Genomic DNA, 138,260 nt, shown 5'->3' with positions numbered 1-138,260 from the left:
CTTCTTGGCCATGATTGGGTGTTCATCTTTTTCACCTGAAGTTGGGACAGATGATGTGCCAGAACACTAAAAGTAGTCGCGCAGCAGTAATTAACCCTGAGATAATAAACACTAATTTTGATGATATCACCCGGAAAGATGGCCCTTCCTACCTTATTATCGACTACGACGAATCTTGCGTATCGGATAACCCTGGACGCGCGCGGTAAACCAAATTTAGTACACATATTCTGAGACTGAGAGGATTGTATTATAATAAAATGTCAAATTTTTTATGGAAACACATTTTAGCAAAAGTGAAAGTCATGTCAATGGTGATAACACTCAATAGGTACCTTTTGGCGTCCACTTTTGTTAAATATCTTCTAAATGACAAGAAATAAAAATTTGAACACACGTGTAACTTGACATACTCTTTATGAATTGTCAAATTAGAGTTGTCATTTTAAAAAAATAGTTGATGACGTCATATCTCAAATTAAGATACCCTGTATACAATTTTAGTACCTACATTAAAAAAACCGAGCATATTTCAAGAAAAAATAACTTGATTTATTGAATTTATTTAGTTAGAAACTCGCCCTGTATAGAAGCTTTTTTGAACTTGGTGGCATTTAATCAGTGAATATTAATATTAACCATTAAATAAAAACTTGTTTTATTTTATAGCAGATGTTAAATTGACATTTTAATAGGTTTGAATTTGGTGATGGTGCTAGCGAAAACTTGGATTGATGGCAACATCTTTAGAGCGAAGGATTAGAAAGGGAACGGAAAAGGAGTTTTTATAGAATTTGTTGGCTTTTCATGGCATATGATAGATCTTTCCAGCAACGCATTAGTTTTTTTCAATTTTTAACTGTCAGTACCATGAAAACCGGCCCAAGGGCTTTACACGAGGCCAATTATCAAGACATTCCAGCAAATCAATCCAATGAAAAAATTGACATTCCAATAAGTAAAATGCAGAGGGTTTAGGTATACATAGTCTTGTCCAGTGCATATTGTTGTTAGACGAAACACTTTATTGGATTGTCTGGCAAGTGGTTAGGAACGTGCGTTCTCACAAAGGCATTCCAAAAGCGAGACAGTGGTGGGGGAAACTATTGGTGCCAAAAGATAGAAAGCAAGTGGATTGGCTTAAGACAATAGCGACACATCCATTTTAATGGATTGTGTTTTGATAATTAGCCTCGTGTAAATGGCCCATTTTCACCCGGTTTGGCAAACTATAGTCACCGAATTTGTATTGTTATATGATGGGTTTATATAAACAGTAGTATTAGTTCGCTACCCATAGCTCATTAAGAAATAGCCAATAGAAACAACAGTTTGGTTTCGTTGGTTAGCGACGCACAATACCCCTTTGTTTCTATTGGCTATTTCGAAATGATATGATGATAATGAACTAATTATATTAATGACTGTATACACCCACCATTTAGTGGCGAGTATAGTGGGTTAATTTAATGGGTAAAAGTAAGTACTTTTGAAATTTACCAATAGGTACTATTAATCTCTTATGTTTAATTTTGTGATCCTTGTGTCTTCGACCTTCGCAACATATTTCCGGTCTTCATTGTATGGTTATGGTATTTCAATCTGTTTAGGCAGAGATCAGAATGATATTATTTTGTATTAGGCTTGGCATTGGATTTTGAGATTTGGTTGGCTCTAATTGTGCCGTCCTTCGTCATATTTAGACAATCATTATTTCGTAGTTACACACGACGAACAGTCAAAAATCAAAACTATGAGGGTCATCACCCGTTTTGAATGTATAATAAATTTATTGTCCATGGTCTATCTGGTACAACACTGTTACAAAAAGTGTAAAAATATTTTTTAAGAAAAGCTATTTGCCCTTGATTTTTGACAACCATGTTAAACGTAAAAGGGCTTACGTAAGTGACAGGTACAATTTCTTAATTCCAAATCCGTGACAAGGATAAGGACAAAATTATTGTAATTGTCAAAAAGTACCGTTAAACATTGACAATACGAGAGAACCTTGACATTTCTAGCGCATTTTTTCTTTGATCTTGAATTAGGTAACCTATCTGATAAGGTTATGGTCGAAAAATCAATTAACTCCAACTCGTCCTATTAACCTTACCTAATTATTTTTCGCACATCATCTTTCTCGGTGAAATATTGTGTTTGACGCGCACTACGTGTACGTAACACTGTTGTACAGTTTGGTGATTTCCAGCATTTTTTCCCTTTCAATTAAAAAGAAAGGTAAATCGAACGCACACATTTACGAACGGTTATAAAACATGGCATAATTGATGATGAAATGGTATTTCCCTAATTAGATAGAACTATCACTTTCACTGGCTCGCATATTTTTTTTTCACATACACCGCCACATCTCTTCCGATTAAAAATTGTGTAAGAACTAAAACAGATTGTTCTCTACACTGGCATTTGGAGCAATAGTTTCACGTAAGCCCGTGTACAGGATGAAGCTTATTAACGTCGAGCAGTCCCATGACCTGGTGCGGCCCTTTACATTCACTTCTAATGCATTTTACACTCAGACCACTTGAGCTGATTATATTTAGAATACAATTAGGTTATATCGACGTTAAGGCCACACTTTGAGAAGAAAAGAAATTTCCAACATCATTGATAACTAAATTTAGACCGGGCCAAAATTAGAACTAATCTACAATGGACGTCACCTCAGCAAATAGAAGCAATTTAAGTATGGCGTCTTACATATCGAAAGTGATGCAATATTCTTTTGCCCGACTTTCAGCAAATCCAAAAAAGACGATCAAACTTTCACATCAAGATCACAACCCACAAATTAAGGCGTGATTTATATCATGTTCGAGTTAAGTCGTGAGGGCATATTTTGCACACCTGACATTAACATAAAAAAGCGAATATTAATCGCTTTTTTTGGGCACGTTATCTTGATCAAAAAGTCGTTCTTTCATAATTCTATATTTACACTTACCTATAAATAACCGCGAAACAAGCGTACGTCTCTTCGGCTCATTAATTAATTGTTAAAACAGGTTCGTTCGTCGATTTTAACAACTTTGTCGGTACGTCATTAATTTCGGCAGTTTTTGCCAATTGCCACAGGAGTCGAAGACGAAATTCAAGATCAAGAGGTTTACTTGTGTATACGCATTGAAACGAGGTTGAGAATATTTTTTATGATCAACTAAATACTTCCTCAAAATAATTTAGTCAAGGAAAAATTTACTACTAGTGAATGGATTACCGTTATACTTACCTTTTTTTCGTATGTCCGCCGAGCTAAGTTGTGATGATTGCGTTAATACACGCAACCGTAGGGCATCTACTGCACTAAGACCGGTTAAAGGTAACGTTGTCAATTAATTTACTTCCTGATAGATGTCAAAAAGTTAATATTAATAGCTTTTGGCATTTAACACTCCTCTTAGTTTCGGCTGCAAGATCACTAGTAGGTACTTCCGCCATGTACCGTGAAGAACAGAAAGGTTACCGACTAGGTGACCATTGAATTATTGTTAACATTTGACCGTGGCAAAATTTTGATTATAGGGAGGACTTGGAAAAAGTACTTGGCGTTCAAGGAAGTCCATTTTCCTCAAATACATGCGATGAAGCTATTCCTTAGAGCAAACGTGCATAGAAACAGAATATTGGGACGAGTCCTAAATTATACCTTTTAGAACAGAAACTAATATAACAATGATGTTCAGTGCAAAACTTGATTTTCGCAAAAACCGGGCAACCAAACAAATGAATGAATAAAACGTAGGTAATCTTCAATAGTAATCGCCGTTTTTCGCCACCAAGGAAGATGGGCTATATGGACATTGAGCTCTTTTCGCTAGTAACAACATTTTATAAATATGTTAATAATTATACCTTTAAATTTGAATAATAAACGATTCCCGTTATAAGTTAAAATGTCAGCTTATGATCAGTGTACAGACATCACGATGAACTTTTTACTAAGATGGTCTTTCTCTGCTTAAAGTGATCTGTGTGATGATAATGTCGTACTTATGCAGATATGCTGCTATTTTTGTTATATTGGTCACTCGATACAACACCGTTGTCTTTTCGTCTTCAACGAAACTCATAAGTTCCCATAAACGAAACCATAAACATTTCCAATGCTAAAATAAAAAAGGTTTTCGAGTAACCATTTTGAAGGCGGATTCTGTAAAATTAAAAAAAGTGGGAAATAAAAGAATGGTTTTCTGAGGGATTATGCGGGTAATCGCGAAGCAGTATCGTTAAAGTAGTTAGAGCGCGTTCGGCTGAAGTCAAGTGATGTACTCGGCCTACCTATTACCTTACGGTAAACGTCCCCAAAAAAATGTTGTTATGAAGGAAACATAATTAGAAATACGGTATGAGTGGAATTTTGTACCTCAGCACAATGCAAACGTCTTACATGATTTTTAAAAAGGTATATACAGTAGTCAACTTGACTAGTCTCCCTACTTTTCGACCCTGTTTCAAACCTTTGCACACTAAATGTTGACGACACACCGCGACTAAATATTCACAGTTAAGCGGTAAATCCTAAACGAATATATTTATTTTTAATCAAAACGTATGCGAGACGTATGTAAAAGCCGGGAAACTAAATAATTTGGCGTCTTACGTGAAGTCGGTATAGTGGATTTGGTTTTTCGATGTTGGCGCCAGAGATCCCCAGCCGCTATCTTGATCTCGATCCGATCAGTGTGTCAACAAGACGTGTGCAGGCCTTGATAAATATCGTTGGTTTTGGTGTTCTTTCTGAAAGACACCATGCCTTTTGTGAAGAAAAGTGCTCAGCAGAAGAAGGAAAAGATTGTCCTAGCTCAGCTATATACTAGACCTAGTGGAAAAGTCAGATTTAAACGCGTGCTGCATAGCGTGCCGCCGCGTCAGAGCAGACGCCGCTTCGGCGGTAAATATCTTCCTTATTTCATCATGAACATGTACTTTTCCGTGCATATTTAGATTCGTAACAAAATTTCGCTTCTAATGAGATCCATCTCATTTAAGTCTTGATACAAAAACCTTCGCTAGCTCAGAAAAACTGAGTCTGTCCATAAGAGCCCATGTTAAAATACCCTGTTTTTACTGTCAAATATCTCAGAAACGGCACATAGGAACACTTTTTTCTTTTGACCATTAGAAAGTGCCTCTCTCAGAGAATAAGTGACCAAATTTTCACCAACTTCTTGTTACTTTTACCTAGGCGCTCTAACTACTTTAATAAATAATTCCACGCGTCACGTCACGAAATCGCTAAGTTGGTGGTGTGATAAGATCGGGCTAGTATCGCGAGCGCGGTGAAAAAAGTTAAGTTACTCACGCGAGTGCGTGTCAAAATGATAGGGATACGCGTAGGATTACAAAAAAATTCGTGTTGAAACTCCAGGATAGTTTTAGTGCGTAATTCGGGAATTCGGGGGGTAGCACCGGTGCTATAAAAATTGCATGCAAGTCTCTTGCAACAATTGATCAGCTGGCTTTGAACTGCGCATGCCTTTCGCAATTTTTCTTGCGACTTGCATGCAATTGCAATTTTTATTGCTCCATGTCAAGCGGGCTTAAGTTAAATCGGAATAAATCCAGTATTCCAAGGTTGGACGACTAAAATGACAGTTTTAGACGCTGTATAAGTAAGGTAAAGTGTAATTTTCTATTTTAATTTGGACGAGTTGGAATTTTGACGAGTAAATTAAATAGAAACATTATTAATTTAAAGACTCAATTATGCTACTGTTGCCTATTATGTTCGCTGGACTCGGTCTATTCATTTTTAAGCGACTTTACCTTTTTTAAGATGGAATGTTCCACTGTACAAAATGTTCGTGTGCGAAGGAGAAAGACAAGTTTGCCATGTAAATTCAATAGCTTTTTTTTAAAGCAGATATTCCGTAGGTATTTCTAATAATTATTCATTAAGGAGTTATTAAATTAGTAAACAAAAGGTGGCCATTTTTAAAATAGTAGTACAATCTTGGGCACTGGATGTTTCAATGACGGTAATAATGATGGGGGGGGGGGGGAGGTATTGTAGATGAAGACCTATGTTTAATCTTTATCGGTGGACTTCCTCTACGTATCTATTTATTATTGCTATTTGGTACAATATTATTGGTGAGCATTTTCGGTGTAATTATACTGATTAATCAAATGAACGATTAATCAAATAATCGATTATCTATTATGCAGAAACAAGACCTTAAAATGAAGTAAGAGCATGTAGTGACTTATTCATGAAATATTGTCGTGGTAGTAAATTAATAAATAAATGAATAAGGAGTTGCGAAAGATGTATACATGGTGAAATTTAAATATACAGGGTGTAATGATACAGGATCCCCATCCCCATGAATCAAGAATTCAAGTTTCATGCCCAAATTCAAATTTACCACCACAAAATGATGCAACCAATCACAGCCCGGCGCGTGTGACGTCATAAAAAAGTGGAGGGGCGAACTGGCCTCTCCCTACTTACAGTACCTCTGTTAAAAAGCGTGTTTAAAGCGTCATTTTATAATATCTTGGAAACTAAACAGTAAAATTTAGGAAAAAACATTACGATCTCAAATTCGGGCAAGCCTTTTTAACAATGTCTTATTAAACAATTTAAAATGTTAAAAGCACTATCGTAAAAGATGATCTCATTCAAAATTTACTTTTTCTATTTCGGTGTCACAATGATGATTTTGTACAACTGTTTTCGGCCTAAAACAGTTGTACAAAGACAGTGATTATAGTCGTTTTTTTTGGTAACTCATCTCTTAAGTTGGCAGTTACTAGTTAGTACAAGGAGGTATTTCGTTGGGTACTTCCATGTTTGAACTTCAAAATGTCAGTCTTACTACGCTGCCAACCTAAAACTTAACGGCATAAAAAGTGTTCCCAACATAAAACATGTTAGTTGTAATGTTCCCTATAGTTTCTGAGAATGATTTTTTTAATTAAATTAAAGCACCGAAATAGAAAAAATAGTATGAAAAACGCGTGTTACAATGCTTTATTGTAATACTCCTATCTTGCGGACACTCGTGGCTACGCTTCGCGTCGCCACTCGTGCCACAAGATAGTCGTATTACAATAGGTCGCATTGTAACACTTGTCTTTCAATATACTATTTCAATGTCCCGAAATAACCCGTATACCGTATTCGGAATTGTCGCGTCTTCAGGACGAAATATACCTACACCTTAATTTTGCCATATTGCAACCAGCCCGCTCTTTAAATTGCGATTCTGGTTTCCCAAAGAAAACTAACAAGTGCTGTAGTGCATATTTTGACCTCAAAACTTCCGAAAAATTCGCCCTTCCGTAAAATCAACTCAACCCTTTAATTACTGACTCGAAAGTCCACCTTTAGTGCCTTTCTCCCATGAAAACTCGTCCTGGACAACTAGGAGATTTTCCTACTGCACTAAAATATGTTGCTTTAGAAACATTCTGGAGGTGGTTTGCCGTTCACTATTAACCTGGACCGAATATTCCGGGTGCGATTTCCTTGGTTGGAATGCGAATTTTCTGGAGGCGAATTATTTACGCGCGTAAATTTTCTGAGGGCAAATATGCAGGAGAATTGTTTTCTAGGGTTGATTGTTAAATGAAAGCTCCCAAACTGCGGAACTGCTTTCCGTCTCGTTCCACTTTCTACAAAAATCGTTCATCTTTGATACAGGGATGTAATTACAAGCCACCCTTAGTTTTGAACGTAAATCTACTGAGATCTCGAGACTATTTAGTAGTAAGATATTTTCATAACAGAAGTTATAAATAGAAAATAATGCACCTGTAAGTCAAAACGACCTTGCCTTTATTCTCTTGCCAGTGACAGTTCACTGCCTTCATTGAGGTTATACAAATTCCACAGTTAGTGAAAGTGCATCTGATTACCATTGTTGGTATCCTAACTGTTCTTTACGCGTCATTAATTACGCCATTTTAACACAAGCGATTAGAGAAAATGGGTGAGATGACTCAATAAGAAGCAATGTTTCTCTAAGCAATTATGTTAGCGGGTCCAAGCGAGACGACCGTTTCAAAATTTGCGGTTTTTTACACTCACCTTGACTCGTTTCATTCTATTTTAGGTGCTTATTAACGTTGGTTAAATATGTAATTAACGAACTTTCGTAGAACTCTTAAACCTGAGTACGGTGCTTCCAATATCTTCGATTTCTATTTATAGAGTGCAGACGGTCTATTTTTAGATCGTTAAATTAATTTTTAAAGAGTTTTTACTGCGAACATGTAATTCGGTGACTACCTACTTTCTATAAATTGTATTCAACGCAACTGAATACTTGAAGGATTTGTAGGTAGCAAATAATTTGGTCTACAAATGCCATAAATAGATTAAACCTAATAATGGACCAATCACTTATCACGACCTTTCAAGGAATTGTAATTACTTATCCAAATAAAGGTCTAGTACAAATACATATTTCTGACTATTGGTGTTCGAGATATTCCTAAAGGATTTTTAAACTCAATCCCTATTACGAAAAAATGTGGTTGTAACCAAAATGAACCTTAGATTTTTAAATCATTGTAAAATAACACTTATTTTTTTTAATTAACACTTCAAAAAAAATTAGTTTTTCTTCTGCGACAAGTTGAGCTGGATTAATTTGCATCACACGTACCTATCTAATTTTACACTACCTACCTTTACTCTCAAAATTCGCCCCCATGGAAATTTTTCCGGTGGTACCTTCGCTCCGGTAAATTTTCGCGAACAGTGATGGGTAGGCTCATGGGGATACCCGAAGTTCCTGGTACGCATTCGGCAAACCTCTGATTCACAAAATACGCAACATCCTGTCAGATTTTGTATCGTCTTTAGTTATGTAATGAGTTGTAAAATATCATACCTTTGCTAGTTTAATGAAACACAGGAAGGAATGTTCTATTGTATAATATTGTTTTGTAATGTTTATTAAAACTTTTATTGAAGAGCCACGTGCCATAGAGCGATCTCTATTTTGACAAACGACAAGCTCTCACGGAAGAAGCATTACCTTCCATAGAAAACAATTTTAAGCATGGAAATTTGACACATTATCCATGATGTCGATGTCTACATCCCAATATGTTCGACAGCACAAAGTGAAAATACGGAATTTGTGTTATTGATTGCGTTCTAAACTTTAGGTTACATTATTTTTTATTTCTTGTAAAGCGTTACCATGAAACGAAACTTCAAATATGTAGTATAAAACCTGACAATTTTTTCAAAATGCATCGATCTGCATGAAAATTTGGGATTACGTTCAACTTACCCTTCAATTCAAAATCTATATTATGCCGATGGGCGCTCTTCATTTTTTACGGGTGAGAACTACCCTTCTTTGCCAAAACCCATAAAACTACATATTAAAGCTTACTGTGGGTAAAATTTGGTTCAGATGAGTTGAGTAATGATTGTTAGAGGCTTTGGAACATTATTTCAGAATATTTTAACCCTTAAAAATCAACCCTTATTATGGTTTAATAAAAAAAAGTATTTACCCTCAAAAAGTTAATAATCTATTAATGACGACAGATGTTCAGTGTGCATTTCGAACAAAGTATGCTGTTCAACCTCCTGATAGATGGTGTATCCAACGGTTATATAAACATTAAACAGTTCATAGAGAAGGAGTGTTGGTGTATTTGTGCATAGTGAAAAGTTCCGGGCAGCTGCACACGTATATAATCGTATATCGATACCTCTCGAGTGGGGTCATATTGAATATCTGTGAACGTATTCTTTAGTGAAAAAAACTTACTTTAATACTCTTCATTTTGATATAATCCATGATTCTTTAATTAAAATTCAGATTTTCAAAGTGTAGTGATATTCTTTTTGAATCGCCCTGTATATACATTACATGGTGTATGGAATGGATGTAAGTGCGTATAAAAGTTTCTAATGTGTAGTATACGAATAACGAAATGTATACCCGGTCATCTAGATAATTATGTTCCGACTTGTGCTTTCAGAATTTTTCGAAAAAATTGTGATTCGTTTTTAAATCGTAACTCCTTTATTTTTTATGATAGAAAGTGTATTAAAAAATCATTATTGTAGGTTTTCGCAAAAGCTCTCTCTTAGTTTTAAAATGGGGTGAGCTTAAAAGGATAAAACGAGGTAGTGCTCCCATATAAATACAGGTTTTAAACGTCTATATCTCACTTAATTTTAATCTTACAGAAAATCCCCGGAGAAGAAAATGTTAGGAATTAAAAATGCTACAATTGGATGCTGTAGCAATTTTTACGTATCTCCAGTTGTTTTGTAGTTATTTTGAAGCGAAGGACGTTTTCCACAAAATTTCAGAAATTCGTTTTTCACTTTTAGCTTGAATTATTTCAAAATTAAGTCTTCTAAACTGGCTACACTTCTAGAATGAACTAATAATACGTAATTAAAGAAAACTAGAAAAGGGGAAGGACTAATTTTAATTGGGGTGGTAATGGGGGGTTACTTGCGCTGATTTTTTCGCTGAAAAAAGTACGCATCTACCTTGTTTTCATCGTAACTCACTTAATTTTTATGCTAAAGTTTGTTTTAAAAAAAAAGAAGAAAGTATTTTTTAAATACTTTAAAGAATATTCTACAAGTTTTTCTCGAAAAATGCCTAGTTTTGCCGTTATTTGACTGTGAAACTCTCTAATTTGGCGTTTGACGAACAAGAGCTAACCTTTAACAAGCCACAACTCGGTTCGTATTGGTCATACCTATAGCAAGTATTAAAAAACATTTTCTTTATTTTTTTAAAAGCTACGATTTGGTTCTCTATAGTTTTTTTTATAAAATGCATACTTTTCGAGTTTTTCGCGAATAACCAATTAAAAACATTGATCTTTTCTATGAAAAGCTCATACTTTTGCTCGCGAATAACTGGAGAGGTATTAACTTTCTGAAAAAATACATGGAACACTTTTTGCTTAGAATTAATGTTTCTATCTATCCTTGTGTTAAAATTACAATAAAAAATTACCACCTCCGAGATGAGGTGGCAACCAGCCCCAGGGTAAATGCGCCCTTTGGCATGATATAGATTTTGATCCTTTGGCTATTCTCTACCTACTGTAAAAATTTCAAGTTAATCGATGCATTTTGAAAAAATTGCCAGGGCAAAACCTTCATTTCCTGGACTAAGGCATTGTTTTACTCATCTCGTTCGCCCCTTAGAACTCGGAACATTTCAAAAACGGGGATAGTTACTAAAAACGGTGTTCTTTTGGCAAAGAACGTTAGTGAATAATAAACCAAACAAATATAGAAAATGAGCTCCTGGGTATGGCTATATAGCATGTGCAAAACCAAATTTTAAACCTGATGTTAGTTTTGCTTTTATTTAAAGTGTATATGTAAGATATTTCATTTAATACTGCTTCCATAAATAAGAAAGTTGGCACTGCACAGTTGGCACTGCACATCCTACACAAAACCAAATTTGGAAAATGGCGCTACATTTGCTTTTATTCCAAGTGGCTATGTATAACAGGGCTGACAATTTGAAAAACTTACCACCCCCATATCTTAGTAAAAACGAGTATTAAAAAAAATCAAAATCCGTTTCGGTAATTCGGAGGGGGAATCACAATGACATAGTTGGCGACGCACCCCCTCCAACCCCCTGCGCCCCAGCCACCCCAACTTTTAAATCTTAAATAATGACCCCCCATGTGTGATACGTCGTTGGAAAGCTCTGAAAAAATGCTTTCCAACCATACCAAATAGCATTACATTTAGGTTAGTAATTATCGTGCAAATCAAAAAATAAACATAGAAAATCGTATTTAACTTGAACTTCCAAAGCCGACTCGACATCAACTCATTTTTGATCGCCAGTTATAATCTATTCTCAAACTCTTGTCGAACCTTTTCAAATGTTGGTTTTGCAATATTTCGACATTCTTGAATTATTCTCTGTCTTTGTTCGTCTATGTTCGCCGGTTGCGTTTTAAATACGACAGATTTCAAATGTATCATATTAGTTTATTTTTTGATTTGCACGATAATTACTAACCTAAATGTAATGCTATTTGATATGGTTGGAAAGCATTTTTTCAGAGCTTTCCAACGACGTATCACACATGGGGGGTCACTATTTAAGATTTAAAAGTTGGGGTGGTTGGGGCGCAGGGGGTGTGAGAGGGTGCGTCGTCAACTATGTCTTTGTGATTCCCCCTCCGAATTACCGAAACGGATTTTGATTTTTTTAAATATCTCGTTTATTTACTAAGATATGGGGGGTGGTAAGTTTTCAAATTGTCACCCTGTATATCAAATTTCATTTAAATACCTTCATGAATAAAAAAGTTTGCATTTCGGTTTACGAGTATGCGAAAGGGCACTGTGAATGTTGATCGATTAGGCTCAATTTTTGGAATTGTGTTTTATATGGCTAAAGCTATGCGCATATTGAATTTCATGCAATTCAGTTCATAACTCACGGAGATGTGAAAAGGCCTTCCTTATTTTTTGGGCTACATTGCCAATTCACGATCTCCGATCTACAAATTTGATAAAGAATCCATCTACTAAATTTGATCGTAATCGGTCCATTCGTTATCGAGATATCGTGCTAACGGACGGACAGACACCACAAAAATTATAAACTCCTAGGAGCTCGTTAATAATGAGATCCTTCGTGTTGAAGAAATAATAGGTTCCGATTATACAGTTGAGTAGGATTTACCATCTCTCTTACGAATTAAAACGAACTGCACACTAAAAGGATAGTTAATTGTAGATAATTTAAGTTACCCTAACTTCAAATCTAATGTCAATGAGTCTTTAATACTAGGAAAAATTCAGTCATAAAGAAATTGATGTTCTCATTTTGCTCCTCCATTTCTCGAGCAAAATTTAGCCGCTGGAGATAATGTGTCGTAGTAGATCGACCAGCACTGCTTGGCCAACTATTTCCAGATTTTCTGCAATGCGTACTAAGCGACGTGACCACATCACTCCTACTACCCGATTCAGAACACTATCTGTTTTTAAATCATCCGTCCTTTCTGCCTCACCCTGTATTTTGCAATAACATGGAATTGCATGCATTTTTATCAATATTATTGTCCATGTAGAGTTTTCAAAACCTACTCGTTTTAAATCTAAAAGATTTACGTACAATTTCTTCATACAACTCAAGTTCACTTCCTCCGTAGGAAAAGAAAAAAGAAACGAGCTTTAATTGGGTACCAAAAAGATGCTTATCCCTTCCCCTACATATCCGCAATTTTAGATAGACGGCGTGTCCCCTCAATATTAAATCGGCCTGGTATTCTGAACGCCGTGCATTCTCGGCATGATTATTTTTGCTCCCGCGGTTTATCTAAAATTGCTTATACGTACGGGAGGCGATAAGCATCTTTTCTTGTAACCTTATTTGATACTAAAATCTATACTTACTCTTTTAAGTCGGAACAATATCCATACCATCCATACCTAACCAAAATGTCATACCTAGGATTAACGTATGGGAAAGAGATGGAACTACTCGAATATTCATTTTTTGATTTTGTCCATCAAACAGATAGGGGTACGAATAATCCCCACGTTGAGCGCCAATTTAATGCCACGACAGGAAAGAACAAATCTCAGGGCGTACTATTTTCCGTAAGGTTAACTACTTTATTCTGTGTCGGTGGCACTAAGTCAAGAAAGGTGGACAAATAGTCAGTCAAATGAAGTTTTTGTCGGCTAACAAGTTACAAGGGAGACATTAGGAAACAAAAAGACAATAGGGTAACAAAGGAATAGTTTAATTCTGAAATAAGGCATAGAACTCAACTATAATCATATGTGTAAAATATTGACTTTTTTTTAATTTTACGCGATTGCAAAAATTACGCACTCCGTTTGGAAACGTAAATGCCATTGAAAATAAGTTACCTGCGCCCTATAGACAGGTGGTCGACTGAATGACTATTAAAAGTTCACTTTGTCAAAGAGTCGCGATAACTTTAAAACTTCCGCTGTCCGTGATTCACGATCAATTTCTTCCTTCCCACTTTTCTTACAAACTGACAAGTTACAAAACTTTCATTTACTCATAACAGCCCTTAATACAAAGTATGCTCTCCGTCCTAAAGGAAATTGTTTCACTACTCAACAACTTCACGCAGACTTCGGATGACTGAAACCCTCTTTGACTACTCGGCTCAAAAGGGTTTCCTTTTCAGTTTGCTTTCAGAATTAAGTCCGCATTGTCCGTGGGTGCGAATTTCGTAACAGCCTGTATACTATTATAAAAGTCGGTCTCAAAAATTACAATTGTTTATAATATCTATTAGGAAAGGATAATGGAAACCATAGTGTAAGTGTAACACCAATTGACCTAGTTTTTATATATATGTCGTAGGCAAATAGTTATTTCAGGCAAATGCTATCTGCCTGGGCAAAAGGTTCTTTTTAGTTTTTAAATGCTATTCGACTAGGCAAATGGTATTTGACCAATCAAATACCATTTGCCTAAGCCCATTTTAGGCAAATGGAAATTTTAATATTAATATGATCGATCCACTTTGATTATTATTATTATTTTATTTAAAAAACTTCTTATAACAAAACATAAATTCTAGTAATAATAAAATGTAGTAATTAGTTTTTATGCGTTTTTAACAAAAAAAAAGGTTTATTAACAATTGGTACGGAAAATTCGGGGTAAGTTTACCTGCGTAAAAATAAAAACATCTTTCTGGTAACACAAAATTGTAAATTAAATAAACAATTATGAATGTAATGTTCCACTTACCTGGCAACAATACAATAATAGAAAACCACCGATGAAGATACACAACGCGTTCATTCAATATTATAAGTCATTTGCCCAACAATGGATTCGGCAAATGCTATTTTCCTAGCCAAATGACTTTTAAATAGAAATTATTTTGACGAAGTCCTTTGCCCATGCAGATAGCATTTGCCCGGGAAAATGACATTTGCCTGAAATAACTATTTGCCTACGACATATACAAGAGACAAGACAAAGTTCTTCTTTGTTTTTTCAAACTGTGTAAGTAGTAGGCTATAACAACAATTTTGACAGCGTTTCGAGCACTCATTAAAAATCTTAGATAATAATAATAATATTAGCATCGCCGATTTTATGAAATACGTAAAATAACTGAATGGCTTGTAGGGTCAGTGAACGAAATATGTCCCTAAGGAAGCATTTGTCGAGATTGCGCTTTTGTATGACAATATGGTACATTTTCTGCATATTTAAGAAATAGTTTGAATTATACAAGGTGGAATCACAAAGTAGAGGGCCACAAAGTTACATTTTTTAAATTTAATACCTTATACTTCCAAATTCTATTTGTACATGAAATTATACGTCATGCCATGCGGACGGTTTATTTGACTGCGGCACCTGCAATAACGTTGGGATACCCTGTATGTTTAATTTCAATTATTTGTTGACGTTAAATGTTAGTTGGAATTTGGGATTAAGCACAATCTCGATCATATTAGTTGAATTCGTGGACAATGTTGATATTGTATCACAATTATTTCATTGGTTGGTTGGATGGTTGATTTTGTTTAAATGATTGTTTTGTTATTTTGCTTGTATGTATGGGGTCATTTAACACACTGAGATATACGAACATACAATTTCAAAAGGAGTTTAATGGAGTAATGGTGGTGATTTATCTTCAATAGGAAAAATAAGGGAGAAGGCGTGTTATCAGCCATTGGGAAAACTATTCTCCTTTGAGCATTTTCCAAATGATTTACTGAGTGGTAACGGCAATTAATGGCGTGTGTGGTTGTCAGTATCAACCACCCCTATGCTTGAGATCTGCTGGCAAGATGTATGTATGGATTTTAATGATTGGAAGAAAATTTGATGCGTTAAAATTAGTCTAACAAAGGTGTGACTTAAATAAACATTTTTAGAAATTTTTAATATTGAATAAAATAAATACTGTGCGTGTTACACGAATTGTGGCGTCTACTATAATTTAATTGCTATACTATGACTTTTCTTCGTGTTAGTATCTAATAATTGCCGATGTATCGATAATCAATCAAAAAAACTCAATTCAAGGTACAAAAGACAGGATGCAGGTGACGTTAAATACTATAATAATATTAACATTTTTTCCTCCTAAAGCGGAAAATGTGAATACCTCTATGAATAATAAACTAATTGATATAATTAATGGAAATCTTTCATTGACTAATTCGTGGAATCGTTACAATTGTAAATGTCAAATTGTGGAAAATTGGTGCAAAACAAACGTTTTTCCAGTAAATAAAGAATTTTAGACGCTCCTAGTTATGATAATTTATTGCGAATTGTAATTTATATGGGAGATTGTAATATTTTAAAATAAAATGAGAACGGATCTTGGATGTTCACACTATAAATGTTTCAAACTTTGATAACAGGATTAGCAAAATTAAGACTGAGAGTCCATGCAGTATATATATATATATTTTTTTAATGACTAATTATATTTACAATCTGCTCTTAGTGGAGAAATTAGGGGTATAGGTCTTTGCGGGATAAGGAATATTACGATAGAAATTGTGTCACACTTCGGTTTCATTTCATCTATGTTCTGGTCTGGTTCCATTTATTTGTGTTGTAAAATAAAAAGACAACTTTTCAAGATTGCAGGTGAGGCGGTCTCGTTGAACTAACTAATCTCCATGCGGTGTAAAAAAAATCTATTTAGGAACCTCAAGACTTAATAACACCGACCATAATAAATAAATCGTTAGCAACCTTTAAAAAATGATTGAAGCCCATTAAATTTCCGGTGTAATAAATAACGTCACGCCTCGTACACATCACACACAAAAAAAGGTTGAAATGAGGCGTTTTAATATTCTGATATTGATTAGGTATGTAATTTTCTGGTTAAAAAATTGAAGAAAGGTAACAAAAAGTTATGGCCGACATGGAAAAATTCTTGATTTGATGGACAGGTACGAAAAAAAAATTATTCCAAATGATCTAATTAAGTCATCCGAGGATTTGGAATGTGTGATGATATCATCTCTTGGCTATTATTTCATTTTGAAATTTTTTTTCCTGTACTTAAACTATAAGTATAGTTGAGACTTCCATCTTATAATAGGAGCGGTGTTTTAATAATAAATTTCAATTCAAGAAACTACCAGCACTTTTTGTAGAGTTTGACGTCAAGTTTACGAGTATGTTGTTTGCTTGATTTGTCTCTATGTCGGAACTCGGATAATGAAGCTTTGGATGACGTAATTCGAACTGTCTCAGGTATTTTTTAAGTGTTCCGACCTTGAAGTTCAACAGTAGTGTCTCGTTTTTTATGTGAATCTAATTGTATATTTTTCGTCTGTTAGCTTTAGCGTAGTAGAGCGAGCAGGTTTGGCCCTATTTTTATATATTTAGGACTTTCTTTCCCAAACAACAAAATTTATTAAGCGTACACTTGATCAATTAAAATAGGTATATACCTTGGTGGGCACAGGGAAATATTGAAAGATTGACGAAGGTAATTTCTACCATGGTTGTTTGAGGGAGAGCAAATAAGTATATCTACAGTTTTTCCTTAGTATTTTTTGTTGGGAAGACGCGGTAAACCTTTAGAATGAATGACTTTGTATAACATAACAAACTAGACCAGCATCAGAATGAGACCATAAATAAAGTGTTTGTATATTACTGTGTATTACCATTGTTTAAATACTTTACAATGGTATTACCAAACAGTACATGGATTTGCAACTAAAATATGGTCAAGGACATCGCCTGGGTATGTGAGTTTCAGGGTAAACGTGTCTATCCGAAATTGTCCGATGAGAGACGATTTGACACCTTTATATTAACAGATGTCAAATAATTAATCGCCTAGATATGCCAAAAAAGTAAACCTATTCTTATTTGTGGTATAGTATAGAAGATAATGAAGAGCATTTAAATCTTCCCGTATACAATACTACTCGGTTGCTACAGAAGCTGCTCTTTATGTGATACGAGTGGTGTTTACACGACTTTAGTTTACCTTGAAATTAACGTACCCCTGTGACATATCCGCCTCACTAAAGCCCCCCCCCCCCTCCGTGACCACCCATTTTGTATTGAAAGCATAGGGCTATTAGCAGTCCATATACTATATGGTCGAAGATATTATTACTAGATCATTCACTCACACATCATTTTAAAATATAATCATTAAACCAAAATAAGGGTTGAAATATTCTGAAATAGTGTTCCCAAGCTTCTAACAATCATTACTCAACTCATCTGAACTAAATTTTTTTTACTCAAGTGGAGGGCAAGTTGAACTTAATTACAAATTTTCATGCAAATCGATATATTTTCAAATAATTACCAGATAGATTAATGCCACCAACAAAAATTTGAGAGGTTATTGAATTCACTCCAAATTCAATTCTGAAATTTCACCGGATTTACACGATTCCAGGTCCAAGGGGCCCAAAAAGTGGTTTTAAAAATGTCATTGACAGAAGTAATGATCGTCTTATAGGTGAACTCTGCAGCATAAGCAACCAACATGCCTATCACATCGGGCTCCATCGGTTCCTTCAAGAAGGAGATACCGTAATTTGTTAAGTTCTCATTTCCAAGTTGCACGATATATTCAAATGATAGTTGCTTATGCTACATGATTTACCTAATCGGCGATCATAACTTTTGTCAATGACTGTACATATTGTTGTGAGACCTAACCTTCACTTCTGGGAATCCCACGATTTACCTCTAGCTAGCTCAGTTGTAATTAAAATGAAAACAAAATTTTTATCCGCATCTCAAGGTCCAGCTGGATTCTGCCACCCTACAGCATTCCAACAATGACATAAATAGGTGGCTTAACCAAATCCTTAAATTCCAATATGAAACTTTACCCCCAGATTTAAAAAAACTTGAAACAAAGTAAGAGACGCCGACAATTACCTCTCCTTGACTCTAATAAACAAAACCTGGATTGCAATGACTGGTTTAATTTCAAACAAAAAATTGCGTAAATTTCTGTTTTACAAATTGCTACAATTTTAAACAGATAAATGACACACACAAAAAAAAACAAATTACTCAAACATTACAAAAAAAAAACATGACAAAACAAAACACTAACTACTACTTACTTTTAAAATTAGTCCGAAAAACGTACTCCGATAAAAAGAGGTATCCGTACACAAACACGCAAACCAAACACTCAAACACCGACGTCTTCTCTCTTCGGGTACCCACAAATTCAAAACTTCCGTGTTTCCGCAAAATAAAACAAACAGGACGGCGACAAACTTCTTAAACTTCTCAAAAATTCTTCTTAAAACGGCAGACACAAAATTCTAATTAAACCTGGATCCAACTACGCAGGAAAACTTCCACAAAATTCAAAAAATAACGTAACCGAAGAAGCGCCGGTTGGCTTTGTAACGACCAAAAAGCCCCGCTCTCATCAAAAATTTTCTATTTAAGCCAAAAGCCCTTCTCCTTTCTTCCACACCCCGTCCGCCAATCACGCGAAGCGTCGATTTTTCAACTTCTTGCTAAACGGCACGTACGCCCGGCAATTCTGCGAAGAACCTTATCTCTACTTCGCGCTATACCTCGTTAACGGCAAATAAAATTTAAAAAAAAATTTACATCGAAAAAAATTCTAGGAATAAAATAAAAACAGAACACTTCTAAGAAATTGAACCAAAACTATAACATGAAATTTACACAATCCTGTGTCTCAAATTATTAATAACCCCCCCGGTTAATTAAATGAACTAAACAAAATTGTCACATCCAGACGCTCTATAATTTCTTTCAAGTTACAACTAAAACAAAATAACACAACAATATGTATAGTGCGTGCGGCATGAATCTGGTAAACAAGGTTTAACCGAAACTACCCGAATGATTTGGTTGAAATTTAAAACAGAAGTTCTCTTAAATGATCTGAAAAGCTTTTGGAAGCGATTCGAAAATGGTAAATGCCTTTTTGGCAATAATAATATATGCAAGGAACTAAAGTGTGTATTTTAATCTCGAGGGTGCAGATTGTTGCTACGTTTCGGGCAACAAGCACCCGAGGGATTAGGATCCACTTTAGTCCTGTGGTGTATACGCTTTAGTCCCTTAAATGAATGACATCACACGTTTTAGTCCACGGAGTACAAAAAATCTGTATTTGTTGAAGTACGTATAATTTTGTAAGGAGCAGACAGAGTTGACTGAAATTTTTGTACCAATGTTCTCTCAATGGTCCTGAAAGCTGAGAAGATTTTGGAAATTATTGAAAAATAAGAAATGACCTTTTGGCTATAAAACTTATTATGTATACTTATTCTATTTATTTAGTAAGGTATGAGCAACAAAATTTTCATTGAGAGGAGGCCGCGTAAATTTTAGGTCACGTCTAATATTAATTAATTTGACAGCTCGCGTTATAGCTATTTGTGTATTAAGAGCGCAAAATGATATATTGTCGATTGAAAGAGAAATTTGCCGCGTTCCCAATCTCTTGAAATCGACAATCAATTTGCGCTCCAATTACACACAAAATTTTTTCTACAATCGAGCAGTTCACATATTTCCAAAATTTTAAATTTTTCACTCAAATCATAGATTATTTTAATCTTATGCCCAAATGAAAGATGTCATTTACTCGTTGTCATTGGATACTCTGAGCAATGCATATTTGATTTATAGTTAATAATTGGGAGAGCGAGCGTTTTTTTATTTTGCTACTCTTATTAAATAATAGGTAGAATACTGATGCGTTTTTAATTGAGAAAGTTATCTATTATTCAATATGTTTTCATTATTCAACTGTTGTCAGCCAATCGTATTCCGAGTTTGTCATTACTCTTTAGGTCACATTGTAGGGTTGCCTTGGAAACGTGTGTAGCAAAAATCAAGATCTCGGATCGCGATAAATTCAGTTGTCAAACATTAATGTCAATCAAACAAATTACGAGAAATCAGTTTTGTGAAAATTACGTGAAAATGGACAGTAGTGAAATCATGATGAACAGTGACGACGATATAATTCTAACTCCTCCGGATTTTACGTACATTGCTAATTTTGTCAATTGTTTGATGACATAATAAAACCATTACTTATGCATAATGTTATTATTACTGTAATTATTGAATACAAGTAGAAAAAGTATAGTATTTAACTCGTGAGAAAGGCATTATTCACTCAGATAAATTACGCCATTCGTCTTCGACTCGTGGCGCAAATCTTATCTTCGTGAATAATTTAATGCCAACTTTCTCACTCATTGAATAATATACTAATTTATCCAAAATCGTCATGAAATCTTAATTTTTGTGCCTACTTTATGTAAGCAAAGTTTAGTTTCCAGGACAGAGGCAGATCAGACTGCTTTCCCTGTCGCCTGTCACTTTCCCAGCCGCACCTGTCACATTGCTAAACGTCTGTAATGACTCCTGTCATCACTGACAGAATTAAAATACGATTTTGGGTAAAATTTACTCGTCAGTAAAATGACGCCCAATACAGAGTGACCCGCATAATGCTCTTTAGAGGTAACCTCTACAGCTATACTATTCCTGTAGTTGCCTAACGAATTAGGAAAACTGCGTTAAAAAAGTGTTACCTCAGTCCAGCTTCGAACACCCGACCTCCGGCTTTATAGCCCAACGCTCTACATTGAACTGAGTTGTTGGCATTTAATTTAAAATGTACACTGTTAAATTGGAAAGCATTGGCACGATAAACAATATTGTCTATAATACATATTGATTTTTAAATTACTTCCGGTTTTACCGGAACTTGAATCTATTTTTTAAATGAACATTCCGTATACAGGGTGGAGACTTGCGTCACGCATCATAGGGATTTCAATGTAAAATTCATAACATGCCATTATTGGCTCCCCAAATTATTTTAAAGCAAAAATGTATTAAGGTTTTTTGTAGAAAAACATTTTTTACGTCAATCAACCGTATTATTTTTCAATTTTTTGCATAATAAAGACGGAAAATTGGAATAATAAAACCCCCATCTTTTTCAATAATCTGTGATGCCATGGAATTTTATAATACAAAAACTACGCCAATATCCGTCATGCCATGGAATGTCTGCTATAAAACAAATCAAATTCTATCAAAAAGTATTATATTTAGAACAGCGAATTTAACATAAAGAAATATCAAATTACTAAAAACGGTTTCATAATATAACAATTTACAATAAATGTTCGAATAAGTCATTAACTGCAAGACAGTAACCAAGTCGATCATAAAATCCATTTCGAACTGCTGCTAATTGATAACTGTATACCTTTTTGTTTTAGAAAATTCCATGGCATGACAGATTATTGGAAAAGATGCGGGTTTTATTTTTCCAATTTTCCGTCTTTATATGAAAAAAATTGAAAACTAATACGGTTGATTGACGTAAAAAAATGTTTTCTACAAAAAACCTTAATACATTTTTGCTCTAAAATAATTTGGGGAGCCAATAATGGCATGTTATGAATTTTACATTGAAATCCCTATGGTGCGTTATGCAAGTCACCACCCTGTATACACACTGAGTGTTAATTTAATTTTCATTAAAGGAGAAACTGTGTATTAGTATTTTTTAATTGTAGATTTTCAATTGCGTATTAAAAAAAAAATTAAAAATTAGTAGGCGCAGTTTCCGGTCAAACCGGAAGTAATAAAAAATGCACCTTGTAGTCATTCAATTATTTTACAGTATACACATACTAAATTTGCAAACGATTGATTTGCAGATAACGGAGGTAATTGATCGTTTCGGGACCTTTTGCGTAACCTGTACATTTAAAAAAGTTTATTATTAAAGTGTGGCAATAGAATAGATGTTATCTCTGTTAGCCAATCTCAAAGCGAACAGAGAGCGTGTTAAAAGCCTTGTCAGTGTACCGTAAAATTGCTAGGTATAAACTAATTTTCAATTTCAAGAGTTGACCTTTTCCTTGACGCTATAGAAATCGGAACTACCTTTAATCAGTTTAATCGGTGATTTAAATTTATATTAGGAAAAAAAGGAAGCGGTGTCGACTTTCCATTCCTTGCCTTATTACAAGAAAATTGGAGAAACAAATTTTACTTCTAAAATTTCCCTTTTTCTATTTTTAGTCCAGATACATTTTTCCTTCCTTCAACATCCCACTCTTTTACTCAACGCACGTTTTCTTCCATTCGTATACATTGATTGACTTATAAATGAAGAAGCCCTAAGTACTCAATTCGCTAAATAGTTAGGTACACAATAATGTTTTTACATATAGCTGTTCGAGAAGTCGTAAAAACGTGAACTGATCAAACGGTGATGGTGGCAGTAATAAATCAAAGATTCTTATTGCATAATAACAGCAATCGTTGTAGTTATGTATTTACTATTAAAGTGAAAAACCTAATGAGAGTAATGTCTATATTTTAATAATTAGTAGTTATCATTTGCTATTATGTATTCTTTTCTTGTTTTGTAGCGCGTTTTCCATCTTAGTTGTACAAACTATACCTTTTTAAGCTTTTTTTTTTAGTATTTAAACAGAGTTATTGTCGTTGGCACGGATGCGTAGAGTTTAATATATATTTTTTATAGTAAATCGAGGAAAAATTCATTTATACTTGCCATTTTTGCCCTTTGTAGTATTCGTACTTCCCACACACATTTTACTATATTTAAATTCGTATATATTCCTATTTTTCACATTTTTGGTTATTTAGATTTTTAAATGCAGGGCCCATTTCATATTCTAAAGAGCCCTAAATTTGCTCTTTACGCTATTACCTTTTGTAACAGGTGGTCGCGTTAGGCTTACAAAGGTTTGGTTTTGAGTTTACAAATTTTCCAGTATTTTATAAGTGCACCGCCTCATATAATATGCGAGAGGATGAAGCGCGTTAAGATAAGAAGCGAGTGTACCAACAGATAAGAGCCACAGAGTTACCGGTTCTAAAAACCGTCCTTACCACCATTTTTCCATTGTTACAACCATGTTATTAGACGTAAGGTCGAAGACATGACAATTCAATAAATTATTCCGATCTGATAGGCCTTCATCGATTGATATCTTTGATGCTAGTCTATCGTTTCAGTTGCTTGCCCGACGGGTTTCGCGGATTTCCACTGCGTGTAAATGGGTGTTCGATCCTCAGAGCTTGGACTCAAAACGTACCACCGTACAATAAAATTCAATTTAAATTTTGAACCATTGTTAACTATATTAGACTTCTGAAATTTTCTATCTGGTAACACTACATCAGCTCTTTTATATTCTTTTTCTAGACTAAATCCTATTTTGTAACGGGTGCATTAGGTTGAATTTGGTTTTTTTCGATTGTTCCGCGTAAATAAGTAAAATAAGGTTTGTAAGACTGTAGTGAAGGCTCTAGAGTGTCTTCCCAAACAAATTTGAGTCATGGTGATATAAATGAATTTATTTTTACGCGGGGGTTTTCAACTAGCTTTTTGTTCTTTAATTGGTTTTGGCGTCTAGATAGCGGGCATAAAGGTAGGATTAAATCAGTTTGAATAGGAGTATGGTATTACATTAATAAACTTATCATGAAATATAGTCAACGTGGGATTCGCAGAGCGTGCAAATTATGAAATGAGATGGGATTGACAGCCGTTTGGGTTTGGTGGCCATTTTTAAGTTAATTCGCCAATGTGTGAAAAATTTACTCATTAAATTTCTCAAGTACTTCATTAGAAAGAGGAAATTAAATTAAAATTTTCAATGTGAAGATCGAGTTAACAAATAAGGGTGGTTCGGGAACGTTAAAGTTGTAGTAGAAAAATTTGTACGTCGAATTATCGGTCGGAAAAGGATTACTATTGCGGAGAGAAAATTTAAAATTCGAATTGCACACGTAAATTAATAACGGCTTCATTTTACTACGGAAGCAAATGTGTAGATTGAAAGAATTCCTCATTCCGCGCTTAAATAACTGCGTCAGATTCGTGGTGAATTAAATACTTCGCGTGATACATATACTTAAATCATCTAAGGTGGTGAAATTGTAACTAAAACTGTCGATAGTTTCAACAATAATGTTAGCTCAATCGGTCTCATTGTGGGAGGTGTCTTGAAATCATCTTTTTGTGTATGTGCTTACTAAGAATTTTCTCCAATTTTACTACAGTAACAAAGTTGATTAAACGGAGTGTACGCTGATTAAAGCTTTTGAAGTAAATTTCAATTTACCAACAACAAACAAACATCGAAATCGTGCCATTGTAATAAAGAGGAACATTTGCCTTGGAAGTAGTAACCGTTACCAGAGGAATTCATTATCGGCGGGGTTCTTGAAAGAAAACATCTGTAACATTTGTACTATAACCACCAAGCTGTATCTAGAAGTTAAAAATGCGAATAAAAAATTGGTTTATGGTAGGTATATATTGTATAAACTCAAAATTAATTGGTAATAGGTCTGAATTTATCTTTTTTTTTTAATATAGTAAAAGCCCTATTCTTGCACTTGCACTTCATACTTTATATAAAAAATACAACTTTACCCTGAAAATGAATAACTGATCAATTTTTTGTAAACCTTTGAAATGTACCTACCTATTCAATCCTTCTCAAAGTGTTTTAGGCAAAGTAAACACATTTCCGATAAATTAATAAACAAAGAAGTTATGGGCTTTTATCTAAAAATCGAAAAATACAACTTTTACCCATAACTCAAAAACAAAAGAAATAAAATCTACGATCTACGATTTCACAGTTTTAGCTGACTTTTCGCCAATACATACGAACCTCTTTGGCGACCCGAATATTCTGTCTATTAAAGTCTTTTCTTTTTTATCAACATCGTCAAGAATTAAATTGACACCTCATCGCAGCTAATTATTCCATCTAATCCCATGGGAAATTACTATTAAAATGATTTGTAGCGTCCACTTTTATTTGTGGTAACCCCTTTTTGGTCAAATTTTAATGTTAGCAAGATGATTGAAAACTGCAAATTTAACTTTCCTCAGCGTTGATGATTAAACTGCTGGTCGATTTGCATCATCGCTCGTCAATAAAAATTCAGATGCGTACGCGCGTTTCACCCCCGGCTATACATCATGAAAGTTCACAAGTGAAAGATTGCGTATACCACAAGAGAGATACGTTGGTATGTCAGATAAATTGAGGTTACATAAACCTTCCCAAACGAAACGATCGAATCAAAATCTGAATTCTAGTTCATGGTATTACTGCAGAATGTGAGTGAAGTGTGAATGTACGCATACGACGCTTTTCTCTTACAATTTTTTACTAACAGGTTTCTCGTGTGGAAACATTTCCATTGGTAGCTACAAATATGAGGTGATCGTATAATATACGTACTGTACGATTGCAGAAAAAAAACGATTAAATTTTGCAATTTATGCGTATGTAAGTTGAATGAATGCCAAGAACATGACGTGCATCGCAAACCTAAATATAAATTCTTGGACGGTAGACAGCTTGGCTCTAGCTCGTTAGTTGTAAATTAATTCATTATAAATTCACCTTTTTTTTAGTAATTTTTTTGCACTGGATAAACAAAATTAGAAAAGGTTGGGTAAAGCGGCTAGCTTATGTGGGGTCCATTTGATTGTCAAATCCTCGTAAATTTTGACAATAAGACACTTTTCTAAACGAACACTTAATAATTAGATTACTCGCGTGCTAAGAGATTAAGTATGCGTTACGAAAATTTTATTTAGTCTGCATTATTTTTAAAGCGCGAGAATGTTTTTTTTTCTTTTAAGAAAGTCTACGTTCTTTACATAAAAATGCAGTTCACCTTATACAAAATGGATTGACATTCGAGTACTATTTACAATTAATTGTCTCATTGCAAGGATGAAGCAAATACTTTGGATGAAGCTAGGGTGTTCCACGCTCGATTCTCTTCAGAGACCATTTTGGGGGATGTTTGGTTCGTTTTTCATATCACTACCTCAAACCTCAGATGAATTAGGGAAAGATTGCAGCACAGTGATAAACAATGCTCTAGTTTTCATTTGGTAATATAAATACTACAACACATCACCAATCGCATTCTTTTAAGGGCTGCCTGGTCTCCCATATTTAATAGCCGTCCCTTAGTTTAGGTTTTAAACTCGCTCATCTCCTACTGCCATTCCAATTCAGGAAATTATCATGGTATAATGGAAATGATCTATTTTTCAAGGGACCAGAACATTAAATATCACATCAATAGTTTGACTTGGAATGAAATGATCGTTCGTCAAATATTGGTATTTGTTTTTTGATCCATATCCATGTCCAAAAGGTTATTATCATTAACATCGCTGTTTTTTTTTAAATTCGTTATCGTTACCTCCAAACATGGAAACATTCGATTGCTTTGTAATACACATCGAACTATACAGGGTCGGTATTAAAGATGGGCCCAAAGGTCTCATGCTTAAACCGTACAGAAAATTAAAACGCTTCCATATGAAATTATTTCACGTATTTTTTGAGATTAGACCATTTTTTTACACTTGGTTTTGCGACCGCCATCTTGAATTTTTTTAAATGGCAACATAGGACATTTGACACAAAAAATATCAAGTAGGTACGCGAAAGCAGGACCGATGACAACGCACCATTGTCCCTAATTAACACTGTCATAAGTCGACTGATTTAATTTCAGTATTTTTTTTCGATGCTTCGACTCTTCCAGTTGTGGTGACGGTGCCGAGATATGCTAATGTTATTTTCGGCTTCACCTTAGGAAAAAGGGGTTTTTCTTAATAGTTAGTCCCGCTAGATGTAGTGTTTCATCAAAAGTTTGAGGGAACATTCCCAGACGAGTTTTTATACCTTTATACAGGGTGCCTATTATGTGTGGAATATAGTATATATCTCCGTAAATATCGAATGTATACAATACTTTCTATATGAAAGTTGTTTAACATTTTATTTTCCGTAATAAGGCAGCATTCAGCTGTTTTTATTTCAGAAAACGAATAACGAAAAACAATTGAATTTTTTTAAATGGCAGTGCACACTTTGATTAGGCTTATTTGATAGAGATTTTTTTCTCTTTTCGATGATGTAACATGTTAGTACCCTAATACAAGAAAATTTTTGAAAAAAACTTATTACAATCACATCAATAACGTTAATCTAGATATTCTACATCAAAATAAAACAAATGAATGCTGCCTTACTATGGGAAATAAAATGTTAAAAAACTTTCATATAGGAAAATTTTGTAGATATAATATATTCAATATGTATCGAGATATTTACTATATTCCATACATAATGGGCAGCCTGTATACACGGTGTCCATTTTTCGAGTGCCACTATGGGGATCTCACTTATCTTAAGAGATAGAAAGTTGGTTAAATGGGGGCAAAGTTGCAAATTTCCGTGCTGAATAAGAATCTGAAAAGAAATTTGAAATATCTTCAATAGTTTTGAAGATATCGCAAAAAAACGCAAATTTCTGATTTTCGTTTTTAATTTTTTTATGATAAACTAATCGTAGTAGACATTTCTAATGAACACATTATTCGGACACTTTTTAATGGAGATTTCAAATATGGCATTCTGTTTTTAATAACTTTCAACTTGGCAACTTTAGTTTTTCTTATGGGTGCCATATTGAATTTTGGGATTACGTCTTTTTTTTCTCTTTACAACGATATATCACACATGGTGGTTCAGTAACACATTTTTCCTAAAAATACAATTTTTAATTTTTTGAGAAGAGTGCTTTGGAAAAACAAAACGTTCTTTTGTTGTAAACAAAAGTTTGACAGTTTGATCCATCTGCCTGGTTGCAGTGTTGTCAGAGAAGTAGAAATTCGATTTTCATCTGAACAGAATTGAACCTTCGTTTTGCAAAAAAATTATAATTCAAATTAGAACAAAATACATCACAACATGTGTTCAAATTGCCCACCTCCTAATTCTGAGCACAGTGTCACACTCTCTTCCTAAGATTTGCTATGGCTCTTGACACATCCTTTCTTCTAATCTTGTGCCTGAGAGTGCTCACAATTCTATGACGAAGTTCATCAAGGTCGGCTGGCAATGTTTTGTAAATTCAGTTGGGCTGCAACTTCTTTTGAGGAGACAGATGGATTGTTTTATTGCACCTAATTAACAATTATTAAATGATGAATAGATCAGTAGCTGTAATCATGTAAAATTTTTACTGCTTGCAAAATTGCCTACTCATATTCATTGGGTCTATCACCATATTGTTGTCTACATCTTTTAAAAAAACCATATTCGCCCAAGTTTTTATGCAGCAAAGAAAAATACCTCAAACTAGGTTATTGCCGCTCTGAATAACGCTGCAAGTATGTTGCAGCAGCCATGTGGGCATTTCGATGAGAAGTGTAGTAAATTTGCATCATATCTCTGATCTGCACTTGAAAAAGGCATTTTCGCAGTACAACTAGCATAAACCTAAATGACACTACATGAAATAAGTCAACCTTTTGTTCACAACAAAAGAACGTTTTGTTTTTCCAAAGCACTCTTCTCAAAAAATTAAAAATTGTATTTTTAGGAAAAATGTGATACTGAACCACCATGTGTGATATATCGTTTAAAGAGAAAAAAAACGTAAATTCAAAATGTGAAAATTCAAAATGGCGCACATAAGAAAAACTAAAGTTGCCACGTGTTTCTCCGTCATCTTGAAAGTTATTAAAAACAGGATGCCATATTTGAAATCTCCATTAAAAAGTGTCCGAATAATGTGTTAATTAGAAATTGGTACTACGATTAGTTTATCATAAAAAAATTAAAAACGAAAATCAGACATTTTCGTTTTTTTTTGCGATATCTTCAAAACTATTAAAGATATTTCAAATTTCTCTTCAGATTCTTATTCAGCACGAAGATTGGCCCCAATTTAACCAACTTTCTATCTCTTAAGATAAGTGAGATCCCCATAGTGGCACTCGAAAAATGGACACCGTGTATGTGTACTTTATGGGTCTTCGGTGAATCTCTACTAAATCCATTTTCATCTTTTCCAATTCTTCCCGGAGCACATCACAAGATTCAGTGATAAAATCGTGACATAATTGGTGATACATTGGAAACACTGGAAATTCTAACTGGTTCCTCCAATGCACTGGATTAGTGTAAACGTAAACGTTAATTCACTAGATCAGATACTGGAATCCAGTCACTGCGGCATTACTTTTATCAATTTCGACCAATGAAATCTCATCATTCACCATGTTTTACAACTTGATGCACTCATGAGACCCGCCCTCACACTCTTATATACTCGTAAACCAAAAATCTCCCAATTACCTATAATTGCGTCTGAGGACTGACGTAAGCCTTTGGGAATATCAGAAAAAATTAAGTGAATTCTCGCGAAAATCGCATCTCTAACAAGAGATTAGTGAAAGTTTTGGTATTTTGCAAAACAAACATACGCCTCGGGGCGAGTTGCGCTTATAAAAAATATCGTGACTCGAAGTCATCGATGAACAATTTAATTTGCTACAATCTATTTTTAGGCTAACTCCTTATTGCACATATCTATTTGAAAGTACGATAACGAAAGCTAATTATCTGCCAATAACGTTTTAATCAATCTATCAATTTAACATGGAAAAGGTCCTTGCAATTTTATCTTTGTTATATCAACTTTATTGGCGTTCATCGATATAATTATTACCTTCAGTTTCTTAATTAATTGTTTGTACGGAACCTACGTACGTACACTTTTAATTAGCGAGCAATCGCGAACTTCTTTCACCTGAACAAGTGACTGCTTAATTGAAATTGTTGTGGTAACGTTAAATGAGTTCTTTACGTAAGTATGATACAACGTCTTTGATTGTTTCCGGTTTTCATACATTTGAGTTTTCTCATTGGTGCATCTTTTCTTGAGTGATAATAACAGCTCGAAACTGACCAAATGTTGTTAGGAGATGTTCCCAACCAAATTCACATTTTAGAAAACGTGCAATTCGGTCAAGAAAACAAAATGGAGGCCACTCTGCATTGCTGCAGGAAGTTTTTCGAAAACAGTACCGCCACAGTAACGTCGAGATATTCGCGGGCTGATAAGTCTAAAATCAAAAAAAATGCTGCAGAAACTCACCGTCTATCTAATTCCCTTATAAGCTCACTGGAACCTTCGACCAAGTTCAGCACATATCATATGATATATCACAGACACAGTCAATGAAAATCGGGTAAATACAAACACTTCAACCAATGCCAAGTCACTTGTATGCTGAATTATTGCTGTAGTTTGCAATAAAGAACTCGTGAATAATGAGCTTAACGATTTAAAAAGTAGAATCCGATTATTGATATTAAGTACTTAGGTAAGTATATGATGATTTAAATGGAAAATTTAATGACAAATCTATGAAGAATTTAACTTTTTTAATAGTTCCTTAAAAGTAGGTAATATTATTATGATCACAAACTCTCACTTTCATGTCCAAATCAACAGTCGAAGCTTCATCACGCAAAAGGAGTATAAACTGATATTGGAAAACATGATTACCTAGTTATAAAAATCGTTATTAAATGTAAGTACTTAAAATCGCAAACCATTACCCAACCTACACACTTATTATTCTAAACCACACATAAAATGCATTACTATGAGTAGGTAGCACCGTTCGAGTTCATTTCACGAACGTATACAGTGATTGCTTTGATATGCAGCGTGCCCCAAGTTCGACACACTGCATTGCCATTTTCTCGGTTAGTGTGAGAAGTATAAATCATATCGTTATGTCAATTATTTGCAACAAACTTCTACACTTTTAGTGTTTATTGGAAATGACGGAAAGTGATCGATTTCTTATCCAATGTCAATTGTTTTGGTTGTAGCAAAAAAAAAACATAAACAAATAAACAACATCGTGTTTGTTTAAATAAAATGGCATTCATCCACACAAAAAATATTTACATAGAATATAAACACGCTTACTAATTCAGCACCAAAATAGTACCTAATAATAGGTGCATAACCATTGTTTACTTCTAGAAATAACCTTTCGCCAAAATGTGCAAAAAGTAAGTACTGAAAGAGCACGTATAGCTTAGCATATTTTTTTTGCTACAGTTTGATTAACTGACTGGGTGTGGGTTGAAATAGGTTATTAAAAAACATAGTTAAATACAAAAATAAATTATACGCTATTTGTGTACTACGGTAATTAATGCATGGTATTGATTTAAAATTTGAAAGTGCATATTTAAAAGAAACAAACTTTTTCGATTGTAGATCAATATCCTAATGATACTATCGTTATAATAGAGATAGGTTGATCTTAAATGCCTGGTAAAAAACAATGGTGCAGAAATGAATACTCAGAAAGTCACTATATAAACAAGCTGTGGAGGAATGAAGCTATTAGCTACCAAAGGGATTTCAATGAAAAATTCATAACATGCGATTATTGGCTCCCCAAATTATTTTAGAGCAAAAATGTATTAAAGTTTTTTGTAGAAAAAATTTTTTACGCCAATCAACCGTATTAGTTTTCAATTTTTTTCATATCAAGACGGAAAATTGGAAAAATAAAACCCCCATCATTTTCAATAATCTGCGATGCCATGGAATTTTTAAAACAAAAAGATATCCAGGTATCAATTAGCAGCAGTTCGAAATGGATTTTATGATCGACTTGGTTACAGTCTTGCAGTTAATGGTGACTTATTCGAACATTTAGTGTAAATTGTTATATTAGGAAACCGTTTTTAGTAATTTGATCTTTCTTTATGTTGAATTCGCTGTTCTAAATATAATAATAATAATAATAATTTTATTTAACCTTTTGTTTCCATTTCTAAAATGCAAAGGTAAGTCATTAACTATGTATTATGTAATATACAAAATGATTAATCTATAATATTATTACAGTTCAAATAACATACCACAGATAACGTACAACAGATAACGTACAACAGATAACATCTATGACTTCACAAATTCTTGGAGCGAGTAATAGCAATTGCTGACTAGATAGGTTCTAAGTGCATTTTTGTACTGATTTTTATTTTTCATTTCTTTTATTTTTTGTGGTAGAGCATTGTACAAATAGCAACCTGCGTAATGTACCGATTTTTTGAAACTAGTGTGATTGCATTTAGGTAAGTATATATTGTGCCCAGTTCTAGTTGAATACTTATGATTATCACAGTTACGTTTAAATAGCTGTATATTTATATGTATATATGTTAAAATTTTATATAAATATATAGATATAAATGTTAAAAGGTGGTGATTTTTGAAAGTTTGACGGCAGGATTCGCGATACTTCAGACGAAAGATGCGTCGAATTATTCTCTTTTGTAGAATAAATACACGCTCCGCTTCTGTAGCCTGGCCCCACACAACTATGTTGTAACTGATAATTGAGTATACTTTGGCAAAATATACCGTGAGAATTGCTTTAAGATCTAAAGTGTTGCTTAGACAAATAAATGCGTAATGCAATTTTTTAAGTTAATACTTTTTGATAGAATTTGAATTGTTTTATAGCAGACATTCCATGGCTTGACGGATATTGCCGTAGTTTTTGTATTATAAAATTCCATGGCATCACAGATTATTGAAAAAGATGGGGGTTTTATTTTTCCAATTTTCCGTCTTTATTATACAAAAAATTGAAAACTAATACGGTTGATTGACGTAAAAAATTTTTTCCTACAAAAAACCTTCATACATTTTTGCTCTAAAATAATTTGGGGAGCCAATAATCGCATGTTATGAATTTCTCATTGAAATCCCTATGATGCGTTACTCAAGTCAAGTGAAAACCCGTATAAGAATTATAAAACATAGCACAATTGCTATTAAAGTGCATTTGAATAATTCATCGGGATTAACTGGTTTGGTAGTCTTTGTTATTGTTCCCATCATATTTGAGGGATCAAAGGTAAAAGATAAATTATAAGAAGAAAAACAATGAAACAGAGTTTCAAAAGTAACTTCAGCAACGTCAGTCGGTTACTACTTGTTTCGTATTTAAGCAGTAGGTATTATTTCCGGTAAACCAACTACTAAGCATCCCAGGGGTCCATTCTTGGCCCATTATTGTTTTTAATTCACATAAACGATCTACCCGCATCTTTGCCATCAATCAGATTGTATATCATAATTCATAAACCTATGATGACACACTGCAAGTTAGTTTATATGATTTAAACTATAAAACAAGGTGCAAAGAGTACCTACCCAATAGTACTCTTTGCAAGGTGTTACTGCCGTCTCTAAGTGATGTACGTACAGACTGAATGCTTCTTGGCAGTTGGTACCATTTGACTTAATACGAGAACATAGCTTGGACTTCGGCGGCCTCGCCTTGCTGTATTACAAATTCTTGATGGTAAAAAAATGCATGGAATTTTTTTCATGAATACGTCGTTATACGTCGTCTTGTATAAAAACAGTCACATGTAGCCGCCCATTGCAAAACATCTTTTCCTTCGCATGGGATAGATAGAGATGAAAATATAATAGCATAATTTGTGTACACCTCACAGGCGCCCATTATTGCAGTGGGCTACCTGCGACGATTGACTTGACTGTTTTTATACTAGAAGAGTAATAAATACTTATGGCATCATTTGACACAACGCGAGGACACAACTTCGGATTTTCCGGCTCCGCCGCTTCACCTCGCTGTCTCGCTATCTTAAAAGATTTATTTGGCTTTTTTACAATGGTAAAAATGCACGAAATTACGAATTAAATGTGTATATTGGCCATCGAAGATTTTAATATGATATTTCCGTTCAAATGTGCTTTAAAAAGATCGCCATTCCGCATAGCGTCTCGGGACGGATGTGATGAATACTTTGGAATCGACTCATGACGGAGTGTCTTGTGACAGATGAGATGACTTTAGTCCCGTGCAAAACATACAATCATAGCGAGCGATTTGAAATGCTCACTTCAAAAATGTTGAATGAATTCCAGGTAATTCTACAGGGTGGCCTACTGAAAACAGTCAATGCCAATTTTGCCAATTAACGACAGTTTTGCCAGAAACGCTGGAACACGTCAATTTTAGTTTTGAGGGGGACACCTAAATTAAGTAATAGGTACTATTTACATAACTTTAACCCTGAGAAGGGGGTGAATTGCACCCCAAAAATTTTAAATGGAAAGGGGTAGTAGGTAAATGTTAGATAGGTGGAAAGGAATGTTCATTATGTTTTCAGAACTGTGTTTATTTTTCCGATCAGTAGTTCCAGAGAAAACTCGATTTAAATGGATTTGCAGAGCCGATTTAAATGTTTATTAAGTAGGCGTTGAAGTTGAAATAATTGAGAGCTTGTGTCAGAAAAGAACATCTGATATAAGTGCAATAAGTGCACCACAGTTGAACTACATTTTGGAGGCAACTACCCTACCTAACTTGGACCTTCGCGACGCATTTGCCTTCTAAAGTCTAACAGCGGCGCTGGTGGTATTTATAAATGTGTTCAAAGGAAGAAAAAATATTGGTGGTGAATTGGTGCAATGATAATGTCGTATGGGGATCAATTTTCCTCAATAACAAGCTAACACAATTATAATTGACACCCCAAATAAAATTGTGATCCAACAAAGCAGTGTTTTAATGCAACTAGCTTTTTTATCACTTGTAATTTCATTTGTGTAAAATTTATAATAAACGCGACAATCATTAATTGTAGTTTTTCAGACACATTATGGAACGAACTTTTCAAGTTTCCGTAGTGTAGTGGTTATCACGTGTGCTTCACACGCACAAGGTCCCCGGTTCGATCCCGGGCGGAAACATTTTTTAAAATGTTATTAAAATTATTACTTCACGAAATTGTTGATATCGTTTTTATAGTCGCCCTGTTTAAAATACACCACACACGCCGAACTACCAGTTCGAAACACAAGTTCGGTAATTGTTACAACAAAAAAGGGAAATCATGCAAAGAAACTCACCTTTGGTTAATTTATTAAGGACGTCTAACGAGGACGTCTTCGCAAGTGAAGAGATCGCGATGAAATTGTACTAATATAGAGGCGCCACCCCCGGATAAAGGCGCTTCCTTGGCACCCCGTGGTGACCATCATCAATTTCTTTCTATCTTCTTATGATACAGTACACCCTGTTATTTGCTTATTAGGATTATTATGATTATTAAAAGCCTCCCTTACTTCTTTATCAATTTGCCGTCCCACGCGGGCAGTAATTTAAGCGAAAAAATTAATGAATTGAAAATTGGGGTTGAATCAAAGCGTCGCCTTATAATCTTCGCTTTCATCTACCTACGAATTTCATTATCTCTAGTAATATTAGCTGTATATAAGAGTACCAATTCATTTAAGAGGTTAATTTCCTTTTATTTGTACATTGAGTAAAAAAATGCGTCGGGGCGAATTAATAAACGTAACGTCATAACGCACGTGCTTCAAATTAAATAGATTGCCGCATGATTCTTGATAATTTTCTTGAGCTTTTACTTGTTTATTTGGAAAGTAAAATTTAATGCGTCCCCTAATAACCAAAATTTTACGTTTTCAGAGGTGGTTATATTTATTCGCATTTATTTAGGTATACCTACCATGAGCTAATTGAAGAATTCATTCATCTGCCTACCTAAATCTGAACAGATATATTTTAGTATAGAATTAAGCATATCCGCCTTATAAAGATAATGAAGCCAATTAGTTTGTAAATAATTTAATTCAAACTTGTTTTCGATACTACGAGCTCGTGCGTGTACGCGTGGACGTATTTTCTGAATGAACCTTTTTTCAATTTTAACGAAATTCTTACCCAATCGTTTATAGTCCGGGCGAGAATTTTGAGATTTTAACTTCTAACGGCAAATCCTGAGACATTTTGGTGAAAAGTGTTTTTAGGGTAATTGGACCCCAATGAATTTGTGGTTTGTTTATATTGTCACCACCTCGAAATCAAGCTGCTAACGCCCCAAATCAAGATAGCGGCCAAAATGGCGACTAGAACTCACTATAATGTTTTTTCTTGTTGTAGACAAAGATATTATCATGATTTTTATCTAGTACATACGATTTACTATTTATTACTATCTTATAAAAAAATGTGTAGGCCAAAAATTAAGATGGCGGTCAAAATGGCGGTAGGAACTTATCTTAACTAATTTTATGCTCTACATTTGTTAAGGAAATTGGCATTGAAAAGAGATCTATAGGAAATAGGCAAATGGCACATTATTTGAAAGCCAATTTAATCGTGATTACTAATCTGCTTTGCTTGTTAAATTCTATTGATTCGTTTCGGAGATAATTCGCATTTGAAATGGTTTTTTCTAAAAAAACCAAAACAAATGCGATCTAAGTCACCTTGTATTAAAATTTTATTTTGACGCTTCAATTTGTTTGTTAAACTTAAGTGAACCTGTCAGTTCTCCGAAACGAATCAATAGAATTTAAAAATCAAAGCAGATTAGTAATCACGATTAAATTGGCTTTCAAATAATGTGCAATTTGCCATAGGATTCCATTTAAAATTTTAGGGGTTAAGCTCCCTACGTAGAGGGGTGAAGACTTGGGTTCGTGATTTGTATTCCAAAAGTGTACCCCTCGAATACAAAATTGACATGTTCGAGGATTTTTCAAAATTTCTAAATTTAATACCCTAAAAGCCCTCTGTATACTTACTTCTCGTTGGGCCACTCTGTATAATACTAATGCTAATATAAAATATAATGCCACTGTTTAGCGCATTTTCCAAAAGGAAAATGAACGCTATTGTCCGCACTTTGTTCGTCTGTCCGTCTGTACCACTACTAGCCCTCCAGTTTAAGCTTTTTCTTTTCTTTCTTATACGGTGTAGTACAGCCCAGATACCAGAACGACAAAAGTTTATGTGGATTGGTCACTTCCTTCCCGAGTTGGTTATTCTTGATTCTGTGCGGGCAAAATGCGCTTTCGTCGGTCGCGAGTGACCACTTTTTTTAACTTGTTAATGTTTGCTTGCCGTATTGGGACAATTCCTACCTTTGCCTTACCAATAAAACAAAAGTACATGCGCATGCAGTGTGTGAGGAAAATAGGATTCGATGTTGCCATTTAGGTATGTAAACTGCTTTCTTTAATAAAATGTGCAAAATAAATTTTCATTTTTGTAAATTGATTTTTTGATGAGTAAGATACTGCTGCAATAAATTTCCTGCAGAAGGGGATGAACAGGAGGATGCAATAGCTCATAGGGAATCATTGGGTACCGTACTTATCTAGAGGTGTATTTATTATTATACTTATGTGTGTTTTAAAGAATTGCAAGATTGATTTTGATTACTTATTCGCGTTAGGTGAATTTTTTATGCCCTAAGGACTCTAAAAAAACACAACAAATTCCATTTGTGACTTCTTCCCCCCCCCCCCCCCCCCCGATTTTTATGCATCTGGTTGAAATTTTTCTACACAGTAGTACTAATACTCTATAAGTGTATTTTGTGTGTTTTTCTACCTCTATTGTTAATCAAGAGATACCGTAAGTTAGTCTTTGGTATACTTTTTATTTGGATACTTTCTATATGACATCAATGTGCTTAAAAATTGTTTGGGTCTCTATTCACCTTTTCTCTTTATTCTTGAAGTTAGTTAAATACAGAGACATACAGACAGAAGGCGCTCACAAATTGCTTTGACGCATAGGCAGTGGATCCTCTCCATTTGGATCTAAATAGAACAAAAAATGTTAAGAAATTTCTTACATAAAAACTATAAAATATAGTGGCGAGTATTTCAGTCGAGCATTTTTCCACTTTTGAAGGTAAGTAGTATTTATTATTAATTTGCTGGACTGACCACCTTTGTTTTAGTTCGCCGTTTTGGAGCCATTATTCCACGTTTTCGAGCACATTGACGGTGAGGTGTGGCAGAAAATGAACAGAACGGGATATTTTGAGCCACTTCAGGGTAGATTGCTGGGACGAAAGGTTCTAATAGCGATAATAACTCGGCATTTTTACAACAATGAAGTAATTTCAAACTTTGATTTGTATCATGGTAAGTGGCTTTATCGTATCACCAATTATCGATATCATCAGACTCATTGTGTAGGTGGTGGTTTTCTTTCTCCCTACTTTGGAAATAAGAATAAAACAGACAACTAAAAATAACAGAACCCTTTCATGACTAAATTATTTTCACACTTTTGGGCAAGTAAAGTTTCTATATCTTTTTGCGGCATTTCTCGATCGAATTCGAAAACTATAAGATAGTAATTTTTGGAGTTGGTCGGTTTTAATTTTATTTATACAATACCACTTTGTATTTGTTACAATAAAAAAAGTTGTAACCACTAATTGTTCTTCTATCAAGGATACAATAGTGCGTACAATATGTTAATACTCCAAAGTTTGTATATGAATAAATTATACCCGAATCGAAACGCCCGCGTACGATATGAATGAATAGTTATTTATTTTATATTCATAAATTGTTACGTATGCGAATGCTGCATTGTGTGTTGCCTGCCTTATGTCACTAGAATGGACTAATAATAAAAATTTGGTTTGCGCCAAGCAAGTAGGTAATTGTATAGGCAACCAATAATGTTTATTAGCTAGTTTTATCGGCGATTATCATCATTTTATAATGCAGTAATGGGTATAATAAAATTATGTGCCCGCAACATATTTCTTATTTCCTTTTTAGTTTTTCTTCAGGAAATATAAAAAAATGACAAACAAATGTCCAAAGTATTGTGAGTTATCATACGCCCATCAAGTCCAACTAATTTATGAAATCTAGCATGCCGTGTACAGTCAGGATGCACGATGTCTGTTGCATGTTACATAAAATTGATTGCTCTTTTCAAATATCGTAAAATAGCATAGGCATTGCATTTGAAAATTGGTAATTATATTTAACAAATTGTTCGTATCTCACCAAATAAAAGAGATATTGGGGCGACCCTCTTATCTCAAGCGCACTGTATATAGTCAAGACACTCGGTCATTATTACAGTACAAAAAAAGTTATCCCACCCGTGTTTTTATTGAGGATGAATTTCTCGCAACATGGAGAAAATTGTTATGATTCAAAAGGCAGCGATCTTTCTCAGGGAACAGGTTTTACGCATTGAAAGAAAGCCATTGAAATCAAGGCGCGCACAAAGGTACGTTTCAATCGTCCTCGGAGGGTGTTGATACCGGAATTTTGTTTTACCACTAGAAGTGAAAGAGTTGACACAACAAAATATAAAAAATTGAAGCGTAAGTTGGTAACTGTTGCTTCAACAGGATGGTGCACCCGCGCACAACTCCCTAATGGTGCGAGAACACCTATCCTACAAATTTCCTAGAAATGAAAAATTTCGATTTATAATATGCATATTTTTTTTGAATAATAACGATATTTTATGAAGAGGTCCTCTCTAACACACTCAGATCTTTTTTACACGAAGTATTACGTTTATATCTTTGAGTTTCCGATCATTAAGCCTAAAATATGCATGAATTTATGCAAGGTAGAAATGTAAAATGTCAAGATATGCATCTAAATATACATTTTTTTTATTTTCAAAACAATACAAGTATGCATTTAATACTAAATTTACACAAAAACGTGCATTCAGGCCATTTTTTACCAACCAATATCTATTGTCAATAAATAGCTATGGATTATCTTGAAAAACGTCAATGTCATATGATGTTATTGAGGCATATTTAAATTTTTATAGTCTTATATAGCGCATATTTCTAAATTTTTATTTAGTTTAATTCAGCGATTGAAAATAATTGCGGTTGTTGGCGGTCATTGATTAACTTTTTTTCCCTTTCGGCAAAAAAAATAGTTAAAAAACTATTTTAAACCATGAACGCCAACGATATTTCTTTTCATTGTACCCAAGGATCAATTAAGTTCGCGGTTTTTGTAAAAAAAAATTATATATTTAAAGACAAGAGAATAGACGATAAACCGCACTGAGACCTAAAACTAACGTTCTCAAAATTTCCAAATGTAATGTAAATATTTAATGGAAACACCAAATATCTGTGCTTGAAACTAAACCGGGTTCGTGACGCCTTACGAGACTTCTCGCTACTTGACAATGCCCTTTGGCCTAAAAAATGCTCTCGCGACGTTCCAAAAACTTACCTACCTATATACAGGCTTCGAAAAAGACATAATTCTGTCGGTAACTTTTTTCTCTACAAAAAACCTCAAAAGATTTTATCTCTAAAATAATTAGGGAAGTCAATAATCAGAAATGAAAAAATTACTATTGAAATTCGTGCGTTCAAGTCACCACCCCGTATAAGTATTATTTAAAAAAAAAATGAAACATTCTAAATTGTAAATAATAAAATACAAATACCACTCTTATCACGATCACCTCAATGTAGTAAAAGCGTGTTGTATATTGCATCAGAATCTTTATTTTTTATGTAGATATGATTTAAAAGCAAAGGTCGACGATTTTATCGACATCTAGTAAGAACTATTAAAACAGCGAGCGCGCTCCTGTATTTTGTAACGCTAGTTTGCTACTTTCACTGTTTTAAAAGTTTGAAGGAACTTTACAGTATAATTATGGTAAAGTTGTAATTACATTTCTGAATTATCTGCTAATGTGATAAATAGTGCGAAAGATTCTTGTTGCTCTTTGGTAAGTGAATTTTGTACTTGCTAATGAAAAATATTGATGAATATCCATTGTGAGATCTTCAAAATCTCAAAAGCCTCATCCAACAGGCCCATTAGCTCAGTTGGTTAGAGCGTCGTGCTAATAACGCGAAGGTCGTGGGTTCGATCCCCCCATGGGCCAGTTTTTTTATTATTTGCTTCCATGCAAAAACACTATTATTCTGTTATCAGATTAAATAAATGCAGTAAACACATACGTATTAAAGTCTTGTGCAATTTCAGTCATGTTTCTAGAACTTTTGTTTTTAATTTTGTTGGGGAACAGTTTTTGCGCACTCTGCTATTAATATCTACTGAAACCTACACAATATTTAAACCTTTGAATAAAACATGTGTATTGAAAGATTTGGACATGGCGACTTATGATGATACCTGGAGATTCGCTCCATGTGATGCATCCTAAAGATACTCAGATATTAGTTTTTACTGGGGTACACGAGGGGTACAGTTAAAATTGATTTTTTCGAACTACTTATTATTGACCCGCCTGTACCTCTCGCTCAATGTGTTAAGGGTACTATAAAGCATTAAAATGCCTGATTGCCAAATCGGAAGTTGTAGCTGACCATCGTCATTTTGATAGGTCAGATAATGTTCTTCCTCTCTTACCTATATCTATACTAGGTATATATTTACATTTATGTACCAATTTCGCCGATGAAAACAGCAAAACACGCTGCCGTACTAAACTGCTGCAATGAAATACCAACATCATTACAAAAGGAGGAGCTGCCAAAAAAATTAATGTACCTAATTTTCATTGTACTAAAATTGTGGAGTTTGCACTGCGTGCGTGCACTACAATATAGCATTGAATAATTCAAGGATAATAACATTGAATAATAATTCAGATTCTTCACTCCCCAGATAGCACAAGCATGTACTTTGAACGTTCTCAGAACATTTGCAGGTGGGCATTGATACGTTCTGGAGACATATCGTGAATGTACTATGGACGTTCCTGGAACGTTCCTTCATTGTCCAAATGGCACAAATTTGGTTGTTCACATAACGTTCTTAGAAAACGTTCCATGAACGTTCGTTAGGTTGTCTTGAAGACATTCAGTGAACATTTTTGAACGTTCATTGGAACGTTATTTAAGTGCTTTAAAAATACTTTGCAATAAAAGTGTAAATTTATTTTTAACATTCTTATGAGTATGACATATGTATATATATGTAGTAAATGATAAATGTTAATTTCTAAGTTCTTGCTTTTTTGATCGGTCTGTGCACTTCCGCAGCCACTTGGAAATGTCATTTTCAACCTCTTTTTCAGTCTTCTGGAATAAGCTCGCTGCAGCTTCTAGAAAAACATATAGTGGGGTAAGTCAATATTATACAAAGGTAGTTCAATTTGATCACTTAACCAGGGAAAATAGATTGCTTGGCGCAAGCTGAACGCTAAGCTTTTGGGTGTAATGATAATTTAAATGTAAACCAACTTTAAGGGGAAATTTCAAACAACTGACTATAAAGCCAACAGCAGGCGACAAACTGCGAAAAAGGATCAGACTTCAAGTTCATTACCATTTGCAGTATTACATGATACAGTTTTTAGTATAATTCCAACAAAACTTGAAGGCTGCGCCTCACTTATTACACAACAATTATAAAGTTGAGGTTATGTCATATGATACAAAAAGTAGCAAAAAGTCATCTCTCCCCTCTGAGATAAAAATAAGTATGCACAACAAAAAATCTCAAAAATATGACGAGCAAAAACAAGATTTACTTACCAAAAGTCACAGCATAGGTCACGAAAATTCCAAATTACCAGAAAAACTGAAAAACGCTAGGTTAACGACACCTTTTTTAGATCATCAACACAAGTTGTCAAGTGCGAAACTGCGAACTGCGATGTGCGCGCTCGATCCGAGTCGGTCCAATCACCGATCGGTTTTGTTTCCCGCCATATTGCGAATGTAAGAGTGACGTGCATTGTTAGTCTAATCAACGAATTTCTTAACACATGCTCCTATTTAACATATCAATTAATTAATGTAATAGTTTTGGTGGTTTTTCAATATCTATGCCAATGCAATATGAAAATTACTCTAGTGCCGTGGGTACCTATTATGAACGTTCTGTGGACGTTTGATCTGTACGTTCCGGGGATTTGCAAATAAAGACGCCCACTGAACGTTCATTTTATGTTCCGGAACGTTTGGGCCTTATTTGCACTTAAAGGGAACGTCTTTCGAACGTTTGGTGCTATCTGGGTCAATGATAATAGTCTTAAGATCCCGCATAAGGTCAATCTTCACCCATCTGTTTACCGAGTGAAATACATTTTTTTAGCAATCTTAATATGTAACCAAACACATTGGAAATGGGTGGCCGAAAAAAATTAAGTCAAGAGTAGGTACCCTTAATTGAAATTAATGTAATTAATATTTTTGTCTGCTTCTATCACATTGGGAGAGCGCGACTGGCGAATGCTATACAGTGTGTCCCAAATCGGGTGGGATTGATGCATGGGTAACTTTGTTATTATTAAAGATACAGAATTGGTTAAATGGGCAATGTTTTGCAGTTTTGGATGCTTATTTAAAATTTCATTATGGAAATTCAAAATGTCGCATAGGTTCGACGTAAATTCAAAAAAACTAAAATTGGTCATTTCCTTGAATGTCTTATATCATCGAAAGTATAAGAGATATAAAAAAAAGTTTTATATAAAAGTGACTGTCTTTGATACGCTTAATTTAGAATTGATGTCAAAAAAATATTCAAGATGGACACTTTTGAGGAACATTTACCAACTTCTTAAAGTTAAATGGGCGCCATATTGGATTTTTAGATTACTTGATAGATTTTTAAATTCTCTTTTCAACGAGCTATTATAACATAAGATTGAAAATAAGATACCAGTTATATTAACGGTTTTTGTATTTTAATCAAGTAGTCTGTGACGAATAAAAAAAAACAAAACAAAATCTATTCGAGGCAACAAAACAATGAAAATACTTACACCAGATGTTTAAAATACTGGCCATTATTAGTGAAACAGACTTCAAGACAGTTTAGTTTAGGCAACGTGTTACCATTGATGATTATTATTATTATTGTAGTGGTATCTACTTCCACTTTACCTTTATTTTTTAATTAAGTACTTACTTTTATAATTTAATGTACTGTACATAATTCGTGAATTGTGACCTGAGCAGGCAGTTTGTTGGTAGGTAGCATAAACTAACCCTTCCTTCGAAACATACGTTGTCGAGAAAAATCCTTTAAGGAAGTTTATTGGAGGATTTGTAAATAGTGGTGAGCAGTTAAAGATCCATTGAAGATTACCGGTCCAATTACATGACTTCCCATTATGCCATAAAATACATTAATTAAAAAAATATTACTTGATTTTGGTGTGAAACTACAACATGTAGGTTTTCCTGTGACGAGTAGTGTTCATAATGTCGATTTGAACACTTTACACAGTTAGAAGAATAAGATTCATCTGTCCATATACTCGGACTGGTAAAACTGTTAGTTTCGATATTCTTGCGGATAAACCACCTACAAAATGTGACCTGGGACAATGCATCAATGGTAATACATTGTGTAAAATATAGCGAAGTGTCTTGAAATGTCTTTAACTGGATAATGGCATGACTTTTTTCGAGGGGATAGTTTGTAGTTATAGCACCATTTGTAGGTATGTAAGTATGAATAATAAGTCAATAAGTGATGTTATAAAAATCAAATTTTTCTAGACCTAATGCTTATATAAAATTTTGGAGGGAGTTGTAATGCCCAAACCCCCCCTCTCATGAGTGCGTCCCTGATTTTTTTAAACATCAATGTAATTATTTTCATTGTTTTGTTGCCTCGAATAGATTTTGTTTTGTTTTTTTTATTCGTCACAAACTACTTGATTAAAATACAAAAACCGTTGATATAACTCGTATCTTATTTTCAATCTTATGTTATAATAGCTCGTTGAAAAGAGAATTAAAAAATCTATCAAGTAATCTAAAAATCCCATATGGCCCCCATTTAACTTTAGGAAGTTGGTAAATGTTTCTCAAAAGTAGCCATCTTAAATTTTTTTTTGACATCAATTCTAAATTAAACGTATCAAACACAGTAACTTTTATATAAAACTTTTTTTTATATCTCTTATACTTTCGATGATATAAGGCATTCAAGGAAATGACCAATTTTAGTTTTTTTCAATTTACGACGAACCTATGCGACATTTTGAATTTCCAAAAGGAAATTTTAAATAAGCATCTAAAACTGCAAAACACTGCCCATTTAACCAATTCTCTATCCTTAATAATAACAAAGTTACCCATGCAATCCCACCCGATCTGGGACACACTGTATAATGAACAGTAAATAATCGGATTCGGGAGCGGTTTCTATGGGAAATCAATTGTAGGAAAGCGAGACGATATCGTTAGTTGCCTCTTACGATATGCAGTATTACTGCAGGGTTATCTTTTCCCGTTACTGCACAGGTAAATGACGAACATACCTGATCGTATCAAATACCAGATTAGGGGTAAAGATCTGTAAATCGATATACGGTAAAGTTTTCAGTTTTGTACAAAAAGGGAATGAAATGTGATAATTTCAAAAGGGTCGGATTGTCGAAAGTGCGTGCTAATGTCCAAAAGCTCGCCACACTTTCTACCGCAAAAAAAACACATTTTCGCTTGACTTAGCCATTTGTAAAAAGTTTAATTTACTTATTTACAGATAATGGAACTCCACAGCGTACTTGTCGAATGTAACAACAACAACGATATCTACACAAATTCCGGGCTACAATTCTCCCAGTACGTTTTAATCAACAGTAACGTATTAACGTCCTATCTACAAGAACACAGCTTTAACAAATGGTTTAATGACATTGCCCCGGGAATTATGCACATTTACCCGTTTTCCTCTGTTAACGAACCCAAGTTGCGAATCGTAGCGCGGGACGCCGACAAGACAAGTGTTCGCTCAGCTCGTGTTGTGGCATGCTTCATCTGTAACAATATCTTGGTTTCAAGTCAGAAGTACTTAAAAGACTGGGCTGTTGACTGTGACGGTAACCAACGCCGCGAAACCTTATCTTTATTTTTTATATTAAAGGCCGCATCAGTTGTTCAACAACAAACCAGTAATGATGAGAAGAAGGATTTAAACAAAGCGCTAAATGAACTCCTCATTATCTCCACAAGTCCACAGTTTCTGTCGATCGGTCAAGAAGTGTACATCGAAAGTACGCCTTTTGGTAACCGGGCATTTTTAAATTCGTATAGCCAAGGTGTTGTTTCGAACATCTTTGGCGAACAGAATTCCCTATTGCTAACCGATTGTTCTTCCACTCCGGGTAGCGAAGGAAGCCCGGTTTACATTAAAACAAGGTAAGTCGAAGACATCGGCTTCTAGTGAGATTGAACGATTTCAGGTGGAAGCAAAAATTTATTTTTGCAATCGTGATCTCTTGCTTAAATTGGTGGAAAGGCGAATGGGTTGGACTGACATTGGCCGCTAATTTAGTGCCTTTACTAAGAGAACTGATACCGCCCTGTTATCAAAACATCAACGTTCTAAAGTCGAATCCCACGTTCGCCAACGAAGAACTACAACGTAAGCGAAACCTTATTCATAAGAAAGTTCGCCATTGTTCTGAATGAATTCGAGATTCTCAAGAGAAAATTAAGTTTTAGCAACTTTAACCAAATCCGTAGTGCAAATAGTATCAGGCAGTCTGTGGGGCACAGGCATACTACTTAATAAGACGAAAGGAATTTTTATTACCAACTCTCACGTCATAGTGAGCGCTACTCTAGACGAGAAAAATCGACTAAAGTGTTCGGTTTCAGCAACCACACACCGAAGTGTTTGTCTACTGGAGAACGCTGGAAATTAAGGCGACAGTCCTGCATAGAACCCCCGATTTTGAACCGTTCGATCTCGCAATTTTGAAAGCGAATCCGAGAGATTTGGAGAAGCTCGACATCAGTTCTTCGGTATTATCGACTGAAGCGGCCCAAAGAGGTGAGTACGGATCGCCCAAGCGACGCAACACCTCTCAAATGTTTTCAGGCGATCAAATTTACGCCGTCGGTTATCCACTATTTCCGAGAAATCTCATGGTGAGGCCTTCGATTACGAGGGGATGCGTATCACTGGTTCAAGAGTACGTTGTGAAAACAACGGCGACCGTGCTTCCAGGTTCCAGTGGCGGTGCAATCTTTAACGACAATGGAAAGTTGATCGCCATCACAGTTTCTAACACTAAAATGGAGGACGTTGGAGTTGTATATCCGCGTATCAATTTAGCTGTTCCAATATTAGCTATTTTGGAATATCTTCAACTTTTCTTACAGACTGGAGGTAGGCGAATCACGTTGATAGTCTGATAGTCAGTGTGTTACTAGAGAATTGTTTTATAGATACTAAAATCTTATCACGGTTACATTCAAGTGACTTATCCGTAAGACAACAATGGGATTTTGTTTCTGGAAAACTATAAGCATTGAGGTGGTGACGCAATGTCTAGTCGTTTGTTGTTTTTTTCTGTTAATATTCTACAAAGATTAGTTTAATAAAGACACATTTTGCACTTCCAGCTTTCAGTGTAAAACAATGTGACGTACGAGTATGGACTCTCTCTCTCTTTCGTATAAACACGCACAAACCCAAAGTGAATCTAGTGTTTGTGGCAGATGCAATGCAAAATAAGAGAGACGGGAAATTTCAACTGAAGTCTTATAGTGCTTTCTTACGAAAATCACTATCGCGCGTATTTATAAAAGCAGGGCAACCCGAAGTAGATACGAAAGAATTTATAGAAGGTAAATTGTGGAGGGCTAATTTTCCCACAAAACGGTATCTGTCGGTTTTAAATAGTTTATGTAAACTATGTAAGTACACGCCCATTAATGCCGTACTGTCTCGTTTTACAGAGTTCATGTCGAGGTACGGTCCAGTTAACTCGTATGGAGAAGCACAGTAATTTCCCTAAGGGGGAACAGTGAATAATCGGGATTCTGTAGTGGTTTCTACGGGAAAGCAAATGCAGGAAGCGAGACTAATGTCCCCCCTCCCTTATAGCGGCGCGGCGGTGACTTTACGGACGGCTCTTGTTACATACCCATTTGGTGAAACGGTCTTGGAAAACCAGAAGGTATTGGTTTTCTTTATAAGAGCGGAGAAGTGTGCCTACAGTGTCAGTGGTGACAGTGTCCCAGAGTGAACGGTTGGGGTACAATTACATTTTCCCTTCGGGTTGCTGTTGACATACTTTGTATCAGTACACCCATTGAGGTTTTTGAATGGTTGTAATTTGGTTTGAAAAAATCCTTGCAATTCAGCTTGTTCGACGGCGGTTAGCGGTGCAATAACAGAAAAAGGAGTGCACTGTTGAGAAACGGGGTACCTCGGGGAACAAGACCACTGTCAAGGAATAAATTGCCGGGTCTCATGTCGAAATGGAAGTCGGTTCGGGAAAGAAAATCTATTCCAAGAATTACTTTATATCCGAAATTCGGGAGCACGATGGACTAAGTGGGAAATTTGGGTTTGCAAAGTGGTGATCAGTGCTATAACAAGCGCTATGGATATTAACGGATAGGTTGCTAAAGCTCTTGCCTTGTTTATGTTTCGACGGTCGGACGGTATCGAAAACTAAAGTAGCGACATGATTGTTAATAAATGAAATGGCTTATCCGCCGGTGTCGATCAAAGCGGTAAACGGTTGGCCATGAACTGTAATAAACGGACGAGGGACGACTACCTGTATCGCAGCAGCCGAGGGAGAAAGATTATCGGATTACACGGGACGGTTAGGCGGTTCTGACACCCAGATCCTCGAGACAATACCCCTCGTCGACCACAGCGAGAATAAAAGATAATCGGTCGGTGCGGAATGCGTAGAATTCGGAGGAACTGCGAGTCTATTATAGTTCCGGCTAGGGGTATTTGATTGCCTCTGAATGGGCTGCGAAGAAACCCAATGCCTTCGGTTTTGAGTGTAAATTGGTTTGGGTAATCTAAAGGGGATCAGGACCAGCACGTTTACGGAATTGGATCGGTTTCGGTAAGAATCGGAATGGTTTTGTCAAAATCGGTGACGAAATCCACCCAAAGGTGCCAGCACAGAGGCGATTGTTTCGGTACCAAAACCGGTAAGTATTCTAACAACACAAGAAGTAATAAGTGATCACCCGGTATACTATAACGGAAACTTATCAAATCTAGTCGCTTCAGGAAGGAAATCGGATCGATATTCCCTCCAAAACTAACATTCCATCAGTCTCTGGTTTTGATTTTTTACGGTGCGTAGGACGGTTGAATGGGATGATAGATTAACAAAAGAGAAACAAAAAATGAATGAAAAGGCCACTTATTGTCATGGGTCCCTCGATAGCAGCCTGAATTAATTCAGCTTTGCGGAGCTTATAAACCCAGCTGACCCGGACGTCAGTAGCAAAAACAGCGGTAACTAGTTCATTATCAGGGTTAAGTTCGGGATCGGATTCCAGAGTGGGGTCAAGATCAACAGGAGGTGCGATTTTCGGAAATAAAAATCAAAGTGTCGACAGAAATCGGAGGGAAAACCCAATAATCAAACCAAACTTCAAAAATAAATTCGCAACATACCAAAATCTAATATGGGTAAGTATATACCTACATATGAGTATACTTTGTAGTTATATTTGATCAATGAATAATGATACATGTATTTATTTATTTCCTTTTAGACGTTTTTTTATAAACAGTACCTACACGTCATTTAGATTAAGAATGGGAATTAGGATTAGTCACATATAAATATTGAAAGTTTTTATTCTGGGTGAATTTATTGAGAGTTTTATTGTTGAGTGAAATTCAATGGAGTGTAGGTAAATGAGAAATCCAATTTAGCGTTAGGCTTATATTTTCTAAAAGCTATCGATTTCGGCCTATGGCCATCATCAGGCTGTGCGTCAAATAGTTAAAGCTAGTTTCACACTTTATACACGCCTCGATCTTCAAAAAATGTTTAATTTTAACTTATTGATTAATATATGACTTTTACGACAACATTAGATATGCCAAAAATGTTACCACTATTGTTTCTACTTATTTTACCTTTAACTTTAACTATTTGACGCACAGCCTGATGATGACCATAGGCCGAAATCGATATAAGCCTAACGCTAAATTGGATTTCTCATTTATCTACACCCCTACAGTAAAGAAATTCAAAAATATGGAAAGCTTTATAAACTATATGGCCTTCATCTCCATCCACCATATAGACTTTTAGAGAAATAGCCATAGAAGTATGACGTCGTCCATCTTTTTATGATTACACGCAAAAAATGTAACGCAACATACGAAACAAAATGTTGTGTTGCGTTGATTGTATAAATATTTATTAGATGGTCAAATTGTTCCTACTTTTCTAGTACCTGGCACACAGATACGGTGTTACAATTCCCCCCTCCCCCTCTTTCAACCATTTACCAGGATACCGTCGATTGAAGCACTGCCTAAGCGCAATTGTGGCGGAGTCCCATCTTGCTGAAAGTACACATTTTCTTCGTTAGCAGCATCGTCCCATTGTCGTCCACTTGACTCAAAAATGGTGTGAATATCGGCACAATAATTTAATACCTACCTCTGCTTTTTTTGATTTTCTGCGGTAATTCGATTGGTTCTCAAGTGTTTTCTGCTCCCTGCTAGTACCTACAATATTTATCTGATATGGGAGAGTTTTAGATAATTCGGATTTTAGTTTACATCATGATGTCATTCGAACATATATGTGTTTTTTCAATAAAATGGTATGTAAGTTTTGTTATTATTTTATATTCAAATAGAAACAGATACATACATATATATATCTATAGATTTCTTTGATGAATTGTCGACTAAAATAAAGATTAGACTTTGTTGACTGGCGTCAAAGAAAATTACCAAATGACTATATACGAAGTGCCTTTCTGTTTTTCAAAGCATTAGACAAAAACAAAAGTTAATGTCTATAATTTATTAAACAAAATTACGCAACTTCCACTGACGGACATAGTACCTTCTATTAGTTTTACAGTTTTTTTGAGTACCCAGCTTTACGATAGTGATACTGTAATATACAATGAAAATATTCATGCACGTGTCGGTTTTTAACTTATTCTTAAATATTGTCAGATATAGGTATGTACATACGTCTTTACGTATATCTGTGATATTGTGTAAGGAACAAAATTAGAATATTCAAAAAAGTAAATCTATACCTACCTTTCACTCTTTGTTCAGTATCTAGTTCAACGAATGTTGCCCATAATTGTTATCTTAATGTATAAGGTATAACTTGACATAGATAAGATTGTAAAAATAAATTTACACAATTTAATGACATTTCGAGATATAGTGTGTATTGAACTCTTCATTGTCCGTAATTATCATTTTTTTTGTTAATCATAGCATAGTGTCTTACACTATGATCATAGCTATGTCGTATTATTAGTAAAAAATATAGTACGGAACGTTTTTATATATTTATTCGTTAGTAAAACAACAATTGGCGTTCCTGTAACAACTGCCTTGTATGTTTCAGAATTCAAATAGGTACCTTAAAATCTAATGGCACAAGCTACACGTAATAAAAATCAAATACATGCGCTACCCATGTATTGAACCTCTATAAATCATCACAGCACTCCACCTTTCTATTGTTGCAAACTTACAAAGAATTTGTGCATGCAATGCGATGTCGTTAGGCATCGTGACATCTAATAAATTACAAACAAAATAGGTATAGGCTGGCCCCTGTAACCAATTACTCTGAATAGTGTTTTTATATTCAAAGCTTGGACACAAGCAGTGACTTCATAATGGAGCACAATCACGCAGCACACACAATGGTAGTAGCGTTACATTGTGCTTCACTTAGCGTAAGTATTGGTAAAACCATTACTTGGGGGTTGTCGGTAATTTATATTTGGACAGATCGGCACAGAATTTAACGTAAAGTAAATAGTAATTCATGACGAACGTATGTTAATTTATGTGACGTTACTGGAAATTAAAGGCACAAAGATAAGCCTGCATTGAGTTTGTTTATCGCTCCAGGGACAAGTGACAGTTAAATATAGTAAATACCTGCTTATCAATACAAGTGATGATACAGATGAGAGATACAACTCCTCACACCAGGTTTTCCTCGTTTTCGTTTTGTTCTATCAAGCGATTTAAAGCAATAAATAATAACTATTGTGTAATTTGATTCAATGTCATTATCTCTCTTATTTTATTTATGTATTGTCCCTCTCTGGGCCCTCAACAGGCTTTCGCCTAATTACAGGGTGACCCGCATAATGCTTTTTGGAGGTGCTCGTGCAGAAGGTTGTTCTATACCTTCGTTCTACACTATTCCGGAGGCGCCGGCAGAACGCTCGAAACTGATCTAAGGAAATTCCCATCTCTGCCACAGATGACAAATTTTTACCTCAGCCCAGGTTCGAACAATCGTATCTCTTGATGTTTTTGACGTTGACCAATAGACTTTTTTTTATTTATATCCATTTTTTAACGGTTTAAGACTCGGACTCGAATCTCACAGGTGGCGAGTTCGAATCCCACAACTTGCCAGTTTTTAGTGGTACATAACATCTGAATACCATGCTTCGGAGGGTATGTACCTAAAGCTGGTGGTCCCGGCAGTCGTACAACTCTCAAACAGACGGCTGTTGATGCGATACAATGTTACGATGTTATCTTAAAAATCCCAAATTACCCATTTTTTTTCCATTGTTTGTGTTGACACATATTTCCTTATATTATATTATATATTATGATTCATTCATACCTATCCCTTTGCGTTATCATTATGGTTACAAAATGTTTACAATCCAATTTTTATTGTAGAGTCGTTAGTGCAATAGCAAAAGATAGTAAGTAAGCAGGTATATTTCCTACTTTAAGGACAAGCCAAGTACCTATAAAGAGTAAGCACAATAATATTCTGTGTAATTAATATATTACCAAAAATCACATATCAGTATTTAAAATCCATTTTTTTTTGTAGATGAGCTGTTAGAGTGATTGGTCGACGAGTGAATCTTCCACTTATCGACCAAAATTCGCCGTTTCCTACTTTTGGGCATAAAAAAACCGCAATGGGTCGCATAAATATATTGAGGGCGGTTTTATTCAAGAACTTTACCATTAGAATCCATCATTGGATGCTTACAATTTTCCAAGTCGTCTTGCCAGTGGTGCTATTCGCAACAACTGCGATTATAGTTACAAAAGTTGACGGATTCGAAAAAAAGTACATTCGAAATGCGAGCTCAGGTTCACATTTCACCAGCGAACAACTTTATAATGACAAATTTAACCACGAAACCAAAATATACTACGCTCCATCTACGTTCTTCGCATCGGAATTAATGTATCAAGTACAGTTGAAATTTTCCCTTAACTCTGGAGGTAAGTTTTCCCTTCTTATACCCTCGAGTTTACACTTGATTTGTATAGCAATAAACGGTTATGAAAGTGAAGAAGAGATGATGAACGGCATTGATTACGATTCAGAAGCTGTGCTGGCGGTAATACTTAATTTCGACGCTGGAGGTCTCAATTATACTATTCGACCATACGAGAAATGTGTCAACTGGCAAACGGGGATCTTGTACAATTCCGGTGAAAGTTATGTCCCCGACCAAGGTGAGTACCATCGTTGGAATGACGCACAATAACGCATGCTTCTCGTCCGCCAGGTTCAGAGATGTATGTGAATAGAGGTTTTCTTGCATTTCAAATGGCGTTGGAATCGTCCTACATTGAAATGGTATCGAACACAAGTCTTCCAATCGCCATCAACGTGGAAGAGTTTCCTTATCCACCGCACATCAATGATTCGGAATTAAAAAATGTGATCATATACTTCTTGCCTGTTATTACCGTGCTCAGTTTTACTTTGCTTTGTCCAATGATTATCAGTAGTGTCATGGAGGACAAAGTTACTGGAATGAAGGTAAGATTTGGTATTACAAAAGATTGCTCCAAACGAACAGGATGGATGTACTATCCTGGTCACGAATTAGTAGCAGTGCGTTTGTATCTTAAGGTGGCGTTTACAAAAAGTGCAAAAGTTGCATTGCAATTTCCTCAATAACTTTGTTTCGAGGTAAAAAAAGGAACGTCTGTTAACCGATGGTTGCTAAAGGTTTAAGCTTGTGAATGAAGTTAAATTTGATAACAAATTATTATCAGTGTGTGATAAAAATGAAGGATATGTATTTTATATGGGAGTTTTTTAACAACTTATTTCCTAAATAACGGCCGAACAGTATACCTAATATATTTGAATGAAAGCTATTTCAACCAAAAATTTATACCGAGGAGGCAGTTATTGTGGAATCAATTTCTAATTTTGCAATGTAAACGCCACCTTAATCTCAAGTTTTTCATTGCCAAATGAAATAGTCCGGAGGATTAGCAAATAATCGTGCACTTTTGTATAGAAGCATGAATTTTTGTATACGACTTACCTATACCCCAACAGTCATTTTAAACATTAGAGCCACTCTGGCTCTCTGCCAGGGGGGGGCGTAGGGTGCCCATTTCAAAACTGCCGTTTTAGCAGTGGTATCCATTCGGTAATACCTCTGCCAACTCGCAACCATTAGGGCTAGAACAAAATTAAAACACGGATTTTGTTGAGCACAAACTTAGTTAAAAAAAATGTTATATTGATATTTACCCTAAATGTATTGAGTGTGGCTTTTTTGGGGTCAAAGTTAACCTTTATTATTTTTCCCACAAAAAGTCGAAAATCTAGGCTTTCTTCACTCAAAATACTGTTTTTATTCATTTTTTTAGATGTTTACTAACATGTTTATGTTTATTAACATTAATTAATTAAATTAAATTATAATGAAATTGTAATTTTATATTATTTGTTTTGTCCTATTCTTCGTATAGTAAAATGTTATATGTACCTAGTTTGAAAAGAAAATTGTAGCTTTAGAATAATAATTATTATAATTAATTAATTATACAATTAATTAATACTGTACTATAGCTATTATTCACGATCGCATCCACCACACTTGCAACGTGGAGTGCAAGGCAAGTTAGATTTCGTACACTTGCAGGAAGTACATACGCTGCGCTTACAGTGACATTTCACCACTTCCTTGCAAGCTTCGCTCGAGGGCTTTACCCCAGACATGACCTCCTTGGTAGGTAGCACGGAGCAGAGTCCTGAGGTAACTGTCAACGATTGCAGAAGAGTCCTATTTGTTCACAAGGGTAGGCAAATTGAGAATATTCCCCCTACACAGGATGCTCTTCGTCTCCATTTGCTCCGTGCTGCCTACCAAGGAGGTCATGTCTGGGGTAATGCCCTTCAAAGAAACCCTGTTCTTCCTGATCCAGGCGATTTCGGGTGGAAGCGCAGCAACTAAAGGTGGGAGGTAAGTGAGGACAAATTGCATTACATCAAAATAATTAAGGTCGCATATTATATAAATTAATTGAAACTTTCGATTCTATATCAGATGAAACGGATGGACCTGCCCCCAGGGATCGAAGCTTGCATAAGGAAGTGGTGAAATGTGACTCTAAGCGCAGCGTATGTACATCCTGCAAGTGTACGAAATTGAACTTGCCTTGCACTCCACGTTGCAAGTGTGGTGGATGCGATCGTGAATAATAGCTATAGTACAGTATTAATTAATTGTATGAAACATACATATAGGTAAGATTTTACTATACGAAGAATAGGACACAACAAATAATATAAAATTACAATTTCATTAATTTAATTTAATTTATGTATGTTAATAAGTTTAACTATACATCTAAAAAGATGAATAAAAACAGTATTTATATATTTATTTATTTATTTGCCTTTATTTTTGAGTGAAGAAAGCCTAAATTCTCGACTTTTTGTGGGAAAAACAATCAAGGTTAACTTTGACCCCAAAAAAAAGCCACACTCAATACATTTAGGGTAAATACCAATATAACATTTTTTTTAGCTAAGATGGTGCTCAACAAAATCCGTGTTTTAATTTTGTTCTAGCCCTAGTGGTTGCGAGTTGCCAGGGGTATTACCGAATGGATACCACTGCTAAAACGGCAGTTTTGAAATGGGCACCCTACGCCCCCCCTGGCAGAGAGCCAGAGTGGCTCTAATGTTTAAAATGACTGTTGGAGTATGGGTAAGTCGTATACAAAAATTCATGCTTCTATACAAAAGTGCACGATTCTTCAAAAATATCGCGTTTGTCGTCCGGACTAAAACAAGGAGACAAACAATGACGTGTGATGAATTCTCCGATGTAACAATTTAACATGTTTCAGGAGTTAATGCGCGTAATGGGGCTAAAATCTGGTATGATGTGGTTTACTTGGTTCTTGGATATGTTTTGCTGGAACTTCATTTCGTTAGTTGTAATTACGGCCATGTTAGTATACCTAAAGAGCGATACTCGCCCCCCACTTCTAGAACATTGCAGCTTCAGTGTGCTATTGACGTTTTTCTCATTGTACTCCGCCGCACTTATCACATTTTGTTTTGCGCTCAGTTCCTTTTTTAACAAACGTAAGTACAACATCATAAGGATTTACGAAAATTTAATCGTGTTAACCGTACGTATAGAAAGTACTATACGCAGATACCTAATTGTTACAAAACCTGCAGAACAGGTTAAAGCAGCTGAAATTTCGTAAACACCTATTAAATCTTAGAAAAGCATAATCTTAGTTATCTGCCCCTATATACAGAGCCGGATCTACATATATTTTGCGCCTCTGGGCCCCTCGAAATTGCCCCCCCCCCCCTTCTCAACCAATTAAAAGCAATATACCTCAACCAAAATTACTTACGATTTTCTTTCTCCTAATTTGCTCAGATTAGAAGTAAAAAAATTGTGAAATTTATAAAATGTTATTGAAACAAAGTAGGTATAATATCTATACTTTCAATTAGAAACAAATAACTGTCCAAAATAATAAAAGACATCATTTCAAATAACGTGTTTCAAGTTTAAGTATTTTACAGTTTAAACAATCAAATCCAATAAAGAAACATGTAAATGTAACCACTGAATCGTGTTTCAGAGAATTCAGAGAATCTAACGGTTACGTGACGTTATTAAGCCCCGTAGGATCATGAAATTGATAAAAATGATTACAGGGCACCTTAATTAAGCGTTTTCAACAAAAAATTGCGGGAGAAGCCCTACATTTTCCACAATCTTATACAAAGTTCACATAATTTCGTCGAAATATTCCATATTTCATGATTACTTTTAAGTTGGGAAGAGTATGCGTAACATTCCAACTTCAATCTCTTAAAATGTTATGTTATCTTTCCACGATAGTACTGTAGAATTATTTCCCAAATTTGTTTTTTTACCGCCCGTAAAAATTTGCCGCTATGGACCCGGGCCCCATGCTAAATCCGGCCCTGACTATATGCTTCACTGTGGTATCTTTTACAACTGCTTTCACCTGCCAGGTTTGAAAAACAACTTTGTGCCGGGGACAAATAGAGTCATCGGGATCAGAGGCGGTTCCGGGGGGGGGGGCATTGTTAATTTTTTCATCAAATTTCTTTTATTTTTTTCCGTGTTGGGACAAAGTTCTGGTTTGGGCCCCTCGCTTTACTAAATCCTGGGACCGCTACTGATCGGGATACCACCAGGTTTCCCTTAAACAGAGCCAGTGAAGCCCTAATACACATTGAGAACTTTGTCAATAATTTTTAACAGCAAAACGATAGACTTATTCATGTCGAATATATTTTAGCCATCCATTCGATAACCACAGCAATACTGGCATGGATACTTACATTTGTCATTCCACAAAGATGGATTTACAGCGACCCGTCTTTCTTTCAACGGATAATTATGATTTTCCCAAACGCAGGGTTGCTTTTCGGTTATAAGATTATTTCGGACTATGAAACTAGAGGTAAATAAATAGATATAACACAAAGTACAAATTAATACGCATCCGAACAGAGTTGGGGGTGCAGTGGGTGAATATCTTCGAGTCGCCAAGCTGGCAAAAAAACGAATTTACGATGGGAAGCATTTTTGTCTGTTTTATAGTACAATGTTTAGTTTATATTACAATAACGTTATACATGTCCGAAATTAAACCTGGAATTTACGGAAAAGCACAAGTGTGGTACTTCCCTCTGTTGGTAAGTGTTTAATTTCTCACTGCAGATGCTCATTTTATTTTTGGCAGTGGTTTAGACGAAAAATCGAACAGAACGAATGTGGCCCAAAACCGAACAATTTCGGCCCTTATATTGAAGAAATAAATTTGCCCGTAAGTGTAAAGGTGAGGAATTTGTGTAAACACTTCGGTAGCGAAAAGGCCGTTGACAATTTATCTATGGATATTTATGAGCAACAAATTACAGTTTTGTTGGGAAAAAATGGAGCTGGGAAAACGACAACGTTATCTATGATTGCAGGTTTACATTTCAAACTGACAGCAGTGGCCGTTGAAGTGTAAAATAATTAAAACAAAAACACCACGATAAAAGTGGTCGAACGCGTTTCAACAGCAAAACTACCATCATCGGTGAACAACTACTGTCTTCTGATGAAAGCTTTGCTGTTGAAACGCGTTCGGTCATTTATTTATTGGTGTTTTTGTTTTACTTTTTTTACACTTCAAACTTTCAAAACTTATCCTAAGTGCTCATCTTTTTTTAGGAATTTTAAGTTTAACAAGCGGAACTATATCGATCAAAGATCTCTGTAATACAAACAATTTTGTAAGCATATGCCCTCAAAGTAATCTTCAATTTCACGCTCTTACCGTACTTCACCATTTAAAATTTTATGGAATAGTAAGCACTCCTCTTCTTCACTTGCCAATCATATCTAACTTAATTTGAAGTTAAAAGGGTTGTCCGCCGATGACGCTATTGAGGAAGCCGAACATATGATTGGTGTCACGAACTTATCCAGTAAAAAGAATTGTTTGCCATCGGAACTGTCGACAGGAATGCAAAGAAGATTATCCATTTCTGTCGCAGTTATCGGAAGTAACAACGTTGTCATTTTGGACGAGCCAACAGCCGGTCTTGATCCTGAATGTCGCAGAGATATATGGAACATCTTAATCCGTCTGAGAGGTTACCGCACGATTATTGTTACGACGCATTCTATGGAAGAGGCCGAAGTTTTGGGTGATCGCATAGCAATCATGGACCGCGGCGTTCTAAAGAGCTACGGAACACCGATATTCCTGCGAAATAAATTGGGTAAGTTCTTATGTAGTAGTAGTGAGACTTAAAAATGATCTCCTTTAAAAGGCGCAGGGTCTCACATCGCTGTGAAGTTAAAAAAGTCTTCAGACGTGGAAAGGCTAGTCAGTGCAGTGAAGAAAAATCCCAATTTGAATGATAAGCCTAAAACTGTGGCGCGCGATGAAATTACTATTTGCGTTTCGAGTTCGACAAACAACGAAATAAGGGATGCGGTAAAATGGTTTGAAGACTCTCAGAACTTTTACAATATTGAAAATATTGGGCTGACTAAAATGACAATGGAGGAGATATTTTTAAAGTAAGTATTGGTACTTTCGAATAAAGCAAAAACATTTCGACTATTGTGCATCTGTAAACAATATTGCTTCAAAAGCAGTGTTGGAAACAGGTCCTTCTTTAAAAAAAAGATTTGCTTACGTTAATTTCCGGTTGGGGTTCAATTAATTTTATTGATTTTTGTATACTTACGGCTTCAGGGTGAACGAGCCTGTCCGAAGTTGTCCTATGATACACGATTTGAGACTATCAAAGTTTAAATTAACAAATGTCAATTAATTAATCGTCTAGAAATAGTTAGAAATGCCAAAAAGCAACCTATTCTTATTTGTGGAAGTATAGAAAATAATGAGTATTTAAAACTTTCCGTACTACGTGCAGCTTTTTATGTGATCCTGGGGGTGTTCACCGACTTTAGTTTACCCTGAGATTCGCATGCCCACGACTACAGTGTCCCCTATCCGTGACCACCCATTTTGTATTGGAAGCATAGGGTAGGGCTAATAGTAGTCCAGGTACTGTATGGTGTAAGGTTTAGCTTCAATGAAATGGCGGTGAATTCTGCTAAATCGGTAATGTAGAAACATCCATCGCGTCGTTCACTGTCAATCTTACTAAAATGGCGGGTCCAGGTAAAAATTGCGAAGTCATTCACGTTAGGACATATAAGTAAAATCCGGGTAAATCAACGTAAAAGGTGTTCCAAAAGAAAAACTGGTTGAGTATAGAGTGAAGGTAAAAAAAGCCCTACACAAACATACGTAATGAGAAAAATGCTGCGTATAGTTTAAATGCAAATACAAATCCGTGAAACATTTGCATCTAACCAATTCGACGGCAGAACTTCACTGAAGGGGAAGAAGTACAGCAAATGCGTAAGACCAAATTAAATGTAGAAAGGTTCAAAGCATGCGCTCTAGCAACAAGTCCAAGAAGTATCGTATAAGAAACCTATACCACTAGGATAGCCTTTAACGGCAAAACAAATACATCAAGTTCATGGGGTGATAAGACAACTTCAAACCTTTTGACTTTTGTACTTTTGAAAACTCGCAATTATTTATATTTTGCTGTTATTTAGACTTAAAACGCCGCGATGAACATTTCTGGTTGCAAAAGTTCCACGAGATCTCTACCCGAGTGCTCCAAAAACATGGGATGCCACACAAAAGACCCGGCTCTCAAGAATTTCTCTACTTAACCTCGCAAAGTATATCTTATAATGTCCTCCGAGAACAATAATTTTTCTAATCTTTCACGTTTCAAGACCGAGATTCCTTATCCATGATCTATTCAGAAAAATTCCACACTCTTAATTGTTGCGAGAAAACCTGACAGAGGCGTTTCCAGTGTAAACAGAAATTTTCCTATACCCTTAGACAATCATTTCGTATTTCACGACTCTTCTAATGCACAAAGGCAGTTTAAACCTCGCTGGGAATTAATAAGTGGATTAAGGTATAAGATTGGTTTGTCAAATTTCAGCTAATCACATGTCTCAATCCATTGCGTTAATCTAAACGAGGTTTAAACTGTCTTTGTGCAACCGACCCTAAGGTAATTAAACAGTCAGGACCGTACTTAAGACTACTCGCCCACAAACACCTAGAGCCGGAGATACCGGGAGTCAAGTCGAAACGTTTTTTATAAAATTATGTATCGTTAACGATAGCAGCTTTGCTGTCGAAACGTATTGGGTATTTATTTTACACTGAGGATTTGATAATTTAAAATCTTACAGGGCCAGTACGTTAGGCTTTAATTACCAACCGCGTTCATCGGATGAAAAGCGTAAGTAACATCAATTGTATAAGCTTGTCCCATTAATTTGATGTATAAATTTAGCTACACATTTCAAGAAGATGAAAGAAATTAACACCTGGAGACAGTTTAAAATCTTACTTCTTAAATGGTTGAAATTTACGCGAAAAAAACTACAGTTTATACAGGTAAGATCGGCTACTCAAACAATCCAAAGTAGATAATTAAAAGATTACTTTTTCACAATCGATTTCCGCAAGTACATCATCGGGTCATGCTAGAAATACAAATCAGAAAATAAATTCAAAGTGTTTCAGACGCACCGAAGCCGGTAGCGAGCAATACTCTCCCCCTACCTTCCGTTCCAATCCCTAACTTATCACCCATTCCTGTTCTCGGGCTGAAGAGGGTCAGAAAACCCTAAGCAGCCCGCCTAGACGCCTGCGGTATTCCTCAGGGGTGTCAGAGGAATGAAACACGTTGACCTTTTTCAGACGCAAATGTCTTGGTGACCTGATGATATTGTAGCACTCGCTTGAAATTAGTAACATTCACGGAATAAGTTACGTGTGTTTTTTTAGATTGTGATAATGATATTGTGCATGGTTATTTGCTTGTGTGGTAGCGAAAATTCGGAAGACGCATCAGAATCTGATAAAGTTGTACCACTTAACCTACAGACCTACTCAGACTCTGCGGTTTTTATTGGAAGAAATCAAAGCGGAATGTTTTCAAAAATCGCTCACTATTACGAAGATTCGCTAAACGGTTCGGTAGTATATTCGAAGACAGTTCAAAACTTATCGGATGGTATGGCACATTATTCTCACAAAAATCATTTAAAAAAACTTTATAGAAATCATACAACAGGGGATAAATAACATAGAATTTTATAAAAAACGTATGGTGGTAGCTGTCTCCTTCGATGATTTCATTGGAAAGCACTCTGCCACTGCATTTTATTCAAATAAAGCCGTTCATGGTGCTCCAATTTCGCTCAATCTCCTAACTAACGCTGTGCTGAAATCATTAAAGGGGCCAGATTATGGAATTAAGGTAGGAAATCATCCCTTAACAAGTCCGTACCAGCATCGCGTTCAACATCTCTCCATGATTCAAGTGCTGCTGATATGGTATATCTTTTTGCCACTAGGTAATTGAAACTTCTTTACAATGAAATTCGGACCATACAGTTTTTTAACTATGAATTGTAGTGGTCCGTCTAACATTTTCCGCACTAAATTAAATGTGGCTTTGTAGTTACAATTCCCATTTCGTACCACTCACTTTGTTCATAGTTAACGTCGGCTAAAATTTCATGCTTTTTGTAACAATGTTTATTCGTGATCATTTCCTTAAGACGCTGTGCCGGTGTGGAAAGTTTGGAAGCTTTCCTGTTTAGCGCGTTTTCCAAAGAAGTTGGGTGCGCTATTGCAGTAACTTTCTTTGTCCGTCCGCCTGTCCGTCCGTCCGATGCCTTAACTACTCCTACAGTTTTCAATATTTCGTTCTTTTTTAATTCGGTAGCTTATAGCTCTGGCATCTGAGCCAAGAAAAATCTTGAAGATTACTGTGCGCATGCGCAGGCTGCGCAATATCAACTTTGTTATTTATGGATATATTTCTTTGAAAAGCATAGCGCACATAGCTATTGCCTTTTGGGAAGTAGGTACTGATCAATGCATGGAAAATGCGCCTTAGGGCGGTGATCACCATCATATGACGGGGCGGTACAGGGGGGCGGTTCACCAGGCATGTAATTTGAACTTAAAACCTGTTTACTTGTTTGAAATAAAACGCCCAGCTAAAGAGGCCCATAAATCTGCACCTACCTCAAACGACCTTAGCTGTTCCGGTGTTGAAAACTATTTTGGATAGAAGCAAGACTATATATAAGAACTATCTCCAAGACTATGCCTCTGCTACTAAAATACTGATGGAACATTGTTTATAGGCGCCCTATTGCTAGTTGGAATATCAATTTTCTGTCCTTACTCGGAGTATGCATCCAAGATTATGCACTTGCAGCAGATGTGCGGTGTTTCAAAATGGGTGTATTGGTTATCGTGTTACGTAAAGGATGTGGTAGTGTACTTCATATCAATTGGGATCGTAATTGGTATAACATACGCACTTAACTCCTACCTCACCATGTCGAGCATTTTTGGAGACGCCGAGATGGGTACGAGAACGACTACGTCTGCGATTGTTCGCTAATAAGCTGATTTCAGGAACTCTTTTTGTAATATTGGCGGTGTTTGGCGTAAGCGCGATTCCCTACTCGTACCTCTTCATTTACAGGTCATCAGGTTTTGTTGGATATGGGCTATTTATTATCACAAGCCTATTAATCAGCAACACGATTGTTATAGGCGTGTTTTATATGGAATTTTCGGAAGATGAGGATCTGAAGACGATCGCCAACGGTATAAATTATTTCTTTGTTTTGTTCCCAACATTTGGATTAAAGTATACAATGATGAAGCTAATCAAACAAAGCGTTTGGAATTATAACTGGAGGGTTAGGTCACCCGAGCACAAACAAGCCATTTGTGCCACGAACTACAACTCATGTTGTTGTAAGTATAGTCTTTACGGCATCGAAAGTGCTCTAGTTCTAACTACGTAACAGATGGCGATGACAGCCAGGGCTGTATCCGGTACCAGTCATACTTACTCGGTGAAAATGCCGTTGCAACTACCCTTTATGAAATGTTGGCATCTTCCGCTTTGTATTTCTCGCTTTTGTACCTTTTCCATTCAAACTCCTTTTCAAAAGGCTATTCGAAAGTAAAAAAGATTTTAAAACGGAACGAGAAGAAAGATAAAGCAGAAGAATCAGAAAATCAGGTTTTTAATCGTAAGTGTGCATATTTTGTGACTAGCATCAGAATCAATTTATTTCTGAGCAGCATCAGATGGATCTCTTAACGCCGATATTAAATCGAAGAAGATTGGATCACAAGTGGTATTGAATGACATCAATTTCAAGATTCAGCCTAAGCAGTGCGTTGGATTACTGGGGGTGAATGGGGCTGGAAAGAGTACTACCTTTCGATTGTTAGCAGGAGAAGATCGCCTCGAGAACGGGGAAATAATTCTACACGCCAACAAGAAACGCGTGTCGATCAATGAAAACAAACTAGAGGTTTGGCGTACATTTCCTGTCGCATTAAATAATTTAAAATCTGTAGTACTTGCAAAATATCGGTTATTGTCCCCAGTTTGACGAGCTGAGCGAATTGACAAGTGGGCGAGAACTTCTGCGTCTCTTTGCCGGTTTGCGTGGCATTGAATCGGTGGAAGAAGAAGTGGACAAATTCTTGGAGATTTTTGATTTAACTAAATATGCCGATCGACTCTGTAACACTTACAGTATTGGTTGCAAAAGGAAATTGTTTACAGCCCTCGCATTAATTGGCATGCCACCTTTCATTTTGTTAGATGAACCAACTGCCGGAGTAGATCTGAGTTCGCGTAGAAAGTTATGGGACGCCCTTATATTGACGAAAAATAGTGACTCTTCCATAATTTTAAGCACTCACAATATGGACGAGTGTGAAATTTTGTGCGAAAAGTTAGTCAAGATTAAGTATTTTGTCTTTCTTTCATGTATTGTTGTAGTATTGTCACATTGAAATCGGGAAAAATCATCTTCAACGGCTCTATAAGTAGTTTAAAGAGTAAATACAAAGACTCTTGCATCATCGCCCTTAAACTAGCCCCGATGATTAAGATTGTTGTTGTGCAATCAACTAAGAAAAAGCTTCAGTTGTGCAACAACGTTGAACCAAATTGGATGACCGATCTAAAAGATGTGATCGAGAAGGAATTTACCGACCACGAGTTATTAGATCAGCATGCGGTAAGTTTGCATAAATGATCTGCATTACACTTGTCTCCTTTTTTTAGACGTTATTAAAGTATAGGGTACAACGAAATGGAAAAACTCTCAGCGAAATATTTCGGATCGTTGAGAAAATTCGCTTGGATAACTACTTCATTGAAGATTTTGACATCAGCGAGGTAACTTTGGAGACCCTTTTCTTAAACATCAATAACGAAAATGTTTCATGACGTCGTTGATCTCAATCAAAAATGATAGTAGATCTGATGATTTGCCGGTACCTACCTAAGGTTTGGCTACAAGCAGTTGGAATGAGGCTCAAACGATCGATACAACACAAAAGATTGCTATTATTAGCATTGCATGTTGTGATCCTTGATCTGCTTACATCGTATTGTGTGAATGAGATCAGGGAGGCTGGAAAATGAAGGGTTTCAAAGATTTATGGAGAACTAAATCATGACTCTAATATTAATTTAATTCACGAGTATGATTGAAACCAAGGATTGAGGTATTTTGATTTAATGATTTAATGTTCGTTGAAGCCTTGACGAGCACGCGGGTTCGCGCTAGATAAAATGCATGTAAATTGCACAAGATATTCCCTTGTTGCTTCTTACTTACTAGCTCTTTTGAAGAATAATCCCGGGTAATATCTGGAAGGTACGATGCTGCCACCTCTATAAAAAGTGCTTCATGAGACGCTGCGCCCGTCCGTCCGTATATTTGAAAAATATTGATATACGGAGTGGTGTCATTGTGGTGATTAAGAACTCTGCTGTAGTTAGCACCTGTGTTTTTTTACTACATCATGCAATAAAATAACTTATTTACATAAAGTAAATAAGTTATTTTATTATTATTATGATGTAGTTCTTTTATACCCTATCGCTATAACTATTTTTTTTAACAAAGGATATGTTATATAATAATTATAAAATAGAATATGTGTTATACAGAGTGACTGGGTGAGTTTTTTTCATTTTGACTATGGGGATCTCATAAACTTTTAAAGATACAAAGTACAAAGTAGAATTTTATGCTGATTAATTTTCCCCTTCAAGGTTTTTTCTAGCTCTACAAATAGCGAAGTTATGCCCACAAAATAAACAAAAAATGTAATTTTCGAGAATGCCCTGGCGTTCGTTTATTTCAAAGATATCAAAAAAAATTGTCACAAAGCTTTCTGATGGTGCTAACACAAAACTATGAGATGTGAGTTCCAAGTAAATCACATTATCTGTCTTATTTCATATGGACGCCATATTGGATTTTTATGTCACTTGAGAAGAAAATTACAAAATCAGGCGATACGAAGTATGTACTTAGTATTTGATTTGGAAATGAATCTTGAATTTTGATTAGAAGTTTACAATGTATTTCTTAGGGCAATAATTTCATAGCTTGCTTGAAATAATTTTATGTAGGTATTCCGTTTAATGTCTCACACAGTCATCATCAACACGGTCATGGAATTACTGGCACAAGAAATACATTGTAAACTATTATTTCCCTTAGAACAGTAAGTTTTTCGAAAAAAATCTCTCGAAATTCTAGTTTAAACCAGGAAGCTGCACTGTTAAGAATTTGGCAACTGGTTTTCTCTATCTAGTAACATAAAAATCCAACATCGCGTCCATAAGAAATAAAATAGTTATTTATATAACAAGAGCGCGAAGTTCAATTTCGCGCATTGAGACTGAAGGTATTTTGACGAGGCGAAGCCGAGTCAAAATATCAGTCAAATGCGCGAAATAACTTCGCGCTAGCGTTATATACAATATTTTTTCTACAACTGAACCGATTGTTAATTAAATTGCTGTTTAAGTTCAACTTTGTCCCGTGCGCGAAATACTTTTTTTCACTGTTGACGATTTCGCGCACGTTGTCAATAGCAACCTTACTTATTAATTAACCGTTTAAAAATCTAGTACTTCGCGTTTCGAAATCCGTCAGAAAATGACAGGTTTTTTTGACAGTTGTAGAAAAAATTATTTTTTGATATCTTTGAATGAGCACCAGGCATTCTTGAAAATCACACTTTCCGGTTTTTCGTCATAACTTTGCTATTTGTAGAGCTGCAAGAAACTTTAAAAAGGAAAATTAATCATCATAAAATCTTGCATAAATTTGCTCATTTAAGCGACTTTTTTAGCTCTGGAAAAAACAACTCACCCTGTACCTATATTATTATTTAATTATAACCACAGAGGTGTTTTATCTGTGTTATAACAATAAAAATTAAAAATGGTATTCAAGTAGGGACGCATATAATGATATCATTCATCTCATAGGTACCATTAAAATTTCTTATATTGGTGATTGTATTAAAAACTTATTACTTAATGTAGAGATAAGATATACATACAGGGAATTTTTTTAAATGTATACATAATGGGCTATGACAATAAAACCGCATGTTCATGCATTGAATAGATGGCTATAAGCAACCAAGTATACACGTAATAAATTCAAAATGTTTTTTGCACTGACGCCATCACGAACTTTGCCAAACGCGTATTTAATTCATTTTGCGCTTATTTTAAAATGAAGAGCGTCGACAAAGGATCTCCATAATTCTAGAAGAGTTGTGCAGCAGGTTTCGGAAACGTTCGCGATTTAATTCTTAATTATTAAATTCTTGAGGTGAGAAAAAAACAAAACTCGTTTGTCAGATATGCTTTTGTTTAGCATTGGAAATGATAGTATTACAGGCAATGTTACGACGCTTATTATTTCGAAAGTTTACGTTTGCGACACGAGCTAGCTTGCGAGCGAGTGGGGCAAGTGATTTCGGGTGAATAGGGTTATTTAATGTTTTACATATTATGGCTGTATAGGTTATACGGTTATCATTTCCAATGTCTCCGATGGTTACATGAATTGCGAAATCTGTGAATCTTTTAAGTATACGTAGCCCATATGTACCTACATACATTTAAAGAAAAATTCGCTGTATACAGTATACATATAGATGTACTGTACAAAATATAGATCAACCGTTTAGGTGCACTTTGTTTGACTTTATTGCACTAGAAAAGTTTATATCATTACGTCTGTCATATACATTAATTGTTTTTCAGACCTAAAATCCTTCTTCTCTCTTGACATTGAAATTCCGTAAGTACTTGTATATAGAAATAGCTGACCATTGTGACGGTATAGTTCCAAGGGTGTAGATTATTTTTTTGATTCCGTATAGGTAAGAGTCTTCTAATCAACTCAGCTTGTTTCAGTTACTGTGTTTGCAGAGTCTTTTAAATTTCTTATTTTTTACTTTGGTTAGATGCTTTTTGGGATATTGAGAGCGACCCCAGGGGCAGCACTGGTTCTAACGCAATTATCCCCAAAATCCCAAGTTATTTCTTATCGGTAATTCTAAGGTTCATTTCGGTAGTTTGTTAGGCACTTCGATTATGTACGCATGCGCGCGCCGACCCTTTGCGCGGCACCGTCTTTAATCCTCAAAGTCGCGTGACCCGAGTAGCCTGAAAAAAATTTTTTTAATGGAACTACAGTGACTTTATAGAGACAGTGGCGACAATGCATATTAAGAGGATTATTCATATCCTCCCGCACTTCCTATAAATATTTGTACCCTACTACGTAATACAGTTCAAAATTGAAAAGGAAGCTGTTCTATCACGCAGTCTTGCACATTTCTTCTCTAAATAATCTGCACAACACCTCTTTAATTTCTTATCGCTTGGTTAAATAGAGAGGGACATGCTGAGCCTTTTTGGGAGGATTTTTGAGAGATGTTAGAGATTTGTTCTTATCTCTAACCATAATCTTCTTGATATCATTGGGTAGCTACAAGTTTCAAAGTCATACGATTTATCCCCTTTCTGTCTTTTCTTAACGTACTTCCCATCAATGATCCTTTTCTTTCGCAGTAAATTTCACGTTTTTCCTTTAGCTCAGGCAGGATGAAAGTCGCTATAATGGCAGGACCTTACCCAATTACACGCTTTAAACATTGTTAGAGGTTTGCACTTCTCGACGACACAGTGTCAAATGGATTCCACCTGTGCTCTGAACCTGATTATGCCTAAAAGCGTGCTATGGAGAATTGAAATTATCACAACGCTCTTGGATCTGATGACAAAGCTATTGCTATTTGCCAACAGCAAAGCTCTCGGATCCGTTGGTAAAGCTCTTGGATCAGTAACTGATCGGTTCACAAAGCTGATGGATACCTGCTGAGTGCTGGATTGAATCGTGCTGCTGCTTCTCTTCTGCTACTGCTTTCCTCTCCACTACGTTATTGATTCTGCCAATCTACAAGTTTTTCTATAAAAATTACAAGAGTGAAGGCGACGCTGCAACATAGTCGTCATCATATGGCTATTTGGAAGAGGAATTGTATTGTGACGAATTTGGGCAGCTTGCGCGCGGTCGGCGAGCTTTCGAAATAAAAAAACTATTAACCGAATAATTATAAGTGTCTAATTTAAACGAATCAATACATATACAAATTATATGGCAAGTAATATCCATGGTGGTAGTCGGCGGGAGACGACGTAACGGCGCCGGTGGCAGGAAACGGCTAAACGGACGGGCTCTAGCGCTACCAGGCGAAAATCTCGCGCCTGGCCGAGGTCGGCTGTAGCAACGGTCGGCGGGTCGGCCTCGGTAGCCTCTGGGGTAAACTCAATCGGAGAAACAGAGTCTCTCCAGGAACCTGGCGGTCGGATCCATCAAATGGCGGCGATCACTTCGGTAACTAAAACAAAATTAAAGCCCAGTCGGCAAATTTCCTAGCGAACGGAAAGCAATTAAGATTAAGCCCAACAATCACGGGAAAAGGTACGGAAAATCCCCCCCCCCCTTTCATCAAAAATAAAAGCTTACCTTGCGAAAATTAACGGACCAGAAAATGAAAAACAAAACTGGGATTATAATGCAAGGGCAAATACAAAAGGCAAAGATCCTTCAAAATTGAGCGTTTACCATATATAGCTATAGACTTCACAAATGTACGGTGCGGTCATGTCTTCTGTGATGCGAGCGAGGAAGAACGAGGGTTGCTCCATTGAATTAAACGTCCATTACAAGCTGGATTATATGAAGAAGGAGGTGAGTGGCCAAAGGGGAACGTCCGAAAAATCAATCCTGAAAAACTGGAGATGAAAGAAGCAAAGATTTTAGTAAAAGCTAGGAATTAGTAGGTATATCATAAACCGGGAGAATTACCTACTCGAATTAGACTAAATTGGCGAGAGTTACGGCGTGTGTAAAAAGATTTATTAGACGTGCTAGAGGACAATACATTTTGACAAGGTAATTGACAATTGGAGAAATTGATGAATGTGAAGGATTCTGGATACAGCAAAGCCAAGAAGAGAGTTTCGCAGAATGATGGAAAAAAAATGGAAAGTCAATAGGCGAGAAAAGTATAGACTTTATAATCTAACACCAGAAATTGAAACACGGTCTAATTCCCCTCGTCGGAGGTCGGTTGGAACTCAGTAGTTTGAATGATGAGAGAAAGAACCCAATTATACTGTGCGATCAAAAATGAGTGTTGCTGTCGAGTCACCTTTGGAACTTTTGTTTACATGGGAAATCGTATTTAACTTGAACTTCCAAAGGCAACTCATTTTTGATCGCCCGTTACTTGACGTCAGACCGAAAAATTTTGTTGTCGCACTCGCAGGAACTTTGTGAAGAAGGTATAGCGTGAATGTATACGGAATGCAGTATCGACCTACACAACAAAGATGGGACTGCTGTATCCACGTGTTGATTTGAAATAGGAGTACCAGTTTCTGAAACCGGGACGGACTGTTACGAACCAATCTGGGTAACGGTAGGACGACACGACATGAGAAAAGCGATATGGAATAATTTTTACTTGTTTGTCGGCTAGGGCAGTACTTTTGGATGTAATAAACGACGGAAGGTTGTTTGATGGCGGCCAAACGGTTTATTAATAGAAGAGTATATCCTAAGGTTCTTGATTCAGACAACTAGCGGCTGAACTAAAGAGTGCATGGGACGCTTTGGATGTCAGAAAAATATCCCGAAGATCTGGTGTACAAGGAATACGTTGGGAATTTATTCCGCCAACTTCGCCTTGGATGGGAGATGCTGGGGATTCGCTCGGTTAAAAAGTTTTAACTATGATTCTAAATGAGTTTCCCAGAGAGGACGTATATTTGACTACAGCTGTTATCGAGATAAAAATATGATAAATTCGAGGCCTTTGTACCGGTGGATCCTGGAAAGGGAAGAAGTCTAGCCATATTGGGCAGAATTGGGAACCTAAGACCACGGAGCGTCATGAGAGAAGAATATCAGGAAGACAATAGAGAAGATAGGAAAGGAATTAGTAAGTGAATTTTGGAGTAGATGTGTAAACGTGGTTCATAGAATGTAAAAGGGTAAGTGGTGGTTGAAGGCAAGACTCGCCTTTTGCTGGTGCTCACTTGGGTATAGTAGGCATTGGGAGGTGGTCAAGGTAATAAAAAAAGAAATACCTATATAACCGACAAATAAACAATTCAAATGTTTTTTTATTTCTTCTTTGGACGTAGGTAAACTAGCTAAAGTAGTACGGAACCGCAACCTATGTAGTATGTACTATGCGATCAAAAATGAGTTGCTGTCGAGTCACCTTTGGAATTTTTGTTTACATGGGAAATCGTACTTGACTTGAACTTCCAAAGGCGACTCGACAGCAACTCATTTTTGATCGCCCGTTAGTTCATATATGGGTTCCAACCCCTGGTTGCGAACATAAATTAATTCTAATGGGAGTTACGTTACAATTTCAATAGACTAATTTTTCTAATTCCAATTTATAATTTGGTTCTGCCTAATATTAATAAATTTATTATAATTAAGAGTCAAAATTCCGATAACTGCTTGGGAGTCGTGTTGTACAGAGCTGAACCTCAACCTGTTGAGAATCACTGCAATATGCTAATGTCAAACTGACGTCACGTCAACATTTCTTATATATGAAAAGCAAATTTCATTTCGGTATATTTAATATTCTCCGTTCGATTGCTGTGTTAGTAGAGTATTTTCATTTGAGAAAGTGTCCCTCTGTGCCCCAATTATTTTGTGTTATTTTTTAGCGAACAGCTTTGGTGCCAAGCGCCTTTCAACACAAGACAATGGTACGTATTTAGTAAACAATACAGTTAGTGTGTATTTTACGTTGTTCTTTGTAGGGCTATTAAATGTAGGTAGTTTTCGAAGAAGAAGTAATGGCAAAGTCACCGTTGTACCGACAACTGCTTGTTGTTCTGTGGAAGAACTGCATGATCAGAAAATTTCATTGGTTTTTGACAATATGTGAAATCCTTGTGCCTGTAACTTTATTTATGCTGGTTGTTATAATGAGAGCCAAATTACCGGATCTTGGGAAAGAGCAAGTTAACATACCCACTTACAATGAGCAGCATCCCGCTGAATACTTCTACCATGAGAAGTTCAATCATAAGTACAAAATTTACTATGCCCCAACTACTGTGTTTACGACTCGTTTAATGCAAAATGTACAGATTGTCTTTCAGTTGTCCAATGAAGGTATGCATTTTATTATTATTACGGGATCAAAATGTACCTAACACTGGCAAACTTACAGCTGTGATGGGTTTTGCGACAGTAGCTGCTCTAAATTCATATTATGAAAAACACGGTCCCGATGAGGACGGCATGATGATGGTAATTTTTAATAATTTAACGGGGGACCCGGTGCCAAAACAATTAAATTACGTGATCAGACCTTACGAGAGCCACGTACATTGGGAAACAAATACTTTATTTAGTAAAAGCCAGCAGTATATTCCGGAATCAGGTGAGTTTCTATCAATTAGGTAAGTTTGTGTGTATTTTGAGCAAGGATGTGGTTACACATATCTAATTAATACTATTGCTGGTTGTAGAGTCTAAACAAAATATTCACCTTTCATATAAAATAAATAAATAATTTCGTAATGTTTGCATGGCATGTGTCCGATTAGATAAAAGTGACTTGAGCACTTTAGATAAACCCCTTGAAGAGTATCACTGTGTAGGTAACCGTTATTGTTTAAGTCTCAAATTGTATTTAAGGACCAGCTTTTCTTGTATTTAATGGTTAGTTTCCATTGCTAAATGTTAACTATGAGATAAGTTTAATTGACACCAGAAAAAGTGGCCTAACATTCTTAAAAAGGTACTTAGTATACAGAGTGTAACACGATTTATCTCAAAAAAATTGGGCTTTTTTACATAAACCAAGGTATTTTAAACATAAAAATAATTAATCTTATATTGTTATTTATAATTTTGAAAAAAAAAAGAAATAAGTATGCTGGATAGATAGACTAATATGTTGAACTAGGTATTTAAGAACCAAACTGTCATCACCATCATCTATTTCCTCATTACCTTGTAGCAAACCCAATTAGAACACATGAAATAAACACTTAGAGCATCTAAAAAAGCGGCATAGCACCTCGGTGTGACCCTATGGGGTCATTCTATTTGACCCATTTTCAATTGGCTTGTTACATTTGGCATACTGGTCAACTGTGCAAAGTTTGAACCAAATCGGTCCAAGCGTTTGACAGTTATCGTGTTCACGGACAGACGGACACCATCGATTCCCCTTACATCGCTTTGGTCTGTCGCTTAATAAACATTATGAACAAAACAGCTACAGGTAAAAGGGTTAAAGACAATTAATTCAAGCTTTTGTTTGTTACAACAACAATTTATACATTGCGGAACATCGGTAATTACTGTGATTAACTCAAAGTCCAACTAATTAAATCATAAGGCTGTGGGTTAGTCCTGAATCAATTGCATCTTTCGAAATTAATTTTCAACAATTCTACTGGCAATACAAGAGGTCTGATCGTATTGCATGAGGCGTTCCACTATCCAATTTTCCAAATTGCTGCTGCCTTCCAACTGACATTTAGAGAAAATTTCAACGCATCGATAAAAGTAAGTGAGCAAGTGAGCCGCTCTTTAACCGTAAGGGTAGATAAAGTGCTCACTTTAACCGCAAGGGCAACAGAGGATTGTGCAGTCTAATGACATCTGTCATTCTTATTTCAAATGGGACGCGAAGCACGAAATAAAATGACGTTCAGAACATAATACAATGCTGTTTCTATGAAAATGGCCGCGGCTGCAAATTATATTCAGAATCGTCAGAAGCTTTACAATGATTTATATGGCTTCTCTATAAAACAAAGTTTTGTATTATACACGATGATAAAGAGAGACTAACTGGTGAATTAACATCTTTCATTCAATGGTTAAAATATCCCTTTATGGTCTTATATTAATAAATCATTATTTCTTTGTATTTTTATATTTCCTAAAAATAGCAATTGTTTGGCATCATTTTTATATTCCTGAAGAGGTCAATTTACAGGAGTTTATCCCGTGAACATATTTGTGTATTTTTATAATTATGTATTAAATGATTTAGCAAAATACGTATCTACTGACTCTGTGTTAGTGTTTTGCTTATTATGTATTTCTAATGATTGTAGATAAAATGGAAGGTAGGTCAACCGTGAAAGTAGATGAGCTGACTCGCTTCAAGATTTTAATGGTGTAATGATTAAGGTTAAACAAATATTTTTATTGTAGCGTTATGCACTTTAAAAATCATAAATGCGTTTGAAGTTAGTGTTTTTGGAGGTTTGTTATAATCTGCTTGCCGAGTAATAAAATTTAGTAATGTCATTGTTTATTAAAGTATTTAAACAATGGTAATGTAAATGTTACAGTTTCAATTTATATTGTAGGTATCAGGCCATTTAGGTGTAAAAATCTTAAAAATAGAGCAAACGTAACTGTAAAATCGATTACTGGAATTGAATAGGTGTTACGTGTTATTTACTGACCTTATTTACTTTGTGATAAAGGTGTTTATTTCCGCTTATATACGTACTTACAATCGCCTATAAAAACTTCATTTTTCCTACAATTTTATTATTAGCTTATTGTGAATATTGTGATTTGAATCATCAAAAATTGAGTCATGTTTGAGAACCCCCGAAACCACACCGTGTACGTATCAAGGTTTATCTTTTCTCCAAAGTTTACCTACTAAGCAACTTGATAAAACTGATTTATAGCAATATTTCTCAATGTTTTTTGTTAAATCTACATGGAAATTGACGTAAGAGGAGAACATTATTTTTGAGCCTGAAAGTGACAATGGCTTTAATGCGTTTGTTTCCAGGGCAGACTAGTATAGTCAAGATATTTTAATTCCGCCCACCATCTCAGTTTTACTAATTGAGAGATTAACTTCTTTAACTATATCCAGTTGTTCTGATTAGACTGGGGAGATTTTATCGTTAGGTTGTCTATATGGAATACTTTAACATTCTAAAATTATTTTGCATTCCAGGTGCTCGCAAATTACATCAATTAATTTGGTTTAAGTACAATGTATTCATCAATTTTCCAAAGAATTACAAAAAGTAATAATAGTGAAAATTCCCATCCATTTAATCCATGCTAGAGCTTAATGTCTGGCTCAAAAAAAGCAAACATGATTTCTGTGTTTCTATGAACCTTTTTTATTTTACCCTTAACCCTATGAGTATTTATTTAGTAACACATCATTAGTTTGATTTGTTTATTTAAACAATTTCAAGTAACTTCGCTTCAGAATGACAAAACCATCAGTCGTGGAGCAGTAAAACAATTTATTACCCTATAACTGGTAATATTTTACGACAGTATAACAATTATTCAAACACATTGCGCATTAAAAATTATTGACACGAGAATGTCAATCGTAAAATTTCTACCTTTATTTGTGAAAAAGCAGCTCATACTTGTTTAAATTTTGTCCATCTGGAAAGATGGATTTTGTCCAAAAACTCTGTTTCTGCACAAGCGCGATATTTCAACTGCAGCTACTACTAATGAAAGTAAATTATTTGACAAACTTAAAGACCAAAAATCAACGTATGCGAAAGAAATCATATTTTGTTCAAGAAAGTCTACAGATTAACTTTATGTACGATATCAATTATAAAATACTTATTTACGGTGCACTTGATATCAAGTGTGTCAAGCAGATATAAATTTCCTTTCACGTGCGAGGGAAAGGAAACTAGACTTTTTTACTATTATGATAACAGCACAGCATTCACACGTGTACAATTTATTAGGTACTGTCATATCGCTTGGAAGTAGGAACGAGTTCCAAAGTGAATGTAGTTACTGGCTGGAAACCGCCATTTAATATTTTCCAAAAACTTTTCTGATGCCACTTCTTACGTAATCAAAATAAAAGCGTCGCTTTAAGTAATGGAAGTTTGTACCGAATGATGGATGCAATGATGCATGAACACTTTTCTACTCCGGTGCCTATCTACTTATAATTATGACAAAATTTAATTTAATTCTAGTAGTCGATATTGCAAATCACTCCGTCACTACATAAATATCTTTCTTTCTTTCTCACACACTCATTCATTTTTTTGTTTTTGATGGGGTTAAGCGGTTGAGCAGGTCTCTCTCTCTCTCTCTCTCTCTCTCTCTCTCTCTCTCTCTCTCTGATTTTTTGTTTTTGGTGGGGTTAAACTGTAGAGCAGGTCTGGGGTGTCGAACCACAGAACTGAACTTCTCTTTGTTAAATTATGTCACATTATTTTTATTTTAATTACATTTATTTATAGCCCAGGCGTCGGAGGTTTTAATAAGGAAAAAATTTTTAATAAACTAATTGTTTTAATCTCTTCTCTAAACTGTAAATCATGCGTGTTCAAAAAATAATCCTCTAATTTTGACCGGAACATTTGTTTAGACAAATGGAAAGGTGAATTTTTATGATTTTTTGGAATTATCTCGACAAATACGAGTCAAGTGGTAAGAATATTTCAGTACTTTTTTGTTCCTTATTAGATGGTCTACAAAAAGTAATCCCACATTTTTCTTTCTCATGATGATAGTTTCTGAGATATTGTTCCTGAAATATGCCTACTCCCCCTATCAAAAATCCCTCTGTCCCATGCTGCCCCCTCTTGGACTATTAGCTTATTATCTATTTCAATGTTTATTAGGATATCCCTTTTTTTGTATTTCACGTAATGTAATAAATGTCACTTTTTTTCTCATTTCCTCCCTAAAGTCTACTAAAGTATTTCGCAGCATTTACTTTTACAGAGCTCTGGAATTTCTGACCGTGCCACTAACTTTGCAGTGCCGTCAACTCAAACCGGTTACTTAGGATAAAATGGCATACATTAATCGAATCAAAAGATAAATTTTTAATTACCAAAATATATTAATTACAATTATATGATTTCTAATTAACTTTCGGAACCTTCGGTGGTCGGCAGAGTCGGTACGGTTAATCTCGAGCGGCATCAGAAGTTGCTACTCCTTGCTCCTGGTCAAGCCGGCTGTGGACCATTAAACACCCGTTTTGAGGCCAGTCCAGTCGGGCTAACTGATTGGCTTTTAATTACCTTCTAGATATGGCGTTCGAAAACCCTCTCTATGTTCTAATTTACATAATAACGAGGTGAATATGAAAACAAATGAAACTAATATCACTGACTGGATGACATTAGGAGTTTTTTGCTTTGTAGTCAAATGTTTTTACTTATTCTCCAGTTTTTGGACTTAAAATAAATTGTTTGAAAAATAAATTAATCGATATGATTTTCGTTTTGGACGAGATAGATAAAAATTGCCTTTGCTGCATGTCCACCTCACTATTATGTAAATTAGGTACATATAACTTATTTAAGATTAGAATTAAAAACCAGGAAAACCAAGATATTTTGAAAAATATCAGAGATAGGTATACAACAGGGGTCGGCAACCTGCGGCTCGCAGGCTGCATGTGGCTCTTTTGATATAAAGCTGCGGCTCTCCGTATTTATCTAAAGAAATTAGTTCATTTGTTCGAAATTCGCCTTTTTTAATCTTATTTGTTTACGAAATCAAAAGTACACTTGCAGCAAATAATTATGTAATTTGTGACACTTGTTTACTTTCTGGTATTCTTTTGTTTTTATATTATAGCAGCCTACTCCGATGTATAAACACGTAATTAATTAATGAGTAGGTACTTTGGTGAAAAATATTGAATAACATAAAAGCTGGGGGGTTTAAGCACAGGGCACCCCTTATAAACATTGAAGAGAACACAAAAGACAATCGAATAGCGAAATAAAATAGTTGTAGTTCCATTTGAAAAAGAATAGTTATAGCACTTTGAACAAATGGCATTGAACCAAATAAAAATATGCAGGATGTTCTATTTAAAAAGATCAGTTATTTATTGACGTCGTAAAAATGGAACACCCTGTACATTCAAAAATAATTTCTGTAGATCCGCAACCACCAATATTTTTTACCATGTATCAGCTATGTAGGAAAAACCGGCGCACTGTTGCAGGACCCTGTATATATGTAGACAAATACTATAATATTGGATCAAAAAATTTTTGTGGCTCTTTAAAAACTGGGAAATTTTGTAAATTGTAATTTTTGGCTCTTCCGTTTCAATAGGTTGCCGACCCCTGGTATAGGACATTATTATCGTTGAAGGTTTTTGGAAGAGCTAAAAGATGACAAAAAATATACAGGGTGTTCCATTTAAAAAAGTGAGATTTTTTAATATGAAGTTTTGAAACTTTGGACCTACCAAAAAAAACACCCTGTAATGTAAGCTATTTTTTTAATGTTTCATAGTAGATGTATTTATTTGACTTTTCCTTAACACAGGATAAAAGATATAAAACCTGGAATCAAAATTTAAGTAATTATTTTGACAATATACTGACGCCCAATTTTTGTTACAAATCGAATTATCTTTAAAACTACTAGTTTTTCGGATATGCATTCAAATACAGGGGGTTCTATTAAAAAAATGTACCATTTGGGCGCCCTACTTTGTGGACGCACCCTGTATAATTCAAATTATTTTTAAATGTGGAGAATATTCAACCATATCATAATACAAAAGCACTCTATCGAAAAATCTTATCTTCAAGGCATTATATGTTACTCCGCGCAATCGTTGACTCACCCTGTACACATTGAATAGATCATTACATGACCTTTCGGGGAATACTGATCAATTCATAGAAAATGCGCCTTAAGGTGAAAACCTTTTTCAATCTTTTGTCCTTTACCTCCACAATAAACTTTGAATTATTGTAGTTTGAATTTTTGCGTACACCTAATTTTGTTGATTCAATTCTTTTGTTCTTTAAAAATGTCTAAAACAAAAGCGTTTTATTTATATTGCAGAAAAAACGCGACACACCGAATACACTTGCAAGTTTCAATAAAAATAATTTTAATTTTGTAAAAACCTGTACAAATTCGAAAAATATAAACTGCTGGCGATCTGATCGGGCCAATTATTGAACCCCCGTTATTATACAGTGTGTATCTGGCAAATGAAATAAGTACGACCGTAAGAGTAATTTGGGGTATGCTCGAAAAAACTCTCAGACACATCGATTTCTATTTTTGGTTGCACATTCTGTTCAACTAACACTTTTTATACAGGGTGTTTCATGTCCCCGGTTTTATTTTAATTACAGAAATATTAAGTATTAAAAGGAACGGAGTTTTAAATTTTTTTGTATGAGCAATATTGATCGTCATTTTTGTAGTTTGATCGTATAGTAATCGCTTTGTGGTTGTTATTTTGCAATTGCAAATGTTATTTGGTAAACCATCTCAGTTAACCGATGCTCAAATGTTGAGCATTTGTGTGTGTGTGTACTGATTAAATATTATATTGCCTTTTAGGGTCCGAAACCTACATGGATACAGGATTTATGGCACTAAAAATGGCCTTGGATACCTCATTTTTAGAAATAGCCTCAGGCGAAAAAGCGCCTGTAGCGATTACGATGCAAGAATTCCCTTATCCGCCGTACAAAAACGACAAAGGCCTTAGCGAGATATTCCAATCCTTTTTACCCGCTGTCACCGTCTTTAGCTTTGTGTTTCTCTGTCCAAGTGTGTTGAAACGTGTCATTGAAGAAAAAAGTACAGGAATTAAGGTAGCGAGATCGCGCGCGTGCGTCGGATTAAACTTAAATTTTAGGAACTAATGAAAATGATGGGTTTGAAGTCTTGGATGTTATGGTTGGGATGGTTTCTGCACGCTTTTTTTGTTAGCGCTCTATCGGTTTTTATAATTACGCTTCTTTTAAAAGGATCGTTATGGAAAGTGGAACCTGCCGTCCTTGAATATTGTAGCGGATCTGTGTTTTTTTGTTTTTTACTGTTGTATACAGCTGCAGGGATTACATTTTTGTTTGCGATTAGCACACTGTGTCACAAACGTAAATATTTTATTGCTTTTACCATAGATATTTCTATTGTTAATCGTAGCCACAATCGGAGTGGTCATTGGTACGGCACTATGGATTTGGACCGACTCTATTTTGCGCACTTTCCTTGGTAAAACTGTGAATATGAAATGGTATAAGAAAATGTTTGTGTCGCTTCTGCCAAACACAGCTCTATACCATGGTTATATTACAATATCACTGTACGAATCAAGAGGTAAGTTGAACAGTTTCTTGGTATTGGAAACCTCAATCTGTGTGTAGAAGTGGGAGTGAGCTGGAATAATTTGTTCACGCCCCCTACTGGTGGAAAGGAAGATGTCGCCCTCGGCGATATGTTTGTTATGTTGATTGTCGGCATGATTTTCTACACGCTGCTTACTTTCTACATCGATGCTGTCAACCCAGGTCCATATGGACTTGCTAAGCCTTTCTCTTTCCCCATAACTGTAAGCATGCTTTTGTGTAATAGATGGTTAAATGATTTTGAATTGTTGCAGTATATTTATGATTGCATATTTAAGCGTAATAAAAGCAGTCGTGTTATTGACAGTGGTGATGTGGAAGTATTTAGGGAATATTGCAAAGTGGAAACGGCTCCAAACTTAAAGCCCGGAATACAAATAAAGAATTTGTACAAAACCTTTGGAAAGCAATCTGTTGTTAATGGTTTAACTTTAGATATATACGAAGATCAAATTACCGCATTACTCGGACACAATGGTGCTGGGAAAACAACTACCATGTCTATCATTACAGGTAAGATATCTGTTGCGAATGCAGGTCGCAAACGATTGAAATCTCTTTTCGATTTTTAAATTAAAAACGACAAAGAACGGTTTATTTTACAAAAAACAACTTTTTCACCAATTAACAATCCCAGGTAACTACATTTTTATAATATTAATATGCAGTAGGCAATGATACCCAATATAATGAAACACAAATCGACACGTCCGCACTAATTCTTATAAATTTTCCTTAAAGATTAGAATAGCCACGTTATCTCAAACAATTACCTTTATCTCTCACATATAAGCGAAAAATCTAATAAATCACATTGAAACTGTCACATTTGCATTAATGAGCACCTTGATAACAAATAAAATTGAGATACAAAGATTACTACTTAGTCTATTTCTTACTATCATTTATAAACGACAGTAAACAAATGAGACTTCGATTACACGCTCGAATCGCAAATTTGTTCCATGTTAAAACCTAATTAGACCCACGACAATGAGTATAGAGAAAAATTTTAATAATTTAAACAATTAAATTGCCTTAAACCAAACTACAACGTCCCAACTGACATAGTTTGCACAGCAGTATCTATTGGGTTGTGCGTTCGCCTATTATGAACACATTACTTACTCAAAGCAAGTTGGTGCAAGCTCTATGAAACGAATTAACAATAATATGAGTTTAAAACCAGTCAACTTAGCCTAGTGATTGTCTTCTGAAACCACGCCCACTTAAAAGTATTAACAATATTTTGCTTAATCAGGATTGATTGGGGCGACCAGTGGTAAAGTATTGATCAGTGGCAAAGACATCAAATATCACATGGGCGAAATACGTTCCTCTCTAGGACTCTGTCCTCAGCATAATCTTCACTTTAGCAATCTTACCGTAATGCAGCACCTCATTTTCTTCGGGATGGTAAGTTTTCTCAACTGAAATGACCGTTGGTGTAACTGTATTTTAGCTGAAAGGGTTGTCGATGGAGAATGCGGCCAAGGAAGCCCAAATTTTACTTACGCGCATGGGTATCGCGCCCAAAAAGGATACTCTGGCTTCAAGCATGTCGGGTGGTATGAAAAGAAAACTGTCCTTAGCAATCGCACTTATAGGCAATTCGAGGGTACGTAACAGCACGACTAGTGTACATCGTCGAATCATAGCATAATTTTAGGTGGTAATTTTGGATGAACCGACTTCCGGTCTCGACCCGGAATCGCGGCGGGAAATATGGGACATGCTACTGTCGTTAAGGGGATCACGTACGATACTCATAACCACACATTTCATGGAGGAGGCCGATGTTCTCGGCGATCGCATCGCCATCATGGATCACGGTCGCTTAATGTGTTACGGAACTTCGATGTTTCTCAAAAAGGAGTTTGGTAAGTTTCAGTCTACGTAACCATTCGTTCATGGTAGAATTTGTAAGGTGCCGGATACCATTTATCCTTGATATCCGATGGTAACAAAACAAATAACCAACTAAACGAAATCAAGCAACTGGTAACCGGCATCATTCCAAAGGCGGTACTTGAGGCAGACTCTGGAAATTACATAACGTTTGTACTTCCGCACGAGGCAAAATCTTCCTTTAGTACCTTGTTTGAGAAGCTCGAAGGGAAGAAGGCCGCTTTGGGCATCTCCAACATAAATCTGTCGGTAACAACTTTGGAAGAAGTTTTTCTAAGGTTACATTTTCCGGTAGTTTTTCAAGAATACAATTTCGTCTTGCAGAGTTGGTAACATGGTTTTGAAAGAGGAAAATAAATCCAAACCGTTGGAGCTGGGAAGCACAAAAAGTAGTAGTACGAGCTGTTGTTGTAAGTATCCATTTGGTCTGAAGTTAATTTTTATACTATTTAAGGTCGTCAGAGATTACATGAACGTTTGGCAGGTAATAATTAGGGTCAATGCCCTTTTTACTATCGTCTTGCCGCTTTTTAGACTATTACGCCTGCACTAAGTTAAATGCATAATTTAGTTTTGTATTCGTCTTCCGTGTTTAACTTTGTATATCTGCACGCACTGTTTGTGCTGGACAGTCTGATTTTTTTACGTGTTCCACACTACAGGAGTCCTAAGGGAGGTGGTCCCTTAAGTGTATAAAAAGCAATTATTTGTAACTAGTTGACCCAACAGACGTTGTTTCAAAAACAGGGTTTTTTAATACACATCATTGTTAATTTGGTTTTCCATCTTCCTTTAAAAGGTCTTTTGAGTTTGGGGAACAAGAAGCTACTTTTATATGGTTATTGGGTGTCATACGTGTATTGTGTCTTGTGTACACTACAATTTTATCCGTATTTAATATAATAATATGGCGGCTGGGCGGAGCTTTTAGTTCCTATTGTCGTCATTATCTCATATATCTTCCCGGTCCGTGTGGTGCAGTTCAGTTGAAACTGGGACTGTGGTACTAAGGGTCCCTGGTTCGAATCCGGGTTCGGGCATGGATATTTGTAAATGTATAGTGGGTTGGGTTGGTAGAGCAGCCTTGGCTGAAACCCCGCCCACTCAAAAATAAAGGCAAATAAATTTAAAAAAATAAATAAAATAAAAACACAGTCTTTCAAGTGTCTTAAGAAGAAAAGACATCAAACTGATTGGGTGATATCCTTCAACCCGTCAAGGGAATGGTTGTTCTCGCACGATATCCTTAGGATCTCACCCAAGTGCCTCCAACCCCTGAATGTGGGTGCTAATGTAGCGCCTTTTATGCCAAGAATGTTAGTAGGTAAACAACACCGGTTTTGGCGTACTTTGGTCAAGATCTGCGCATGCATCAAGTTAAAGGTAATTTGATTCGGTTCTGTTTGTCCGCTGAGACAGATCTGTTCATTATAATTAGATCCGTTCCATACAAATAGCTTCTCAGTGAAAATAGGTCCGTTTAACAGAATCAGGTTCGTTTAACCTTTGTTTATTCATTTATAGTTATTCCCCTGACCGTTAGTATGTATTGGTTAAAGTCCAGGGGGTGTGTTGGGTAATGTGCCGCTTTGAAAAAATCTTATAATAGTTCCAGTGTAAAGTAAAAAATCTATAATTGATTCAATCTGGACATTTTTCTAGTGTAACTTTGTATTGCAATAGATATAGGTACACCACGCTTCTATAAATTCGGAAGGTAGAATTTTGTCCGCAGAAGAAATAGTATCAATGATAGATAGTATGCATTACGTGCGTGCTATTAGAACAATGGGTTTTTGTATTGTGTGTTAAAGTACCTACGACCTTGTGGAGGCGTAATTTGTGTGCGATTGTTCTTTCTCGCGTTTACATTGAAATTAATAATATTCCCAAACAGTTCCTTTTAACGTTAAGAAAATTGTGATGTTTACATTTTTGAAATTAGAAAAAAATTTTCTGTCAAATGACACCAAAAGTAAAAATGACTTCCATAAGAAAAATACAAAGTTGAAGATGGTTGACTGGAGACGAAACGTCAAAATTTAGAAGTAGCATCTTGTAGACGAAAAAAAATGGCCATAATGGCCGAAATGTAAAAAATAACAATGATTTTGCAAACATTCGTTTCTTCCGGATATCTCCGGAATTTTTTCAGTTTCAAAATTGCATTTTGTTAAGCATCAAAATACGCAACTTTGCCCAATTTAAACTACTCGCCTATCTCTTACAGTTCCCGAGGTCCCCATGGTGGCCCTCGAATTTGAATCAACCTGTATACTACACTTTTTTGGAAAACCTTAAATATGTTTGTGCAGGAAGATCGAAATCCGTTCACTTATAGCTACCGATTGGGCTCATAAATAAGTCCAATAATAAACCAATTTTTTTGAGATTATATAAAAGAGCACTCGTGTATCTCTAAATGTTTAAGAGAAAAATTGACATAAATGTCAAAAACCGTGACAAATCTTAAATGCGTTAAATTCGGAATAAAATGGCGCAATTAATTACAAAAAATATACCCTCTTGGGCCTGGCCCCTTGACCATGCATAAGTATGCCACTTATCACAAATTAGAATATAGTCAACTTTTTATAATTTTGTGGATAGGTACCTACCATAAAAGAACTTGCAGAAATTGTAGCTTTGAATATATAATCAGTCTAAGGAGCGGATAGTTAGGCAAATGCTTTTTTTTAAGTAATAAAGACATTAAAAGTAAATTTGAATTTATATGTACAGTGAGTAAAGCGATGGGGTATACAAGAGGGAATTTTTTTTTAAATATTGATTTATGAAAAAAATTTATTCTACATGATATTTTTTGCTTGCTTTGAAAGTACCAATAACGTTTCGATAATCTGAAATTTATTTATAGAAATCTGGAAAAATAATAAAATTAATTTTTTTATTTAAAGTTATCATTCTACATTATAATCAGGATAGCGTATTGCTATCAATCCACAAACAATCGAAACGTTTTTTGGTACTTTCAAAGCAAGCAAAAAATATCACGAAGAATAAATTTTTTTCATAAATCAGTATTTAAAAAAAATTCCCTCTTGTATACCCCATCGCTTTACACACTGTATAAGTTTTACGACATGACGACTCCAAAAATGTAATTTTTACTTTGCCTTTTTTGCCTTCTTTAATATTTTTAACCGTTCATTCCTTTTTAAAGAAATTTTTGAGATTTTTGCTTTTTTTGCCGGTATTTCTTTAGGAAACAATTAGACACCTTGAAACTGTCTACCAGGTGCAATTGCATTCTGGGATTTTACTAAAGAATGTCTACCTGCTATTGTAAATAAAGCGGAAATCGGGGTCGAGGGGTTTGTTTACTTTAAGTAACATAATGATCGCATTTCTTACGTCATACTCATAAATACGGGTGACGAAGTTGATGTTCGACCTTGTCCTTACTCCTTTTCAATTATTTAGTTCCATACTGGTGGTGGAAGTGCATTAAGAGTTCTCTGTAGGTACTTTGTTGTTTTTTATCTTTAATCTTTATTTTTCGAAGTAAATTCCTCCTTCCTAAGTAGTTGGCAAATTTATTTTAAACAATTTTTATTTTGCCTTTTCCTTGCTTTTTTGACTGTTTTTTTGCTTTTTTGCCTGCTTTTTTAAAGAGTTTTTCTTACCCAACTATCCGCTCTGATTATTAATCACTAATCAGTGTTCCAGACAAAATTTCCCCCCCTGTATACGGGGTGAGTTTTTTTTTTTTTTCATTTTAAGCATTGGGATCTCGGAAACCATAAGACATACGGATTCGGTTAAAATAGGAAAGAGTTGTCGTTTTAAGAGCTTATTTAAGATATGTTTTTGTTTTTCGAAAAAAATCGACAGTTCACTAGATATGAGCGCAAAACAGATTTAGTGATTTTTCATTTAACTGTTGTAGAATCGTTATTATTAGAAATACAACAAAATGACACGAATAAAAGTTTTAGACATTTTAATGCTTAACATGATGAACATACTAATTTATTTTTAGATCTTACAATTTTTGAGTTATAATACAAACTTTTTTTTTTTTAATGGTAGTCATAGTTGGCTTTGACATTTTTAAAAAGGACAAATTTTTCTCTTTATAACGACATAAGGCTTGCTAAATGTACTTTAATAAATAAACGCCCTGCAGTAATTTTCGTATTATTGAGAGGTAAGTAAACAGAGTTGGCCATGGAAAACAATATCTAGTGAGATAGGTACCTTTCATTTACGACGAAAATTGAACAGGCCAATGTTACCATCATTTTCTACCAAATGAATTTGAAGATATGTAAGATGGGTTAGATTTGGAAACAAGACGTAATTTACGCTGGTTTCAACACAACGGTGCCCCGCCGCACAACTAACTGCAAGTTAAATATTATAATAGGCAGTAATTAAGAGAACAAAAATGTTTCCCATGGCAAAATCTGTTTTTAGTGTTTTTACTACTCTTAATAATACAAACAGTTCTGTATCATGTTTATTTGTCAAAGTAAGTACAATGAACCTTATATCATTGTAAACAGAAAAAAAATGCACTTTTAAAAATTGTCACAGCCAACTATGACAAAAAATGTAAGTTTGCGTTATAACTCGAAAATTACAAAAGAAGAATAAATATTAATAAATGTATCTTATTAAGCGGAAAAATCTAAATTTTTGTGCTTTGCATATTTCTGTATTCCTAATACTGATACTAACGATTCTACAACAGTTAAATGAAAAATCATTAAATCTGTTTTTCGCCCACATCTACTAAACTGTGGATTTTTTTCAAAAAACAAAAGCATATCTTGAATAAGCTCTTAAAACGACCATTCTTTCCTCATTTAACAAAATCTCTATGTCTTACGGTTTCCGAGATCCTAATGCTTAAAAGGAAAAAAAAACTCACCCTGTATATAAGTACACATAGCTTCTTAAACAAAGTACGATTTAACATTCCATCTCTGCTATAAGAGTGCGTAATATTCGCTTAACATAATCTAAATTCTCATAGCCGCCTACACGGATATATTATTGCATTTCCCTTTAAATGTAATTTGATCTATGTAAAGAAGTAAAGGAATGTGACGGGTTCAAGGCAGAGCAGAGACCCTTTAAATTAGAGTGTACGCAAACCAATTGAATCATCGGATAGTACTCACTTAGGTGGAACAACTATAAATGAATAAACAAAGGTTTAACCAACCTGTTTCTGATCAACAGACCTGTTTCGATCGACAAACAAAACCGAACTGAATGACCTTGAACTTGACGCAGATCTTAACGTCAGAGTGCGCTGAAACCCGTGCACCATATTCGACTGTTTAGCCGTCAGCCTACCTAGAGAGTTATTGCTACATACGATCGCTATTTTGAGTTGCCTTTTGGCAGTTTGATTGTAACTACTACGCAGTACTCCAGCCTTACTGACACCTGCCTCTTCTTCTCTTCACGTACCCCTTCGCTCGCCTGAATGGAGGTAGGGGGAGCCTGCCGCTGGGACAGGGTTGGGTCGCGGGATGTGCATGGCGACTGGAGCGGTTTGACAGCCTGACCTTCTTTCTCCTCTTCTACTCAGCGCTGGAGATGCGTTTGCGTGGATTGGTGTGTTGTTGAGGCTTGGTGACCTGTAACATCGGTCGAGGGGTATTCAGGGACGCTCCCTCTAATTTATTCACTCAATGGAGTGGTTGATCTTACATGAGAACGGTAAGATTAAAGACCTGGCCTAAGTGTTCTTCAATTTTTATCTATTCCCATTGCGTGCATATTATTTCATAACTCCTTACGCCCATCGCATATGTGGTATTCTTTAAATCAAGAACAGTCTTTTTTTTGTGCCGATCAGCAAAGCATTCTTGATTCTCCTTCATTTTTTATGCCAGCAAAAAGTACATTTTCTTTAAATTTTAGTAGTTGTTTGAAGTATTAGTATGCTTCTGTAGACGTATTGTTGCTAGATTGTTAGTAGGTATTTAATTATTCTTGTTCGCGTTAAAGTATACAGCAGACGCTCAGTAATCCGGCAAATATTGGATACAGGATGGCGGATCGGTGAAAATGCCAGATTACTAGAAGGTTATCAACAACCATGAACAAAACAAGTGTTTCATTGTAGCAGAACAACTAATAAGAGGTATTTTAGAATCAAAAGGGTTTCAATAATGTGTCTCAACTTGAATGCCGGATTATAGAAAGTCTACTGTATTAGTCTCCTCATAGTAGGTAATAAATTTGAATTTCTAGCGTCTACATCTGTCAGACGGAAAGGTAGTAAAAAAACCAAGTTACAACTATGGTGTCTATTCAAAAAGCGTATACTGGTCGCCAAAAAGAAATGGTTCATATTTCTTTGTCAGGTAACATTCATATTATCCTAACTCAACATTTAATAAGATTCCTAGGTGGTTTTGGCTTTAGTGCTCACGTTTTTGTCAGTATTCTTGGGCGACGCCGTACACCAGATGACCGACTCATTTAGTTCTATGGATTTCAATTTAACCCGATATGGAGAGACGACTGTCATTTACGGAGGTACGGACAGCGACGGCGAATTGTCCAAAATTATGCAACATTACGACAGACTTGTTCAACAACAATGGAGCGCCACAAGAAAAACTACGAGCGTATCGGGAGGTTAGTATAGAAATTGACTTGATTGAAAATTGTTTACGATTTTACAGAAATATTGAAGGAGGGGGTTGCAAATATACAATTCTACAACCAGCATATGGTTGTCGCTGCAGAATTTAATAAAACCAGTAGCGGACAGCGAATTGTAAACGCGATGTATTCAAATAGCGCCATTCACGGTGCCCCGATTTCTTTCAATCTGATTATGAATGCTGTTTTAAAAGGAATGGTGGGTGAAGAGTATAGCATAGTGGCCGGCAATAGCCCATTACCTGTAACGCAAGGAGAATACGTAGAAGAAGCATCTGAGGTTGAGGTTGCAAGTCTGTGGCTCCTCCTGTTTCCTTTGGGTTAGTCTGCTCGCTTGTTTGTAACATAATATAAAGAATAGAATAGTAAAATGTCCTTATGGAGAAGGGAAACTGATTTGGGCATAATTAGGTATGACAGGAATGTACGAAGGATTTCCTTTGGCCAGTTTGAATGGTTTTATTTATTTTTATAGCTTCATACTGTCACTTACAAAATGGCGGGTTGACGATACCTCCATTTATAGTGTATACCTCTTTTACTTTTTGCAGTTTCCAAAAAGTACATGGGGATTGTTTCGCTATTCTATTCTTTACACTAGGCATGGTAACATGAGCTGATCTTACTTTTAGGAATGTTATTTTTAACAAGCACATTTGTGCTATTTCCCCACATGGAGCGGGTAAGCAATATAAAACAACTGCAGTTGATGTGTGGAATTCGTTCGTTTTTGTACTGGATAAGCTGTTACTTGTGGGATCTGATTTTATATTTCGTCACTGTTCTCCTAATACTTGCTACGGTTCGGATTTATGGCTTCGTTTTTTCAAAAATTTTCAGCGGATTTAACGAAATTGGTAAGTCAAAGAGAGGTGATTCAGCCTTTTCTGATTGGCCAAATCTTTAGGCGCTCTATTTGTAATACTAACAGCGTATGGCTTTAGCATAATACCGCTGGCATATTTATTCAGTTATAAGAGTACTGCGGCTGGAGCGTTCGGTGCTTTTTTAATGAGTAACTTATTTACAAGCAACATAATGACCGTGATCGTCATGGTAATGCTGCTTTCTGAGGAATGGAAGAAAATGGGTGTGGTGCTAAAATATGTATTGTCGTTATCCCCACAATTCGGTCTAACATTCAACAGTGTACAGTTTGCGAAGAAAGCTGTAAGGAACTACAACTGGAACATAAAATCCGCCGAAATACGACAGACTGTATGCCAATTTAGGTATAATCCTTGCTGCGGTTAGTAGTCAATCCTTTGTCATTATAAGATGAACTCAATTCTTTTGTTTAATAGATGGCGATGATACACCACTATGCATAAAGTACAAATCTTATTTTTATGGAGATGATTCGATGGGTCTAAGCCTTATAATAATGCTCTTCTCCACAGTTCTGTATTTTACTTTTCTTTTATTTTTGGAAACAAACATCGTTCATAGACTTTGGGATAAATTTTTAGTTTTCATTTATAACCAAATACATCGCAACCGAAAACCTAAAGGGCATGATGAGCTGGACAGTGCCGGTCACGAAGACGTTTTCTCTGAATCGAAAAGAGTATACAGCACCTTGCACAAAGAAAAAAATGAAAATCCAATTTACGGCGATGAAACTGGTAGGTAGTTGACAGTACTGGAACTGTAGCCGTTATAGTAACAAAAATTGAAACAAAAACAAAATTTTAATCATCATCATAACAACAAAAGAGTAAAGAGAAAGTGAGTTGAGTTCTTAATGGGTCTCTTGGATCATTATACATTAATAGTCCGGAAGATTAGGAAAATGAGTGAAGGTTCCCCCTTCCTCTTAAAGTTCCGACGTGTCTCCACGCTCATCCGCTCGTTGAACCCCTGAGGGGGGGGGGGGGTACGCAAATGTTGATTGCTAATGACTGCACTATTTTTTTCGACTACTAAGCTGCATGATTGTGAAAATACAGATTATCCCCTGCTGGGGTTGCCTACCCATTCAGGCGCTAACTATTCTTTTTCTATTATGTTTTTTCAATGTTTCAGCAACTTGCATAATTAGCTACAAAGGTAAGTAATTAAATCACATACAGTTTTTATGGCACTGACAGGGGTGTAATCTGACCCCATTCAGTGCGGGTTGCCAACCCCTTCGGGTGCTGCTAAATAGCTACGCCTCTCACCATGCAGAAAACTGTTAATTATGGTGAACTGCTAATTAGGGATAAATTGACTCGACTCCCACTCCCAATACCCACTCATGCACACCTCTTGTGCTGGGGGCCTTTGTGGTCCATTTAGGGTGTCCATTTTTCATTTGGGATCGGTCGTGTCCACCCCCATTTGGATGGATCAAGTATTAATTGCTAATCTTGTAAATTAAAACAGATATAGAGTCGAAATTTTCACCTAAATTCAGTACGAAAATCCCTTTCTTCTGGAATAATCTTTTAAGATATTTGTCTGTTGTACAGAGATCTGGAATTTTGAACAGGCAGCTCGAAGAAAGTCCAGCTTTAAGGCGTCGCTAATTTGAGAGATCTTGCATATTTCGCGCATTTGTTTAAGAAGAGGACTTTTCCATTTGTTGCCATCGACCATCAGTCGTACGTTTTTACAATAAACTTTTCATGTCTTGTCGCAAATATTCATAATTTGTAGTAGTGAGGAATGAAAGTGCTTTGACTAAGTCGCGTCGTCAGGACACTGGTTCCGAGCTTCAAAGTCAGTTTTCTTCCCATGCCCATAGAAACCGGAGATGGTCTCACAGCCAGTGATAGTGTGAAACATCAAGAAGCCCGCTGATTTTGATGGATGTGCAAAAAGTTCGAGTTTATATACAAGATCGCTGATAAGTCTGGAAACGGTTGATTATCGAGTAAAATATACTTGATATGAAAATAAGTTCTATGCAAAAGTATTCGGGTTTCTCAATGTCTACTAGGCAATAATATTTTAATTATACAGGGTTGGCACACCAAAATTGCATTTTTTTAATGGAACACCCTGTATATTATTCCATATTCCAATTTTTCTCTTAATGTTAAGCATAATGTACCCAAATTCAATTGTTTCCAGGTTATCTAGTTTTCAAAATAAACGCAGATAAGTTTGGAGATACTCGATTATCGGAGCGAATATACAAAGTGTTGAAATACAATAGTTTTAGGGTTCTTCAATGTCTACCAGGCACTAATAATTTTAATTATACAGGGTTGGTGATAAAGGCGTGGCACACGAAAATTTCAAATGAAACACCCTGTATATTATTTGATATTTCAATTCTTCCAATTTTAAGTAGAATTTGTAAGAAGCATAATGTACCGGTGTACCCAATTCAATTGTTTCCAGGGTATTGAGTTTTGATAATTCACGCTATTTTAAAATTTATTGAATGATTGAATGAAGAACAATAATTAACGATTTCCAACAATAATAACAAACACTCTTCTTGTCAGCAGCACAGAATGTTTTCAAAGAAATTCGTGATTTCTTTAATTATCGTTCTTCCTTCAATAAATAAATAGCGTGTATTTTTAAAACTCGATAACCCGGAAACAATTGAATAGAGGTACATTATTCTTCTGACAAATTTTGCTTAAAATTGAAAGAAGAATCGAAATATCGCATGATATATAGTGTTCTATTTAAAAAAATGCAATTTTGATGTGCCACACCTTTATGACCAACCCTGTATAATTAAACTTATTACTGCCTAGTAGACATTGAAGAACCCCAAAACTTTTGTATACAAATTTTGTATATTTTCCTCGATAATTGACAGTTTCCAGACTTACCAGCAACCCTGTTTTGATAAAAGGCACAACATCAAAACTATTTCCTTAACGGCCGGTTGCAGGAAAGCGAATTATAATCAAAATCCTACATTATTTGCCAAATCTGAGTTTAAACAAGAAGTTTGACATTTGATTGGCTGCCTACTGCAATATAAAGCCAATCAAATGTCTTAATACCAATTAATAACTCTTAGTCTTAGTTAATCCCCCCCGCTTTAACATTAATTAGCAGTTAACCATAATAGGTCCGTTTTGCATATGGCGAGAAGGTAGAATGCACCAAAAGGGGTAGGCAACCCATACTGAAAGGACTTAGATTATACTCCCGAGTGCTATCTGATTTAATTACTTACCTTTGTGGTTGATTATGCAAGTTTGGCGCTAAAACATTGAAAAAATAGAAGAAATATGGAAATCCGCGCTTGTTAACACCAGAATGGGCCCTACTCATATGAGCCTATACTCTGGTGGTTGGCCCCAAAATTTTCTAAACTTGTTTTCGCAACCATGGAGTTTAGTAGAGTCGAAAAAATGGTCCAGTCATTAGCAATCAACATTTGTGTAAACTGTTGTGCTAGCGCAATATTTCTTTTCTCCGCCGATCCTGGACCACTTTGATCTTGAATTCTGCGCATGCGCTAAAGATCATTTGAACTACTGCGCATGCATAAATGACACTGAAGGTTATCATGGTTGTCTAACCTAAATACTCCCGGCGGGCTTGTTGTCTTAAACTAAACGGCAGGTTTTTTTTCATGAACCAATGTCACTAAAGGTCAAACGTAGTTCTGTGCGCTGCCTTGTAGGCCGATAGCATTACTCACGGCATATAGTGTTCCAAGGTCGATTTCTTAAAAAAAGTCGCCACTGGAGGTCACTAAATGGAAATATAAAGTGCGCTGTTAGTCCAGTATGCAGATAATTTTAACCTGCAAAAGGGGGTGTAAAAGATTTTATTGTTTTAAATGGTCCATTTGGGTCCAAATAACATGTATTTGAAGAGTGCACACAAATATTTTCCCAGCACAACTTTTGACAAAAAATAGTTTTTTTTAATTTCTTACTCTTGATACGTTACCTACTGTGGATCGTAGTCCCAAGCATGGATGTTGATGTACTCTGGATGAATATTCCGCTTATCGTCGTGCGGGTTACTACTTTATGGTGTTTGATGATGAAAACAGAATGCTTTTGCAATCTGATGAGGGGTTGAGGGCTTCTTATAGTATCGGCATGAAATAGTGAATTCTTATAGTCGTCTATGGTGATTTCTCTGATACTCGCCCCAGTGAATCCCTTTTAATGACTTGTATTCCATCTACGCGATAAGCGTTTATTTTAGTGCGAAGACTCATGAATTCGGCCATAATTTTGCCATTACTTTCGTCCTTCATTAGATCGGGAACGTTTTTATTCAGTTTTTAGTTTAGACAACAACCACAATGACCTTCAGTGAGTTTAGACAACAACCATGACCTTCAGCGCTATTTATGCATGCGCAGTAGTTCAAATGACCTTGGAATTGGCGCATGCGCACAAACGATTTGCAAAAATAATATTTGTATGGGGGGGGGGATGATGCCAATCTTTGAAAACACGTTAATTCTTTTAAAAGTTTTCTTATGGTTGCTTGGTGTTTTTGTTTTAATTTGGGTTACTAGTAGGTGCTGTCCATAATCCATACCCCCACTTTACAAATACTTTATAGAGGATCTGCTACTGGTGCATAATTTACAAAAAGTCTACTGGGGCCAAAAGGTTGTGAAAGGGGTCAGCTTTGGGGTCAAACCCGGCGATTGTTTCGGCCTGTTGGGTGTTAACGGAGCCGGAAAGACAACAACCTTTCGTATGCTCACAGGCGATCAACCTTTCCTTGACGGTGAAGCACGAATTCACTCGATCGACGACGGAGATGTCTATATTTCTAAGGACAGTAAAAGAGTGAGTTCTTTTCGAGTTTGTTTACGCAAACAATATACTTTCGTTTGTAGTATCTGGAAAAGGTTGGATATTGTCCACAGTTCGATGCACTTAACGAGGTTTTGACTGGACGTGAAATGTTGCGGCTCTTTGCCGAACTTAGAGGAATCCAAGAGGGTGTCGAAGAAGAGATTAACATGTGGCTACACGCTTTAGGTTTGTGTTTAGCTTTCATTCGATTTCTATGCTTAAACTTGAAATAGGTTTAGAAGAGTTTGCCGATAATCTATGTGGACTCTATAGCGGAGGAAATAAGCGTAAATTGAGTATAGCGATGGCTTTAATTGGTAGTCCACTGTTAGTTATGTTGGATGAGCCCACAAGCGGTGTAGATCCTATAGCACGCCGTAAATTGTGGGATACCATACATTTCATTCAGTCTCAAACAATTAAACCTTCAATTATATTAACATCACACAGCATGGAGGAATGCGAAGTGTTGTGCAATAAGTAATGCTTACAAGTTATCATTTTTGCACCTTCACTCGTGTCTCTTTTTGTAGACTAGCAATTATGAAGGCCGGCCAACTTGAGTGTTACGGGACCATACCGAAATTAAAGGAGAAATACGGCCAAGGCTACACAGTAATGCTGAAATTAAAGTCGTGTATTAACATTGTTGTTAATCATGATGATACCGATAGCACTGCAAGTCAAAGTCAGCCTCTAAGTGCAAATTCGAGGCGTGACACAAATTTGGCGAGCGGAGATTCTGAAGAGGTGAAGAACTTGATGCTCGCCTTTGAAAATAAATATAAAGACCTATGTACACTGCGAGATAAACATGCTGTAAGCTTTGAAATAATATAGTGATAATATTGATTGTTTTCCTCTTTAGGGTTTACTGCACTATCACATAAACGATAAAACCAAAAAGTGGAGCGAATTGTTTAAGGAAATAGAAGAGTTGCAACGCAAACATACAATAATTGAGGACTATAACATAAGTGAAACCTCTTTGGAGGAGGTATTTTTGTCAATCGCGCGATCTGATCCCAAACCTGCAGCCGAAATAGTATTATAAGCGAAATGCTGACTGATTAATAAGCATTTAAATATTGTGATATTATTTATTATACCCAATAGGTGAAATGCTTGCAGCAAAGGAAGTTTCACTTTTTGTGGAATTTTTCAATTATTGGACAGGGTTTAAACTTTGTTGCTGCACAAAGTGCTCGAATGTATTTATTTAATGTAACATGTTAATTCTACCAACAAGATGTAGAATTTTCATTATTTATATTTAGTTTGTAACTATTGCTCACAAAAATTCACATTTAACTATATACGAAATACATATTTGCAACTTGTTTGTAACTGTATCTTAATTTTGTTGTTGTGATAGGCACTGAAGCATGAATTTGAATGTAAACTGGCGGAATCAATTTAAAACGATTCAAGACAAACGGAAAAAATTGATGTTTCAGAAGAAGGAGAGCTCTGTGCGTTGTTAATGCACAAGATTTGAAAGCTTCTCACTTGTAACCAGAGAAGAACCCTGGCCCATGGTGAGATGAGCGCACCAAATCCCATGGTTGTTGCAGATTTGCGTAGAATATTTGTTGTTATTGTTTTCTTCGTTTCCCTTTGATAATACTCCCTCCAGTAACGTTTCTAGAGTAACTCTCGCAGCAAACCAGTTGTAAAAGTCAGGATAGGTGTACATTTCAACGCTGACATCTTCCTTGATGGTTGTAGCAGTTTCAACAATGGGCATACGCTCTTCTGATGTGTACCTGCACTGGCCTGACAAAATTTTATGACCAGCACTTTTCAGTTTCAAACAACTGCAGTTCTTTAGTCTGTTGCTAATTATTATGTTATTTTTTTGAGAGAAAAGATCCATCTTCACTTCAATGACTGAAGTTGTACAATTATGCTAGGGCCTTGCACTCCTCAATCCTTCATTAGGTACGGTGAAAAATCTTTTTATGCATGAACGATGATAATAATAATAATAATATTGCCTTTATTTATCCCCAAAAACAAAACGGAAATAAAATATACTTCTACAAGGCGAAGTTCAGTTCGGCGGAGACTACCGCCGTCTGTTCTTCCACTTAACCTTGCTATATGTATTATGATAACATTTATCCCTGGCAAAAAGACAGAAAACAGATCCTTACCAATTAATCTCCTCCTCGGTCATTCATTTTACCATGGAGGTCCAATGTGGTTACCATGCAGTGTCAACCTCTTTCCATTTCTGCTTTTTTGAAAAACTTGCAAGAGTTTCACGTCCTTGGAAGCCTACATGCTTTTCATCACCCCTTCTTTTACTATACAACTTAGTGTTTTTACCCATCGGGTTCGTTTCGTCTATTTTAAAATTGTTCAATTACCAGCAATTGATGAGCTCTTACAAGAAATTGTTTTCTTTGAGCTTCTCTCTCTTAAAATAGCAAATCAGAGAAGAAGTTTTATGTATGTCAGTGTTTACCTTTACGATGATTTGAAATGAGTATAGGTGTAAACAATGGAAAGCTACATTGAAATAGACGGCAGTTCCAACGATTATACCTATTTGCCATTTTAAGTCTGGTGCTTAAAAGTTATAATGCTTATAAATGATAGCTCGTAATTTGTGCACAAAAACTTGACCTGGAATTATATATACATATTTGCAGAGCTCAAAAATTACAATTGTTTGTCATTGAAATCTCTTAACTAACTCGTGTATAAAGTTTTATTTGCAATAGGTAAATCCAGGCAATAGGGGGCTAAATGTACGTATATAATTGTTTGCTGAGATTAACGGGAACTATTTTTAGGTAATCTGCTCTTGTTCAGTTACTGTCGTTTGCACTGGTTGTTAGCGTATTTTCCTCAAAGTGAAAAATCGCTATTGGCTGCACTTTGACGTCCGTCCGTCTGTTCGTCACACGTACTCCTAAACCACTGAACCGATTTTGGCGATATAGGACTCATTTGAAAGGACTTGGTGCAAGGATTCCGGGCATACCCATTTTTTTTGTTTTGCGCATGCGCAGTTGGTTTAACGCAGGTGCAATACTAAATTTTTTATTTATGAAAGCCTTTAAATGAAATTTTATACAGTTGCAAAATTTGGTTTTGCGCATGCGCAGTGTCAAAAATTTGGTTTAACGCATGTGCAAGGTAACTTTTTTAGTGTATGTATTTGTATACGCTCCACTATTTTTCATTAAACTGTATAGACTTCGATGATAGGCGGCTCATTTGAAAGAGAATGGAGTAAGGATCTCGTGCCTACCGGTATTTTTTCCTGGTCCTAGCATTAATATTATTAAAAACGCTCTCGTCATTTATTTTGCATAATGGCTTTTTTTTCCTTTCAGCAGTGGGTCAACGTTTATCACTCAATGTTGCAGTTAATTTATCAATACTCCAATTTTTGGATGCTACCCTAAAATTTGAGAAGAATTAGGTTACAAAAACGAACATGGGTCTGGGCACGCGTAGTAATTGTGGTACGTGTATTTAGTCTAATCCCATTGCGTATGCGAAATAGTGATTTCAGCTACACCTACAAGGAACGTAAGTATAGTGCCATTGTTTAAAAAATATTTCAACAATGGTAGCGTGTTAAGGTTCGGTGAAGTTGTTTTATTTAATTTGACTTTAGACCTTTATTCGAGGTGCCTACATACAACATTTCATTTAAATAGCTTAGCAAATAAAATAATCGGATTGCGCATGCGCAAAACAATTTTTTTGATTCAGCATTAGTTCTACCTTTATTTGAGGTGACTATACCATAGGCAGGGAAACCGCAATATATTTTTTCGCGAAGGATCCACGAAGTCTGTTTCCCTATGGTGCGTTCAATCTGGTACACACGGTATACGACAAATAAAAAAAATTGATTGCGCAAATACAAAAGTTATCGTGCACAACTGCACACGGACAAACAGACAGATAGCATTACAAAATTATAAATGATCGCAAGGATCATTAATAAACGGCAAAAGTGTACAATTATGGTACTTACATGAAAAAAATTGTTATTTCACCATAACTTTTTCCGTAGGGGGTACAGAAAGAATTCCTTTCTTGGTACAATCCTCGACACCATAACGAACCAAATAGCGAAAAAAGTGAAACAATAGCTCATAAGACAAAGCACTAGTAGCCATTGAACCGCTGTGCGGACGGACAGACGGGCGGACAAAGTGGTAACAATACCGCATTTTTTTTTTAATTTTTGTGGATATGCACTAAAAAAGGGCGCTATGGCATTGGACCGCAAGACATTAGGACGCGGACATTGGACCGCAGAAATTGGGACCCGGACATTAGAACGCAAGGATCATGTAGATCACCTTACAAAGTAGAGATTAAGTCGCAGGTAGGACAATAAAAGGTAAAACTAAATTAAACCGATGTTATTTTACTTATTTCATCTGTGTATCGTGTATGCGCTCTAACATCTAGTCCTAGCCTAGGATCTGTGTTCTAATGTCCGCATCCTAAAATGACGGCGGCCTAATGCTGGGTCACCCCAAAAAAGGATTACTTATGTTCAAACCCAACTTATGTGTACCACTGTTTTCTGAAATTTTAACTCAAGATGCCTTTTGTACAAAACAAATTGAAAACACGACACGTCAAGGAATGAATCGTGGTTGTACCAGAGTCTTTAGAGCTACTTTATTTTGCTATTATGGTTAGTTATGGACTTATGGTGTCGAGGCTGGCACCAAGAAAGGAATGTTTTCTGTGCCTCTTACAAAAGACAGTTGGCATCAAATGATCTATTTTTTGGCGTCTTAACATTTTACAGATTTACCGTTTATTTGGGCTTAGAAATTGTATACTTGCTCTACTATAGCGATCATCTTGAATCAAAGAAACTCGAAATTTGATTGAGAAAACGGTTAAATGCGTTGATAGAGAAAAATAAAATTGCTTCTGGGGGAAATCGCGGTCATTTGGGCACTTTTTGAAAAAAAACAGGTTGCGCATGCGCAAACTCAACTTTCTTATTTATAAATGTTTTTTTTTCTAAAATTTTAACAGAATTTATTAACGTACATTAAAAAATAAAAAAAGGTCCAATAAAATTATACGCATCTACAGGTTTAGGTACATTGTTTATTTATATAACAGTTATAAGTAGGCGTAGATACATACAAAAATTATATGGTATAAAATAATAGAAATTGGAAACAAGTTTCAGAGATTACACTTTAATTTATCGATTTTTAATTGCATGTAAAGCATAAATATGATTGTTGTTCAAAGTCCAGGACCATTTTTTCTTCATCCAATTAAGGTTAATGCCTCGAATTTCGACGGTCCTACAATTATCTGAAAAACAACATAATTAAACGTAACTATAAATAACCAAATTTATGCAATTACGTTTATTTAAAATTTCCTGAGTGTCTTCGGGCCTAATTAATTGGTCCCACTTACGTGTGCCGCGTGGAATAATGTTTAGAATGCCTTGACCGATTATCACATTTTGTATCCACGACATCCACGTTTTATTGAATGTGGTTATTATTAACGATCCTTCCGGCTTTAGGCATCGCAGGCAAGCTTCCAGGAAGGCCTCCTTCTCGACGACGCACTCTAAAACGTCCGATGCGATGACGGCGTCGTAGATTTCGACATTTTTCTCGGCGTAATCTTCCACTGTACTTGTGAAGTACTCTAAATTTGATAAAGACTTATCTAGTTGAGCGTGTCGTTTAGCTGCACTTATTACATCACTTGAAGGATCTATGCCATGAACCCTGCCTCCCAGTTTCGCAAGCGACTCTGTTAAAATTCCTCCACCGCAGCTTACATCTAAAATGACAGTACCTTCAAGCACTTTCGTTGTATTAATTAGTGTCGTTTTCACTTTATGTGTTGTAATTAAGCTGCCTACGATAAACGGTACTCTTAGATTGTTTAAATTATGCAAAAGTATTTGTCGGCCGGTTACATTCCACCTTTCTTCTAATTTTTGTTTAATTTGATCTGTCTCTTCCGGCTTCTCCGTTAAGTTTCTTTAACAATAAAGTAATAAACGTTTAATATCACTCAATACAAGCGGTTACCTTTGAGAGACTTCCGACATATCGCTAGCATAAACGCGCACAACTTGAAAATGAATAGGCACTTAGTACGGGTCCTGAAACAAACTTGAAAATGGAGAAAACAGTCATGCATATCATCTTATCATGTATTCATGTATGTGATAATAACTGTACTTTGATAATATTTGTTTCTATAATTATGTTATCGCAAAATAACTATTTATGGAAGACTTACGTCTTTCGTTGTTAACTTCATTTAAATAAATTGTTTATTCGTCATTAGGTTTTATCTAGGTACTGCAACATAGTAAAAGTGAGATAATTATATACACCTAATAACATCTCTACTTAAAATTGTCACAGGTAATTAAGTTAATATCGTGTGCAACAAAAATAAACTAATTTACAACCGTGCGCAATTACTTATACCTACCATAAAAATGAAATAGGTACTTTACTAAGGAAACGATTGCGAAATGTTATGTTGCCATAAATCTCAATGAGGTAGGTCTTGCCTTTTTGCATTGTAGGGACATTATACCGATGTAGCTTTTCAAAATCTTAAACAATTTGCCTTTGTCCAACTCATTGTCTAGCATTTAGCGTGAACCATATACATGTATGTGGTATTATTAGTAACAAAAATTAACAGATGAAACAATCATTCCTCAATGCGGAATTGTATACCGATTTAAAAAGTCACTCTTATTCTTATATTTTTTGGAAATCCAAATGTTAAAAATTCGTATTGCCGAAAACAAGAAGAGTGTACAGCTTTAACTACTTTAAACACAATCTTTGATTGATGATTTCCGATTGAAAGGTATTGCTTTCCTAAAACCTGATTCACTCCATCTTTATGGAGTATTTCCAGTCAGGATTCATTTTCAAATTTTAGCCTTTACCTATTTGCTTTATCGTTTTTGAAAGTGTTATAAATAGTTATTTATGTCGTATTAAGGGCATAATAGTGATGTTTATATTCTCGAGGGCCTATGGCTCGAGAGCTTTTTAGTCGCCCGAGAACATAGACGTCAGTTTATGCCCGTGGTACATACGCAATTTTATGTTTGATCGATTGACGATTATGCGTGGTTCGAATTTGTTAATGTGATTGAAAGCATCCAAACGTCAAACGTAATTTTAAATAATACAATTCATCGTGAATGAGCAAGAAGTTCCAGAAACTATACGAAATAATCTTGTGATTTAGTAGGTATTGACAATTAATAATTGACGTTTCTAATTTTCAATGGCCTGCAAATATTTGTTTGTTTTGTCATTAAGTATAAATGAGTGGTGATGGTGATACTTAATGCCCTAGGGCATAAAGTGGTACTTTATGCCCGCGTATCACAGATATAAAATGTGCTATTATAGGTTAGTAAGGCATAAATTATATTTTTATCCACTCGTATGTGCGTTCTAGAACTGGGATATACTTAAATGCGATACTTTGCTAGTTTTTATATAACGTCCGTAACGCCTTCAAAATTGCCAACGGTTACGAGTACGGTACGAGAATTATTCTATTACCCATCGACCTATTTTGCATGAGGGAGTCCAAATACTCGTATAAACGGTTCTGTTTTTTTTGCAGGAGTAGCTGGTGCGCACAGGTATAGTACCTGTGTATCATCAGAAGAGAAAAAATGCTGCCACTGCTTTTCACCTGTGAGGAGTTAGAAGTAGCCTACTTGAACGAAAGTTTGCGACGCAACGCACGAGAAAAGGAGAATGAGTCAATTAAGAGAGCGAAGACATTCTTGAACCGCCTTGTCACCTTAAACGTTTCAGTTCTAACTTTTTGGGCCTCCCAAAGGAGTATTAGCAGCTTGACGATTTTCAGCGTTCGTGCGTCAATGGCTTCAGAAAAAGTTCAAATGGCTTTTTCATGGCAGGAATAAAAAATTCCCAATTGAGTTTAATGTGTATAGATGGACCAGACTTTTGGTATATCCATCACACAACATTCAGCCACTGCTCGCTGTCCCGAAGGGTGACCATATAACTCTTCGGTCTTAGTAAAACAGCCCGGAACATATACCTCTTGCAAGGAGGGGATCGGATCTGAGGGTTTCCTCCCAGATCCGCCCGTGTCCAAGGCTGCCTCGACTCCTCCACTCATCCCAATCACTTAGCCATATGGAAGTCTTCCGAGCCTCTTCATTGATAAAAAATGAATTCGCTTAATGTTATTCTTTTGTTTTTATTATCATAACGTCTAAACGTCAAATTTTCGCTTCTTGAACAGTTTTGAACTTTTATTTCTCGTCACATAATGGCTCGTTTGGGTTACACTAATGCAGATGATATTTAAAATAACAAAGTTGATGGCTACTTCCAGTAGTTGCGAAAGTGGTGCCATCTTGAAAATATTTTAGTTCAATTCATCATGTGCGAAAATCCTTAAGCAACTTTCTCCATATCTTTCTAACTGACGTTCGTCCAGAATGACCCTGTATAAGTATAAAGAAACATTTTTGCTTTGTAAAAGAAGAAGCGCGTTGTAGGGAAAGTAATATTACGTTTTTGAATATTGTCAGGTGGAGCATTATACACTACAGCATTTTTAAATGTCCCCAAAGAAAGAAATCAAACGGAATCAAGTCGGAGTCGGGGTGGCCATTCTACAGCATCCCCTCTGCAAATCATTTACCAGAATATCGTCTAGCTAGAGAATAATGTAGTGGACCCTTTTTTGCTGAAAGTTTAAACATTTTCTTTATCTAGCAACACGTCTCCATTGTCGCGCATTTTATGACTCTGCAAATATTGTGTGATCAGAGGTTCTATCACTTCTTCTGTATTGGATTTTAATATAATTCGCCTGTTACATTTCCTGCAGTAACACCGTTTTGAAATGAAAGCCCTGTATATTACAGCATCAGGCAACTCGCAATACACGTGCAATGTTGCTATTCCTCTGTACCGCGTGGAAATGGCAACCTGTATCCGATAAAAAAAACTGAAAAACAAAATGGCGTTCTAGGTCAGTAAACGCGGAAAACGAAATTTGTTCTCGTTCCATTTTATTGAAATAATTAACAAAGTTTATAAAAAATGGCTAAACAACGTGCAGGAACCCTGGAAGATCTCTCCAATGTGGAATTTGAGACGAGCGAGGGGGTCGACGTTATTGATAAGTTTAAGAATATGGGTCTACGAGAAGAGTTAATGCGCGGTATTTTTGCATATGGTAAGTGAATGTAACCTAAAGAACGAATTTTGAAACCCATTTCTCGGTACAGGTTTTGAAAAACCGTCTGCAATTCAACAACGTGCGATTAAACCGATAATGAAAGGTCGAGATGTAATTGCTCAAGCACAGTCCGGTACAGGCAAAACGGCTACATTTGCAATTTCAATCTTGCAATCCCTCGATTTAACCATGCGTGAAACGCAAGTGCTTTGTTTATCACCGACACGCGAATTGGCCGTGCAGATTCAAAAGGTAATATTGGCCTTGGGTGATTTTATGAATGTACAATGTCACGCCTGTATCGGTGGTACAAATCTGGGTGAGGATATTAGAAAACTTGATTATGGTCAGCATGTCGTGAGCGGTACGCCGGGACGTGTGTATGGTAAGATCACCTTATAATGTAGGTACAATTTTATAAGTGCATACTTTCAGATATGATCCGTAGACGGGCTTTACGTACACGGGCTGTTAAAATGTTGGTACTGGATGAAGCTGATGAAATGTTGAACAAGGGCTTTAAGGAACAAATTTATGATGTTTATCGCTTTTTGCCTCCATCCACTCAGGTTGTATTAATTTCGGCCACTCTTCCACATGAAATTCTAGAAATTACCTCCAAATTTATGACGGACCCAATTCGCATATTGGTCAAACGGTAACCCTAACTTAAATGTCGTTGCACACTGCTAATTGATAATTTTAGTGATGAGTTGACACTGGAAGGTATAAAACAGTTCTTTGTCGCTGTGGAACGAGAAGAGTGGAAATTTGACACCCTCTGTGACTTGTATGATACACTCACAATTACGCAGGCCGTTATCTTCTGCAACACTAAGCGTAAGGTCGATTGGTTAACCGAAAAAATGCGCGAAGCGAACTTTACCGTAAGCTCAATGCATGGTGACATGCCACAAAAAGAACGTGACGCCATTATGAAAGAGTTTCGTTCTGGACAAAGTCGGGTCTTGATAACAACTGATGTTTGGGCTCGAGGTATTGACGTACAACAAGTGAGCTTAGTTATTAACTACGATTTGCCTAACAATCGTGAACTGTACATTCATCGTATTGGACGTTCGGGGCGATTTGGTCGAAAGGGTGTGGCCATTAATTTCGTTAAATCTGACGATATAAGGATTTTGAGAGATATTGAGCAATATTACTCGACACAAATTGATGAAATGCCTATGAATGTGGCAGATCTCATATAATTTTTTGGTAAAGATAATTTATTTTATTTTCTGTATTGTTTTTTTTTTATAATGTAATTAGGGTGCACAGTTATTTTTCTTGTATTCATCAAAATAAATAGGATTGTGTATTTTCTGGATGAATATTTTAGCAGTGACTTATGATACATAAGTCTGTATTGATATCGGCACAAAGTAAAAAATTTTCTGCGGCTAGTTCCACCTGCGCATGTGCGATTCTGCCCTTTTAGGTCTAAGAATATGTGTACCAAATTTGGTTCCAATCGGTTTAGCCAGAAATGAAAGTACAGACCCATGAGTAAAAAATAGGAGAGAATATAACAGTGGTGGGAAATAGCATAGCATCCATCTTATTACTTCCTTTGCACTGGTCAGTTATGTCGACTTGACTTGTCATAAAACACAAGGGACACGTTTCCCCCCACTCTAATAGCTTCCTTTATATGATTCCCGTCTCGTGCCCTTTCTCTTATTTTTTACTTACTTTTTGGAAGAACTTTGCAGACCTCTTTAAATCTGGTGTATATTTTATACTATTAAATTAGGAGCTGATAAATGGGAAACTCCGCGAAAAATTAGACAATTGCAGTCGAAAGGGAAAGGTTACACGAATTTCTCTGTATATAATCTGACAAAAGGTAAATTGAGGAAAGGAATGGTTATGAAACACCCTGTATAATGCACATAACCTAATATAAGAAAATTCAAATATGATGAATTTAATATTGACAAAAACACTTAAATGTTGTAAACTAAAATTAAACAATATACAAAAGTTGGAATTAAATATTAGCGCTCCCTTAAACGCGTTTTGGGAACGCGACGAAAAGGGAGGTTATGCAGATAATCGTAAGCTACCTCCGAGAACACAGATGATAAGGGACGGTTTCAAAGAACTAAAGCACGAAATAGCTCTATGGTCGCAGGAAATGAAGGAAAAATTTGAGTGCGATCCAATTTTGGATTACAGAGCCGGTGAAACAGACATCGTTTGGAATTTTGAATCGCCAAATGCATTACAACAATGGGTAATTACGAGCGACAGTGATCATAACGAGGGGCATAGTAAATGTGATTTGGTAGTTAATAAGTATGGCAAGGGACTATTTACGGGTTTCTTAAACACAGACGTGCCTGACGATGGACGTATTAAACGAGCTGGTTATTGCAATATGAGAACTCTAAGAGCAAGGGTAATTGCATGGTGTTATTGTATGTTCGCAAGTTAATGTGTCAATTTTTAGTAGAAATCCTTTAAAAGAGACAGTTACCTAGAGTGGGCTCCATACAATTTACTAGTAATGAAAGTACGAGGCGACGGACGTTCATATATGTTAAATATTACAACAAAGGGTCGATTCGATCTCACATGGAACGATACGTATCACTATGTACTGTACACTCGTGGCGGTCCTTACTGGCAGGTCTCCAAGGTTTAGTAACTCGGGAGTTTTTAAATTTTAAATATATATGGCTATTTTTTTAGATACCGTTTTCAAAATTTTTTTTCACATCCAAAGGACGAATACAAGATAGACAGTATGCAATTCCGCTAAACAGAGTGACTCATTTTGGTATATCAGTGGGTGATAAAATAAAGGGAGGTTTTTCTTTAGAAATCGATTATATTGGATTAGAGTACAATCCAAATCACACAGAGGAATTTGCGTATGAAATGTACCAAACTGAGAAGTTCATTGTTGCAACTTAATTAAAGTTATAACTGAGTGTCCTATTTATTTTTCATATTTTAATTTATTTTAGCCAAGAACGAGTATGTAATGTGTCACTTAATTTGTAATTACCCTCATCTTGGTGATGGATCAGCCCTTTCTTTGTTGTTAACTTAAATAGCACTTTCATTATTATTGATACTTATAAAATCATCATTGATGTTATTATAATTATGAATCTCCTTTGAAAGATATTTGCTAAGGCGAAATTAACTTTTATTTAAATTGTTTATTTTTAAGGTGTTTGAAAAATGAAAATTGCTATTATTTCTTTCCGCCACTGTACAGGACAAGATTTCATTGGTGGGAAAGCTGTAGAATATTTCCCTATTGATGAGCAAAAAACTAAATAGTGTTGGACGTGCAAGTTTGAATATAAATCTTCATTTAAGACTAATTTCATTGGGAAAACGGTAAACCACATGATGTTGGATGACCAGGTACTGAATGTTGTAATCTTTCTATCTGCGACTGGAAAATTTTGCTGCAGTGTTGACAAAGTACACAACTTTGATTTGATTTTTTGTTGAAATATTTCGGTAAGTACATGATATTTATTTCAAAACGGAGTATGTAAAGTTGTCTATTATAACGCACATCTTCTATCAGTAGGTACCTAATATATATACCGGTTATGAATGATAAAGACACATTATAGGTAATATCCTATAATTTTATTCAATAGTAATATCATTGTATTTATAAACATAAAAATACAATGGTAATATGTATGCACAGCTACAGATATTTGCTGGGGGACTTGATGTATTGTGGGCTGCCTATCATTACCATTTAATTTTCGCGTTCTTTTAAGTCTTTCTTCCCAAATATGAAATAATTTATCTATAAATGAAGTTGAAAGAATTTCCAAAATTGCTATAAGTTCGTAATGTTAATATCTAGGCAATAACACAAGGAAAATTTGTTTCCTTTTTTCTATTTCAAAATATAGCAAAATTCAATGTAGTTCAACGTATCAACTCGTTTACATTTGTACCTTCACTATTTTCGGTAATAATTAAATTTACCAAATCACAATCTGCCTACCCTGATCTTTCAGAACCGTATTTTCAGAAAAAGACAGAGGTACAATGGAAATGAGTTTTTGGTTTTGTATATAATTTCTGTGGTTTTGGACGTTTTGGTACAGTCTCTTGTAAAAGTAATGTCCCTCGGATACCTACCACTGTAGCATAGGCAACCAACATCCCAGCCGCCTAGTCCAAGTTGGATTTGCGGGTGTGCGAGGTAGTTATCTAATGCGGTTCATTTTCAGCAGATATTCCCATTTAGCCAAACTAAATACTAGTTAGTAGAATAAAAGTGAATGCCATCGATTTATTAGCTCAAAGGATCTGCGCTGCATATCCTTGGCTTGGTGCAGTAAACATTTTTACATTTCTTACAATTGGTTTGGTGCGTTTTAAATTTGCAAATAGTTTAGCTAGAGACTATTAAGACAAAATAATGGCCTTTCACTTTTTAATTTTTTGAGTAGGTTTTCTTCTAACGAAATAAAGGTGATATTCTTGTCCTTTAATGACATTGAAATTCCAGTGTCATTAATAATTACTTGCGAGTAGGTCTCCTCATGGAATGCGATTAATTGCCCTACAAGTGCACTGTGCAACAATACCTTTCTTTTGTAACTAGCATCAGAAATTAAATGATATGCATTTGTGATACTTGGTCGTGGTTGATTTAATATCGAATTTAGTTTAGGAGAGCTTTTACGTTGCATATTTTTGAGTAGGTAGGCATATTATAAGGATATTTAGTCCAGGTTATACATATATTTTTTGACAAAAAAATTAGTTACCAGTTAAACCGGCTTTTTCATGCAGGTGAAATGATTAGAAATTAGGGAAAAATAATTAAAACAGCTGAATTTTTCCGCGGGTGTCATCCCGGGGTTTGAAAGAAGTGGGAGGTGGTAGTTACAAAAGGAACGGCATTGTCGCGCTTCCAGTGCAGATAATCGCATTCCATTAGGAGGCCCGAGTAATTAATAATGAGACATCAATTTCAATGTCAGTATAAAACGATAAAATCATCACATTTATTTTGTTAGAAGAAAATCTACTCGAAAAAATTAAAAGTAAAAGGTCATTATTTTAGCTAAACTATTTCCAAATTTAAAACGCACCAAACCAATTGAAAGAAATGTAAAAATTTCTATTGTATTAAACCAAGGATAGATTAAAGCAGCGCAGATCTTTTGAGCTAATAAATGCCATTCATTTTCATTCTACTTACTTATTTTTAGTTTGGCAAAGTGGGAATACCTGCTGAAAACGAACCGCATTAGATACCTACCTACCTCCCACACCCGCAAATCCAACTTGAACTAGTCGGCTGGGATGTTGGTTGCCTATGCTACAGTGGTAGGTATCCGAGGGACATTACTTTTACAAGAGACTGTACATTGAATTTTGGTTTTTTTTTCATGCCGAAAATTTGAAACGGCCAACTTCACGGGAGCATTATACATTCGGGACTTTTAACAGTTGGAACATTTATTAAATGGGAAATGTATCACGTGTGGACAGTGGGTTGTGGAAGTGGAATAGAAATGTGGGGTTGAGAAAATTGTAAACAAATTGTCTTTTTATTTGGTTTATAATAAATTAAAGAGTTAAAATTTAGCTATGAATAGCTTAAAATCATTTAGTATATTACATCGTTTTTTTGAAACACGTCTACGTGGTTGCTGTGATATGGTTTTTATTAGTTATAACCCTAAAGTAAATTTCACATACTTTCATATGAACAAATATCTGCAGAAGCATCAGCGTTTCAAATTCCAGACCCTCTGCACGGTACATGACAAAGGCCGGCCTCCTTTTGATAGCAAAAATGTGAAGAAGGAAATACAATCTTACATAAGGCAGAAGCAAATCAAGCTTAAAGCGACCGAGCAAAGGATCAAAGTTTGCGGAGAAACTCTACGAAAAGACTTTGTAGACACAAAAAATAAGGTTAAAGAGAAAGTTGAAGAGGTCATAGAGGTCGGTAAACAGTCGGTAGATTCAAAATTTATCCCGATTATTGCAGAGAGAAAACATCTATACTATTCCTAACTTTCTGTGCGTTTCGCGAATTTTGCTGTCGCCTTATTTAGGTTTGCTGATTGTGCAAGCGGAGTTCCACTTTGCGCTAGCTCTTCTCGGGGTAGCTGCAGTGACTGACTTAGTAAGTACATTATATAATTGCACTTGTATTATGTAATGTGTACATATAAAGTTAGATGGCTGGATTGCGAGAACATGGGCCAGCCAATCATCAATAATGGGTAGTTTTTTAGATCCAATGGCTGATAAGGTTTTAATAGCCACATTGTTTTTATCTTTAACGTATGCAGATTTAATACCGGTGAGCCTTACTGGTTTAATACTTCTTCGAGACGTCCTTTTGGTAGCTGCTGCACTCGCACTGAGGTACAAGTCACTCTCATCACCGGTAAGTTTTTTTAAGGTAACTTGTCGGTTGTGATGTTTTTAGTTTCTAGCGAACTATGGGAAAACTTTTTGATATTTCACATGCAACTGTGCAAATTAAGCCGACTTTTATCAGTAAAATTAATACAGGAGTTCAACTGGCTCTGGTGGGTTCTACACTGGCAGCTCCGGTTTTTCATTACGTTGGGCATCCATTGCTGCAATCTCTCTGGTAATATCTCTGGGTGGAATGAAATAATAAACCAATATTGTAGGTATATAACTGCAGCCACTACGATTGCAGGAGGACTGAGCTACATATTATCAAAGAATACTTATAAGATAATTAAGAAGAAGAATAATAAAACATGATTTTATTCAGAAAATACTTAAAAAGACAAACATAAAAATCAATAATACCATTTTTAATCTGACTCTGAATTACTGCAAATACGTCGTTTTTTTGTTACAAATTTTGCAGCCTTTTGCTTTCGTTTTTTCCCTTTACTATCGCCTTGTGATGAAGGTTCCCCGTAATCGTACCGTTTTTTTAATCTTTCTCTAATTAGTAAACCCTTAATTAACTTCCTCCAATTTCCGTATACCCGTTTTTCAATCTTTTCAAGCTCTTTCTTCTCTTGCTCTTCTTGATCCTGTAACAAATTGTACAGTAATAAGGTATCATAGAAAAGGAGGAGGGGCTAAAGAACAGATAACAAGTTGTGAATAGCTTTACCCAAGAAGATGCATTAAAAAACTTAGAAAATGTGCCAAATTCTTGACAGAACAGCTTCCTAGCTCAAATTAAGAATCGCGCTTTTGGAAGAGTTGTCACCAGATAAATGGGACACCCCGTACGTATACAAATTAATGAAGTGCTTATTAAGTGGCATTCAAGTACAGTGGCGGCTGGTGATTTCGGAAAGAGGGTGAGCACAAGTAAAATCGTATTTCTACTTTTTTGTTGTAAATAAATTCTTCTATTTTTGAAGTCGGAAAAGACGTTAATGACTTGGTTGTCAAAAATCGGGATAGGCTGGACGAACTTCTTTTCTACGGAAAGGACATTGATGTGTGTAACAATGAATGCATGCGGAGAGTAAACATTTTTTTGATATGTTTTTTTAAATGCTTACGTACGTTTATTAAGGATGGCTGTATCTAGGTATAATATATCTATGGATTTAGAGATTAATAGTGAGACCTCTGGTGGCAGTCCATTGTAATTACTATTGGTGGTCTAAGACCATCATTTGCTTATTTACAATGGCCAAAGTAATCAATATTGTAGTTTTTACGTAAAAACACTGGCAAAAATTTCATTTTCAATCAATGTAATTGCACCTTAAAGAGCAAGGATAGTTTAAAACGTCACATTTTATCACGCTACTTTTAAGAATTTTAAATATGATCAGTGCAATTATGCAACCAACAATAAGAATATGTTAAGAGATCATCGTCTAACGCGTAACATTTCCATTGTGTACAGTGTAATTACACACCTAAAAAATAGGAGATATATCTTTGACACACTCCGCTTTGAATAATTTGCTATCACTGCTAGCAGTGGAATTAGGCTACAAGTAAGCGTCACCTATTAGCGCACACTATACTTTCTCAAACATTTCATTTGTGAACAGTGTAATTGCGCTACTTACGATAAGCATACGCATAGGGACTAGACAATATAGTAAAAACAAGGTTTGGGAAGTGGAACCTGTAACACTGAAAAGGTACGTCGTTTATCTCTATTTTGAAATATCTCATCTATACTTTTTGACTGAATAAGATCTTAATATTTTCTTCTTTCTTCTTCCAACAGTAAAAGCAACAGTAATTTGTCGCTTATTTTGTCGGCTGATAAACGCGCGAAGTTGAGCTTAGAGACGACGCAACCGCCGCCGGCCACGGGTCCTGATGTAAGCGCCCGGCGCGTTTAACGGGCCAAGGAGACCAGCGCCTTAATCGCCGACTTACGACCACGATGACGCGGGTTCGAATCCAAGTGTACGCGTTTTTTTTTTACTTTTTGTTTTATTTTAATTCATAGAAACGATGACAGTTATGATGTTACAGCGGAACATATACTACGAAAGACTTAATTTATACGAATAGCTAGGCGGCTTTGTTGTAGACGAAAATTAGAGGTGGCGGGAAAGGTTTTGGCTTAAAAACGAAAGCAAAATCGTTTTTTTTTTTAAATTATAATTTTTAAGGGCACATTCTGGTACATTCAATGGAAGAAATGTGCCTCTAATTCTCTATCCGATTCAATAAACGCCGTTAAAACAACTTTCCGGAATCGGTAGCATCCACTTTTTACGAATTTCCGCAACTTTCGCCACTTAAAAAATGCACCCTGTTTCGACAAACTGCACGGTTTCATCATTTTTTTCCCAAAACAGCAATTTTTTGCGTAGCGGTACTCTTTGATTACAAGACAGCCATGACAGTTGCCAGAAAACATTCCTCGACTCTTGCGCCGCCCGTGACGACTTTTGGTACTATAGCGGACTCACTTCTCACATGGAAAACAATCTCAAGTTTCGAGACTTCTGTATACGATAGTGTTATTAACTCTGTACAGTCAAGCAACGTTGCTCTTGGTTATTACACGTATTTGAATGGGTAACTACTCAACAATACACCTCATAACCTGCTCGTAAGTCGTAATCCTATTAAAGGTGATGTGCCAGAATCATTCAGCCTTGTGACTAGCGTTAAATTTCACGTGCAGATTATCTGTAGAAATAGTTATTTACATAAAAGTCCGGAAAATGATACATTACTGGCGAGGAAATATTGAAGTGCGGGGCCCCTTTGGGGCCGAGTACTTTAATTTCCGAGTCAGGTAATGTTATTTTACTGACGAGTTTTGTATTAAATTTTACCCGAAATCTTTTTTTAATATAACATTTCAATTTTTATATAGGACTTTTGATTAATGTCAATCTGTCAGTGATGACAGGAGTCATTATAGACATTTGCAAATGTCATAAACGCGGCCGGTAAAGTGACAACCGGTAGGAAACGTAGTCCGCTCTACTTCTGTCATGGAAACTAAAATTTCCTGACAGAAAGTAGTAAGCATGAAAATGAAGGTTTCAGGACGATTTTGGGTAAAAGTTATGGTGCCTATACTAGGGGCCTATTCTCTAACGAGTAACGATATTGTTACATAGCGGTTATCGTTCGGCAATTGGTGATATTTAGTGCGGAATATTATTAGTTTCTAATCACATAATTTGTAATAATCAAAAGTTTTCCAATTCCAACACATACAGGGAGAATTAGCAGGAAGTTTCAGATTCCACTCCTCTCAATTTAACTAACACATACAGCATAAGAATCGTACCTGAAACCAAGCAGCAACTAAAGCTTCGGATTGTTCTTCACATACAACAAATCCATCATAAGTCGGATGGTTCCATCCGGAATGAAAGTCAAATCCTACCACTGCAGGAACACAATCGATTCCCATTTTCCTAGCCACTTTATTTAAGCCCGCCACTAAATCAGAGCTGCAGTTAAGTGGCACAAAGACTCAACAAAGTACTTACACTGTAAGTGCACGGTGCCTTTAGGTAACATGCACGGCTTAAACAACTCGACGTTTCCATAGGCGTTTCGTGGAACAACACCATTCTCAGCAGTGGGGGGAATGTAATCCTCAACTTGCCAAATGCCGAACACTTCGAGAGGAAGATCCGTAATTACCTTACCAGAAAGCTACAAAGACGTGTTTCAAATTTCAAGAGTTGCAACATGGACGTTACCTTATCGTACTTTGGTCTTGCCTTAACAATCTTGTAAGGTTGCTGAGCGGGTTTCACTTGTTTCGCTTCCTTCATCCAGATCTCGCGTGAATGCAAAACATGCACACATTCGCGCGGGTAGACAGGTTCGTTCCGGATGAAACCCACCGGTGGAAGATCGGGAGGGTATAATGCTTCGAATTTAAGCAGATGGCGTTTGAGCACGTACAGCGGGTGATTTTTGTACCTTAAAAGACAATTTCAAAAATACACTTCAAAAGATTAAAAGCTTACTCTGAAATTGTGGACGGTAGCGGTTTATCAAGCTGTAACTGCGCTAATTCCTCATCTTCCTCTTTATCTCTTGCGGTTTTTACTCCCGTGTACGGTTTCAAAGTGGCACTCCACCACTTTGCGTCAACTCTCAGCAGACGAGTGGTTGTGTTCCAATTTGTACAGTAACGCTGCGTTATATCTTTAATGGAGTTGTTATTATTCCATGCAATTACATAGGAAACAGGGTGAGAAGCACGTGACTACAAAAACAAAGTGAACATACACCACTAACTAATTTACCTACGTATAACTGATTCACACAGTGAACTTGGTTTTTTCCAACATCGACGCTGATCCACTTCTCTTCAGCTTCTAAATAAACTTCCACCCACACATCCATACCTTTCGTCGCGTTTTCCGACTCTGGCTGATTCCGTTTAACCTCGATGCGTTTCTTCACTTTGACTTTGTCTTGCTGAAAATCATCGTCGCTGTCGTACTTTTTGTGAATGGGATCCGGTGCGTAATCGCTATCTTCCTCCGACTTTCCTTTCGACTGGCGACTTTTAGCGAGCTTAGATCGACTCGCCTCTTTTTCCTTCTTAATTCGCGTCTTTACTATAGAAACAATTTCATTCTTTACGTCACTGGACTTTGACGCTTTGGATCTGGGTTTCAGTTTATCCTTCAGATTTTGTAAATTTATCAGACGTTGCGTTTTTTCCTCGCGCTCTTCTTCCGAACTCGAAGAATGTGTTTCTCTATAGTTCGGTGTTTTCTTCAGACGTTTGGGGTGATTTTTGGGGCATTGTCTCTTGCTTTCCTTAGATAGGTTTTTTAAGTTGGGTTTGGTGGACTTCTCGGCCTCACTGCTATCATTTGCACCATCCAGTTGGGCCAACTGCCTTTTAGACTGTTTGGGGTTCGTTTTTCCCCTTTGTGTGGTGCTTGATGGTAACTTACTGGTACTTGTTTTCTCTGTGCTTTGTTTCGTACTATTCCCACTACCAACCTTCTCTACTTTATCTGATTTAGCTTTTTTGTTTTCAGTGGTTTTCTTTTCGATCTGTTCTTTTGAGTTCTTCTTTCGTGTAGTGTCTTGTTTGGGTTCATTTTTTTCTGATATTTTGCTAGTAGTTTTGTGATCCGTTTTCACTTCATTTTTATTATTTGCTTTGGTACTTAAAGAATGAAGCTCATTGCTTAATGGTCGAAGTGGTAACACTTGAAAAGACAGTACCAGCCTGCATTGTATGCCAAGTGCACGTAGTATGCATATAAAGATATATGTAAACATTTTCTTATTGTATGCCTGTCTACGTGTCAACTGCAATGTTAACACCTTCTCCAATGACCATTGCTTTGAAACTAATTTTTCGGAAAGATCCATCACTTTATTGTACCAATTTAAAATTTGTTCTAAATATGTTAAATCTGTCCGGTCGGGGGGATAACAATGTTGAGATGGGATGAGAGACAACGCCAAACCAAGTATAGTTTCACTATTTAGATTCTTATTTATATAATTCCCATGAGCAATCCAACACAATAGGTGTACTTTATGAATCAATACTTGATGCTCTTTTTTTATGCGGTTCAAACGCCTTTTTAGTGATGCAAGTAAGTCGACTCCTTTTTTCTTCTTCATTGTATCTGGCAACGAAACCGTAATTTGTATTCCATCCTTTACTAGCGAGGTAGATGGTTTGGTTAGCTTATCTTCAACCTCTTCCCAATCGTTGTCTTCTACTTCCGAACAAGAGTGAAAATCGCTCGAATGTAGCGAGTGATTATCAGTTGGATTATCGACTTGCATTTCACCGAGGGCTAATAAATCTGATATATTATCCGAATGTGGTTTTGCTTTTGCATCTGCTACTTTTTGCTTTGTTTTATAGTTTTGAATAGCTTGCTTCATTTGGTCCAATTTATTTGTATAACTGTGCAATTGATCAAAATTAAGTTTGGAAGTTGTGGGCGTTGGCTCTTGTTCTGGATCACTTTCATCTGAATCCATATCGCTTAGTCTATTCGTACCGGCGAATATATCTTTTTCGATGGATTCAAATGATTGGATCTCTGGCGATTTTTGAATTTGAAAAAATGAGGAATCTAGATCTAGTTTGTCAACTGGCTGCAGATAGTTCTCAATATCACTGTCGCTTGATGAATCTTGAGCGTCCCCCATTTTTTTGTTTTGTTCTACTGCCGATATTTCTTCTGCTATATCCTCATCTTCATCATTGACAATAGCCAATGGCTTTTTCCTTCTTGTGGAACGGCGCATTTTGAAAATCTAAAACCTCCCTCTTTAAGACATTTTGTCTCCAATTTCAAAAATAATTTTTATTAGGAACATCGCAAAACAAATATTGGCACGTTCAAGGCAAGGTTGTTGCATTAGGGATTTGGGGTCGATTACATTTTATGATCCTTTCTTGAGGGCAAACATTTTACTGTTTAATAAAAGCTAAAATACGTGGGCACACTCGAAATTTTTGAAGATAAATCATTTTCAAAAAATTAATTTTTCAAATGTTATTAGCTTATATTTTATAACATGTTTAAAAAATTAATTTTTTGAAAATGATTTAACTTCAAAAATTTCAAGTGTGCTCACGAATGTTTACAAAATTCCATTGTTCAACAATGAACCCAAAAAGATCATGATGATATTTGAATGTACTGAAAGCCCGTTTTACATGAAACTCGAAAGTGAATGTAAAATAACTTCCCGGAAAATTTGCAATTGCAAGTGCAATTTTGCCAATACCAACTTAAAAAATATAGGTTAGATAGAGGTCTCTCATAACTTGTTTTTCTTTTGTTTCTGTGCAGTTGTAATTTTCGCTCACTAAACTGCCTGTACGTCTGTTAACACAATAATTAACATAAAACGCTACATTGATTTTAAATGTCCAATTTTGCAATTGGCAGCCCTAAAATTTTAGCTGAAGGTGATTTATTCACGTCCCAACAGAAAAGTTGAAAGTTAATTCACTTTCAAGAAAAGCACCTACTGCACATGACTAGAATTTCAAACTTTCAGCATTTAAAAGGCGCTTAGCTGTACTCTGAAACTCAAATTTTTTGTTTACAAGGTCAGTAAAACAAAGATAAAACTTAATCGGTCCAGATCCTCGCTTTAAGCATTGTATTAAATATACAATGCTTTAAGTAAGCTGTACAGATTACTTCAGTTCGCTACTGCTAATCATGTACCTACAACTGGTATTGAATCACACTGTATATACGCAATTATTCATAAATCTTTAATAAACAAAATTCGCAAACGATTTGCAGTGGGTAGTTAATTTAAATAAAAATATAATAAACGTATGTAGAATTACAGTGTTTTCTTTATTATATTATAAAGGATGCCCTGTACGGTATTACGGGATCAATTGAATAATTAAAAAGTTAGGTTAGGACCTTGTGAATTGACGTTCATGTTTGTTCTTAATTGTGGTAAAACGCGGGAATATGCGTTACTAACTAAAATAGTACAAAGTAAAATAACTTACGGAAAATTGGAGAAGTTTTATTGAACAAGGAATGTGAAACACAGACTACAAAACTCACTATAAACGTAAACATAGAATGGTGGTTAACATTTCATAGATAATTGTTCATAAAATGGTATAACCTTTGCCTAGGAAACAAAAAAACAAGGTTACCCAAAGAAGAACAAGAATTTCTCATCCGGTAAAAAAACAAATGTCAACAAATTTTGTTGTTTAAGTTTAATTGTACAGCCCACGTGCCGATGTGCTTAGGTTAGGCAACACACATTACATTAAACCACAGACCATCAACAAACAATCCCAAGTTTAAATTTAGGTGACGTTCGATTCAAACGTATAAACTGTAATTTATGTGTAAACTTGTAAACAAAATTATTTTTCTGTTTATATGTCTCTGTGAATAACGTGTGGAATGGTGTACTAGGTTGAGTGGTAGAGCATTAACAGTTGAACGTCTAGGTCAATGTTGAATCGTGCCTAGATTATTTTGTTTTTTCATTTATTTTTAAATAATGAGTGTAAATAATATAATTTGTTTAAAAACAATTTTCCTTTGACTTTTAACTTATTTAGCAATTTATTAATAAAGAAAGCTAACGTACTGCAAATTTTATCACAAATAAATTAAAACTCTGTAACTACCGTTATCTAAAACAATATAATACATTTTAAACTACTTCACTATTTTGGATTATTTTTTTTTATTTATTTGCCTTTATTTTTGAGTGGGCGGGGTTTCAGCCAAGGCTGCTCTACCAACCCAACCCACTATACATTTACAAAATATCCATGCCCGAACCCGGATTCGAACCAGGGACCCTAGCACCACAGTCCAGCTTCAACTGAACTGCGCCACACGGGCCGGCTTATTCTCAAACTAGCAGTCTACTGTGATCCTTAAGAAAAAAGCTTTGCTTTATCTTAAACCATTGTATGCTTAAAACGAGATAAAATTTGACGATAGCTCCTGTACATTTTTAGGCTCGGTATGTGAAGTAATTTTTTGTCGGTTGGTGACACTGTCACTATAAAATTTGTTTTTATTATACTTCAAGCAAACTTCACGCTTAACCGCGTTTTGTGAATTGAACGGTACGCTTTATGTCTCGTTTTATGAAACTTTAGCGCGACAATAGCAATTACGATGGCGTTTCATTATGTAGTCACGGCTCACAAGCCTACCGCAGTAACGTCCTGCGTTACAGGTGAGTAACGAGAGTTTTTCCAAGTTTGAGGCTAAACATAACCTTTTAGGGAACTTCACATCTCCCAACGATCTTAATTTAATTGTAGCGAAAAATTCCCGCTTGGAGATATATTTAGTTACTCCCGAAGGTTTGAGACCCATAAAGGAGGTGGGTCTATATGGGAAAGTAGCGGTTATGAAATTGTATCGTCCACAAGTAAATGTCTCATTTGTGTAGCACTTAATACGCATACGTTTTTAGCAAGAGAATAAAGATTACCTATTTATTGTTACCATGCGTTATCATGCTATGATATTAGAGTGTGTGAGTGATGACGATAACTTAGAAATAATAACGAAAGCTCACGGTAATGTTGCGGATCGTATCGGAAAGCCATCGGACACGGGTATAATTGCTGTCATTGATCCAAGAGCGAGAGTAATTGGTTTACGTTTATATGATGGTCTTTTTAAAATAATACCGCTAGATAAAGAAAACAGCGAATTGAAGGCGTCGAGCATTAGGTGAAACTCACTTTATTAACGGCAGTTGTTTATTTAGTGTTTTAGAATGGATGAACTGCAAGTTACCGATGTAGAATTTTTACACGGATGTGCAAATCCTACGATTGTTTTAATACATCAAGATGTGAACGGCAGACATGTGAAAACACATGAAATTTCCTTGCGTGATAAAGAGTTTGTTAAAATACCATGGCGTCAAGACAATGTGGAAACTGAAGCATCGATGATTATACCGGTTCCGTCTCCTCTCTGTGGTGCTATAATTGTCGGGCAAGAAAGCATCTTGTATCACGACGGTATGACGTCAGTTGCAGTAGCCCCACCGATTATTAAGGTAAGCACTTACGAGCAGCAGATCTGGTGGTAACCTAGCATTTACAGCAAAGTACGATTATTTGTTACGCAAAAGTCGATCCAAGCGGTTTAAGGTATCTTTTGGGCGACATGGCCGGACATCTTTTTATGTTGTTTCTTGATGTGGAAACAAAAGGAGACGGCTCGGATGTAGTTAAGGATCTCAAAGTTGAATTATTAGGTAAGCTGTTACTTCGCTTATATTGTTAAGTAAGTAACTGGCGCTTTAGGTGAGATATCATCTCCTGAGTGCATTACGTATTTGGATAACGGTGTGTTGTACATCGGTTCGAGGATGGGCGATTCGCAACTTGTCAAATTAAATACAAAGGCAGATGATAATGGATCGTATGTGACTATAATGGAGTCGTTTACAAATTTGGCACCTATTATGGACATGTGCGTTGTCGATTTGGAACGACAAGGGCAAGGCCAGTTGGTTACCTGTTCGGGTGCCTACAAAGAGGGTTCTTTAAGAATTATAAGGAATGGTATCGGAATACAAGAACATGCCTCAATTGATTTACCAGGAATTAAGGGAATGTGGGCGTTAACAGTTGCCTCAGGTAATTACATTGCAAAACCGTTGTATTGGTTCTCTTATTTATTATATGTAAGATTAATTTGGATGTACTGAACTTATTTAAAAAGAGTCCAATCTTTCAAATTGAATATAAGCAGAGCAGGGGTTTGCACCGATTAAATCGCCGTACTGTAAGATAATGGCTGCAGCTAGGCAGATTATTCTAAAATGGTCTATGTATGAGTCATGCATGTAATAAGCATAACCCAGCAGTACAGTAGAACCTCACTAAATCCGAATACATTTAGAACAGTTGTTATATTTGTTTAATTTATTTCCATGCCCAAACCCGGATTCGAACCAAGGACTAACTAACTGAAACCCATTGCATATGATCCCCAAGTAACAAACCTGTAGTGGTAGGTAGGAATTACGTTATTTTGAGGAGTGAAATTTAACTAAATGTGTTAAAAACACTCATTATTCAAAATACAAACAAGAGTTGCCTCACCGGCACGAGAGTAGCTCTAGGGTCTTTAGTGATCAAGGAAGGAAAAAGAGCTACTGAAAAGTGCTAGATGCTAGATTTGCATTGTATTGTAAAATTATAATCGCTTTCAACTTGTACAACAACATAGCGGAATTTTATTGCCCTTATAATCATAATTTAACATTTATATTTAAAATATTGTGCCGCCATATTCACGGAAATGAAGGTCTCGGCGGCGAAGAGTTGGCATCTATTACTTTATTGCCCAAAATAGGTCTTAAATCGTAAATTCTTTTTTTCTGAGTAGTATTCCATATCCCCTAGACCGCCTCTGTGTCAACTTCTACCCCAAAACGCAAGGGTACTGATGGCTTTGGCATGTTACCTGGGCATGTAATCAGCTTTATAATAAATGTTTGTTTTGAGGGAAATTCAATTGTCCGCAATATTTTTGGATCACCTGGTATTCAAAGGTTTTGAGAATTAAGTCATTAAGAACAAATTTCAAACATAAGGTAGATTTTAAAAAAAAGTAACGACGTTATCATTTGATACCAAAATTGCCAGGTATGATCTAGGTAGTAGAATGGATATAGGTCTTTCCAATTGTCTTTTTAATTTAACATTTCGTCAACTTTTAATCTTTGCAGTGATCAGGAATACCTACGTAGTTTTTTTGCTTTTCTGTTTAAATGTAATTTTATCTTCGCAGTCCTTAAGGAAATATGGAGTAGGTCATGGAAGGAAAAATGTCATTGAACTCATAATCCATGCTTGTGTAACATTTTCGAATTCTTTGTCAAATAGTAGTTAGTCCAGGAAATATATAGTGTGTCCCAGATCGGGTGGGATTGCATGGGTAACTTTGTTATTATTAAAGATAGAGAATTGGTTAAATGGGCAATGTTTTGCAGTTTTAGATGCTTATTTAAAATTTCCTTTTGGAAATTCAAAATGTCGCATAGGTTCGACGTAAATTCAAAAAAAACTAAAATTGGTCATTTCCTTGAATGTCTTATATCATCGAAAGTATAAGAGATATAAAAAAAGTTTTATATAAAAGTTACTGTCTTTGATACGTTTAATTTAAAATTGATGTCAAAAAAAAATTTAAGGTTGCTACTTTTGAGGAACATTTACCAACTTCCTAAAGTTAAATAGGCGCCATATGGGATTTTTAGATTACTTGATAGATTTTTAAATTCACTTTTCAACGAGCCATCATAACATAAGATTGAAAATAAGATACCAGTTATATCAACGGTTTTTATATTTTAATTAAGTAGGCTGTGATGAATTAAAAAAAACAAAACAAAATCTATTCGAGGCAACAAAACAATGAAAATAATTACATCAGATGTTTAAAAAAATCAGGGACGCACTCATGAGAGGGGGGGTTTGGGCATTACAACTCCCTCCAAAATGTTATATAAGCATTAGGTCTAGAAAAATTTGATTTTTATAACATCACTTATTGACTTATTATCCATACTCACAGACCTACAAATGGTGGTATAACTACAAACTATCCCCTCGAAAAAAGTCATGCCATTATCCAGTTAAAGACATTTCAAGACACTTCGCTTAATTTTACACAATGTATTACCATTGATGCATTGTCCCAGGTAACATTTTGTAGGTGGTTTATCCGCAAGAATATCGAAACTAATAGTTTTACCAGTCCAAGTATATGGACAGATGAATCTTATTTTTCTAACTGCGAAGTGTTCAAATCGACGTTATGAACACTACTCGTCACAGGAAAACCTACATGTTGTAGTTTCACGCCGAAATCAAGTAATATTTTTTTAAATTATGTAATGTATTTTATGGCATAATGGGAAGTCATGTAATTGGACCGATAATCTTCGATGGATCTTTAACTGCTCACCATTATTTACAAATTCTCCAATAAACTTCCTTAAAGGATTTTTCTCGACAACGTATGTTTCGAAGGAAGGGTTAGTTTATGCTACCTACCAACAAACTGGCTGCTCAGGTCACAATTCACGAATTATGTACAGTACATTAAATTATAAAAGTAATTACTTAATTAAAAAATAAAAGTAAAGTGGAAGTAGCTACCACTACAATAATAATAATAATCATCAATGGCAACACGTTGCCTAAACTAAACTGTCTCGAAGTGTGTTTCACTAATAATGGCCAGTATTTTAAACATCTGGTGTAATTGTTTTCATTGTTTTGTTGCCTCGAATAGATTTTGTTTTGTTTTTTTTTATTCGTCACAGACTACTTGATTAAAATACAAAAACCGTTAATATAACTGGTATCTTATTTTCAATCTTATGTTATAATAGCTCGTTGAAAAGAGAATTTAAAAATCTATCAAGTAATCTAAAAATCCAATATGGCGCCCATTTAACTTTAGGAAGTTGGTAAATGTTCCTCAAAAGTGGCCATCTTGAATTTTTTTGACATCAATTCTAAATTAAGCGTATCAAAGACAGTCACTTTTATATAAAACATTTTTTTATATCTCTTATACTTTCGATGATATAATACATTCAAGGAAATGGTCAATTTCAGTTTTTTTGAATGTACGTCGAACCTATGTGACATTTTGAATTTCCATAAGAAAATTTTAAATAAGCATCCAAAACTGCAAAACATTGCCCATTTAACCAATTCTCTATCTTTAATAATAAGAAAGTTACCCATGCAATCCCACCCGATTTGGGACACACTGTATAATTTTAGGATGCAAAATTCATGGTAGTTCTGAACATAGGTTGGTTTTATGTTTTGCGTGACGATGAATCCGAATTTTCCACTTCCCACCAAAAATTCCCCCCGCAACCCCCCAAATTTTGAAAAATAGAAAAAATATCGTTTGTTTTTTTTCGAAAAAAAACCTTTATTTTGTGTATTTCAGTGAAACACTATCTGAAAATTCGGACAAAAGACAAAATTGCCTACAAAAAGATCATAGGGCGAATGGGTTTGGCGTTAACGCGTCTCAGAACATGGCCTTGGTGTCACACACACACCGGGACATCAGACAATCATTGCATGGTCTATCACTGCCTTTGATGTTCAATTTCTTGGTCCATCCCTTCCCCTGTTATGCCTTCTGTTACAACAATCATGTTAGTCGAGAATTCGACCCAGTACCCTGTGTCGTGTCATATTTATAGCAACTTAAGGACAGAACATTTTGAAGCAGAACGGGGGCGGGGTCTGGCAGAATGGATTCCCCCCCAGTATATTTTTTACCAAAATGTGTGGTACCGTTACCGCTTGGACCATAATTTTTGAAACAATCTTAAGGACTGAACCAAAACGCATCAACGGGGAGTACGGAATGCCATCAGAGCCGAAGGTTCTATGATGTGTCTTTCTTGGGGAGTATTCCCAACCTCCCAGACCCCTCCGGTTCAACATTCTACACCAAAATGTAGTATGTAGTATTCTTACCACTTACACAATAATTTTTGGAAAAGGTTTTAAGGGTGAACGCTTTCAGGCTGAACACATCACCGGGGGGTTTGGGAGAATGGAATCCCTCCCCTCCCAGTACAGGACGATATTATGGCAGTTGTAGGGAAATGTAGACTGAATCTCTCTTCTTTCTATATTTTTTAAATATGTCGATGTGTTTCTTCATTCTCAACTTGTCTGAAAGTAGGTGAGGAAAAGTTGGAGGTTGGGAGTTGACTTCCAGATGTTGAAAAATAAAAGAGATTAGGGGGGGGAGGTTCAAATGAAAGATAAAGGGAGGGAAGGAAGAGCGATCATGAACACCGTGGGATGGTAAGCGAAGTTCTTAACTCGGCCCGAGTCGCCAATGCGGATACTTCAAGGCACGCCAGCGCCCCCTACGTGCGTAGTATGTCAAAATGTTTTAGGACGTTTTTGGTTGCATACTTTATCTACATTTCCAATTTGTAGGTATTTTATTGGTGCATCAAAAAAACGATTTCTTAAAAAAACATTTTTTTCACTACTAGCGTCTGATGACATGATTATTAACCTTTTTTCCACTTGTAAAGTAGGCTTTCTCGGCATTTGTTCAAAGTGGTTAATAATGTGGACATTATTAACTAGTAGTCAATAATGAGAACTGTCACGCTGTCACTTTTAGAAAACACAACCCGAAATTTCGCTCAATAAACGTTTGGACAAGTTCTCTAAAATGAATAATTGCCACCATCCCCCATTTCCAGAGAAATTACATACCTAAAATTATCACATTTTGAAACAATTCGAACGAAATTACTCACTTATAATTGCACAAGAGGTTTGTATTTTACCGAGTAAATTTGGGTTGTTTAGGTAATGAAAATCTGTTGCCTAGCAATTAGACGAGACAAACTGTCAACTAATAAAAATGCGACACCGAAGGTGGAACATTTTTAGGTTGACAGTTTTTCGAGTTCACTTGCTAAAAGGAAACAGATTTGAATTCCAACAACCCAAATTTACTCGGTTTAAATACAAACCTCGAGTGTAATTCGGCAGGACAATTTAACGAACAAGAAATTCACCAAACTAATCAATTATTGACAGACGTCAGACTAGTCATATGGGAAAGGATAATGCGATAATTGGTTCGAAAATGAATAAGTGAAAAAACCACTAGTGAATTTGTCGCTGGAAAAGTTGTAGGTAACTTTTGCCGCTGTCAAAGTGACAATTGCACTGCGGCTTATGCGATTTTTTATACATGAGTTGAATTGTGTTTAAAAATATCTCAATGACAGAACAAAATACGGCCTGTTTGACTTGTACTTCCACGTACTTGATTGACATGTTAAATTAATAAACAAAAAATTCTGTCCAACCGTTCACTTTCTTGTCAATATAATATGTTAATTTAGAGGACTTCCAGTGCTAGTAGTGAAAAAATAGTATATATACCACAGTAGAGAAGTCTATTATTGCCTTCGCACCTTACACCCCTCGGCGCAAGCGCCTCGAGATGTAATCTTGGTGCTCAGGCAATAATACTGTATTTCTCTACCTTGATATATAATGTACTATTTTTTTCTTATTTTCAAGATTTGAGGGGGAGTTGCGGAGGGAATTTCTGGTGGGAAGTTAAAAATTTGGATTCAGCAACCCAAATAACATAAAGTAAGCCTATTTCCAGAACTACCATTAATTTAGCAAGCTAATGTCCTCATAATTATGTAGGTACATTATACAATATGAGATTATATATTTTTCCAAATTAAAAACCTCGGTTTTGAAATAAATAGGTAGGTAGAGCCCGGCTTCATTACAATCACGGATATCAAAAACGGCCACAGGATAATAGATGAATTGGTATTGTTGTTATAAACAATTGTTTCAATAAATAAATCAGTTTAAAAAACCATGTGTATTATTAATAAAATTTGTTTGTTTATTTAGATGGAAAACATGATAACACGTTGGTGCTGGCATTTGTGGGCCAAACAAGGGTTCTAAGTCTCAATGGAGAAGAGGTTGAGGAAACGGAAATCGCTGGATTCACATCTGACCAACAAACTTTCTATTGTGGCAACGTTAGATACGAACAAATTATACAGGTCACGCCCGTTTCCGCGCGGCTAGTGTCCGCTCAGAATAAAACGCTCGTCGCGGAGTGGAAACCGCCTACTGAAAAAAATATAAGCGTCGTCGCCTCCAATTCGGAGCAGGTTGTAGTTTCGACCGGTTCCGATTTATACTATATCGAAATACATCAGAACGAGCTCATAATGAAAGGGTGAGGGATAGTAAGCCGGTAAATGCTCTATGATTGACTTTCAGACACACTACTCTGAATGTTGAAATTGCATGCTTGGATATAAGTCCACTTGGTAATAACGCCACGTCGTCGCAATTGGTCGCAGTTGGATTATGGACTGACATTTCCGCCTGTATTCTCAAACTGCCGGATCTTGCAGAAGTCTACAAAGAGAATCTGGGTGGAGGTATGTAATATTCATGGAAATATTTGTGTCAGAATTACTAAGACTGATGCTGTTGGTATTAGTTTAATTCTTCCTTTGTTGGGAGTATCTGTTCAAAAAACTGATTATTTTTTTCACCACCACAATAAAAATATCATCTCACTTTATTTCTGGTGTTTTGTATTTGCCATCTTGAAGTGGATCAAAAAATTTTTACTTTCTAGAAATCATCCCTAGATCTGTACTGATGACGACTTTTGAGAATCATACCTATCTTCTATGTGCTCTTGGAGACGGATCCATGTTCTACTTCTCGTTACACAGAGAATCCGGTGTATTAACTGATAAGAAGAAAGTCACCCTAGGCACACAACCCACCGCCTTAAGAACATTTAAATCCCTTAGCACTACAAACGTCTTCGCCTGTTCAGATAGACCTACCGTTATATACTCATCGAATCATAAGTTAGTCTTTTCGAATGTCAATATGAAAGAAGTAAATCACATGTGCTCCCTAAACGCAGAAGCTTTCCCGGACAGGTTTGATAGTGTCCACATTTGACGTTGGTGGTAATAATCCTTCGGAATTTGTTTACAGTTTAGCGTTAGCGACGGACACTTCAGTTACCATAGGTACAATAGATGAAATTCAGAAATTACATATACGGACTGTTGCATTGCAAGAGTCACCAAGAAGGATAGCATATCAAGAACAGTCTCAGGTGGGTATACTTATACTGCTTTTTATTACAAATATTGACCACCTTGCTCATTCTCGGGTATGAGAAAGTCACTCACAATTCTTTTTAGTAAACCATTTTTTTTTTGTTATTAACGATGACTTCTAAAACAATTTTCTCAAAGCAGTGTTCAATCTAGAGTAAGATAACACTACACTTTTCAATGTTATTTAATTACTTCAATTTTTTAAAGTGCAACAATTTTTGATTCCAGACTTTTATTAACATTCTGTATGCCTATATCCAGTAGTTTTTGAATTATTGACATTTTTAATTAATTATTTTTCCATTAGGTGCAGTAGGCTACTGAAACAATCGTTTTGTTATTTGAATCAAATGTAAAATAGGGCCATCTTAGTGTTCGAATTAATTCGCTAATTTTAAAAACTCGTAGCAACCCTAGAAACTCTAAAAAAATCCTTAGACTTTTAGGATGCAATTAAAAAAAGGAGCACACTTATTTTGAATGTTTCAAAAGATATGAATGTTTGAATGGTTCCTAGCGTCTTCAAATTTTTGCAGAAAAATTGTCATATGTCAAAAACTATGACACATATTGCTATGTGCAATGGCAAACGATCACTAAACCACCCACAAAACACTTTAAAAGAAATAATTATAATTTTTCTAGGGCACATCCGGCCTACGCCTCGACGAAAATCTCGATAATGACCTAAATCTGAATAATTAGAGAAATTAGGCAGCCTAAACCGCCTCCACGATTCCAAAGAATTAATTAACATTTTTAATGAACACTTGATGTAATTTTGGGTACGAAATCGAATAATTTAATATGAAAACTCTTCTCTAGGTCGTAATTTGTACTGTTCTTCAAACCTCAAAATTGATACGCAATGGCATCGCACTTTTGTTTTCAAATAGCAACCTAAAATTTTATTTTAAAGACCTTATTTTTCTGTGTGTAACCTACAAAAATTGTGTGAGAAATGTCAAAGTTAAAAAACTAAAAAAACGGTTACTATGATTTCGTTAAAATTTTGCAAATGTACATTAGGCATAAAGGATGTAAAACTGTCAAAAACTTTAATTCTTATTCTTTCGTTTCGATTGGATAAGGAGCTGTATAGACTTTAAACAGTATATGAATTATTAGTAACACAAACAAGAGTAAAAAAGCGAAGACGTTAAACTGTTGTGTCAAGAATTTGGCACTTTTTTTAAACTATAGCGCGTTCGCTTATGGACTAATTGCCTCTCTTACTAGTTTGCGTCATTCTGCGATTATACTATCCTTGTGTCTGACCGCATTGATGTCAAATTGACATATGATTAAATTGAAGTATTAAAACAAAACATAATCTCCTTGTGCTGTCATTGTCACGTTTGGCAAGCATGTAAGTACTGTATGTCCATAAGCACCATACTGCATTTGGAGGTGCGAACGCGCTGTAGTTAAAACTTGCCAGACGTTTGTCGTATCTGTATCCAGCAGATTCGCGTTGTCGCCGTGCTAAAAGGTCCTTAGGTAATTACGCGCGTGTTTTAAACGCTGTGTAAACAATATTTAGCGTTCTATTTGTAAAATAAATTACCTCTTAATACTTCTCTGCACTCAAATAATTTCGATAATTTGCTATTAAAATATCATCAATTCATAAAAATACCTTTATGTTGGGAACCATTTTGATTTATTTTTTTCGAAAGTATTATTAACAATGGATAGACAAACTCATTTTAACCAATTTGTACAACCCCCATATAAAAAAAATGCAAATTTTTTTCTTCGCAATTAAAGAAATTAGTTAACCCAAGTTTCTACCGCCATTTTGACCGCCATCTTGATTTTTTTGGTTACACATTTTTTGATAAAATAGTATAAATAGTAAAACGTATGTACTAAATAAAAATAAAATAAAAATATTTTTGTTTACAACAAGAAAAGGATCTTACAGTGAGTTTTAGTCGCCATTTTGGGCGCCATCTGGATTTGAGGCTTTAGCAGCCGGATGGCCCACAACAATTCACTCACTTTAAATGAAGCTCTTTACGTCGAATGTGACAAGGGTTATTAATATATTTGAATTTTTTAATGAAAGGACTGGATTTCTTTGACTCATACCAGCTGTCTTGTAAAGTCAAGGTGAGACGGACTATAGGGCTATATTTCAAGTCTTGAGACCAAGGCTCAAAATATTAAATTAATTTTAACAGTAAAACTGCCCGCTAAATAACTAACTAGTTTGTTCTAGATTAAAAACTGAATTGAGAAAATCGTTTCAAATTGTTTATAAAAGAAATTCGAGAATCGTAGTCAAACGTTTTGAGGTGGTCAAATTCCATTTACTGTTTCATAAATTGTGAGTACCTGCAAAAGTTCAAATTCGTGGCTCACCATTGCGATCTCTGTAATAGTGAGACATAGTGTCGGTTAAATGGGGGCAAAGTTGCCCCTTTCTGTGACTAAAAAAACGCATTTGAATTTTTTGAAAAATCTTTCAAAATTACTGAGATATCACAGAAAAACTGAAAATATCAAATTTTGTTTTTATTTTTCCTTCGGAAATTGACGATTCCTCTTAGCACCTTCTGTGGGCACCTTTTTTTTGGAGAATCCAAATCTGCTATCAGAATTTTCATAAATAAAACAGGCTACTAGTTAATTTCTTATGGACTCCATATTGGACTTTTGTTGAATGAGAGACAGCACAAAAAAAGAAAAATAATGACATGTGACACTTTTACATAAATTTACAAGTAAAATTTCAAAATCGAACGTTTTACACTCATTTCTCAGCAAAACATCTGGGTAACTAGATCTTGCTGAATCAATATGGCTATAATGACGATACATTGAAATGAATTTCTTTTTTTATCGTCTTATCTCATTTCGTAAAATTCCAATATGGCGTCCATAAGACGTAAGACAGTAGTAGTCTGCCCCTTCTACATGTAGCGTGTTATGGAAATGGCGATAAAAGATTCAGATTCTCCAAAAAGTGCCCATAGAAGGTGCTAACGAAAACCGTTCATTTCGGACCGTGTAGGCAAGGGAAAATGAAAACGAAATTTGACATTTTGAGTTTTTCGGTGATATTTATTTTCGAAGATTTTTTTTAATGCGTTTTTTTAGTTACAAATTGGGGCAATTTTGGACCTAAAAATATTTGGAATTATACAGGGGGTGCCCAAGTAGTAGGGCGCCAAAATGGTACATTTTTTAAATATGTAAATTACATATAACTCATTTAAGATGAGTTAATGTTTCATAGTAGATGTATTTATTTGACTTACTTAACCCAGGATAAAAGTTATAAAACCTGGAATCAAAATTTAAGTAATAATTTTGACAATATACTGACGCTTGCAAATGCCCAATTTTTCTTACAAATCGAATTATCTTTAAAACTAATACCTTTTCGGATATTAACCATATAATAAAAAATGTACCATTTTGGCGCCCTACTTTGTGGGCGCACCCTGTATAATTCCAAATATTTTTAAAATGTGGAGAATATTCAACCATATCATAATACAAAAGCACTCCATCGAAAAATCTTATCTTCAAGGCATTAAGTTACTCCGCGCAATCGTTGACTCACCCTGTACAATGGCGTTTTTCCATTTTTTACATTGCAGACATTTGGCGTGGTGTCGGTTCGTATGGACATACAAGACTCTACTGGATTGAACCCGGCAAGACCGAGTGCCTCAACTATGACTCAATCAGTCACGGTGTCGAGTAGTGTGGGCTCACTCTCACTAGGCAAATCCAGTGTGAGTGGAATTTCTGGAACAAATCTTACGCCAGAATATGGACAAGAAGTTGAAGTGCACAACTTGTTAATCATTGACCAGCATACATTCGAGGTTTTGCACGCGCATCAGCTAATGCAGCAAGAGTACGCCATGTCTCTGATTTCCTGCCAGTTAGGAGATGATCCGAACATGTACTACATTATAGGTAGGGTGGTTCCACATTTCCAACCTCAAGCTGACATCTAAATGTGTAGGTACTGCTATTGTCAATCCGGAGGAATCGGAACCAAAACAGGGACGCTTACTAATATTCCAATGGGCTGACAATAAACTGACGCCAATTTCCGAAAAGGAAATCAAAGGCGCTTGTTATTCTTTAGCGGAATTTAACGGGAAATTATTGGCGAGCATAAATAGTACCGTGAGACTGTTCGAGTGGACCGCCGAAAAAGAATTGAGGCTCGAATGTTCACACTTTAACAATATCATAACGCTATATCTTAAAACCAAAGGAGACTTTGTATTAGTCGGCGATTTAATGAGGAGCATGACTTTATTGCAATATAAAACAATGGAGGGTAGCTTTGAGGAGATCGCGAGGGATTACAATCCAAATTGGATGACCGGTGTTGAAATCTTGGACGATGACATATTTTTGGGCTCGGAGAACTCGTTTAACATTTTTGTTTGTCAAAAAGATAGCGCAGCTACGGCGGATGAAGAACGGCTACAGATGCAAGAGGTCGGGCAGTTTCATGTCGGTGATATGATTAATGTGTTTAGACACGGGTCACTGGTGATGCAAAATCTTGGCGAAACTTCAACACCTACGACGGGATGTGTTTTATTTGGTACAGTGGGAGGTGCCATTGGTATGCATGTGTAAAGTTTGTTGTACCATTTTACACCGAATTGTAGGCTTGGTCACACAAATATCATCAGAATTTTTCGATTTCTTGCTCGAAGTACAAAATAGAATGTCGTCAATTATAAAGTCGGTAGGAAAAATTGAACATGCACACTGGAGGTCATTCCACACGGACATCAAAACAGAACCGTGTAAGGGATTTATCGATGGGGATTTGATAGAAAGTTTTTTGGATCTTTCTACAGATAAGATGAAGGAAGTTGTTGACGGCTTGCAGGTATGCCAATTTATATATTGTTAATAGTAGGAATGCACTTTTCCCAACATGTCGACTCTAGATAGATACTCATTGGAGTCCCTGCTTGGTCTTTTCAATTCGATCAATTCACTGCAGGATAAGTTCAGTTTATACTGTGTTCCAGTTGTTTCACGATCTAATATGAACGTAACTGCTTATACTGGAGCTTTAGGATTAATTCAACTGAGTTACTAGATTTTACTGTGGTCACAGTATCGAAGTTTCATACAACAAAGGCATAGAGCTGCTGCTAATTGCAACTGCGTACCATTCGTAAAAACAATAACAGTTAATCAACTTGAAAAACGATATCGTGGGTGTCGAGAAATAATTGGAACAGAGGGAATAAGTTGACTATAATTTCTACAAGAGGGCTACCAGTTAATTTTCATTCACTAATACTCTTATCTTTTAGATGATTGGCGATGGTAGTATGAGGCAGGAGTGCACAGTGGACGATCTCATAAAAATGGTGGAAGACCTTACAAGAATTCACTAAGATTTCAAATAAACAAATGTCCTAGTTGCATTTTCGGTGGTACGAACTCCACATATTTGCTCATTTGTTGAGCCTTAAGTTTTGTCTTGTGTTGAATAATTATGTAAGCATGTTCTTAGGATTTCCGAAATTACACATTTCTTGAGTAGTATTTAATTTATTCTCTTTGTATCACTCAATTATAGAAGCGTGAATCTCTTAGTGCAATGCGATTATTCACCTGTCTAGGATTATATGCAAAACATTTCTTCCATTCGCATCTGCTTTGCACTAGGAAATTGGATTGTACAGTCAAGTTTATTCTACGTTTAAAAAATTGTTAATACACATCTTGTATAATAAAATTATTTTTAAAACGTGTTTAATTGTGTTTTTTAAAGTGAAAAGTTTGCAGAACAGCCCTTTGAATTTTCTTTCGAAATTGGTTTCTAGTCTATAACTTTTGATTGAGAAGTCTAATCGAAAAAGTACGAGTTGTTTTGGATTCTACGCCCCAAAATTAATAAGTGTTTTCCCGAGAAATTTTGGTGTAGTCGATTTCTGGTAAAAAAGGAAGGTTATACACTGCCTTTTTTTGAGCCCCGAAAAAAAAATTGTCCCAGATCGACCCGGAAAAAAATTTTCTTATAGAATGTGGCCTGTAGATTCCACAATTTCAAACAGTTCCAAGATTGGGCTACTAGTTCAAAAGTTACAGCCCTTTGAATTTTCTTTTCAAATTGGTTTCTAGTCTATAACCTTTGATTGAGAAGTCTAATCGAAAAAGTACGAATTGTTTTGGATTCTACGCACCAAAATTAATAAGAAAAAGTATTTTCCCGAGAAATTTTGGTGTAATCGATTTTTGGTAAAAAAGGAATTGTCTCAGATCGACCCGGAAAAAAAATTTTCTTATAGAATGTGGCCTGTAGATCCCATAATCCCAGCTTTTGTGACTCAGACAGACAGACGAGCGAAAAAGTGCACTTTTTATTTTTTTAGAGAAGAGTCCCGCAATTTGTAATGATGAATTTATAATTATAGTTGCAAATGATTGCATTTTTTATACCTCGATCATTAAATAAAGAGGTTCAACAAATATCATTCGCTCGATTCTAGAAAAAAAAAGTCTGTCAGAAGTGGGATTCGAACCCACGCCCTCATAGAGGACCAGAACGCTCATATTCCCATTAGCTGGGCAAGGTAACCTTGAGTCTGGCGCCTTAGACCGCTCGGCCATCCTGACAGTTGATATTTTAGCTTCTCTAGTGAGAGATAACCATAAATTTAGGTATTATTAGTCAATAAAACTTGAAAATACATTATACACTAATACTAAATAGCTTTGTATCTGTCTTTAAACTTTCTTCTTTCGTTTTACTATTAATGTCACAACATTCTCATGTAGATTGTGCCAAATGGTAGATAATAATATTATAGTACAAGTTATGAGCGCCTGGCGGGCATGCAAACAACATTGCTTAGTACCTTAAAGACCACCGCTGGTGGCCTACAAGGTAGGAAACTTTTAAGAGAATGATATCGGTTTCGTGTGTGGACATACCAGCCAAACTATAGCTCGATAAAGCCGTTTCTGAAATGTACTTTTGGAGGACTAACACATTGAGAAAAAATAAAATTACATAAGTACATAAACATTCATTATCAAACCCAGGTATAGGATCTCGGAGCTACGTTCTCTACAATATGTCTCTCTTCTTGCCTATCAGCATCAGAGACGAATGCTGAGGAAGAGGAACCATTCTCAGAATCAAACTTAGCTTTAACCTTTTGATTAATAACAATAACCTTAGCCACCTTAGCTGGACAAGAATTTCGTGAGTGTCGTGGACCTCTACAATTCAAGCACCCACCTTTGATAATATCACTCCTTTAGTGAAAACTTGCTAGACGAACTGGAATTGATACGATCAACTTCTGATGATGAAGGTTTTGATTGAATCTCCTCTAGTTCATAAGCTTGTTTTTTTAATCGATTCACTCGCTGCTTTGCCTTTTGTATAGTTTTCTCTAAAGTGCGGTCAGCATCCTCTTGAAATTGAGGGGATAAAGCCTCATCTGAAATACCGACCACTATACGGTCGCGAACAAGATCAGTGAGAAACTGTTCCAAGATCTCCCCCTTTTTCTGTTTTCAGAATTAAATGCGCCACGTTCATCAATTATATTCCGCTTCTCTATAAAAGCTTCGTCAAATGCGACCTTCACAGTTTTATAAGAGTTAAGATTTTCCTCATCAGGAAGTTGGGAGCGAGTCAATATATTGTCACGTACCCAGGCCAGTACCGAAAGACTGCGCAACTCAAGATTTTAAATTCAAAATAACTTTCCCTCCCGAACTAACTGAAGCTCTTTCATAGTCTAAGAACTGAAGCCCATGGCACATGATCATTTAGTCTAGACAAAGCTCCTTAATCTGAAGAACAAAATACTAGGACCACTTACTACGTTGTGTTTTAAGAGTCGCTACAAGATATGTGTTGCTTGTCGGAGTGAGGATCAAGTAAGGAATACAAATAAAACAAGCACATGCTATAAAAATCGGAGATTTAATCAAAATAATTCGCAGTGCAAGATTACATTTAGAAAATGGTAGTTCACCGAAGTACAAATATAACAATAGGCTGGGAAAAAAAAGAACTGACCAAGACAAAAACCAGCCAACGAACTTAATATATTAAACTTTATAGCAAAATTAGTTTTCTGTAATGACATGAATGCATATTATGATGGTTAAGTAAATTAATATGCTGTCGAATCATAGACTCCTCTGGAATTCCTAAAGAATTAATATTTGACACACCTAACATAAAAGAAACAATCATTAAATCATTACAAATAAATGTACATAAGTTTGTATATTGGATGGCTAGTCCAAATTCCACACTGATAGTAGTCTTTAGTTGCTCTGGTCATGACATGTCAGCCTTGTATGAAAACGCTAGGACTTGGCCTCTCAGAAGAGCATTTCACTCGGAAAGGATACCCCAAAGGATACAAAAACAAAAGGGCACAACGAGAACACGCCGCGATCCCTGCACAAGTGAGGTCGGGCCTAGCCAGCGCCCTCATGTACGACTAAACGGGACCCCAAATCTTTCATTCACACACCTCTAGAGGGCCAGTGCAACCCACTAGTTAAAGGTGCCGGGTTATAAAAGACTGAACGCCAAGCTCTCCACCTACGAGTAAAAAATAAGAGGAGAGAATATAACGGTGGTGGAAAATAGCATAGCACGCGATGGAAGTCGTTATCATATTACTTTCTTTGCGCTGGTCAGTTATTATGTCGACTTGACTTATCATAAAGCAGAAGCGACGATGTCAGTTTTGTTTTATTACATCACTGCCAATAACGGCACGTTTCCCCCCACTCTTATAACTACCTTTTTGTCCATGTCCGTCTCGTCCCCCTTTAAGGCAAGGTTCTCTCCTTTTATTTTTTACTCGTAGCTCTCCACCATGAGTACTGACAGTAACCTATCAATAAACAAATCATGACACGTCAAAGCGAGATTAAATATCGGTATCGCAAATATAGCACAGCACAGTTGAAACAAGTTACCCTGCCAATTATTAATAATCATAATTATACCCGGTACAAATACATAGAAGGAGCACATTACAACAAAGCAAAGGAACATGTCGTGGTAAAACATTACTATAAAGTAGTTAATTCTCAATGCCAATTGCATAATATGTAACAATCAACCATCTAACGTTGTACTTCACTCGCCCTCAGATGAAGCACCCTGTAAATAAACAGTATTTAACATATTCCTGCAAAAGAAAGAAAATATGCTGCAATAAATTTAATTATAGATTAACAATGTAGTGTCGATGTTTCCAAATACAGCACGATCTACGAATCGCTATAATATTTATTAAATCTGCATTTATTAATTCTGCATGCTTGCATTGAACATCATCCCCATCTAATTAAAAAACACGTAAATCTGTTAGGAATTCATACTGCGCGTTGGCAGGTAAAACCAGCGCTATAAGGAACAAAGGGATACTGTAAATTGCAAAACAACATATTTACGTAGAAAACGTAATAGAATCTTGCCGGTAGGTATGTCTATGCATTTAATTCAAAGTATGTTCAGTTTAATTATAAAAGAGTAATTTGTATATGTAATGCGCTATAAATGACAATACCCATGCTATACGGGAATACCGTTAATTTGGCATCTAACACCACCATATAATTACTAAATGGATGCAAGAGACGTAAAGATAAAAGGAATACGTCACCTTGTGTAATTGTCGAACTGTACTCACTACTACTACAAATTTTTCGAGATGAAAATTGTTAATATCCACGCGCCCGGTCGATATGGATCATTACCTGCCCTCGTATAGCATTATGTTTGACACTTTTATTGTAAATTATGGTCCATTTAAATGTAGGGCAGAGAAGAAACAAAGCGGGCAAATTCGGTTCCATTACAATATGTTCAGCATT

The 138,260-nt window shown here is 35.8% G+C and overlaps 9 protein-coding genes, 1 long non-coding RNA gene and 3 other non-coding genes across 22 annotated transcripts; 9 read left to right on the top strand and 4 right to left on the bottom strand.

Annotated features, from left to right (window-relative positions):
• The first annotated feature begins 35,626 nt into the window (after positions 1 to 35,626).
• On the top strand, positions 35,627 to 35,699 carry Trnav-cac. Its single transcript has one exon. It is a non-coding gene; the product is annotated as a tRNA-Val (tRNA).
• Positions 35,700 to 38,728: 3,029 nt separating this feature from the next.
• On the top strand, positions 38,729 to 48,135 carry LOC116158717 (peroxisomal leader peptide-processing protease). Of its 2 annotated transcripts, none has more exons than XM_031471548.1 (7): positions 38,729 to 38,915; positions 46,269 to 46,924; positions 46,969 to 47,150; positions 47,225 to 47,337; positions 47,387 to 47,561; positions 47,610 to 47,900; positions 47,960 to 48,135. In XM_031471548.1, exons 1-7 carry the CDS (start codon positions 38,913 to 38,915, stop codon positions 48,037 to 48,039), a joined length of 1,500 nt encoding a protein of 499 aa, XP_031327408.1. In that variant the 5' UTR covers positions 38,729 to 38,912; the 3' UTR covers positions 48,040 to 48,135. The 2 variants fall into 2 exon arrangements, with proteins under 2 accessions (XP_031327408.1, XP_031327409.1); XM_031471549.1 differs by lacking the exon at positions 38,729 to 38,915 and adding an exon at positions 41,335 to 41,523.
• Positions 41,609 to 41,682, top strand: Trnai-aau. The gene has a single exon. It is a non-coding gene; the product is annotated as a tRNA-Ile (tRNA).
• On the bottom strand, positions 42,678 to 43,447 carry LOC116158720. The gene is made up of 2 exons (XR_004142798.1): positions 43,301 to 43,447; positions 42,678 to 42,867 (listed from the first exon to the last, which is right to left on the bottom strand). It is a non-coding gene; the product is annotated as an uncharacterized LOC116158720 (long non-coding RNA).
• A 331-nt stretch (positions 48,136 to 48,466) lies between the features above and the next one.
• On the top strand, positions 48,467 to 67,132 carry LOC116158716 (phospholipid-transporting ATPase ABCA1-like). Of its 4 annotated transcripts, XR_004142796.1 has the most exons (23): positions 52,103 to 53,500; positions 53,581 to 53,984; positions 54,033 to 54,221; positions 54,275 to 54,531; positions 56,868 to 57,108; positions 58,317 to 58,481; positions 58,532 to 58,716; positions 58,764 to 58,995; positions 59,240 to 59,376; positions 59,427 to 59,793; positions 59,845 to 60,097; positions 61,817 to 61,866; positions 61,921 to 62,024; positions 62,418 to 62,646; positions 62,693 to 62,989; positions 63,791 to 64,018; positions 64,068 to 64,415; positions 64,469 to 64,696; positions 64,749 to 64,984; positions 65,031 to 65,413; positions 65,461 to 65,701; positions 65,749 to 66,267; positions 66,322 to 67,132. XR_004142796.1 is itself a non-coding variant. In XM_031471547.1 (22 exons), the coding sequence occupies exons 2-22, from the start codon at positions 53,672 to 53,674 to the stop codon at positions 65,911 to 65,913; spliced, it is 4,848 nt and encodes a 1,615-aa protein (XP_031327407.1). In that variant the 5' UTR covers positions 48,467 to 50,183; positions 53,581 to 53,671; the 3' UTR covers positions 65,914 to 67,132. The 4 variants fall into 4 exon arrangements, 3 of the variants coding, with proteins under 3 accessions (XP_031327407.1, XP_031327406.1, XP_031327405.1); XM_031471547.1 differs by lacking the exon at positions 52,103 to 53,500 and adding an exon at positions 48,467 to 50,183 and having other exon boundaries at positions 65,749 to 67,132; XM_031471546.1 differs by lacking the exon at positions 52,103 to 53,500 and adding an exon at positions 51,081 to 51,337 and having other exon boundaries at positions 65,749 to 67,132.
• A 5,499-nt stretch (positions 67,133 to 72,631) lies between these two features.
• On the top strand, positions 72,632 to 96,855 carry LOC116160083 (ATP-binding cassette sub-family A member 3-like). 3 transcript variants are annotated; one of them, XM_031473221.1, is made up of 26 exons: positions 72,635 to 72,701; positions 72,769 to 72,810; positions 72,865 to 73,222; positions 73,281 to 73,493; positions 80,435 to 80,691; positions 80,736 to 80,976; positions 81,026 to 81,199; positions 81,247 to 81,431; positions 81,483 to 81,741; positions 82,490 to 82,644; positions 82,691 to 82,846; positions 82,898 to 83,108; positions 83,156 to 83,414; positions 83,461 to 83,546; positions 83,591 to 83,620; positions 89,371 to 89,483; positions 89,529 to 89,760; positions 89,808 to 90,107; positions 90,420 to 90,644; positions 90,695 to 91,036; positions 91,092 to 91,412; positions 95,272 to 95,504; positions 95,555 to 95,699; positions 95,747 to 95,993; positions 96,047 to 96,332; positions 96,382 to 96,855. In XM_031473221.1, the coding sequence occupies exons 3-26, from the start codon at positions 72,901 to 72,903 to the stop codon at positions 96,565 to 96,567; spliced, it is 5,178 nt and encodes a 1,725-aa protein (XP_031329081.1). In that variant the 5' UTR covers positions 72,635 to 72,701; positions 72,769 to 72,810; positions 72,865 to 72,900; the 3' UTR covers positions 96,568 to 96,855. The 3 variants fall into 3 exon arrangements, with proteins under 3 accessions (XP_031329080.1, XP_031329083.1, XP_031329081.1); XM_031473220.1 differs by having other exon boundaries at positions 72,632 to 72,810; XM_031473223.1 differs by lacking the exon at positions 83,591 to 83,620 and having other exon boundaries at positions 72,633 to 72,810.
• Positions 96,856 to 100,596: 3,741 nt separating this feature from the next.
• On the bottom strand, positions 100,597 to 101,867 carry LOC116158669 (ubiquinone biosynthesis O-methyltransferase, mitochondrial-like). 3 transcript variants are annotated; one of them, XR_004142789.1, is made up of 5 exons: positions 101,787 to 101,867; positions 101,573 to 101,646; positions 101,374 to 101,521; positions 100,887 to 101,318; positions 100,597 to 100,832 (listed from the first exon to the last, which is right to left on the bottom strand). XR_004142789.1 is itself a non-coding variant. In XM_031471492.1 (4 exons), the coding sequence occupies exons 2-4, from the start codon at positions 101,590 to 101,592 to the stop codon at positions 100,717 to 100,719; spliced, it is 771 nt and encodes a 256-aa protein (XP_031327352.1). In that variant the 5' UTR covers positions 101,593 to 101,646; positions 101,787 to 101,867; the 3' UTR covers positions 100,597 to 100,716. The 3 variants fall into 3 exon arrangements, 2 of the variants coding, with proteins under 2 accessions (XP_031327352.1, XP_031327353.1); XM_031471492.1 differs by having other exon boundaries at positions 100,887 to 101,521; XM_031471493.1 differs by lacking the exon at positions 101,787 to 101,867 and having other exon boundaries at positions 100,887 to 101,521; positions 101,573 to 101,741.
• Positions 101,868 to 104,431: 2,564 nt separating this feature from the next.
• LOC116158666 (eukaryotic initiation factor 4A-III) lies at positions 104,432 to 106,081 on the top strand. The gene is made up of 4 exons (XM_031471488.1): positions 104,432 to 104,750; positions 104,803 to 105,138; positions 105,189 to 105,411; positions 105,460 to 106,081. Exons 1-4 carry the CDS (start codon positions 104,615 to 104,617, stop codon positions 105,965 to 105,967), a joined length of 1,203 nt encoding a protein of 400 aa, XP_031327348.1. The 5' UTR covers positions 104,432 to 104,614; the 3' UTR covers positions 105,968 to 106,081.
• A 120-nt stretch (positions 106,082 to 106,201) lies between these two features.
• Positions 106,202 to 107,706, top strand: LOC116158668 (complex I intermediate-associated protein 30, mitochondrial). Its single transcript, XM_031471491.1, has 3 exons — positions 106,202 to 107,160; positions 107,215 to 107,400; positions 107,454 to 107,706. Exons 1-3 carry the CDS (start codon positions 106,678 to 106,680, stop codon positions 107,676 to 107,678), a joined length of 894 nt encoding a protein of 297 aa, XP_031327351.1. The 5' UTR covers positions 106,202 to 106,677; the 3' UTR covers positions 107,679 to 107,706.
• Positions 107,707 to 110,227: 2,521 nt separating this feature from the next.
• Positions 110,228 to 111,571, top strand: LOC116158667 (probable cardiolipin synthase (CMP-forming)). Its single transcript, XM_031471489.1, has 5 exons — positions 110,228 to 110,708; positions 110,755 to 110,892; positions 110,944 to 111,159; positions 111,209 to 111,369; positions 111,413 to 111,571. Exons 1-5 carry the CDS (start codon positions 110,349 to 110,351, stop codon positions 111,507 to 111,509), a joined length of 972 nt encoding a protein of 323 aa, XP_031327349.1. The 5' UTR covers positions 110,228 to 110,348; the 3' UTR covers positions 111,510 to 111,571.
• Positions 111,496 to 118,889, bottom strand: LOC116158664 (DNA repair protein complementing XP-C cells homolog). Of its 2 annotated transcripts, XM_031471486.1 has the most exons (7): positions 118,693 to 118,889; positions 115,473 to 117,464; positions 115,187 to 115,428; positions 114,914 to 115,139; positions 114,698 to 114,866; positions 114,493 to 114,647; positions 111,496 to 111,790 (listed from the first exon to the last, which is right to left on the bottom strand). In XM_031471486.1, the coding sequence occupies exons 2-7, from the start codon at positions 117,453 to 117,455 to the stop codon at positions 111,563 to 111,565; spliced, it is 3,003 nt and encodes a 1,000-aa protein (XP_031327346.1). In that variant the 5' UTR covers positions 117,456 to 117,464; positions 118,693 to 118,889; the 3' UTR covers positions 111,496 to 111,562. The 2 variants fall into 2 exon arrangements, with proteins under 2 accessions (XP_031327346.1, XP_031327347.1); XM_031471487.1 differs by lacking the exon at positions 118,693 to 118,889 and having other exon boundaries at positions 115,473 to 117,477.
• An 805-nt stretch (positions 118,890 to 119,694) lies between these two features.
• Positions 119,695 to 134,152, top strand: LOC116158663 (DNA damage-binding protein 1). Its single transcript, XM_031471485.1, has 14 exons — positions 119,695 to 119,897; positions 119,947 to 120,095; positions 120,141 to 120,403; positions 120,449 to 120,737; positions 120,785 to 120,938; positions 120,988 to 121,323; positions 127,147 to 127,483; positions 127,528 to 127,691; positions 127,895 to 128,210; positions 128,269 to 128,392; positions 132,008 to 132,332; positions 132,382 to 132,999; positions 133,046 to 133,272; positions 133,709 to 134,152. Exons 1-14 carry the CDS (start codon positions 119,837 to 119,839, stop codon positions 133,790 to 133,792), a joined length of 3,447 nt encoding a protein of 1,148 aa, XP_031327345.1. The 5' UTR covers positions 119,695 to 119,836; the 3' UTR covers positions 133,793 to 134,152.
• Positions 134,153 to 134,902: 750 nt separating this feature from the next.
• Trnal-caa lies at positions 134,903 to 135,017 on the bottom strand. Its single transcript has 2 exons — positions 134,980 to 135,017; positions 134,903 to 134,947 (listed from the first exon to the last, which is right to left on the bottom strand). It is a non-coding gene; the product is annotated as a tRNA-Leu (tRNA).
• Between the last annotated feature and the right edge of the window lie 3,243 nt (positions 135,018 to 138,260).

The sequence above is a fragment of the Photinus pyralis genome, unplaced genomic scaffold, assembly GCF_008802855.1.
Source record: "Photinus pyralis isolate 1611_PpyrPB1 unplaced genomic scaffold, Ppyr1.3 Ppyr1.4_LG1, whole genome shotgun sequence".
NCBI lineage: Eukaryota > Metazoa > Arthropoda > Insecta > Coleoptera > Lampyridae > Photinus > Photinus pyralis.
The sequence above is the reverse complement of the archived record's forward strand: the minus strand, read 5'-3'. Positions and strand labels throughout refer to the sequence as shown.

Excerpts from the sequence above, each read along its gene's own strand:
- LOC116158663 (XM_031471485.1), top strand. The coding sequence starts at position 119,837 with ATGGCGTTTCATTATGTAGTCACGGCTCACAAGCCTACCGCAGTAACG. Across the intron at positions 119,898-119,946 it reads AGTAACGTCCTGCGTTACAG|GGAACTTCACATCTCCCAAC; the intron begins GTGAGTAACGAG and ends ATAACCTTTTAG. Across the intron at positions 120,939-120,987 it reads TCTCAAAGTTGAATTATTAG|GTGAGATATCATCTCCTGAG; the intron begins GTAAGCTGTTAC and ends CTGGCGCTTTAG.
- LOC116158667 (XM_031471489.1), top strand. The coding sequence starts at position 110,349 with ATGAATAGCTTAAAATCATTTAGTATATTACATCGTTTTTTTGAAACA. Across the intron at positions 111,160-111,208 it reads ACAAGTCACTCTCATCACCG|CGAACTATGGGAAAACTTTT; the intron begins GTAAGTTTTTTT and ends TTTAGTTTCTAG. Across the intron at positions 111,370-111,412 it reads CCATTGCTGCAATCTCTCTG|GTATATAACTGCAGCCACTA; the intron begins GTAATATCTCTG and ends CCAATATTGTAG.
- LOC116158664 (XM_031471486.1), bottom strand. The coding sequence starts at position 117,455 with ATGCGCCGTTCCACAAGAAGGAAAAAGCCATTGGCTATTGTCAATGAT. Across the intron at positions 115,429-115,472 it reads ACTGTGTGAATCAGTTATAC|TCACGTGCTTCTCACCCTGT; the intron begins GTAGGTAAATTA and ends TTGTTTTTGTAG. Across the intron at positions 114,648-114,697 it reads AGGCACCGTGCACTTACAGT|TGGCGGGCTTAAATAAAGTG; the intron begins GTAAGTACTTTG and ends GCTCTGATTTAG.
- LOC116160083 (XM_031473220.1), top strand. The coding sequence starts at position 72,901 with ATGGCAAAGTCACCGTTGTACCGACAACTGCTTGTTGTTCTGTGGAAG. Across the intron at positions 81,200-81,246 it reads ATCACTGTACGAATCAAGAG|AAGTGGGAGTGAGCTGGAAT; the intron begins GTAAGTTGAACA and ends ATCTGTGTGTAG. Across the intron at positions 89,761-89,807 it reads AACTACGAGCGTATCGGGAG|AAATATTGAAGGAGGGGGTT; the intron begins GTTAGTATAGAA and ends ACGATTTTACAG.
- LOC116158669 (XM_031471492.1), bottom strand. The coding sequence starts at position 101,592 with ATGTCGGAAGTCTCTCAAAG. Across the intron at positions 101,522-101,572 it reads ATGTCGGAAGTCTCTCAAAG|AAACTTAACGGAGAAGCCGG; the intron begins GTAACCGCTTGT and ends TTATTGTTAAAG. Across the intron at positions 100,833-100,886 it reads TCAGGAAATTTTAAATAAAC|ATAATTGTAGGACCGTCGAA; the intron begins GTAATTGCATAA and ends GTTGTTTTTCAG.
- LOC116158716 (XM_031471547.1), top strand. The coding sequence starts at position 53,672 with ATGGGTCGCATAAATATATTGAGGGCGGTTTTATTCAAGAACTTTACC. Across the intron at positions 54,222-54,274 it reads AAGTTATGTCCCCGACCAAG|GTTCAGAGATGTATGTGAAT; the intron begins GTGAGTACCATC and ends CTCGTCCGCCAG. Across the intron at positions 65,702-65,748 it reads AGTTATTAGATCAGCATGCG|ACGTTATTAAAGTATAGGGT; the intron begins GTAAGTTTGCAT and ends TCCTTTTTTTAG.
- LOC116158717 (XM_031471548.1), top strand. Across the intron at positions 46,925-46,968 it reads CCGGTTTACATTAAAACAAG|GTGGAAGCAAAAATTTATTT; the intron begins GTAAGTCGAAGA and ends GAACGATTTCAG. Across the intron at positions 47,562-47,609 it reads GACTGAAGCGGCCCAAAGAG|GCGATCAAATTTACGCCGTC; the intron begins GTGAGTACGGAT and ends AAATGTTTTCAG.
- LOC116158668 (XM_031471491.1), top strand. The coding sequence starts at position 106,678 with ATGATGAATTTAATATTGACAAAAACACTTAAATGTTGTAAACTAAAA. Across the intron at positions 107,161-107,214 it reads TGAGAACTCTAAGAGCAAGG|AAATCCTTTAAAAGAGACAG; the intron begins GTAATTGCATGG and ends AATTTTTAGTAG. Across the intron at positions 107,401-107,453 it reads CTTACTGGCAGGTCTCCAAG|ATACCGTTTTCAAAATTTTT; the intron begins GTTTAGTAACTC and ends CTATTTTTTTAG.
- LOC116158666 (XM_031471488.1), top strand. The coding sequence starts at position 104,615 with ATGGCTAAACAACGTGCAGGAACCCTGGAAGATCTCTCCAATGTGGAA. Across the intron at positions 104,751-104,802 it reads GCGCGGTATTTTTGCATATG|GTTTTGAAAAACCGTCTGCA; the intron begins GTAAGTGAATGT and ends TTCTCGGTACAG. Across the intron at positions 105,412-105,459 it reads ATTCGCATATTGGTCAAACG|TGATGAGTTGACACTGGAAG; the intron begins GTAACCCTAACT and ends TGATAATTTTAG.